We start from the raw sequence: 101,991 nt of genomic DNA on the forward strand, positions 1-101,991 counted from the left end.
ATAGAGTCCTAACGAGCACACTTTATACACCTATATGATGCCATTATTTTCATTAAAACAATCCACTATTATTGCCTTTTATTGACCATTGTTTTGATTTTCTTTTATCTGTTCGCAACTGTAGAGGACTGCGCTGTAAGATCAGTAATTTTAATATCAACTATTTTATAGTACAACTAGCTTCTTCTTGCGGTTTCACCCGCGTCCCGTGGACACTACTTCTTGTATCCGGATAAAAAATATCCTAGAACCCTCCGGGATAAAAAGACTATCTAAAATAAAAGAATTCTTCAAATAGGTCTTGTAGTTCCCGAGATTAGCGCGTTCACACAAACAAACTCTTCAGCATTATATTTTTAGCTTAGATTGGATTAAATTTCTTAATAATATTTTACAAGTTAATGTAAGAGACTTCCTTTCACATCTATTAAAGTAATTATTTATTGAAACATAATTGTGTTATGATATGAAATGGCAGATCTCTTGTACCTGATGATATAATTGTACTCAAGCTGTTGTTATTGTTTAACTGAACACAAAATTATCTTCAGTAAATAGTGCTTGTTGATATAATTTTAAATATTATAACTAATTCAATTCAATACAAGGTAATTACATACTTCCTTTCTATATAGTATCATAGATTCGAAAGCTTGTAAGGATGTCGTCCAATGTAGGTAATGTTTGTTACTCTTTCACGCTTAAACCACTGAATGGATTTTGATGAAACTCGTCAATATCACTAAAATACATCCTGTTGGAAGGGTTATTACATCCAGTTCTGTATCACCAACATAAGTCACACTGCAGTGCATTATTAATTATCACTAATAGTAAAAAGCAATCACCATTTTGCCTGGCTTACTGTGTATTACAATCTATGACTTCAGGCATTAGGTATCAGTCTGTTGTTTTAATCTTAATATTCAGTTTGCAAGGCTGTAAACAATGTGATAATACTAGGGCGATAACCTGTGATAATATATAATTTGCTGTAGCTTCAGGAATGGATGCAATATTCACTATAAGTATATGAAATTTGGACACTCGCCGTTACAGGCAATTTTCAGCTTCTAATCACATCACGTTTACACTCGACAGCATACAAACGGACTCATCCCCAAAGTGTCCAGTTTCCGTGTCCCTCAGTGTACACATCGATCAAGGCCCAAGATCTGGTACCACCGATAAAGCCTGACGGGACATTAAAACATTTTAAAATGCAATAAATAAATCCCTTAACGACGGAGAGTGGTCGGCCATTAATCAAGTGCTCACTTCAAGCTACTTTTTATTACATGTAAATGAGTACCTCGTAATGCTGGGTTTATGCAGCTGACTGTACCTGAGGGGTGGGGGTGAGAGGGGAATGTGGCTAATCAGCTCGCATGTGTGAGCAATAAATACCTATTGGATAGCTCTTTATTGCTAGGTTTCATTTGTTTTATTGTTAGCAGTATAAGGTTTTTATTGCAAGCTCTGTATGAATTGTCTTTTTGCCATTTTTATTTAAGATTAATTGGGGGCTGAAATTATTAATAAAAAATTGAGTAAAGTCCACTATAATTGATTTTCACGCACTTTAATTGCAATGGACACTATTTTCAGTTTAATTAGAGTTTCCTAAACAAAACACAATACCTTAAGGATCATGTGTAAATGACCTTACGCGTGAAGATGTAAAGCTGTGTGCACACGCACGCACGTTTATTACAAATATCAGTAAGAATCCATCGAGCGGAGTCATTAAACCTCCATCCAGTCACAATGGTATAAATAACGACGGATTTATTTCTATATTTATTTATTTATATGTGTTATTTATTTATTGCCCGTCCGGTCTGCACTTGGCTTTATAGATGTTTTTATACTTGGTCTCGTGATCGAGATGTATTCAAATGTTTATTGTCTAACGTATTTGGGTATTAAACTAAGTTTTAATTTGAGTAAACATTCTTATTTGATTTCGATAAAGATAAGTATTTCGAAGGATGTTTTATTATGGTTTAGTGTGGAATTATAAGCCTGGAAGATTAATAGACGTTTTAGTTTCTTTTTTGTTCAAGCTTTATTTTGGGTGCCAGAAAAAGTATAACTATGCAACACAAATACTGTTATGATCAAATTAGTCATAAACGTACTGATAGCGAATATTATCTCCATTCATAAAATTTCGTTAAAATTAAAACCCACTAAATGTCAAAGGAATACAAAAACTTGCACACAAAACAAACACACACATGCAACTTCATATTTTTTGCTTCACCGCATATCCTTAGAAAATATTTATTGACTAAACAATGTTTGTCATCTCGTCAAGGAAGCAAAGCCATGCAATAACACTGGTATTGTTTATACAAATCTTTTTTAGCCTATCAAACGATCAACGGTTCAATAAAATAGTTAGGCGCAACTTCCTATTAGAACCAAACCATGGTACCTACTTAGTTTTTTTTTTTATATTTCCTTTATTTTTAAAGCGATAAGACACACTATTATTTTTAAAGTGCACATTTAAGCTTTCTACTATGTACCTACTGATTCACATAAAAGTGAATCCATTATGTTTTTCAATTAAATAATCGAATGTATAATTTGCCTCATAATTGCCCTAATGAGAGCTATTTGCTTGAACCGGCTCATTTCAGGAACTACTGGACCGATAAAAAAAAATCTTTTTATGTAAGATATCCTGCGCGGAGTTCTCATGGGACACAAGTTAAACAGTGCTGTCGGAAGCTAGTGCTATAATATTGAAGAATGAAGATATTTTTGGTTATTTTTTGTGACAAATTTAAACGGCCCCCTTTTAGGTACATCTTTTTTAAATACACCATTAATTTGCTCACAACTGATTGAACCCGTGTCATTTTCACGGTGATTTGGCAAGAAGGTGAAATGAGAATTACCTTAGTTAATTGACTGTGACTGATTGCTAAACAGTTTGCAAATTATGACTTATGGGCTAATTCATGTATTATAGGAAGTCTTAATGTGCCTAAAAGGAATTGGGTTCCTGAATCATTTTTGATGGCATTGACATCGGATAATTTAAATTGTTTGCATTATGATGAGTATTAAATAGTGGTGAAGGAACTGTCTTTTGTAAATTTTGACTTCTCAAAAACTGCTGTTTCTGCAGCCAAGTTTGTTTGAATAAATGATTTTGAGATACAATTTTTTTAAGTGCTCAAGATGCTTCGTAGAACATACCAACAAATATTAACCCAGTCAATATCACCAGCCTCCAATAACATCAACAATCAAGTATAAAGTGAGTTGATTCGAACCGTGTCTGCTCATTAAGTCCAGTCCAACATCCGGTCGCACAATACACAACTCATAATAATTTAACCGACATCAAAGATCCAATAAATCTAACATTAATAACTCTATTCGTTTGTTGTGGTAGATCTACACTTGTAAACTGAACCATACCACCTATGAAATAAGGTGGATATTTGTTTGTGCAGTGGGGGGTATTTTAATCCCTGCAATAAAAAGGTGTGGTATAAAACGGTAGCCAACAGGATTACCTATAGGTTTTGTATCAAAGTAGCGCTGACGGGTTGATTTTAGTGATGTGCTCGGATTTGTCGACTGTAGGCGGTTTGATTAATGTTCTGATGTATCGTGGAAACAGAAAATTATAGCTATTTTGACCTATGTAGGGACACTTTGTCTCAATATTTCGGTAACTTTGGCCTTACTAATCAACCAATTGTTTTTTTTTATTTAAAAAGACATACCTCCTTGTTGAATGGTAATGGTAAATGACACGTAGAGTCTTTCTTATAAACGGTAAGCTTCCGAGTCAAGCAAACTTTAACTCAAAATATCACCAAACTTTATCGATAGCTCGTACAAGTCGAGACCACCTCATCACTAGTGACTAATATTAATTATAAATGATTCAGGCGTCATTAGCGGTGGCAAAGATCTCTGCGATACAAAGGCTGTCGCTGTCTCGCTCGCACTTACGGCACTAATCATGGTGTTTATCGTAACGTGAGAACTGACGAGTGTCATTTGTCCATGGTGATACAGGCTGCCTGGAAATCATAGAGAAAAGGAGAAAGTTAAGGAGATACGGTCTTTTAAGTATATGGCACTATATTTCCTGGTTACTTCACACAGGCAATAACTGTGGCTCATTTCAACTAGAAGCCGTCAGGCGTATTTGAGAAATCTCTGACACCAGGGCTTGCTGGGTGATTAAACTTGCAGCTCACTTGATGAGAAGAAGAAGATTTCAGCTCAAGCCTGCAATAAGTCTCTAAACTATGAAAACACAAACTTAGCACTAAAGCACATTTTTTTTTAAATAGCAACATTACACCATTTTGTTGATCTTGAATAGTGAGCGAAACCCCAGTGGTTGACATAAAAGACAGACAGAATTACCTATCTGTGTCAGCATTAAACCACATCTTAAACCCTGTATGATACGTAGTTAATTAAATTATCAACTATTGAGACCTAGCCAACTGGTTGCAGACTCAATTAGCAAAGCTGTAGATACTTGCCTTTCACTGCGCAGATCTTGATATCTATGATTTTACAGGCTACAAAATTAATAATTATAGATTTTGCAAGTTGTTTGTTGCAAATGCAGTTAATTAATTTTATAATTAGGTACAAATATGTATTCCATAATAAAATTTACTCAAAAACTTGCCTGGCCGTCTAATTTTATCTAGGCGAATGACTTTTAAGTCAGTAAATGCAAAGTAGGTATTATTGAACCCTATGATCAGACCGTACTCACAAGACTTCACACCGTTCGTTTCACCCTTAAAGCAATTATTTTTTTCTCCATCCTAATAACATAAACTTATTAACTGCAATACCAATAAAACCAATGAATGGGCTATAGAAATCGTTTGAATCCCACAAAATCCACCCCCTATACAGGGCTGCGCGCGCGCAACCATTCATGTTGTTTTTTCTGCGCGTTTACCTGCAACTTCCTTCCTACAACGATCCATTACTATGAATGACATTCCACGCTTTGACAGTTAAATGGATACCCTGACACTTATGTGGTGATACACTGTGAGGCATTTTAAATTAAACCTTATTTGTAGAGAGCTAAAGTTGAAATTAGCTTTAGGGATTGATTTTGTAATGATGGCGTAACAACTCTACATTTACAGTCCACCAAAACACACATACCTCTTAACACCAACAAACAAGGTTGAACTTCTAATGAACTCAAGTTTTTCAACAGAACTAGGTGTAGACTATTTTTCCTAGCACGTAAACGATACGTAGGGTCGACGTAAACTCCTGCGCATTGTTGATCGGTGCCACACTGTCTGGCAAGGCGAGTTTTTGTTCAAATTTGGAACGTGTTTTTTTGACAGTTTAAGTTGAAGCTAATGATACTTGAGGACGAGGTGTCAAGTTATTCAGTAATTATGAACAAAGTGAATGTCATAGGACTCTTATTAATAACTTAGTTTATGATACAGATGAGAGATCTTAAAGATTTTCTTTTATTTATTTATTTTTATTTGAGCCTTTCTCAAGCGGTAGACATTCTTGTAATGATTTTAAGGATCTACAATGAAACATTTAAGAGGAGGTAAAGTGGAACTAGTGAACTTACATCTATTATTAACAAGTCAAATAAATATGATTTTATAATTTAGTTTCGGCCCTACTACACATAGGTGAAGCTATGTTCAATTATTAACGTTTATAAGTAGATCGTATACTTATTTTTTTTCAAAAGCAAATTATAACAGCCATCAACTAAATTAAATTCCGTTCCACCGCTTTTAAGAGATACTTTTAATGGAATATATCACTGCAGATTCTATTAGACACACAATAGATAAATCGTTTGTGATCAGCCCCAACAATTAGCTGTCACATTACATGCGACATGCAATAAATTAATCCGGACAAATCCAATAATTCCTAAGAAGTACAAGTAACTGTCGAAGTGCCGAATGCAGTCATCTACACAATGCTAGTTGTCAATTGTTGCAAATACGTTATGTTTTCTTTGCTTTTTGCAGCTGTTATGTGACGTTGAACTATTAGAATAAGCTTGTTATAATTGGGTGCTTGATTAGGTATATAATGATTTTTGTCTACATGGTTTTCAACTTCCCGGTGTTGTTTTTGACGCCATTTTTGCAATCATAAAAGTCTGTCTTCAATTATTAAAATCTAAAACTGTTACAAATATGTATATAGATATGTCACTCTTTATTAGTTTAAAGTTTTGTATTTTAATGTAAAGATAGGTTTATTATAATATTTCAAAAAGACCACCATACACTTCGATGTAGAATATGCGGTATCTCGTAGTCACACTTTCAAAGTTTGCAAAAAACCGGAATCGCATTACCGTGAGGAGTATCGGTAACAACGCCACTCGGACACAAAGCAACCGGAGCGGAAATACGTCACACAAAGCATATCATATCAAAGAGTCACGTTTTTTCTGCCTACCCCCCGTCAGTCAATAGCTTTAAGAGTCCATTCTTACTACTTAAATGTCGCGTAAAATTATTGTTCCGATTTTTTGTCGAAAGTAGGATTTTGGATCAATTCATGAACGAACGGTTTGATTGCAACATAGCTTTTATGGAAACAGTATTGTGTTGAGGAGATTAATTTGGGTAAACATATCATGCATTTTTTTCTAAAAAGGGGAAATCATAAAATAAGCAATCACAAACCAAGTTTAATTGAAGTTAGTTTATTTAACTATGTTACAAAAGTTTTTGGGTTTTCTACACAGAATTTGGCTTCGCAGAACTTCATACACTTTTTTTTATACCTTTCTCTTTTTTTTTCATTTTTTTACTGGTCTCTCATCTGTACATAGTCCTCTTTTTTTACTGGTAACATTTCCCAGTTTTATTTTACTAATAAAATCATCATCTTTTATCCCTACCACTTACTCTTCTCAGTTTTATTCCAATCTACATTAGTAAATGCAATATACATACAGGTTGCTCCGGATGCTAAAGGTCGCGGCACACATGTCACGCACATCTCGATATAGAGTGACAGACAGACAGACAGCTCGCTGACGTGTCACATCCTAACATAACAAGGATGCACTGACATCACGCTAATGTTGTCTGTGTTTTTGTTATAAACATACTTGTATTGTTCTTAAGTAGACTTGCGTTTGGGACGAGATTCAAACTTAGGAGATTCAATCAGCGCTTATTTTTATGAATGTTTTCCTAACATTATGACATTATGAAGCTCACAAAATGGATTATTAAAGCTCATATAGGCTCTGGGAAACTGATCAGTGGTTGGTCAACATTAGCCATTGTATTAGTAGAAAAAGCTTTATCTAATTCTTTCCTTATTTCACTTCACACATATTTAGAAGTGACAGCAAAAATTATTTCAAGAATTATCACAATTTGCAACTATACACGTTATTATGTGGACTTTGAGGGTAACTATCTGTATTTATCTCTTCGTTGTAATATCTTTTTAACCAAAGGCTTCCTATTTCCCCTTTCTTTTTTTTTTTAACGACGTAAAAAATCATCAAATGAGCTGTGGGTTAGCAGCGGTGAGGGAGTGTCAGACTCTTACTGACTAAAAGCCGTCGTGTTCCGTCGTAGGCCTTCTTATGTGCTAGGGCCGCGGTACCTCTTTCGAACAACCCGCAGTTCCTATTTCCCCTGATTTAAAATATTGTGCCGTGTCAAAAGTTCCTTAGTTAATTACCGGTATGATATTATCTGACGGCTCCACATAAGCCCGGCCCAGACGCTCGGTACAAGAGTGTCAATAAACCTGGGCCCACGTTTAATACACCGCCGGACAAAAGCAAGGGAACACTTTTATTTTTCATACACTTAGGGTCCAGTGACTTTACGCACGATTAGACGTATTTTATATATTTATAACAGTGTTAGGGTAGTTTAAATTCAGTTTACCTGTACTTTTAACAGTTGTTGTCAGTATTCGTGCAACGGTTTATTTTGGAAGTGTTACGTAATTATCTCGTATATAGTCCTATGTTCTTATCAAGCTCATAGTTAAAAATACCTTGGTTTAGGGAGTCAGTACTTTTGGTACCTACCTATCTTTTTTAAGTCACTTCTGGTACTAGGTTCTATAGCAGTATGTATCCAATTCTCTACAAAAAAAAACCTTATTAATTAGCGTACGGAACCACGTATTTAAGCAGCCTACCGGATTCTCTGTCAATACCAGTAGCCGACAATAGGAGGCCATTTATCAGACTCAACTTAGCCCTTTTTCTTTTTACCCAGCACGGCACCGAACGCGCTACCTGATCGCTTGCCGACCACTACTTACGCTCCGAATTAATGACCACTATATACCCTTTGTGGGGTTAACTTCTGTATGATAAGGTCGGAGAAATGATGGGTGGCAGTTATTATCTTAAATTAATGACAGATTTTAGTTTATGTGAAATTCATTTTATGTTTGGAAGGATTGAGTGTGTTACATCCGCCTTTGTTAGAGGATTTGTGATACTGCTACTTAGAATTATAATTGGAAGTACTTACGCTCTCTGCAATGGGTAGTAGAAGTTATTTTACAGCTACGCTTATAGGATACATACAGGTTTTGGTAATTAAAAGAATCAACTTTACTGCGAGCCTATTGTGTGGTTATTTTTTCAAAATTGTACTCACTATTTTATTTCGTTTAGTCAATATAAACTACTTGACATAACAATTTGAAACATGTTATTAATGAAATCGCCAGTTTTCGTTTTACTGTATTAATGGACAGTTTTAAATTGTGGCCATTCACTAGGTAAATTGGCTTTAATCACTTGGAAATATAATAGTATCGTTATAAGTGCTTCGTCTGAGCTGAGGGCCTAAAAGATTTAGGATGTAAGGCAAGTCCTGCTGAGACCTCAGTCTCGTAAGAGGACGCCTGTCAAGTGGCACCATTATAAAAGCGCGGCCTTCACCATCTTCATCAGAAATATCAGGTTCATTCGGTACATCCCTTAGATAATTTTGGGCTAGATTATATTCATTATTGTTACTATAATGCCTCAGATTTAATTTTGTTCCAAATTGTCTTAAGTAATTGTCCCGTGTGTCATGGAATGCTCTCTGATCATTCTGTTTATGTTGTCGCAGCAATGGATGTTCGTACAGCGGGTCTGACGAATGAGAAGATATCTTTTCAGTAGATAGTCCTTCATCAGGACTTGCTTTGCTTTTAGCAGATTGCTGCTTAAGTTTGTTTGTATCAACTTTCCCCGTATGTTTTTTGTGGCTCCTTAATTGATTATAAACAGTGTCTTCCAAATGTGGAACCCCCAGCTGAAGGCTATCAGTTATCTGTTTACTGCGTTTATTATCTTCAGTGCTTATAACATTCTTCCATAGATATTCAAGATCTAAGGTTTGATCTTCATCTTTGCGAATATCTGTTTCATCTGTAAATACACTGGCCCATGGATATTCCAGATTTAGATCTTGAGGTTTATGTTTACTATCATGACCCCTTAGAAATTCTTCCATATCAACTTCTGATGAAGTATTATTATTGTTATCGCTAGGACTGAGTGTCATTAGATCAGAATATTCAGGTTTATATCTACTGTCATGGTTCCTCAGAAAATCCTCCATATCAACTTCTGATGATGTACTATTATTGCCATCACTAGGACTGAGTATTTCATTCCATGGGACCTCGAGGTTTAGAATGGAGTTCCTTTCATTGACATCGAAATTTGTTAACATTGAGGTTAACAAAGTCTGTGAGTCTAGTCTTTTGTTATGTGATTCATGTTGCTCTTCTCTGACTTTGTTATTGAATGGTATTTCAACTCTTAAGTTTATTGGTATGACTTTTAAATCACCTAATGTTTCTGTCAAATCAGATGATCTATGAATCGGCGAAATTAAAAGTCTTATAGTATTCTTTTTGTCTTCTTTGCTTTTACTGAGTTTTCCATCATGGCTTATCAACGGCGATTTGATGTCCACTAAGTCAGATAGTCTTAAAGATTTTACCTCGTTCGTGTCATCTTTATCCTCTTCATCGATATTTGTCAAAACTTTGAGTTTATCTAGTAGGACCTTAACGGTGGGTGAAGCGATATCTTTATTATTTGCATCATCATACGTCGCTTCTTTGAGTGGTTTAATCAAAGCTTCAAAGTAATGCCTAATAACATCGTCATCAGGCGATAGTTCCATATCAACTTCTGATGAAGTATTATCATTGTCATCGCTGGGACTGAGTGTCATTAGATCAGAATATTCAGGTTTATGTCTACTGTCATGATTCCTTAAAAAATCTTCCATATCAACTTCTGATGAAGTATTATTACTATCATCACTAGGACTGAGTATGTCATTCCATGGGAACTCGAGGTTCAGAATGGAGTTCGTTTCATTGGCATCTTCTGTGGTTTTAAGCAGTTCAGGTTCATTAAATATGTCAGTCTTATTATTGTGGTCCTTATTAACATGAATATCGATACTATTTTCCTGATCACGATCGTTTTCATCTTCAAGACTTTTGTCAGAATCGGAGTCATTTTCTGTATTGTTACTACTACTGTCTGTTGCACTCGATTCGTCGTCAGTATTGTTATGTTTGGTTCTGGGATGTTCAGGGCATTCTCCACTTCTAAGTTCATTATGAGGTTTTTGCTGTCCAAGAGTTTCCGAAGTGTGATTTTTAAGTAATGTTTGCTCAAAATTTGTTAAAATTGTCTGTGGGTCTAGCCTTTTTTTATGTGATTCATGTTGCTCTTCTTTGACTTCGTTATTGAATTTAATTTCAATTGTTAAGTTTATTGGTATGACTTTTAAATCACCTAATTTCTCTGTCAAATCAGATGATCTATGAATCGGCGAAACTAGAAGTCCTCCAGTATTCTTTTTGTCTTCTTTGCTTTTACCGAGCTTTCCATTATGGCTTATCGACCGCGATTTGATGTCCACTAAGTCAGATAGTCTTAAAGATTTTACCTCTTTCGTGTCATTTTTATCCTCTTGATCGATATTTGGCAAAACTTTGAGTTTATCTAGGAGGGCTTTAGCGGTGGGTGAAGCGATTGCTTTATTTTTTGCATCATCATACGTCGCTAAAGCAAAGTCTATGAGTGGTTTAATATAAGCTTTAAAATAATGCTTAATAACATCGTCATCAGGCGTTAGTTCGTCTTCAGATGATAATTCGCATGAATCATCATTTTCAAATTCGAAATCATAATCATCACCTTCTGTATCGAGGTTATCGTTATCTTCTGCGTCGTGTTCATCATCGTATTCTTCGTCATTATGATCTTTAATTTCATCGTCATTATCATCTTTTACTTCGTCGTTATTATCATCATCTTGTACGTAGTGATTATCATCATCTCCTGCTACGTGGTTACCACCATCTTGTGCGTCGTGATTGTCATCGTCTTTTTCGTCGTTATTATCATCATCTTCTACGTTGTAGTAGTCACCGTCCTTTTCATCGTTGGTGTCATCATCTTGTGCGTCGTGGTTGTCATCGTCATTTTCATCGTTGTTCTGATCATCTTCTACGTGGTGGTTGTCATCGTCTTTTTCGTCGGTGTTATGATCATCTTCTACGTGGTGGTGGTCATACCCTTTTTCGTCGTTGTTATAATCATCTTCTACGTGATGGTGCTCATACTCTTTGTGCGCGTTGTTATACTCATCTTCTACGTGGTGGTGGTCATATTCTTTGTCTTCGTTGTTATGATCATCTTCTACGTGGTGGTGGTTATACTCGTTTTCGTCGTTGTTATGATCATATTCTACGTGGTGATGGTCATACTCGTTGTCGTCGTTGTTATGATCATCTTCTACGTGGTGGTGGTCATACCCTTTTTCGTCGTTGTTATAATCATCTTCTACGTGATGGTGCTCATACTCTTTGTGCGCGTTGTTATACTCATCTCCTACGTGGTGGCGGTGATACTCTGTGTCGTCGTTGTTATGATCATCTTCTACGTGGTGGTGGTCATACTCGTTTTCGTCGTTGTTATGATCATATTCTACGTGGTGGTGGTCATAATCGTTTTCGTCGTTGTTATGATCATATTCTACGTGGTGGTGGTCATACTCTTTGTCCACGTTGTAATGATCATCTCCTACGTGGTGGTGGTCATACTCTTTTACGTCGTTGTTTTCATCATTTCCTGCGTCGTGATTATAATTATCATTTTCATCGTTATTACCATCTTCGTCTTCATTACCATAATTTTCTTCGTCGTTATTATAATCAACATCATCGTCATCATCTCTTCTGCGAGCGGTCTCATGTTTGCTGGGTTTGAGTGGATCAGGAATTCTTAATTGACTTCTCGAAATCGGCATGGGAAGAGCATCGAAACTTCCTGCGCGCCTTAGAGGTAGCGGCTGATTATTCCTTGAATCGGTTTTGTAGCGTTTCCCATCTTCGTGATTTGACCTTCTGCGATTGGCTGTTTCTACAAAACGGGAACCGAGAGAGTTTGTACTAGAAGTCGCCGGACTATTGATGGGAACTTTGCGGTCGTCATTTAGGTTTCGTCTGCTATTTTGTTCCTCGATGATTGTGAACAGTAACTTCAGGTAGTTAGCTGCTCTTCGGTGCACAACATCCTCAAGATCTTTTATATCATGTATAGAAGTTAGGCCTAGTCTACGATTTTGTGTTCCATGTAATATATATGGTCGCCTATAGTCCGTGTCTTCCTTGTCAAGCGGTCCAACATGATTATCTGAGTGAAGTTTACTCGGAGATTGTTCAAACCTTGCTTCATTATGTGCTTCAGTGAACTGTGTCGGATTTTTTCTCCTTTTATATAACTTGAAAGATGTAAAACTTATAGGTTCTTCGTAACTTGTATAGTCGAAATCTGTTTCTTCGCTGTCACTACCTGAATAAGATCTGGACGTTCGTTGTAGGTTTCTATTATAGGGCGCAGATCGTCGACTTAGCTCGATGTTAAATAGCCGTGATGACGGAATAACTGCCATGCGATTGGAGTGTCGATAGTTTAGTGCGCTGTTAAATCCAATTTGTAAAACCTGTAAACACAATGCGGAAGAAATTAAAGCTTGTCGCAATAATCGAGACACAGGGTATTTGTTACGGTTAATAAAATCCTTTAAATGAGTAAGTACCTGAATGCTGAACGATTCAATTAATGGGCTTCCTTAAGTAATATGTTACATAAAAAATCTTCAGACAGTCATTAAAAGGACCATTACAAATTGAACTCAGATTTGTATTGATCAGGTATTATGCCTGCCATACCATTGAAGTGACCACAATGCTGTGATTACTTTAATTATGTAACATTTGTAAAAAATACGTGAAAATAAAATTAACAAATATTTTACTACTAAAATGTATAAGTTATTGAGTATTGAAAAAATGCTTTGATTGATATCCTTAGGCTATGTAACATACTATCGCAATAAAATTAAATAAACAATGGACTAAATATCCCGCAAAATAAATCAGGTGACATGATAGATTTTGATATGATTCAAAGCAAGGAAACACAAAATGTCGTAAAAAACATCCAACTGATAACAACGCTTTACACGATATAAAATTATTGAAATATAAAATAACATACCTACATTGTCATGTGTAATTTATATAATCGAATTCGTATAGTAAGAATAAGAATAAGAATAAGAATAATTTATTGTTTATAAATTACAAGCAATTGTTTTGATTCCTGAAACTTACACTAGGATTCCCTGTGTCGTAAGTTCCAGGCTCATTCGTTGTCACTTTTACAATTCATGCACAGATTTTGAGGTACTAAAGAGGAGAACAGAGCCATATTAAAATGTTGGTGGATCAAACATGGCTTGATTTAAAAAGAAGGAATAAGAGTTATATCCGAAGAGCCGTCTGTTTGCCTTAATCAAAACTGAACAAAATGAGACAAAATCTTACCAAAATAAATAAAGCTAAATCCATTGTTTTTGAGGTAATATTTAAATCATATTTCTCGTGGATTAGACACCGGTAGTGCGCTTGACTCTCCTGCTATAACGGTCAGGTAAAAGTACTGCGCGAACCATTGCAAATCTAACTGCGCTTAACAAGCAATGTTCTCACATGTTTGCCAAATTAAAACAAGCATTAGAACGATCATTATTTGTTCCTTCAGCTTATTATATATTCCGGATTTGTTTATATTTTGAAGTTTTTCAATGATGTGGACAATTGTTATTGTTTAATGTTATAATGTGAACATAGACAGTGTTATTCGGGTTAATTTGTTATTAACTGGTTGAATGAATAGTTTAACGCTTTCTTTATATAGGTAATGGTCTTGGATAATATTACACACAACGTGACGTCACTTATTTATTCTTTATTGCATACTTAACAATAAATACCTATATAAAAAGAATACAGACAGTTTATGTACAATGGCGAGCTTAACCCAGAATTGGGTTCTCACTTAATATGTGAATACTAGCCTTTTCCCTCTGTGTTAACTGTATTACCTACTCTAATTAAAATGATTCTGACATATATTTCGTAAAGTTCTAAATTTCCTGTTATTTAATGGATCTAGGACAAACAAAGTTCAATAATCTGAGCATAAATATTATCTCTTAATACACTATCGATGCGTGACAAAACGTATATAACTAATACCCGCGATGGTTAATAAAAAAAAACACTAAATGATTGAAAAATTAATGAATACTTTACATCGATATGATAGTCATTCCAGGGCTATTGTTTTTCAACTTTAACTGTATCATTTGAAGATATAAAGTAAGTTCTACGCGCAGCTAAACGGGAGCATTATATTTTAATTTAGTTCAAGTGTGTCGTTTTGTGCTGTATAAAACTAAGCCGGTATAAAGTACGACTCGTGCGCAGGTATTAGTCGCTCAGGTTTTAACTTATACAGGTTTACATGCGGCTGCTGGGTGACACAGAAACAATAATCAATACTTCCTTGTAAGATCCTTTTTAACACGCTTATATTAGCTTCACTTGTAACTAAGTTTGTGAGAAAATCTTAGAATCTTTTGAATTTGACCCACTTCCCGGTCATCGATTAGGATAAAATATTGCACACGCTCCGAGTTCTGACGACGATACATGACTGGAGTGTTTTTTTAGTCTTTTTTTCATTTTTTTTTATTTTAATTTTGTTCCTTCCGCAGACATGTGCCATAGGAACACAGTGACACAGTGCAATAGTGAAGTGATACTAACGTAGATTTAAGTTTCTGTATAGTAACTTAGTTTCATCTGTATATTTATTTGTCTAATTGATCTTTCAAGCTTTTTTAAGCCAGGAAATTATTACATCAATTAAAAATCCTACCTATTGTTGTAATATTAAATAAACTAAAGTTATATTCACAACAATCAATCCTTGTATGTAACAAAAGATAATCCTTGTATGTGACAGAGTGCATAAGTAAATGCTATAATTATGTACATTTGTCCCGCATGTAAGCCTACCCTAACAGCAGTGCATCGCTGCAACATTGCCAGTAAACAAATATATACATTTAATAAGTTTTTATTGCCATAATCTGGACATAATTTACGTTGATAAGCAGATCATATCGCAGTAAGTCGGCCTCCACAATCAACAGTTTGTTTTATTTTAATTCACCTTTATAATCTTTTGAATTCACTGAACTCAAACGGTTTATATTCGCGTGTGCTATATTTAATTTTGTTATTTTGTATTAAATGCTCTTTGTATCAAGTCTTCCTTTATAAAAATTAGACTGTATATTTAAGACCATTGTTTTCTTTAAGTCTATTTTATATCAATGATTTTCACCATAACCTCCGTGAAACGATATCATTGTGCTATCAATAAGAATTAATTTGATAATTAATATCTACAAAAAAGATGCAACAGATCCTAAGTTTGAAAATACTGCGATATTACTAGAATTCATAAGATATTCACTATAATAGTGACATATTTTTGCTCAAGTATACGCACATGACCCAAAAAGTCACCAAACAAATCCCATTATGCACCAGATTAATGCAAAAACCCAATTATTACCAGCATTAGTTTACAAATATGTTCGAAAAACACATTTCATACAAAAAAACTACACACGCTCAAACAATTGTCAATCCAAACGTCACATTTCGGAAAATCGACAAAATCCCTTTATAGTATCCATAACAATTGTGTGGGTGATATTACACGACCAACTTAAGCACAACACGAAATTAGCTAAAACCAACTCTATATCGTAGTAATAAGCTAGTGTGTAACTGCATGGGTAAGTGGTTTGTAGTAGAATATTGAATGTTTAGGGACAATCGGTGTGAAAAGTGGTGCCGATCTGTTACGGGTAATCGGATTATGTGGACGTGTCATTTCTATGGGATTAAGGTAACGTGGCTGCCAGTTATAATTGTGTGGATTTTGCCAACTGCACTAAAAGGTATTGGCCGTTGATTCTGTGATTTTACGTCATTTTAACTTATAACTATGATACACTGTAACAATGAGTATTTCAACTTGTAGGTCTTTGCTCTTCAAGAAGCAATATATTTTTTTGAATATACGTATTGTTATTCACACATTACATTGAATAACGTAGCAACTGTAAATGATACCAATTTTTGAAAATAAAGGTTTATTTTCCAGTAATGGGTCTTACTTAGCTTGAGACTAAACACTATGACTTATATAGATAAATATTTATTTCGCAATACAAACATAAAAGGTATTCCATATCTTCTACGTCCGTTAACCAAAATCAACTTACCACCACTATCAAACACTATTAACGCCATCTATCTACGCAATCTGAACTAATTCCCTCTTAACAAAGTACACTGCTTAACAAAAGTCCTGCTTAACCTTCTATAATAGACGCTAAATAGTAATTTTTTGCAACAATTTGTCGATACACATCTGCTGTATCGGGTTCGATTCCCGATTGTGACGGCAGACAAATTGTCGGTCAATGAATGCGCGTAATGGCACGCATGATTTCACAGCTCGAGTGTGAACCCATTCATTACGCGATTGACTTTTAACGACATTCTGTTGTGCAGTTATTAATTTGAGGGCCTAATAGGTCCCGCAATGGAATGATATTCTAAAATTATAAAGATATCAGTCTAAATTCATCTAGTCTATCTAGTTTATCATTCAAATAGTCGATTCAAATATTGTTTTTATAGAACGATGAAGCATAACAATCAATTTTGCGCTAAAACTTGAATAGACTAATTCTCAAAAACCACAAAAAATACTATCCTCTAGGACATCCGGTCAGGAAGTCCATTTTATTCAATAAACTCATTATTTATTGTTGCTCAACAAATAATAAGTTGTCAACAAAAGACGCGACAACTAAACGCAGCATGAATGGGCCGCTGTGAAGGTACGACGCTCGGCCATATGTTTGGCAAAGGTGTCTGATAGTGAATAGGCTTGTTTATTGGCCCGAGAGTAATTTATTGGAGAGCAAAATATTGAATTTGTAACTGTTAGGGAATTAATTGCAGATTCAATGAAGTGACGATTAGTTCAATAATTTATTGGTGACTGGTTATAAATTGTGCTATGACTATTTTGTTTAATTGGTATTGTTAAACTGTTTTGAAGATATCTGGGCTTAAATTGTTATCTAACAGCATAAGTTCTGGTGCTTAAGCGATTACCACGGTCAATCAGTGGCCTCAAATCATTGTTCTTTTAGCTAATGATCTTCTACGTCGTTGATACAAACTCTCTACTAGCTACATTTTACAAGTTAGCACAGAAAAAGTCTGCACTTACGCACCTTGCAAAATACCCCCAAAATGTACGATTTATGCATAGTTTTTACAAAAAAAAAGTAGTACCCACTAAACATTTAATTTAGCAAACGGACACCATGTATCACTTAGTGAAAGAGTCATCCATTCCACGGGCTCCCTTTGTTTTCCCACTTACGGTAAGATTTACCGGCGCTGCGACTGTCCGACTAATCGCTGCGACTAACTGGTCGCAAGGGTGATGTGATTGCGCTCTATTAGATAGGGGTAACTGGGTGGTCAACATGTTAAATGGGCTCCTAATTTGCAGCCCCTTTGGAACCCGCTTCAAACATAATTTGTATTGAAGGGGTGGGTGAGTATTCTTTTGTTTTGTTTTAGCTTTCATTGTTATTTAATTTTTATGCTTTAGTGAGAACTTTAAGTATATAATAATAAATCTAAGAAATAATGTAAGCAAATAGATAGAATAAGCTAAGTAATTTTATATGAAAAGTAAAGCTTTACCTGTAGGCATCTACTATACTTCACGGACCACACTATAGTCTCCCTCGATAAAAGAGAAAACTTTCTAATATTGAATGATTTTTAAATAAAACTAGCAAAACCTAAGATTACTGCTTAAAAAAAAAGAAACCGTAACTTACACACAAACACAAACATCTCTTATAAGACCCTATTAACGATAGGTATGAACGTCTAAGACAAATGTTGGCGAAATCACTTTCCTCAAATCATGAGGATTTCGTTGACAACAAACAAATAGCTGAAGGAATTTAAATTCAAAAACTAATAAAAGTGTTTTCAGCGTGAAACGGAACGTTAATATTATCGCATAAACTGAACGAATGAGCCCTGTACAGTCCGCAAAACAAACATGATAATAATGGTAAGATTCTTTAAATGCCTCCCTTAAAATTTAAGTGTTTTCTACTAAGTTTTTACCTATCACCTACATGTCTTGAATATTAAAGTAAATTAATTGCTTTAACGCTATTGGGAATTCTTCTCGTGTTACTTCCAAAAATTCTTCACACTGAACTAACATTCTTGTAACCAATTAAAAAATATATGTTAACCAATTAAATCTTAGTTCAACGAAACATTTAGACACAAACCTCACAAAAAAAATCTTATGCGAACGCTACACAAAAAGATAGATTTTTCAAAAATTTAACAGCCTGTCATTGGGGCTCAGGCGGGGCTGGGGTCGGGCCGCGGGGGCGGAAAGTAATCAACAATTTAAAATTGGGGGCTAATCTCGCGCCCGCTGTAATCGCCGGTGATCGGTCACCGGGCCTCCTCGCTGGATACACTTGACAGCTCGCCAACTTGTTTTACCAAGGTTTTAGCTTGTCTTCGACATTTTTAGGAGTATGTGGAATGGGAAATCTACTGGTACAAGGTGCTGGTGGAATTCTCGATAAAGCCATATTATTTGTAATTTAATTAGAAATTAATAACATTAAATGAGATACTATGAGATTTTTTCTCTAGTATGGTTCAAAATCGATTTTCTTTACCTACGCTTTTTAGTTTTAGGGTTTCACTAGGATACTACCTATTTAGATTGTAAATAGGTATATTTTTATTTCCATTTATATGTATCTATGTGAATAGAATCGGATTAGTCAACATTAATTAGGTAATTAACAAAAATACGAGCATTACAATTGAACATACCTACTTATTTCAGATCTTTAAAATCACTTAGGAACAGGAAATGAGTTTCTCAAAGCGTGGTTCTGTACGTTGAGACGGGTAATGTTTCCTGCCCCAAACTTATTATTCATCGATTAAATATGTTGTGTTTGATAGTTAAATACTGTGGACACGTGTTTTCACTTACCTCTATGTACTGTAAAACATATCTCTCACACCTTTGCTTAAGTCATTTCCTTTTTCCAAGTCTGAGTAAAAATAATAAAGCCTTTCCAATGCTTAAGTGTTCATTTGTCTGTGTTATTCTCATCACTTTATCTTGTTAGTCTTTAATGTTGTATACTTCTCACTAAACGACCAATAAAATATCGAATTCTTGTTTCGTGGTCGGTATTAGATGTAAATTAACAAAACACTTGTAATGTTGATTTCTGATACTTACGCGCATATTATTAGACATTTAAATAAAACTAAATTTACGGATCTTATCGCGGTTATATTTGTAATTTAATCCCGACGTTATGGAGCCTTTACAGTATCCATTGTCACAGGCAGACTAAGGTTGGTTGACTCGATATCATAGTTACAAACAGCTTCCCTACATTTTGTTGATTATTGACAATCCGATTCACGCAGAACGAGCTCACTGCGTCCTTCGGTGTTGCAGTTTTTGGCTTGGATTTGGATCATGGTATAGCTATTTCAGTTCATGGATTTATTTCGCTGTAGGCAAGTATCATCTTCATGTTTCGCAATGATTGAATACCTAAGTAGGTACAAGTTCACTGGCAAGCAATGATCATTAGTAAAACACAAGACATTAACTTGAAGTCGAATCAATAAAACGACAGAAGTGACCTTGTGTTGTCATCATTAAGCTCGAACAACTGTTCCCGCCATTAATTACTAATTAACGCACTGATCAATCTGCCGTGACGGCTGGCTACCCTCTGCTGAGCCACTGGCAAGGCCAATGTCGTAACTGTAATTACTCAGAAGATATCTAATTATTGTTTACAAGACAACCACCTACTTGCATGAGTAAGGACCTCTCAGATTTTGTATGGGCTGAATTGATGACCTAATGCACAAATACATAAGTCAAAAAGAAAGGGAATCTAAATAAATTAAAGTATATTACATTGACCAGATGTTAGGTATGTTACATTCATTTACAGTTAAACTTTTATTTATTTTGCAGAAAAAAAATATTGAAGTAGGTACTCGATCTTTTTGTTAGTGACATTTTCAACGATACAACTTATTGCCGTTTAACTTACCCGTAGCGACATCTAGACAGTTTGAACAGAACTTATTGAAAGCTGAGCTGACCAAAAGTGTATTCCAGAATACTATATTCTAGATCAAATACATATTAGGCATAGTTAGGTGCACAATTTATTTTCTGTACTTATGTACATGTGTTTCTATATAGATTGTGTACTTCGGACCTGCAAGGCGTTTTAGTAAACCTCTACATTACGTAGTTCAAACGAAGATACATAGATGGCGCTTTTACCAACGAGGTGAGTTGTAGACTTTATTAATAGAGGGCGCTTATAAAATATGGTACTATTATATAATCGTTTATCATTATCGTCTTGTATGTCTCTACCAGACCTCGGGACTATAGAGTCCCGGATTTTTGGGAGGCGAACGTGGGGCCGAAGCCAACACGCTGAAGCCCTTTTGAGACAACTTTAATGAAATGGTGACACAAAACCGACGATTATCCCTGTATACACTATAGAAATGTACCCAAGGACAATCCCCGGTTCTGTGCTAAACTATTGCTAACTATGGATGAAAACTACTTGGGCTATTGTGATGGGATGCTAGTGGACTAGGAATGGGGAAACTACGGGAACTATGGCACCTGCCGATAACAATGTAATAAATACACGTAAAAATGGCAGGTGGAGACTCGCCAACTCACTTACTGGGCCCCCGGGAATCAGTCGCTAAATCGCAACAAGGGGGCAACAGGTACATGAGCGGCTGAAGGGTGAGGATACCTCGGCGGACTTTAAACGCAGATCACGCGCTCCCTGTGGGTCCTGCATCACCGGCCCACTCGCCACTTACCACGAGGCACCTACCCTCCGAGTGGGCTGTTAACCCTGCTCTAGCGACTCCACTCTGACCGGCCGATGAAGGCAAGCCAAGAGGCGGGAGACCTATCCCCCGTCATGCTTCACTCCGGCAGGCCGGAGATGGGGGACAGTATACTCTCCCTGGAGCACTCGGATATATAGCCCCGCGGGGTCGCTACTCCCCGTCATCCGCCTCAGATGCCCTGCGGGGCTCATTATCGTAATTATTACATTTGATAAAATTAATTATGTAATTATAATGATCCATTAATTGGAACTTCTTTGGATCCATTAATTGGATCTTTGGAACCGACATAATGATAAAGCTTTACTTTAAGTAGGTAAGTATGTAACTTCGAATATCTGAGTTGAATGGATTAAGATGATAACATGAGCTTTCTACTGCAACCAAACATCATTAGTCCTAATCTATTATAATAATCATAGTTGTGTACACACATATTTAATTGGTGCTTGAGATCCATTCTATTTGTTGATACTTAGGTACTTACCTACTGTCCTTTATTTGTGATACTTACTCGCGCTTTATGAAAAGCCTACACTAAACTAGACAGCCTAGAACTAAACTCCTCTTTATGTAGGAGTACAGGATAATAAAACAATACAAAGTAATGGAAAACTATTTATTTCTCATCCTGACTATACGTACACTAGAGCTACATCATAATGAGTACAGCGCTCTCCGGACACTAAAACTAAATATTTATCTCTAATGATATCAATTTACAATTTTGTGTTTTTGACTCAATTTCTTATGTACAGTGAGACAAACGTTTTTAAGCTTCGAAAAATATTTATTGTATTCTGTAAAATACTGAACTAGGTAGGATGTACTAAAGGCATTTTATTATTATATAAAAATATTCATAATTAGTGTTAAAGACTGATTATTCTTACAAAAAGTAATATGCCAAACGTTTACACTCTTGTTAAAATAAAATACGTTAGAGTCATTATAACAAGCTCTCACATTTTTTGGCGAACAGTAAACAAACTTCAAATAATAGTTTATTTTTACAGGTAATGACGAAAATGTAATGTGGTACTTATAGATACTATACTATATTCAGGAAATATAAGAATTTTATTATCAGCTTTACTAAAAGGCAAAATGGATATAATCAGTTCATCTTGAGAGCATTTAAGACAGGTAAGGTGATCTTCACACTGCCCTGCATCACGCTGCATCTTGCGTGTCGACGCACCTACGCGCGTTCCTGCGGGAGTGCAGATCTGCATCATCGTGCGGGTTTTTTGCGCACTCACGCGCGTAGATGCGTTTTGTAAATTCACGCGCGGCGGCTCTCATCGAGTTCCATTTTCAAATATACACGTCACGCCCATTCAAAATCACGCGCGGCACTGCGGGATTCAGTGTGCCATACCTTGCGTCTCGCCCCGCACCTACGCGCGGGGGTGCGTGTTTCTCCGCGTGTATGCGCGTGATCCGCATGAACGCGCGTGGATGCATTTTCAGTGTGTTGGACTATGCGTGTTTTCCATACAAAATGAGATATTTACAAGCAACGGAAAAAAACGCATCCACGCACTACGCTGCATCATGCGGGGCAGTGTGATAATCGCCTTAGTGAAACTTTCATTAGATAATATCTAAAATCATAAATATCTCATTTATTTCTTGTTTTATTGTTTAAAGAAAGACTATGTGTGAAACTGTTACTTTATAAACTTAAAAATTGTGGTTTACGTTAGGTATAACTACTTTGTATTAATATTATTTTTAAAAGCGTGGTGTCGCATTTATTGATTTTATTTTGTACTATTTTATCGCCTGAAGGAGTTTCTATGGTAAGTAATATTATGTAAAATTAGCATGGCATACTTAAACGATAAATACTGCATACAATATCAATGTAAAATCGTATGTACTTCAAACTCAGCTCTATTTTTTTAATTTTCCAAAATAAGTACTTATATCTAATACTATAGGTACGATTATTGCACAAAACTAATAAACACATAATGTTGTTTATTACAATCACTGTATAAAAAAACTGCAAAAAAGCTTAAAAACTAGAACTAAATCGTGCTGCCAAGTTCATAAGAACACAGAACATTTTGTACTTAAAAAGTTAGAACTTCATTTGAATTTTCCTTCTTATTCCATTTAACCTAACAACACTCGTATACATACAGTTCTGAGATTTGTCCAACAGATGGCGTTATTTAAAGTTTCCTAAGTTATTAGCGAACATCAAACCGAAACGTAAATGTTATTCGTACTAAACTACGGACACAAAGTAAGCTTGTACAAAATCATTAATTACCCACACAAACTCAAAAATATTTACAGATAGGGCTCCAAGACATTGTTATAGAAGTGAGTGCACGGTAGAGCACCTCCAAGTTCTTTAAAACTTTTAATATTTCCCGCAGCAGTCTCAACAAATATTTTCTAATAATATCTTCTATGGCTTTTTAGAATTACAATTGAACAATTTTAACATTATTTTAGGAATAGATTGTAATAGTTTGAAACTATGAGATGGAGCCCTCAGACTTATAGATCAGTCACCACATCTAATAATTTTGATAACATTGTAAACGACAACTTTAGTATTCAAATAATCATATTAAAATTCTCTCTCCAATCGACAACACCTAATATCTACATTCATATTTCTCGCTGACCCTGATTCATTTTTATTTGACGAGAAAGATTAAAAAATCGTAACTAAGATTTAAAATTCCAAATGGCATCTGAGAGAGCAGTCACTGATCTCAAGTTTTACTCTAACCTAATACTTTACATCTCGACATTACTCAGACTATCAAACTTCATCTCTTTGACTTCCTCCGGGTTGAAGCTCTTGACGGACACCTTGCCGTCCCCCGATAGATCCGTACTCGATAACTTATTCGTAATTTTTGTTATCGATATGCGACTCTCGATATCATTCGAGTCACAAATCGTTTCTAACGTCACTCCTTTCTCAACTTTCCTCGGTTTTGGCAGGACTTGGCTTACTTTAGTGTTTCTTAACTTTTCACTGAGTAATTTGTTACAGTTTTTCCTGGACATGTCTAATGCTAGAGGATCCTCTTGAGAAGGCTCTTTCTTGTCTTCTGGTTTGTTCTGCTGTTTCATTTCTGCTACTTCTGCGTTCGTCACGTTGTCTTTCTTCTTCCATTTCGTTCTTCTGTTTTGGAACCAAATTTTTACCTGGAATTAAGAGAAGTTAGAAATTATTACGTGCAATATAAAAATAGGTTGTATATTGTAGATTATTATCGATATCTTATACTAAAGTGGTATTATGGTAATTATAATCAATTAATCCATATTGAATACACTAACAATACTAACATGTAACCTAGCTACAACATCTCACACAAAATTAATAATCAGTAGTTGCCGAAATTGTAACAATAATCAGAGGAGGTAACTGACAGTTGCCATGGGAGTAGGCAGGACTCGTGCGAGTGTGAGAGCGTGCGAGTGTGCGAGTTCGCCCGTGCGACTGTATCGGTTAACAAACAGTTAATTACGACCTGATCGATCTCGGCCCCGGGGAACCGATAGTGAGGGGCTCTTATCGATATCGATGTACAAGATTATTTGATGAATCTGTTGATTGTATTTATTTACCTCCTAATTCTATAAATTAGCTTTTTATAGTAAAGGTTTTTTTATGAGTGTCGTTGGTTCTATTTTGGTGCTAAAATCGGCTAGTCTATTTATAAAATCGTTTATTTACGGCAAAGTGTTTACTTTTCATCCTTTAGGTATATTTACTGTGTTACATAAATAGGTACCTAGGGTCAGTCTATTAGGTACCTACATAACATAATTAATAACGTCGAATTGATTTTGGTACTTGACACATATATTAGTAATTACATCATCCTCTGACAGACCCAAATCATTAATAAGTTCTATCCCATCACTAATCGCACATGGACGCTTTTCTTAAGATTAAGATATCTAATTCCTTAGGTATAAACAAGTGGTTTTGTTTTATTGTCCTTTGGTAACCTAACTTAAGCCGAGTTTTGATAACGAATTGTCATGAAAATGACTTTTAAACAAAAAACAAACACGTTAAAAATTTTCAAAGTAAACAGTTGTATTAGAAAAACAGGCGTTTATGTTGTCGGTAAAAATGAATTTGTACTTTCATCACATTTTTAAACAATAAGATTTCCAAATATAATATAGCTAGATCATTTTGAAATACTGTTATTTCATAATAGGTACCTACCTATCTTGACAAATACAATAACAACTAAAAGTAAGTAGTAAGTAGTAGCGGCGTAAACTGTTCTCGTAAAATGCTCGTAAAACCTCGGAGAGTGCAACGTTGGAGGGCTGTTAGCACCTCTTGTGAGGGAACAATGCTAAATTACGATACTTCATCAAGGCTTGCTGCTGCTAATTAATTAATTGCATTCAGTAGCATTTCGGGGAATTAATTATGTGAAATTATGAATGAGTTGTAGATCTCTCCTTCGTGGTTGTAGGTAAAAGGTACGTAGCGTGAGATTGTTATTTTGAAGAGGCGTGTTCTTTGTTTATCCTAAATTAGGCCCGATTTGAGAGTAAATATAGATTTTGCAAGTAATAGAGCTCTTTTTAGCATATCCGATCCAATCATCATCATCATCAGCCTATCGCAGTCCACTGCTGGACATAGGCCTCTCCAATAAACCGAAAATACAGTACCAATTCTAATTTATACAATCTAAACAAACTTTTATAAATTCACTTAAAATACAATTATTTAAAAACTGCATTAATAACTAGCACTGTGGAAATCCACCTAAATAAAATGTGTTATGAGTTTTATTATATTCTTATCTAAATATGACAAGCAAAGAGAACCTTCCAAGCACTTTAAAAAAACTGCTCTCAATCAAATAACGTAAACCCTATAAATCAGAATATCCCGAGTGATACGTTAATCTGGCCGGCCGTGTAACTACTCTGTCCCCGCTCACACAGTGCTCAGTGCGCGGCTAATGATTACTTGGAGCCGCTAATAGTCGGTCAACTTGTGCGTTTGTCTGTTACCAGAGATTAGAGCAACTGCTCGATAGACTGATGCGTTATTTGTGTGAAAGAAAGGCTTATTGGAGTCTAGCTGTTCACTCGCGTGCTGAGGGAACTACTTTCCGCATCCGGCCTATATCCTTTCTTATAATAAATTCTATTTAAATCGGTTTTTTAATCGACAAAACTACTTGTCGATAAATCACGACTGAAACAGTTACATCGATAGTAGAATCCTTAACAGGTATATATGTATTTGCAAAAAAATCTACTAGGGACTCCACTAGACTTTGACACAAAAACTCTTTCTGTTAGACCGACGGAATCTTCAATTGGTCTATTTAAAAAAAATACCTTTAACTTTACCCACTGGACTTGCCGACAGGATACATTGTCACAAAAAATGTATCATTAAGATTAAACATAATCTTAGATACCTACGCACAATTATTAATATTTTGCGCTCCCTCCCCGCGGCTGACAAACGTAGCCGTATGATTTACAGCACACGCACACATAGACACACAATGGCGGATTGTAATTGCTAGCAAATTAATCCGGGTAACATGTGACATTTGACTCTCACTCCATACAGTGTACACCTGCCGTTAGGTTGCGGTCACCCGGGTATACGGGTATTAAGTTATGCGCTTAGGATACAAGTTAGGAATTAATTGGTGTTAGTTTTGGTTCGTTTTTAGCACTCTAAAATCTGCGCATAAATCAGTGCAGCAGTGTAGAGATGAAATAGTGCACGCATATTAAAACCATCAGGTATCCGGCCGATATTAGACTGACAAAAAAGTTTGATTGGAAAATAAATAAACTTTCAGTTAACAATCAACGTACCGTACCGTGACTCTTAAGCAATAAACGATAGATAAGTATAGAGTTGGTAGAACTACAATGAGTTGGAAGATCCTAAACAATGGGTGCATAATAAACTGCAATATAATAAAATAGAGGAAAATATTCGTTAAAATCACGCCTCCCTGTGACAGCCTCAAAGATTAGGACTAATATATTTTTCTATTCCCACATTTACCCACTATGCACGCACCCCACGTCACAATGCAATCCACTTGCAAACATCAAGATAATTATTATTGATTGCACATTAGCACGCTAGAACGAGACAGATGCACATTTAGCTACAAGAGTGACCGAGAGGAGAGATGGCGAGATGGATTGATAGTGTTACGTGTCAAAGGATTGCTAATCACGAGTGTGTTAAATGGGTGAGCAGAAGTCGTGGTATTTAGGAGTTAAGGTTGCGGTGTCAATATTTTTTATTTATATTGTCAATGTAAACGACGACCTCGATGGCGCAATGGTCACCATGCCGGACTGCCGGACCTGAGGTCCCGGGTTCGATTCCCGGTTCGGTCGGCATTTGTGTGATGAGCATGCTTGTTGGCCGTTGTCTGGGTGTTACAATATGTATTTATAAATATGTATATATGTAGCTATATGTAGTTTATCAGTTGTGTTAGCACCCATAACACAAGTTAATTAATAACTTACCATGGGGCTAACCGACCGTCTGTGAAAATGAACTGATTTGAACGTTAAAAAATAGGTACTAATATAATTAAGAATTTCATACATTTCATAAAGAAAAATGTTGCTAAAGATTCAAATACTTAGTTTAATCGCATGTATCAAAGTTGTCACCAGGCTTTCAAAAAGAAAAAAAACGGAAAAGTTAATAAGTATGCAAATTAATCAACAAACCATTTTATACAATATAATAAACTTTCATAATAATATGAATACCAATAGATTAAAGATGAGTAAGTAATTATCACAATTCCTATGAATGGTAACAAATAGCAGTGATTGTCAGAGCGCGCGACATCAAACAACGCTGGAATGTCAACTTAACTGATGCAATAGGTTATTCTTTGAACTTCTTATTACTATACTGTTGTTAACTAGCTAGTTTGTAAACTATGCCATTTTATATGGAAACAATCATCGCCAATGTTCTATCTAACACTGAAAAAATCACAAATCGGACCAATATTTCCGAGATAAGTGCTTTCAAGCAAACAAAGTACCTAACTTTACAAAGATACCGAGAACTTTAATTGTTCCAGCAATACGAGTGAATAATTTTGATATAATACGGTAGAATAGAGCATGGTGTATAATGGGCCCAAAAAAATAAACTACCTATGTATTTCTGATAATTTTTATGACAAACACAAAGGGAAGAAAAATGGAGAAGTGATATATTTTATTTTAAGTATATTATTTTATTCTCATTTTGCTATAAAAGGCGAGGCAACTTAAAAAAAAAAAAAAAACAGGACTACTTTGGCAGATATGTACAAGCTGCACTAACAAGAGTAACACTTATAAAACAAAGATCCATGTCAAGATGATCACCAAACAACACACTAGCACACCTGAATAATCACCAACTCGGTATGTTCGCATCAATTACCCGCAATAACATCACTATGCTAGGGCTGTTCGTTCAATCGATAGCGCTTTGTTCCGCATATCACTGGGACCCTATTAGTGCGGCCGTAGGGATGGGGCACTGTCGAGGGACTTGTCGATGCTTTGCGTGTTTCGCTTTCATTGTGTTAGGAGTGTTGTGTTGTGTGGGGAAATTAGTTTGGCTGGTCAGTATTTTGGTGGAAGAAAATATGTAAATTTGATATTTTGTGCGTAATCCATATTTATTAATACAGGCGGCTACATTTTTTATAGACAATAAACATTTTAGCAACATAGTAGTTTTAGGATCAAATAATAGAGTTGGATCGTTTTAACTATGACTTACGATTTTTCAGGAATAAGATTCTATTGCAAAAGCCCACAGTCAAGTTTATATACTTTCTTCAAGAAGTATTTAGTTTATATTTAGCATAAACTCTAGTTTCAGTTACAATAATAGAAGTTACTAAAATATCTTAAGACCTAAACTTGTTACACAAGACAATACCTAAAACAGAACTAAATACACCTTCATATCACACTTGCAGACTACATACACTAAATCAATACACACACGCCACATAATAGGGATGCAGTAATCAATGGCTGTGTCTCTTACGTCTTGTTCGCAAGATCATCGGACATGACCCTATTAGTGCTGCCAATTGCCCCGGGAAGGGGACCATGTCGATACAATGCGAGGAATCACCGGTTAATAGGGTTGTTGTGTTATTATTGCTATAACTTGGGAGTGATGTAATGAATACGGTTTTGTTTTTCTCAGAGTGTTTGGTTAAGATGTTCTTTGATGTTTAAGTATAAGTAAGAAATGTGTGCTATGTAGAATTCATTTCAATCGACTTTATTATTCTGTTTGTATTTAGTAAAAAAGTTATCTAAAGTTTGTTCGAGCACAAAAATAACTAAAACTTCCATCCATCAACTTATCCATGATCTAATATTAGCTTAGCTTCAACAGATACGGAAAGTTACTCCACATCATACAAAAAATATAAAATAGCAAGATTCTATGCCTGAAAATACACAAAAACAATTAAACGAAAGGGCGCATGATGTAGGCTCAGGCACAAACAGTGAGCAGTCAATGGCACACGGTGTCGCAAGCGGCGTGTTCGCGAGATCATTGTACACGACCCTAAGCGACGGCTCAGCGTAGGGAAGGGGGAGTATCGATAAAAATATATCGATAGTTGTAAATTCCCAAAAAAAAACAACTTCGGGTATTATTTTTAAATAAGTTGTTGATTCATAGTTGTGGTTTTTAATAAATTAATGCCAACGAGTATTTAATTGGTCAAAGAAAATATCTTTAAAAAACAATCGTTTCCTTAATTAGAAACACTATCTCGAAATGGGTATTAAATTATAAATCCGTGTGATTTAAACAAGATCGTTATAAAATCAATTAAGAGGTTTAAACATATATTTAATTGCAGCTTGTTATAACATTTATTGCCCTGTACTGCGTTATTATTGCACATTTACTACTTACGAATAAACAATTTATAGATATAATAAAAAGTTGCCCAAGTTATTATTCCTTAGTGATTTCCTCCACCTACCTACTTATATTCCATTTCCAAAACGAAAAACAGTCTTCCAAAACGAGGTGACATTTAAAATAATCATCGAACTGACATCGGTCACTGGTGCGTCCATCACTAGGCTTATCTAAGCCGACTGCGATCGACGCCAATGACTAAGCCCCGTTAATCGAACAATTATTCATTGAAGATAGTACCTCACCCCTCTCACCCCCTCTCTCCTCACCCCCGGGAGGAGGGCAATCAATTATTTCAAGCCCTTTGTTCTTTTGGGAGTGTTTGTCGGAACATTGATAGTGCAGAGATCTTTTTCTTGAGGTATTCTTGTTGGGTAGTTCGGTAGGTTTGTCTGGATTACGTGTGTTTTGAGGTTTAAGATCTTAAGGCGTTAGAGAGTTAGTGATCCAACTAGGATGTGTAGCAGATACTTTATTTGGCGAAGGAATCTGTGAGAAATATGTACATAGGTACAACATTACAGGGGTTTTACACAAGTTTATTTTGAGTTAAGTCTCAAAAATTATACACATATTTTATGTTAAGTATAAGCTATATACACTTGATTTATGTATATTTAAAGCCCCATCTTTCTCGAAATCACTTAAGAACGAACGAATGTGTAATTCGTTCGTTCAAAGCTTCAAAACCTTGAATCCCTAACCAATAATTACAAAATCTAAACCACGATTTAATACTCTATAATCAGTATGAAATTAGTGAAAGTTTGTTGGCAACCTACACGATAATATTAACGGTTAATTGATATTAAATCGATGCAACGTTAGTCGTGACGGAAAGCGAGCACTCGATTCATCGGTAACGAGTATCGATCAATTAGATTAGACAACAAATCGATTCGAACATTTAATTATTATTTCGCGATCCAATGAGTTTGTAAGTGGTTTGTGATTTGTTAATTAGGTATCGATTTGATTGCGTTTAATTGTATTACACGGGTTAACTGGTTTCAGCATTACTAGGATTGTGCTTTTATTTAATGTCGGTTGATTGTGCTTTAGAGTGGAAAATTCGGTTATTATTGGAATTCGTTTATTTGTGAACTAGCTTTTCCTCATAGTTCCACCTGTATCCCGAGGTAACTACTTTCCGCACCCGGATAAAATTAGCCTGTGTCCTTTCTCAAGCGCTACCACACCATCTGTAGATTTCCGTGAAAGTCCGACAGACAGACAGGGTAACTTTCCCATGTACAATATTAGCAAGGATTAGTTGCCACACTAACTTATAGCGAGCCAGTTATTAGCCACAGACACGTTAACCTACTAGACAGAGACAATAAGCCGGGCTATTACGAGTCAACGTGGCGGCGCTTACAATACATTAGTATCATGTGAATCAGCTGTCATTTGTGACGCGAGTTGTGTTAGCCGAGACAAATGACCATAATGTTAGATAGTTAGCAAGGTATAACCAGGACAAGATGTTTGCTTAAGTTAAGTAATATTTTATATATTTATGTAAGTAGTGCTATATAAAATTTGTAAAAAGAGAGTCTTCAATCCCAACGCACTTTTCTTTAAGAAAACGTTTGGTCTTCAGGTTTCATACCATTTTCAGCTATTTTCACGTCATGTAAAGTCACGTCAGGTAAAAAGTAAGTTCATAATGTTCAAACTATCGACCAACATTGAATGTCTAACTTACCTGCAAGCATATTTAAAAATCTATCTTAACTCCTTCTACTGATATTATTTTTGGTCACTACAAAAAAAAACTGTCAATAAACGTTCCTACACATATAAACGTTCCTAATAAATAGTGAACTGAAACATACAACAACACGGCATCGCTATCATAGTGCGCTTTACACCGCCCATGCAGATGAATAACTGTTACATATTCAATTAAACTGTTGTGCCCATATTTCCGGATCGCGGCCATATTTTACGCTCAATTAACTTTTAATTATTATAAAGCCTTATGGGTTGAATGGATTCAGTCGATTCGCGTTTGTTGCTGTAATATGTTGCTGGAATAAAATATTTAGTGTTGTACCTGATGAGTGCTTTTATCAGGTTTCTAAAACTCCCGAAATACTTTTCCAATGATTATTAGGTAACCTATACCTACTTTAAAAACACTGAGACGGAGGAAGAATTCAATGTTTTTAAAAGGAGTTTCCAAAATAGTAAAAAGCACAAGAACTGTCGTATTATTGGACTTATTTATAGCATCGTTTTACACTGCGTTAAAATAAAATCGTCGCCAAATTCTAAACACAATATTTTACAAAGAAAAACAACGTGATAGTTAAGTATTCTCATTCCATTAACGTAACATTCTATTCAGACAAATCCGCACTTCCTCTTAGTATAACAGAAATGCGCAAGCTAACCATTCACTCCTCTCTATGTGTGTGTAGTGTGTGTATATGTGGCGTGTTGAGTCTGTGTGTGTGCGATCTGTTTATAATTAAGTGCAGATATTACGCCGCGCCGTATGACCGATCAAAAGCTTGCACTGATGTAGAGCTACTGGAAGTGGCCAGAGAGCGTGGTTGGTATAATTTCCCGTGAGTGAAAAGTTTTTTTAATATTTATTCTTCGTGTTTAATATAGATATTAAAATAGCGTGGCTGTTGAGGTATATTATTCTACATTGCAATATGTACTGAAGCTTGCACTTTTCCAAAATTAAACATTATAACACGCAAGTCTTCAAGGGGATCTCTTTACACTCCCTAATTTTCCAACGTACCTACAACAAAATTGCTGCCTAACCACACAGAAAAAGGACACTTTCTAAACACCTACGTATAATATCATTACAAACGATTTCCTTTTCACAACCCACAATTCCAGGATTAAAGAGTTCCCTAAATAGCCGCTTCCATACTCGCTACATCGTTGTGCGCGGTCGTATAATTCATTTAGTTGGTATATTATTTCATCTCATTAAGCGGCTCGTTACAGGTGAATACCGCTCCAATTATACCTCTATCTGCCAGGACGCGTGTGGACCTATTGGTAGGCTATATGGGGGTAGGGGACTTTGTATCCATTCTTATTGACAGAGAACTTTTAAGAAAAAGGCCAAAATGTTACGGTTTGGTCTAGACTTGTGTGGGACAAAATGCTATGGAAGAAGTTACTTCTTGTTTGGTTAAACCTACGAAATGCACACTTAAACGATTCGAGGGGCTAAGTTATCGATATGGCTTCAAGTGGCAGTGCGTCGGCCGGTCTATTTCTGATGGATACCTGATTTGGAAATAGACAAATCTTAAGTAGACTGATCATTTAAATAAAGTACCTAATATTTTAAACAGATTAAACTTTATTAATTAAGCAATACATAACTTTTTACATCATCACTTAGGCAAAGTATTAGAAGGTACCTATAGTGAACTTTTAGAAGAAAAATATCTAACAACAGTAAACCCATATTCTCAAAGTTCTTAAGCATACGTCACACTTAGTAATACAGCTACAATATAATTCATATGCCACATGAGATATGGTTCTGTAACAATATTCCAAGCCTCAGGAAGCCGGATGCTGCGTAGATACGTCCGTGTATCTGCCGGCTATCTCACAATAGCCGTGTCTATAGTTAGTGGCGTTTAACTTGCAGATCCTGATTAATTTCTGTATACAAACATGAAGTGAACCGCTTCTGTTGATTGATCATTTGTGTAATCTTCTGAGAGTTGATGTAACGGATTTGGATAAGTTTGAGATATTGTTACGATTTTCTGGGCAACTGAGTGCTAAGAACGTACCTAATTAGGTATAAGATCCTTTTATACGTACTTAGTTCGGCCATTGTTGCGATTTAAAGATAGCGTTAAACGCGACATGGTATCGTTTAAAATCGACCCGAACATCTGGGAAAAACTCTCTGATGACCGTGATAGTTGGAGGAAAAAAATATCCGATGGAGTGGTCGCGCATGACAGTGCCTGGTTCGATCTGCTCTCCAAAAAACGCGATCTACGTCACCAACGAATGGCACAGCCTCCAACATCACCAGGAACTCAATTCGTCTGCGGACGTTGCGACCGGCGATGTCGCTCCCGTATAGGCCTTGTTAGCCATCAGCGCAAGTGCCAAAGCCAAACCACCTGAAACGGATGCAGCTTTAATCATCTTTTATAGATGTTATCAGGCCATAGTTAGTTTAGTTAGTTCGTAATAAAGATTCTGTTTTTGAAATCTAAGGTTCACCGCAGAACTATTTATTAGACAATCTTTTGGAATCAAGTGTATAGTGTTGCTAAGTATTTTAAGACCCTTTTTATGTTTCCGACATTTTTAATTCTTTGTCAATAAATTAAATTAATACTTAAGGCATCCAGATCGAACTCAGGACTCCATAAAGCTTATTAAAAAATTGTAATCCGCACTATTTTGAACGTATTTACATAATTAAACTGGACTAACTCCTCGTTCACAAGCAAACGATTGAACAATTCATTAAAACTCGTTTGATCAGTATTGATCTGTCATGGCCGACTACTGCCGTTTAAAAATACATCAGTATCGAGCCGTTAACTGCTAACTGGCGTTCAAGCGATTTGTGAACCATTTCCTGAACCGTCATGGGTATATTGGTTACTGTTAAGTAAGTATTTGTTTATGTTATCATTTATTATGTTAAGTTCGTAGTGTGGATGCTTTTTTGGCCTAGGTTTTAACTTTTGTGGTAGGTCATTCCATTTACTAGAGGAATGTCATAAATAGGTTGTTGTTTGTCTGTTATTTTAACCTATTGAAATACTTTCATCTGCTTGTCTATTAATGGCATTTTTCTTCTTTCGGTAAAATGTGGCAGTGACACTCTAAGCTTGTATGATTACTTTATTTTAAGTTAAACCTATTTAAAGAACAGCCTTCGCATAACAAAACAACGGTTAAAAATGCAATATTGTTGGACACGTTCACACATCGACCGATGCTACATGACAGATTGAAGTTGACAAGTTTACAAGGCAGTGAAGTAATTCATCTCAATTGTCTCTCGCCACTGCACCGCGCACCGGGAGCCTGAGTTACACTACACACATAGCTAAGTATCGTTTTGTATTAGCTCTTCTAATACGAGTATCTTAAAAATAGATAGGCAGGTAATATATACATGTTATTGCGATCATTGAAGATTTTACCGTAGCGTTTATAAATAAGAAACGTCTGTTTATAAAGTGCGATTTTTAAGACAATTGGTTTATTAGCGTTGCATTATAATTTCACGCATTCATTTATATGAACTCTTGATATTTACCTGCATTGCAAACCGCATGCTGATAAAAAGTATTTTATAAAATAGATATTCTTTCCTCAGGTTTCAAAGTTTGTTGCCAAATTGAAACGAACGAGAAATTATACCGTCGGATTCCTATACGATATGTATGAAAGGAATTTAGTCTCTTCATAAGTATATGTGATATAATGAATTGCACGGCATTTTACTGTGCAATGAGTTTAATTATTATATAAATTGGGATTATTATTGCAAAAAAAAAATATTTATTTTAATTTCCGTTTAAATGCCTTTAGAAATAGGTAAGTACTTTTATTTTTGCATTTAATTTACGAACACTTTCAACTTCTTAACTTTTTAATCCGAAATAACAGTCCATTTAAGACAATTAACTTCAACTTAAAGATATGAAGAAAGATAGAAGCATATAACAGTAGATAACTTCCTTACTAGCCAAATCTATAAGCATCCACCAGATTTGTCGGCAAGTGTTTGATATTAGTCGCAGATATGCGATCTGGATATCGCTGCAGAGCTGCAAAGCTGCAGAGTGCAGAGCTGCAGAGTGCAGACATCAAAGTCGGCCTCTTGAGAGCCGCCGATACAAATGTTGTGCGGATGCAATCTCGATGCTTATTCGACACAGATGTAGAGGTGCTGGATATGGCTCGCGATCACAGGTGTGACACAAAGCAAAAATATAAAATAGTGACTTTCGAAAGTTTTTTAATAATCGTTTCATATAATGTTTCAGTTATTCTAATTTTCACTGAGTTCATCATTGTACGTAGGTAATTCAAATGGCCTAACATTGTTGCAGATTTAAGAGATAACTGACTCTTGTCATCAACATGTCATATCCAGCATGTCTAAAACAAACACGGAAGCACATCTGACCATTCAATAATTAGAATCCATTTAGCGCAAGGTCACAGTGCGCGAATTGGCAGCTTCATGACAAGCTGCACTCAATAGGACAGTGACTGACTGTCCCACTTACTGTCCAGATCACACGCCAAATTAAATCTGAATTATAGCACATTTAGCCGATAGTAAATACTCGCTAGCTTTTAACTTGTCACGCAGCCATTTGAAGAATGTTTATGTAGCTGAATGATAGCTGGTATTTAAATGGCTCGTCGTTATGATATTACAGTGGAAGTAAATTGTTTATGAGCGTTCAGTCTGGACCGATTTCTAGGCAGTCTAGATTTTATTACAAAGATGCTATAAGTGTTACAAATCTATAAGTATCCGAATTATTCAGAAAATGCTATGATCAAGAAAATGTATCTTTGACTTCTTAAAAAGTACAGAACTGAGTCAAAGCTGTCATTAAAAGCCTTTTACTTTTTTGCTCAAAACTAAAATTTGAGACATCTACCTACAACATCATTTACACACATCCTGCCAACTACGCTCACAAATTGCAACCACTTTGCCACATCCATCGTTGCTGGATCTTGGTCGGTTAGCACTTCTCTATCGCAATATCTGCAAGTGTATGCGAGCAGTTTTTGGCACCGTCGGAGTTGCCAAGTTGCCGAGTGGCAGCGACTTGGCACTCCACCAATTTATATTTAAACTCTATTAAATAAAATGCCACTTTGTACTAACATGCTTTTGATAAATTTTATGAGGGATCTATACCTACGGGCGGTGTAGCGAGGTGCCTTGTTTGTGTGAGTGAGATTATGTCATAAGTTGCAGAATCAATTTGTAGTGTTTAAAGATGCTACATTGCAGGTAAATAAAGGAAATAGCGCAATGAAGATGAATGTTTGGTTTCTTTCAAAGAAGTGATTCTTTTTCAACAAGTCAAAAACATGACACGGAAACGAGTTTAACAAGAAACAAGACAAACGTCCACGAGCTCTCATCAGGCACGACGAGCACACAATTAGCGCTCATTAACAAACATCATCAATGGCCCGAATCAATGCCAAACAAAACATCAATTAGACAACTCATTGAATTGCAAAACGAAAACCTGCGCCAACGCAGCGCGCGCTCGCACGCGATTGGCCGACAGAAACTGGGCCTACCGTTCTCCCCTCCCATTGGTCGGGCCGAACAATTTGGCAAACTTACAAACGGGCGGGGCTTGTGAAAAGTTTGAAACAAATGAGTTTCTATACTGATCTGATGACAAGCGAAGATATTCATGAAATTAGGGTCATCGCGCAGTGTGGCCACCTCGAGGCGATCATTCACGATGCATGACAGCGAGTGTACGACATGTGTTTATTAGACGACACTATATCTGTCGGTAATCAGGCGCATCAATTTTAAAAGCATTTTAATATGAATCGTTTTATGTGCTGCTTCCTTTGAGGAAGTTAATTATTAGCTACAGTTTTTTTATTCTGATTATTAAATTAAAGTTTCCTCTGAAACTATTACGATTTATTGCGAAAACACTTAGTTTTTTCCTTGAAATAAAAACTGCTACTGAGCTGTTTATATAATATGTGGTAGACTAATACGAAAGATCTATTAGATATATAACTTAGCAAAAACAATGCCAATTCACACTTGGTAAATATCTATTCCGCAAACAGCATTCCAAACACTTTAAACGACAATTACAATTAATTCTCATTACAGCACCTATAACAAAATAAATAAATAAGTGAAAACAATTCGCGGACGGTACGAGAAAGTTGCATTTAGTGAATAACCGGCGGGTCCGAGGTGCTAATTAAAGCCTAATCGGGAATGCTTGCCATATGCAGATAAGATGCTCAAGATAAACGGCTTAGCTTAAGTGGATGCTGCGCTCGTGTGACTGTTGTAATTCTTCGCCTGTGTTGTTATTTTAAAGGTATTTAGGGTAGATATTTTTCTGTTGTATGGAGAATTTATGTAGGAATTAGCTTCCACCAGTGTTTTTAAAAATCCCGGGGAAACTGCTACCTGTACATGAATAAAAATAAGCCTATATGCTATTGTGATATATAGAGATATAACTATCAAATTAGATCAAAATCCAATCAATGACATTAAGTACCTTACAAACTTTTGTAGGTTAAAAATATTAGTAGTAAAATTAAACTTAATCGCTATGGAATGGTACTTCTATACACATATAGTTCTGGTGAATTCAGGTTTGTCTTAAAACAAAAGGTTAGTTGTCTGTAAGAGGTGAACAAAACCATTTGGTATTTAAAAGGCGATTAATTACAATCAACAAATCTTTAATTTATCTCAAGCTATTTATATTAAAATGTTACAGCTTCATATCCTTTTTAAACGATTCTCGTATTTCTTTATCAGTTCGAATAAGCCAGTTTATTAATAAACTATTTAAATGGTTGCTTTCCTAAGAGCTTTATCGATACTCGTTCTATAAAATCGATAATCGAATGATATGGGCTTCCTAATATCGATAGAAGATAATAATCACATTGATGTTTATATAATGACGAGTGACGAGGGTTTGTATCCGACCCCGCATGGGGGGCCATAGAGTTAATAATTTTAAAATAGTAGATGGGAACTTGAAATAGTTTACCGGTTAGGCACTATTCATAAAATTTTATACCTTTCAAATCAAGGGTTTGTTTTTTATGTTGTTGGTTAATTTTTCAGTAATTCTTGAAGATCCTTGGATATGACAAAATAATAAAATCATTGGTGTCTTGTTAAGCTTAATTGCGAATTTATTAGACATCAACTTTATTTTCAGAACGCTCGAGAGCAATAACCAAAAGCTAAGCAATTGCTAAAAAACCTTCCCGACAAATACCATTGTAAGATTTTCCATCTATTTCCGTAGGCACAAACCATGATCTGTACCTTCTACATCCTCATGCCTACTCTTTGTCAATCCCCGGGGCGGGTGTCCCGGACGCCGGCCGCCGGGACCACCGGCGGAGCTATTTGCATAAAAATGCCGGGACACGCGCCTTAATTGATCGCGACTGTACCCGAGCCTCCGTGCGAGAGTGCGACTATTAAATTATATTCTAAGTGGGCTTAATTGGCTTGTGTTTAGTGTACGTGTAGGTATTATTGTGGTCTGGTCTCGTCTGTTGTTTTTTTGTGTTCTGTGGTGGTGTGGAGAGAAGTAAAAATTACGCTTGAATATTAATTTGCTGGTATAATTGTTAGTAAATCTGATGAGGAGTAGTGATGGAAAAATAGACAAAGTGTAATCATTTTAACTGTGAATATTACACTAAACTGCATTATTAACCTGAACTGAATTTTCGGTTGTATTTCATCCTTTCAGCTCAAGGCAGAATTACTCAAGGATTACGCAGCACACTCTCTAAATCTACAAACAATATCCACATACCTACTTCCTACATTCCATTGGTCATTAACTTACATAGCTAATACATGTAAATACAGTGTGACCGCACTATTAATGCACGCATGTACAGCATCGGCATGTACAGTGCGACCGCAAGTCAATCACAGGCCGCGGTCAAACATAACATTATGACAAGACGCGCTGATATCATTACGTGATTATGTATCAATCTGCGGTACTGTGTGTATGTCGTTTGCATACTCATGTAGGATTATTTGGCTTTTATTTTACTAGAAAAAAGTTAAACTGGCGTTCGTCTCTTGTATAAGAAGAGTTTCCCTTAAACGCGCGTCTAACGCCTGTTTAACTCTTTTGTAGTAAGACCACTAATCTTTACTCTTCGCAACTCTGAAAATGACTGTCGAAACTAATCTATCGTAAAATAAACCCCAAAGTGACGAGTAATTTTCCAAGTTACGTAAATAATCTAATTATTGAAATAATCTAATTATTGAAATAGTTAAATCATCTTAATTGTTGATTGCAAAAATGAAATGGGAAATACATAACACCCACAAAACACCTCATTAAAATAAACCCCAGGATTGAAGTTAAAAAACTCACTTAATTTGTGAGCTAACCACCCCATTGCCCAATTAGGATAGCGCCAAACATGTGATATCATTATCAATACTTCACACACTACACCCTCACACAAAAATGCTGATGATCCCCCCGAACCCTCGTGCACCCCTGCAGTCTGCGATGAACCCTGCACCCCGCACCCTGCACCCCGTGTGACATAGCACACATTGCGTGAATGCTAACTGACGATATTTCGCGATGAGTAGGTAGTATGTTATATTGTAACTTGGTACCGATTGTAATGAAGGAGGGAAATCGGGGAAAGTTGAGGGAAATTGCATTGAAAACGGATTATAATTTCGGATTCTCTTTTGAGTACGAAAAAAGGTATAGATTATCCGAAATTACTGAACCGATTTGAATGAAACTACTGATCCCATTGGAAAAATTCTTTCACTGTAGGGAAGCTAGACTATCCCCGAGTTGCACTGACTATATTTTCCAGGTAAGGGAAGAAGTTTCCTTTTGCCGCTGGTAAAACCCCGGGAGATAGTATTGTTGTACCAAAGCCACGCACATTTAATAATGTCACATTAAACCCTATTTAGACGATTAACTACTTAAATAAGTCTACAATACCAAACACCATAAGATTACACAAAAAGCACTTTAAGCTTGTACGAAAAAAAATACAAAGTAAACAATAACCGTCTTACTACAAAAACTTTTAAACGTCAGTTTATGCCTTGTCTAAAATAATGACAAATTATGACGTTGACATATGGTTCATTTTGCAGCCAAAATTTTATTAGACAAGTGTAAAACAGGGTTTAAAGTTTTTGTAGTAAGGCCCCATATGTATCAAAAAACCGTCAATTAGTCCCCGACATCGCTTGCTCATCATTTTTCCAAGAGCGAGTGCGGCGCGGTGCGTACGTGCGTTATCAGGGCCCCATCGCCGCGGGCCGCAGCTCAGGGGCCCTCGCAATTTAGGGGCCCTTAATGATGAGACTTTCAAATAATGAATTGGGTGTCGAGACTTTCTGTTCAGCTTTATAGTCGGGTGACAAAGTATCAATTGTTTGATTGCTTTTGTGAGGTCGCTACTTATTCCTGTTCTCTTAATTCTTCTTAATAAGTTTGATTTTACGATTTTAAATGGGGACTGCTTTTATACTAAGGAATGGAGTGTTTCTACGTGGTTATTAATTACACTTCCATAGTTTGAGAAAAAAATAATATCTAAACAATTCTATATCGTTTACATTCGAAGATATTATAATATAAATGATGGCCTGCAAATATATGAAACATATCTTCGCACTATAAAGCGAGTTCATAAAACTATACAAAGGCAGCTTCCGTTGGATACATCCCAATATTAATTCATAAAGAGCTTTTCACAATATCATTTATTTAAGTTTCGCCGCTCGTTTGGACGTCATCAAAGCAATTTAAAACCATAATACTCAATTATTAAAGTTGATATTTAAGTAATAAATCACGTTATAAAAGTTTGTAACACGAACTCCGAAATGCTTCGTGTTACGTCACTTCGGTGCGAAAGCGTTTTTAAAGTGAGAATTTAAACTGCCCTCTAGTATGAACGGAGACTGGAAATAAATTGGAAAGTAGAGAAAAGAGATTTATTGCTTCGCTACCCCTTATTTGCTTACACTTTTATATCTTAGAACTATCTCATTTACTATAACAGCCGACCATACAGAACAAGACATATACATAAACAAAAGAAAATTGACTCATTAGAAACAAACATCCAGCTAATTACAAGCAGACACTCCGACAACATTATCTTGAAAGATACGTTACAATGTTATGTTGTGTTTCAGCACATTTCACAAGAACTCGACCATTTTACACTTTGTACGTGGAAATGTTGATACACAGAACTGTTGACACCAATCGAACTGTCAAATTGTGATTACAAATACCGTGGTTCGGCTTGTCACGTAGAATAAGCGAGGCTATAGACATGGGAAGGAGAAAACATAGTTTAGGTGATAAAAATAATGAAAGTTAAAGAATCCGAGAATGTATTTAAATTATTTATATGTTTTTGTGGAATAGTTAATCTACATACAACACTAGACAAAAAAATAATGAATATGTTCTAATTCCAAGATGTCTTAAAACTTTTCCAAGACAGTTTTTTTTTATAACATGAAAGTTTCAAGAAAATTTGTTGTGTAAACGTTTATTTTATTGGATCAATTGAATGTAACATTTTGATATAAAAAAATATAACATGTTTTCGTTGGAATGAAATACTTTAGTGTCACAAATAAACGCCAGTGCATTGACCGAGAGTTCAGAAAAATATCGAAACTATAACACAAAATATTCGATCCAACATAAAATGTAATTCAGTTCGCAGAAATAAAAACTTCCGACAAACAACCCGATAGATGCAATTTGTCACATTGAAAAAGAATTTTAAATATGAACAGTAACATCCGCGGTAATATAATTAATATCTCGCATATCGCATAGCTTTCTGTCTAGCTTGTCCTAAATACGTCACGTTGGTTGTCGTCTGAAATTCCTGTAAAGTGATTTTTCAGCGAGGAACACAGTATGGCTGTCACCGCGCCGTGTCGCTGCCGATTAAAAAATAAAACTTCAGAGAATCGCGCTATATCCGACATCGCTTGTACAGGATTAGTTGCTTTACTATTTAGTTCAACACATTTTGATGTTTGGATTAATTTCTCTCGTTTAGAAGAATTAGTAGCTGTTTATGTTATAATGACGAAATTAATTTTTGAAGAACATTTTTTAAGCCGGTGTGACTCCTTGATGTTATAGATTAGTGTTGCATAATAATGTCGAAGATGATTTATCAAACGTACTAACTAATGAATTAATACTACAAATATACTTAACAAATTAATTTCATTTGATAAGGAGAAGATTAGACAACTTGACCTTTGGATATTCTAGACAACTTAGTTTGAACTGTCTTTTATTCTATTTTAGCTATTAATTTTTCACAGAACACTTCGATGGTGTAGTCAGCAGTGACACCACCACAAGTCCTAGGTTTAACGGTAACAGCACATACCTAATGCTTTATTTCTTTATGATTAATTCGTCACATAAGGCTAAACTTAGCTATTTTTAATTTAATAAGAACTTATAACAAAGCTTTACAATAAGATCACTTAATACCTCAGCAGAAACAAGCATAAAGTTACATAATGTTTTCCACACAATTTTCCAAGAAAAACAAAGTCGTTCACAATACCAGTTCATTCCGATATTTCTTTAATTAGACTTACTGAGAATTCCCTTGACCAAATGACGTATCTAACTTAGTCTAGTTGGAAATAGGAAATACAAAGGCTTATAAATATAATATTATTACAGAATATCAGTTATTATAAGAACTGTCTTTATGTTGGTTTGTTTATGTTTCAGTTACGAGGTAATTGAGTGTTTGTTGATGTGGATACTAGGGTTACAAAATAAATATAGCATTGTTGTGATAGTTTGCAGGCTTCCGGGTTATTATTTTTTGTATATTTTATTTTGTGACTCGAAGAAGCTGGAATTGAGTGGATGTAGAAAACAAAGAATGGGTGTTGTGCCGAATAGCCTTTGTGCAACTGGGGACAGCAATTAATTCAAATATGAATTCGACAACACGACGCTTAAGTATGCATAACAGCGTATTTTGTACAGCACCTATAATATTTAATCGTTTGCCAAGCTCCTTGAAAGATCTTAATGTAAATCTATTTAAAAAACAATTGAAAAAAATATTAATAAAAAAATGTTATTATAGTTACACAGAATTTTTAAAAGATAAGTCTTTGTAATGTTGATATTTATATATATATTTAATTTTAAACAATTTATTTCATGTCTTTATTTCTTTGTAATCATTAAGTATCTTTCGTTTGTTTCGTATTGTTAAATATAATTAAAACAGGACCGTTAGTCGGTCTGTATCATAAATTTGTACACCTGTTCCAGGTAGAATATGATGATTCTGTTAACTTTATATTCATCTTTTGTATACTCATATTCTGTGCAAATAAATTTTTCTTATTCTTATTCGACAAACATTTTACAAATGTACCTACGCCACGGGCTGTTTTCCACGGTTTCACCCGCGTCCTGTCGATACTACTTACCGTACGAAGACAAAATTTAGCCTATGTCACCGGAAGATAGGGTAGCTTCCCAACAGTGAAAGAACTTTGCAAAGTGGTGCAGTAGTTCCGGAGTCTTTAAGTTACAAACAAACACAAAATCATCTGTTTAATATTAATAAAGATAGAGATTATAAATCTAGCATTAGTTAGCGATAGAGGAAGATGACTCATAATCCAAGTCCCATTTAAATCAATTTCCACACTAGCGGAAAAAACAAATTAGCGAAGTCACATAAGTATAACATTTTAATTTAGATGAATGTTTTTAATTTTAGCTGAATTGATTTCTGAGAAGTGTATAACGGCCATCGGATGGCAAATGCGCGAGATCAAACCGCGCGGCATATCCGTCGTGCGGCCGGCGCGCGCGCAGCCACGATCACTTCGAGATTAGGGCTGCTGCAGTAAATAGTAGCTTAATAATTGATATTTATTTGCATAATCAGAAGTATTCAAATGTAATAAATGTGAATTTGAGTTATTTTAATAATTACTTAACGCATTTGAGTTTTTTTTTTACATATTATGTCGACTAAACCAATTTCAATAGTAATTTAGTAAGAAGATGCCAAATGCGGTCTTAGAGACAGTTACCGGCTCTTTATTTAAATAGGTATGGATCAGTTCTTACTGCATGCAGTGAAACTGGAAGAACCTAAACTGATAGAGGTTTTAACAATAGTATAAAACCAAAAATCAAGTCCTTATATATTCTGTAAGTTTAATTAAAACAGATAACACTTGCTTTGATTAAACGTGATAAGATATGGTTAAAGTGATAATAACCTGCTTACAGTTAGGCCTTTAATTTGAACATTTGCAGGCAATATTTAATCTGTTTTCAAGCCTTATTATGATTATGTAAGAGCTTTATTATTTGTAGGTAATAACTTTATCTTTAAAAATAATGAGGCTATAGATATCGGCCAGAGATAAAATAGATATAGAAATGCTAATTTACTTATCGTTTACTAGCGACACACCTCTGCCAAATATGTTAGGTATAGAGTTACTTAAAAAAGTTGAAATCGCATGAAAATTCTTTCATTATTTTATAGTATTCGCAAACAAACAACTTTAGCAGTTTTTTTTTATAAATAAGCGACCATTTTAACACTATTTTTATTTAAACACTATTTTATGTATGTTATTATACCTACATATAAACCTTCCTCTTTCATTACTCTGTCTATTAAAAAAAAACGCATGAAAATCGGTTGCGTAGTTTTGAAGATTTAAGCGTACAAAGGGACATGAGGATATAAGTAGGGGCAGAAAGAGCGACTTTGTTTTAAAATATGTAGTGATGATACCCATATACAATTTTTCAGATTATTTCCACTTGCCAACCCTATACTACGTAACCTGATGACGGGAAGCGCACAATTAAAACCGTCGGGTGCGAGCGCGCAGCAGCGGTATGAGATCTGCTACTGTGAGGATGTGTCCGCGGCTCATTATGGCGTAAGAGGAATTACTGCTGATATCCGTCACACTGACTTGATTCGATTTGTCATTGGATTAGTATTTCAAGAGGAGGCAGGAGAAAAGAGAGAAATGTGTGCGTACACAAAGCTGAAACTGTGAACTAATGAGTGGAAGGGTAGATAATGAATAATTACGAGTATGTTTTTAAAATGAGGCATTGCACCTAGCTCAACTATCACACAAATGTCACAAACTGTGGTACCATATAATCCATCCACCATACCATCATGGTCCTACTTCAATCAAGTCAGTCTGTTCTTTAATACTGCAACATTAGGTAAGCTTTATGGAACGTGATATTTTTTCATACTCCATTTATTGACCTCATAAACTTGGATTGTTTTTATAAAACCACTAATAACTATATGACCATGAAATCACATCTGACACTTGTCGCAATATTTTACAATGCGAAAATTGCTCTCTCAATCAATAAAGACGGACAATTCGCAGCACAATTGTTCCCGATTGTACTCACAGCCCGGTGGGAGCTGGGGTCGCACTAATTAACCCGCCGCCGCTGACTGTACCCGAAGGAACACGACGGGGCCCGATTGTCCCCGAAGAGGGTCAGATATAATAGGGTTATGATCGCTATGATTATCTTGTTTTAAGGGTATTGTAATTAAAGGTGTAGCTATGCTTATGGATGATTATTTGTTAAATTAAGTGAGGTCTGAGACGAACGAAACTTGTCACAGTACGTACCTATGTAATATTAAAATTTTTGTCTGTGTTAGTTTGTATCTCATCATCAGCCTATCGCAGTCCACTGCTGGACATAGGCCTCTCCAAGTGCACGCCACTGAGATCTATTTTCGGCTTCTCGCATCCAGCTCCTGCCAGCCGTCTTGCGCAAGTCATCACTCCACCGTGCCTGAGGACGTCCTACACTACGTTTGCCGAGGCGTGGTCTCCACTCTAGAACTCGTTTACCCCAACGGTTATCGGTTCTTCGGCTAATATGGCCAGCCCACTGCCACTTCAGCTTGCTGATTCCGTAGGCTATGTCGATGACCTTGGTTCTCTGACGGATTACCTCATTTCTGATGCGATCCCTTAGAGAAACGCCGAGCATAGCTCTTTCCATAGCCCGCTGAGCAACTTTAAACTTGTGGACCAGCCGTACCGTCAGTGTCCACGTTTCGGCTCCGTAAGTCATGACAGGTAGGACGCACTGATTGAAGACTTTGTCTTTAGGCACTGTGGGATCGACGATGTTAGGATTCGACGTAGCTTCCCAAATGCAGCCCAACCCAACTGAATTCTCCTATTCACCTCGTCCTCAAAGTTGTATCTCAACAATACTAAACAGTATTTTAAAACGGAATGCTTCTAAAAGCAGTCAACATCAAATAAGCTTCACGACATTTTACTGCCCTATTGAATACGCATTGCTTACTATTCACGAACTAAGTCAATGACACTTCAAACCGCGATTGGATCCACCTCCTTAGTGAGCACATAACGAGACATGGTTGTAACATCACCACGGTCTATTTAAAATAGACACTTACTAAACCAAAGCTGGAGCCATTCAAAAACATCAAACAGTAATAATTGCAAAGACATACGGAACCGAAATAGCCGCGATGAATCAGGGTTCTCTGCGGCAATCAAACGCATTAGCCGGACATGGAGCTGCGAAACGTATGATGTCGCATCTGAGCCGCGCCAAATTGCGCTCTCCATAACGCGGTGTTAAATGCGCCGCTGTAAATCGTAGCTCTATGTCGGATAGCTTCAATGTTAAGGGGAGGCAACATTCTCAATATTTGCGATAGACTAATATTTATGTAATTTTATTGGTACCTACAATCTTAATACCTCATGAAAACACAATTAACAAACTTGTAATAATCTCAATTAAGTTAGATTAGAATTTTGAAAAAACTCAAAAACTACTATGTCATCGAGATAAAATCGAAAATCAATCAGTTAATTACAATTATCCAGAAACAATTACGTATAATAAAGTGTGTTCTTTTTATAAAGACCACCACTCTTATCCCTACACTGCACAAATTTTTAACCAGATGAAGTAGTTGAGTAGATAGTTGAGATTAAGTGGATTTGCTGATAACCTTGATCTGTATCGGAGTCACCCCAAACGTTGAGACGTCACGAAATTACGGTGCACGATATTCCCGCCTGTTATTACGTGGCTAATATGAAGCCTAGCTGCTGAATATGTATGAGCTTGGAGCGAGCTGGTAATTGTCTGCCAGACTATGATACACAGATATAAACTCTTTTGGGGAAATAGTTGCGCAAGAAATGCTTTTGTTGTCCCTTTATACGCGATAGGCTGATTTTATCTAAGGAGGTTATATTTTTGGTGAATATTCAGCATTGGTGGTTGGTGATTCGTTATATTGGCATATTTTTATGAAGTCACGGAATTTCATAAAGAAACCAAAAATAATCTTACAACGAAGAACACTCGAAATATCAAGTCAAGTAAAATAAACCAAATCAAGCTGAAAAGTCGTCTCCTTAACCGCCATTTTCGAACATCGCCGTATTATTGTCGCGTACGTCATACAACGACGGGTACACCGCACTTTGATCTATAACATAAGCAAAATCGGATCTTAACGACTGCACATAAAGTTCACATTCCAATGCAACAAAATTTATAGACTGGGCTCTATCATTACCATTTTAGCTGTGGTTCTGTTGGTTCAGTTTAGACTCTGTGTCTGTAGTTTAAGGTTTATTTTCGTTTGGTTGGGTGTGCAGACGAGCAATACCGAGTGTGTTTGACACACGTATAATTGGCGAGAAATGGGCCGCACTCCCTTTATAAACTGTTGCTTAGAGGTTTCAGTACATTAAGGCGTAACGTGTAGAACATTTGACGACTTTTGTTCTAGTTTACCTGTGAAATGGATATTGTATTGTTGCTGTGTCAAACAGGTTACATTTTCATGGATGTCTTTCATGCGTGGTTATCGAAGGGCTTGAAATATTATTGCTATTGTTAGGTTTATGATCTTAAAATCGTCAAAATTCTAAATCTTTGAATGCAATTTACTCCAAAACATCCTTTTTTCATCTCTTCAGGAAAGTTATACATAATTGTTATTGTGTAATCATTATAAATCTTTATAATCCCTTCTCAATTTCTGACAATAAAAATCTACGTTGTATTTCGCAAATTTAATAGAGCTCTGTTCAAATTCCCTAACGTTGAAACTCGCGCACCCCCGCAGTGGGTTCGGTGCCTTACGCTACCAATTTAAGCATTTTGATCAAATAACCGATTCACAAGGAATCTGATCGACCCTGATTATGAACTACCCTCGTTTTGGCCACTCGTTAGCGCGTTTTAATATTAATTGCTTATATGCTTCTTCTCACTCCACATCACCAATTTTGTGGAAGGTAGAAAGAGATGCAAGACGGATTTGGGTATTGGGGTGGATGATAAAAGATTAGTGATGTTGGATTTATAAATGGTGGTTGGTAAATTGTAAATATAGCAGTTTTTCCGTTTTAATGAAAGGCAGACCGTAGCAGAAAACTGTATACAAAGAGGCTTAAACAAAATGTATTAAAGCAAAATGCCTTTGATTGCAGCTTTCAAAAGAAAAAAATGCTGTTCCGATATCGAACGTGCATAAATAAAGAGCACATGTGCGGTTCTATCTACTAAATAATGTCGATGACAAACTACCATTAACTAGGGATGTGACCTCATCACTTTACATTTTATTAGCACGCAATAAAAACGCTGCCTAAATACGGTTTATACCCAACTTAAAAGTTAAGTGGTTACTTAAAATACCACCCAAGTCATTAACAGCAGTATATTAACCTCTCAATTGACCGCACACCGCAAGATACTTCATAAAGCGATCCATATAATTTGTTCAGAAAACAGTCACGAAAACAAACATCTCGGCGTAACTCATCGCTTCATTGAATCTCAAATCGTCTTGAGCATATTACATTATTACTGCTACACAACCAGCGAACGAAGACCTCTGCCCCCCTCCCTTAGCACTTTTAAGAATAGTAAGTAAAGGAGGTGGTGTGTTAAAGGGGAGAGATCAAGACATAATGGTCGTTTTAACATTCAGAATATAGTCAGCCGTAAACAATTGGCCGAGAACTGACAGTTTTATTTGAAGCACTTTATGACATCGCCCGCTGCTTATTAAAGGACCAATTTAAACCATTATAGTGTTCATAAAAGCGTACATCATCCTGTTTTGTTGCTGTCTCCTTTGCACTTGAGTCAAGGGGCATTTTTTGTCCCGTTTCAAGATGCCGGGTATGGTTTACGGGATTTCGAAGTGAAGAGTATTTTTGAAATTGTTAGGGATTGATGGCTTTGACAAAGCAATTTGTCGATGTAAGGTTGAACGTGAATGCCAATATCGAAGTATTTCGATAACAGTAACGGAAAATCTGTTAAAGAAAAGCTGTGTTATCGTAAAATTTCAGTAAACAATAAATATACTGAAATATTTTTAATAAAAGTTACACAGGTTAATCACCTAGATAACAATTCTAATTAAGCTTATTGCCTACTTTTAGTGATCATATCGCAATCATAATAATTAAGTTATCAGTAATCACTTTAAAAATATTCAGTCTTAATTAAACCTCAATGAATCATCTTATACAGCTTTAGATTCAGCTCAATTATCAAAACACTCAATCATTATTTGAGTCAAAATGTGATAGTAGATAGATAGACAGTAAAATAATGAAAACATATGAATTTTAATTTCCGCATTGGAACAAAAATACATCCTCAAATACAATATCCATCAAAAAACATCTAAATAATTCAATCAATCAGCAATCTGTTACCGTAAACATCGATAAATCGTATTTCGCACATCCCTATTTACGATCGACTAATGTAAGCGTACTTTTGAACATCAAACGGCTATTAGATTTTCAACCTTAGTACGTGGGAATAAGGTTTGTTTTCATGTCATGGGGTATCAAGTTATGGTGGTTTTCATATAAGTGGTTGATGAATGCCCGTGGTGATTTTATTTGATTGTTTATTCGTCTGATTTGTATCCCTCAGTATAAAGCTGAGCACATTCCTCTAAGGCTTAGGTAAAGAAATTCTACTGTATTGTGTAAAGTTGGGGCACACTGGTTTTTATTGGACAATTAAATGAGGTATTTATCTTCAAGTTTATCTTAGAAAAGTTTCCTTATTGGAAATCTTATTTCTTGTAAGATAGATCGAATAGACTAACAGGATAAAGCTGACCATTGCTTTCATTCGTAAATGTGCCTAAAATATTGTTTCACCAAATTAGATATATTCGGTCTCTCCATACTGAACTAACATTCAATAAGTTTCATTTAGTATCGTTTAAGACTGGATCGTGCTTAATTATTGTATTACAATCAGTCAGTTGCACAAACTGCATGTAATTATCGTTATCTCATTGTTCCCAGAGCTCAGATGTATTTCTACGAACATGCAACCTGACACCTATTATATGTCAGAATAAATAAATGCTAAGTTTTACAATTAAGTAACCAACGTAATGCTCTCTTTCTTGGAAGTCGACTATTGGATCACCCACATTGGTATTTATCATTTGCATAGAAGTTCTATCTATTGCCTTTGATGTGGTACAATTTCAGATCAAAACAAAACATAAATAAAAACATATAACCATACTTCATCAAAAACTCTATATCATAATGACATACAGACCTGTCAACTCATTAAGGTCTGTTCCCGGTTCGCAAAAAAACCATTCGGTAAACATTATAAAATAAATGATGCTAACAACAGGCCGTAAATGGGTCCGCTCCGGCCGCGGCCTGGATATTTTAATAGCATTTCTAAATGTCAACAACGGGACATGGGTAACGCGATAAGTCACGCCCCACCGAGCTATGAACAATAAATGTTATAATTATTACTTCATAAAGCTTTTATAAATAATCGAGTGTGGGGTGGGGAGTGAGTAATGAGGCTTAGTGAGGAACTGGGTGGAAAGTAAGCCCAAATTCGGCACCTTCATGCTATTTCTGTACGTTCTAAGAATATGCGTCTATGAATAGGTCACCTTTATGAATGTGTCGTTAAAGGCCATTAAGGTTTTTAAAGGTGAATGCAGCCATTTTCCTTTCAATGGAAACGGGAAAGTCAATATTGTGTTCGGTATGAAGTAGATATACTTTTCAACACGATGTCTCATTTTGAAAATAAAATTAATGTGGTATTTCTCAGAATTCAATCAGTGGCCTAAATAGTGTTAATTCCACGTATAACAAATTAGTTACCAAAATAGAGATGTTCGGATTACTAAATAAAGCTTCATTCATGAGCCGCGATATGCTGTTGACATTTGTAGTGTAATAAAAAATACACAAATGCCATAACCAAATCACAGCACAAAAATTTCACACCACACAAAATGCGGTTTTACTAAAACAACACGGATATAAAGGCTAACATTTCCATTCTTCAAACATATGAGTCACATCCAGTCAAACTGCAACCAAATAAAAATATGCAACAAACGCGACCGACATAAGAACAATATTTTCCCGTCTATTAAAAACTACAAACGGACAGGATCTTTTTATCTGAGCTATAACAAATCATGGACAGTAAAATAACTAAATCACGAAGTAATGCCGACCGCTATAATAATAGTGGGACGATTTATAAACTTAAACTAAACAGAGGCTTCCCGAAATTAAATCGTTGTTTTTTTGGCGTCTCCTTAAAGCACAGATGATAAATAAATTAATTATGTTTGGTTAATAGTCGGCGCGGGCGCACTCGGGCGGTTCCCGGTTCGGGAAGTTTTTTGTTGCTCGTAAATTGTGTGTGATTTATTTTGTTTAGGAAGTAATGAAGGTGAAATTAAGAGAATGTTATTTATTATGTTGTTAGATGTGTTGTTTTTTCTTCTTTTAAATCCAACTTAAGTCTTAGCATTTAAGTGAGAAATAGAACATTCCCTTCAGCGAAAAGAAAAATATTTTTCTTTACAGGTACATTTTGAGTCTTGTAATTTGTAAGCAAATTATACCTAGGTACTGAACAAAGTTTATCATAATCTACATTACACGATTCCCAGATCACAAAATCAATCCAACAGCTAAACTCCATGCATTTCCAAAATACCAACTACGAATTAATGTCCAATACAAAACGGCTAAACTGGCCTCGCTAGGGTTGTCTCTTTTTGTGGGCTAATGAGGCGGCCACGTTTGAACGTAGGGCTGTCACGCAGCGATTAATGCTCGATCCATCAAAATTTAATGGCGGCCCGTCAGACTCCCCTTGGTCAACGCAATTCTTTAATTCCGACTTTTATTGATATTGATTTTTAAAATGTCATTTGTTTTTTTATTGGTTTGTTTAATTATGTCGTGTGGAGTGTTTGTGGGTATGTGGGTTCTGTATTCAAAAGTTGACAGATTTTTCTTTTCAAACTTATTAAAAGCTTCTTGAACGACTAAATATAAATACATAGCTTCAGGTTGTATTCCCGGAAAGTAACAGCGACGAATTTTCTCATGCATTTTAGTAACGTAGTCAAACCGTATGAATTCGCAGAACTCACTTAATTTTACATAAGTATGATTCATTTTCGTGTACACCGCTTTTCGTAAGCAGATATGCGGGAAAATTCGAGCACTCGACAAACATGCGTTTCCAAGATAATTACACAATAATTCACCCACTCGAAAATCAAACGACAACTCTATAAACAAAGCAATAAAGTCTAAATTTGCACAAGCATTGTTCGTAAATACGCAAAATTAATTTGGTAGAACATCAGAAGCCAATTCCCCGTAACTTAGCGTTAGCGTCAGGAACGCCGTCACAATTCTCCGATCCTCTCGAAATACATATAGAGAGTTGCTACCTAATTGCTACCAGCTACCATTAGTTGCTACCAATTGCTACCCTCGTGGTTTTGAAGATATTCAGCATCCAAAGGTGACAGCCATTCTGATATCAGGATGGCTGTCACTTTTTCCAGTGTGAAGAAACGGCGCAAAAGTATTGAGTTTTTTTTTCACCCAGAGTTGCTACCTAATTGCTACCCTCCTGAATTAAATTTTGGGCCACAACGATTCCCTGGATAAAAAGATATTTAAAAAATGAGTTTTTATGCCCTGCCAAATTAAATTAGCAAGCAGTCAGTTAATACAAATGAGTACTTTTGACGTAGGCGCTATCTATTATAATCCGACAGCTGATATAAATGCGGCCGAAAAGTGAACTAAAGCAAGCCGCCATCTTTGAACATCATTTTTGATTAGGTGTATTTATAAATGTTACCTGTTGAATGAAATTTCCCGAAATGCATGAAAAAAGTATTTATTATAATTACCTCAGCCTTCGATTGTTAACACGAAATAATTCAAAATTTATTAAATCATGTCAGGGTATGATATACACTCTTTTGCAAAAAAAGCGGGCACCTATGCGAAATCTTAGTTTTAAGGACTTTATGTGTGTTTCAAAGGGTTTTAATGATTGTAGTATGTTTCTAGCATCAAAAAGGTTAGCCAAGCATGCGTGAGAGTGTATTCTAAATTTGAATATTTTAAAATTGCTAAAAAATTGGTAAACCTTGTTTTGGACTAATCGCTGGCAGAATGTTCGTCGGTGTTTTGAAAATTTTTTAGTCCTTAAAACTAAGATTTCGCATAGGTGCCCGCTTTTTTTGCAAAAGAGTATATTTTAAGTCAGTGACTGAAATAAAAATATTTTTTAATAAAATCAATATTGTTTTACTGTGACCAAATCAGTTCATGTTTTACGTAGAGTTGGGTATGATTTTTACACGACTGGCCTTACTGGATGTTTTCGTATTAACAATCGAAGGCTGAGGTAATTATAATAAATACTTTTTTCATGCATTTCGGGAAATTTCATTCAACAGGTAACATTTATAAATACACCTATATAATCAAAAATGATGTTCAAAGATGGCGGCTTGCTTTAGTTCACTTTTCGGCCGCATTTATATCAGCTGTCGGATTATAATAGATAGCGCCTACGTCAAAAGTACTCATTTGTATTAACTGACTGCTTGCTAATTTAATTTGGCAGGGCGTAAAAACTCATTTTTTAAATATCTTTTTATCCAGGAAATCTTTGTGGCCCAAAATTTAATTCTGGAGGGTAGCAATTAGGTAGCAACTCTGGGTGAAAAAAAAACTCAATACTTTTGCGCCGTTTCTTCACACTGGGAAAAGTGACAGCCATCCTGATATCAGAATGGCTGTCACCTTTGGATGCTGAATATCTTGAAAACCACGAGGGTAGCAATTGGTAGCAACTGATTGTAGCTGGTAGCAATTAGGTAGCAACTCTCTATATGTATTTCGAGAGGATCGGAGAATTGTGACGGCGGTCCTGACGCTAACAACTTAGCAACCCTGGCTCATTCGAATTACGAATCCTATTTGAATATTAGTCACGCATCATCACTAAATTAAACTTTATTAGCTTTGAATAAAGTTGATTTTAGATCGGTTTAAGCACACGTAATAAGGACTTTGTGGAGACAGCCTGTTGGTAAAGTGAGCCTTAGGTGTGGGAGATAAGGTTTATTTTGGCGTGGTTGGTTGGCAACAGGTATTTTAAGTGGTAAATTTGTTTGTATTGCGAGATTCCGTACAATATTATAATATGAAATGTTGACGAATGTAAGAGGGTTAGAGTAGAGAGCTTTTCAGAATGAAAATTGTATCGAATCGATGTGTTTATCGGAATCTAGGGTTGATGGAAGTATGGAAATATGTATCTTTCGTCATTTTAGCTTTTAGGACCGATTTTTAAGTAGACTATGTGATAAAAAAGTGGTTAAAATATTACATGTGAAAGCGTATCCGAATTTTTTGATACTACATAGATGAAGAGATCCGTTATGCTTCTAAATCAAGACATTACCATATCATTATAAACGAATAAACCTAACAGGTTTTTAATTTGAAGCCTAAACGAAATCGAACCTAACTTTCAAAAAACTAGTTTTATCTATTAACCGGTATAATTTTACGATTGAACATATTCTTTAAATAAAAATACTATTAAATAAGACGGACTATTAAAGTAGGAAATTGCCATTAATTAAGAAGGTCAAAAAGTATCATAGCTTTTGCCAAGTATTTTGGGGTCCGCTTTCAGTCTAACTGGATGCAGCTGAGTACCAGTATTTTACAAAGAGCGACTGCCTATCTGACCTCCTCAATCCAGTTACCCGGACAACCCAATATCCCTAGGTAAGACTGGTGTCAGACTTACCGGCTTCTACCCGTAACGACTGCCAAGGATGTTCAATGACAGCCAGGACTTATACTTTATCGTGCCCTCCGAAACACGGACATTGGTGTCCAATATACACTATGAAAGTACATACAAACTTAGATAAGTTGCATTGGTACTTGCATAACCTGTGATCGAACCCACACTCATACTTGAGAGGCTGGTTCTTAACCCACTATTTCACCAGAAGTTTTTTAAGTAACCCCTTGGAATTCTGTCATGCTAATCCTCGTATATGAATGATGAAATGCTATGTGTTGTCTGTCCAGCAATGGGAGGGGGAGGGGGGAGCACCAATTAGTGATGTTTGCTCACTGCCAGTCTAACGAGCGGGATTACTGAGGAAGTCACTGTTTTCATAGATTATTACTTGAATAATGGCCTTTTGAAGGAAGGAGTTTTTTTAGTTTAGTTGGTTTATGATGTTGTTTTAGAGTAAGGTAAGTGGTATATATGTCTTGGGTGCTTTATGTGTTTTTGTTGGTTGAATTCATAGATCAACCCTTCAGAAATTCAAAGAATGGGTCTCTTTTGGCAGAACTAATCTCGCCCCCTATAGATAACTAGGGAAATACACACCGGGTATACAGAGGGTGTTTATTTCATCAACTTCTTTTCTAAATAGATTTACAAAAAATATATAAATAATTATAGACGTCTGACCCAAATTCAATCACCAATTTATAAGCGTACTATATCAGCCGTCAATAAACTTGTTAATTTCTATAGTTAGATATAATTGAGACTATTCAGATGTTTACTTCGTTTGGCATTTACTTAAACTGTTGTGTAAATTTTCCCTAGTGCCAGTCTTCCCACGTATGTAACACCTACCACCTACAAACAAATAGATTTCAAATGTTACGTATACGTATGATTATCCTTATAGCTTTATATGACGTTAATTGCTCGGTATGAGTTCAAAACCAATAAACTAAAGTGCAAAAATATTCCAACATCATCTTCCTTTTAACTTTTACCTCAAAAGTATTTCGAAGAGTAAGTAACAATTAAAAATAAACTAATGACTTTACGCTAAATCCCAAGCGAGTTAACCAGACGAAAGTTTTTCCTAATTTCAGCAACACATACATCAACTAATTATGAACCACTTAAGTCCTAATTTGAGCACGTTTGGCTGCGCAGGAGTGGCTCGGGGCGGGAGACTACAAAAAAGCGAAGCTAACGCATGACATATGGTGTCAATGAGTTTATACAGGGTGACCGAAAAAAATTAAGCATGTTTATTTTTCGCACCCAACCATTTTGAAGTTTTTTTTTTTGGTTAACGAAATAATTGTGAAGATGAATATCTCTTACGGTTGTTTATTTGTGAGCTATTAACAGATGTTCGAGTGGCGTTCCTGGTAAACCGTCGAGTGTTGCTACTTAATATTCGGTATTGAAAAAATGTTTATTCAAGACATATTTTAGGAACTAACATTTAAACAAAAAATCATAATTAAAGATACTTATAGCGTTGTAAAAAATTGTATTAAAAAATAAAAATATTTTGAAAATAAGGAATTAATTAAATAACCCAATAGTTCCCGTATTTGTAACTTAATATTAAACTTGAACTTAATTCTGGGAAGAACCATAGCCCCACGAGGACCAACGCTGGTGAAGCTCTGCGCTATTAATAGATCAATTCTTGGGAATAGTTCTGTGGACTGGGGAGGTTTGTATGTAAACAAATGTATAGACTTCAAAGTAATGGAGAGCGATAAAGCAGTTGATTGAGAACCTATTGTTTTATTAATTACATTGAAATCACATGTAGGTGTTACAGATTTGTGAATCTGTATTAGTGTGACCTATAGCACAATTTATTGAAATGATGAATGTAAAGCTAACGATTTTCTTGAATGGGACGTTAAGTTAACCCAAAAAAATATGACAATAAGTAATAAACAAGAAAGTATGTCAGTATTTATTCAGGACAGCAAACATACTTATTGATGACAAAATACCAACTTATTATAACAAACTCAAACTTAATCCACGACAGATCACAGAAAACATTTATCCCCAGAAATAAAATCCAGCACAGAATTCCACAGAATATTTGCAACAACATAAATCCTACAATTTCCATTCCCCTTAAACGGAGAGCATAAAACACAACAGCCTGTATTCTCTGAACCTTCGTTCTACGAAATATGCAAAACGCGAAAAACCAGAAAAAAATATACAGTTCCGCTTTTAAATCCTCCTGTATACTCGAATCCCTGCGGACTGCATAGATCAATAGAACGGGAAGAAGGACAATGGAAAAAGAATCCTATGTTTTGAGACTTAAGGTTGTTTTTTGTTGTGTGTGTGGTTAATTTAGTGAGTAAAACTGGCTCGTCAATTAGTGCCTAAGAGGGTACTCTTGTTATAGCGAGCACACGTGTCGAGATGCAATTTGTTCTGATAATATTATTGTAATGATCATAGTAATGCTCTGTGAAACTATGTAGGAATGTGTCAATGAGATGTTTGATTGATTGTCAGTAGGATTGTAGGCATTTGTATGTTAAACAGTGTATTATTTTGTAGTGAGAACATTTTTTAATGAGGTACGTTTGTAATTGATGATTAATCTAGGCCGAACAGGCCTATATTATTATAGCTCTTGATATGCCAATGTAAAAGCTTAGAACACACTACTCTACTACAATATAGTGCGCTGAAAACAAACAAATAGGTATCGCAAACAAAGAATACTTCTGTGTCATTCAATGAGATATTCCGAACAAATACCTGCTGAAGATAGAAGATATATCATTTTGAAACCGCTTGAAATATATTTCAATACCCAGAATAAGAAGTAAGTTTCTCAAGGAAACTATTAAAGCTTAAAGCTTGTGGCACATTATAGCAGCACCGCAACAGCACGGCTGCAGCACGGCGTCGCCTCGAATTAAGACTACGGCTAGCTGCCAGCGCGCCAACCACGCGCTGTCCGCTCGCCGTCGGCGCGCCGTCCGCTCGCCGTCGGCGCGCCGGCCGCGCACCGGCCGCGAGGTGTAAGCTTGCTGTGACCGCAAACTGAATATTATTTTAAGACGATTAAGATTGATGTTATGATTGAACACGACGTAATGACGTTGTTTCGCTGCCGGCTCGGAGTCGGCGCGCAATTAGCACGCCGTCGGCGCGCTGTACGCATGAGGACCGCTCGCTTGCAACACGCGGGCGGCGAGTCGAGTTGTGTGGAAGCGGCAAGCACGCTGACTGCTCGCCGTTGGCTTTTTCATATTGACATTACGAAATATATTATAATATACACGATTTAATGCTCTAAATTGAATGACAACTTAAATGCTGGTGTGGAGCCGTGCTGTTACGGTGCTGCTGTAATGTGCCACGTCCTTAATTCCCAAAAAAACATCTCAATTTAGTGAACAAGGTCTCCCGTGATCCCACTTACGAGTCCCCGATATTTTTTCATAAAGTTTTTTGGTTCGTTTTTGCGTTGGCATCTCGTTAACGATGGCATTAAGGATAATAGACTTCGGCTTCCTACGCGACACGTGGAAGTCGCCCTCATGAAGTCGGGACTGAATTAATTATGTTTCTAAACGTTTCATATTGAGTTGGTATTAGAAAAGGAATGGGGGTTGATTGTTAATTGTTTATGTAGACGGGACAATTTTAGATGAGGCTTATTAGGGTTGAGATTACAATGGTTATAAACTTTATTATTCAGCCTTTATAAAATCGATGTCTTCCTTTCTTAAATCACGATTAAATCAACTAATCGGTTGTTAATGCGAGGAGTGTCTTTTAAGTTACTAAACACCGAGTCAACCTCACACGATAATGAGCAACAAGATTACCATATTTTTTGCAAATATAGTTTCGTTATAATTGCTGTACTTTGTAATATTGGTCTTCGGGTTTCAAATCAATGCCGTCATTCTGGGATGTGCTTTGTTTCATTATAGATTATTCTTAACAAATCCTGATAAACAAATATTTAACAAAAATCGTGTGTAATCTGTCTGCGTGACATAATTTAGCTGAAAACAAAGCATTAGTCTTGGGTTTAATTAGTGGCAGCATGTGTGTCGCGTCACCGCGGGGGCCTCGCTCCACGCTTGCGCTTATAGTATAATTATCTAAGAACGCTTTGTTGTGGGGTCGGGGATAGGCGGTAGCGGTTCGAGAGTGTTGAGGTTTTTGAAGTAAGTAGATTGATTTTAAATATGATGTAGGAAATAGTTTTTTTGGGCGACAGAGATTAGTCATGTATTTAAAATTTTCAGTTTCATTTACTTTGAATTATCTCTCAGATTTACCTCAATTTACGTATGTACCTCTATAACTTTGGAGAAGTCTAAAACTGAAATACTAAATAGGTACTGATCGAAAACAAAATGATGGCTGCGTAAATGTTTCACAAAAGAGGCATCAGCAATAATTATTGTTTGTTTTGCAGAACATTAAAAATAAATTAGACTAATATTCTATTTCCCTACCCGCTGAGGCTGGTGTCTTACACCACGCTATAAACAAACATCGCGACAACGTTTGGGTTACACTTTAAAACGTTTAAATTGAGAGATTTCAGTAACCGTGCCACGCGAGGCGACACTCACTGATTTCTACAATAACAATTATTAATAAATTAATTGACGCTACACATTTATATGTTAAGACGTTGTTAATTTTTGTAAATAAACCTTGTTGTAATAAATAAGTCTTGTGGAGAAATCTGATATTATGACGATGATCTTTTTCTTTTATATTCCCAAAAATATGAGGCCGAAGTCAAGTTAACTTTAGTACGTTTCACAATGGTTTTAATATGAATAACCTAGAGCATCAGCTACCTACTACGAGATTTTGGGGAGCATTCATTCTATTCCTGCACCTAAAACACCTTACACATACATACTGTTACTGTTACAGCCTTTTTATCGCCCCACTGCTGGGCTGCGGCCTCCTCTCACACGGAGAAGGATTAAGCATTAATCACCACGCTTGCTCAATACGGGTTGGTGATTTCAGACTTTATTGTCCAGGTTTCCTCAAGATGTTTTCCTTCACCTTTTTATCAGCCATTGGCACATACATAACAAGTAAGTAATTAACTCAAAGACATATGTAACTAACCTGTGTTTCAGTAACATTCAGCAACTTCGCCATGTCAGCTCTCTCTCCCGAAGACAGGTACTTCTTCACCTCGAACAGCTTCTCCAGCTCGAAGATCTGTCTCCCAGTGAAGGTGGTCCTAGCTTTCTTCCGTCTTCCGACTCCTGGCTCCTCTCCCTCTTCGCTGGTGAGAGAACCTTCTCCACCGAGGGGAGAGCGCACATCTTCCGTTGACTTCTTCCTCTTGATCAGTTTTGATGGATCTGTGAAGTATATATAGTTGATTATTTCGACAGAATAAAGAGAGATTAGGTTTCGCAAACTTGAAAATTGGGGTCGTATTGATTTGAGAAAAGCTCCTCCTTTTTGGGAAATCGGTTAAAAATATTTATTGGAATGGCGTTCAACAGTTACAACAACTTTTAGTATTACACCATTTTGCAGATGTTTTATTTTGTAAGTGTTTCTACAGGATTAAGGATGCAACTCAATTGGTCTCCTTGTAGGTATAAAATAGAGATAAAACGATTTAAATTCAATGATATAAAACGCGTTAATCCATCCCCATTAGACTTGCAGGTGTTCCGATTAATCACAACGGTATCATAAATAAATCTAGTTAAGATATTATACTAAAATAATTATACCGATCATCATGATTTCGCACGAATGTACAAATAGATCAATTTATTGTGATTAATCTGCTAAATACTGCAGTAATGAATGACGAAATATTTAGTTATAACTACATCATGATGACAATATCACCATTTGTAGATTCCACTGGTATAATTAATGTAATCAATTATTTCTGCGAGATTCGAACAATACTTCGTAATCTTGTCATATCATCTTTGATCCTCAATCTAAAGTGTAATGTAATAAATCCTTTAACTTTACAGTATTAATTTACTACCTCCTTCTAAACCGTTCTTTTATTTATTAGGAAGATGAAATACTTAACGGGATCTTTCAATCACGCAGTACAAAAAGTTATGTAAGAGTACAAAGACGGCACGGAGTACCAGGCTCGCATGCAGTTCCAGGTAGTCGTGTAACCGATATGACGTACGTGTGACTCAGGAGTGTGTCAGCAGAAGTGGCGGTGAGGAGTGCGTGATGAGCGGAGCGGGTAGCGAGAAGCGGATTTATCAGAGTGAGTGGTTCGGGTTGGTAACTGATGTGGTGAAAAAACTATTTATTTTATTTTTTTAAGATCATAGTCGGTATTAGATGAATTTATGAGATGTAAAAATGTTTATTTTATAGAACATACGCACAATTTTAGGAACTATTAGAATACCCATACATGTGAAGGATGAACCTAGAATACCCAAATATGTACCTATAGGATTAGCCTCTAAATATATCGGGTGTGTCGTTCATAATCACATTAAATGAAATGCGTTAATATACTGGTTAATATATGTCGATTAACACAAAGATAAAAGAAAAATACGTAAAAATAAAAAAATGTTTTTTTCAAACAAAGTAAATGGAATAAAAATGTGCAAAAATTAGAACACCATATAAAAGTCAGTCATTACAAACAACTGAAATTCTCCCTTGAAAACTGACAGCTGTCAACTAATTAAAACATACGATACTCCTAACTTTATCTCTGCTTTACACATGATGTTGTAAATTATAAAAACGAGAGGCAATTCAATCAGCAGCATAAAACTTCTTTAATTTTAAATGTTTTTCAAACGTTCAACTAACTTTAAAATCGCTAAGTCCAACTCACTATAGTTGCAGCCTTACCTCCATCAGAGGTGCGCATACGCCGATCCGTGGAGCTTTCTCACGAACATTACGTGAACACAGTTGCAATCTATTTATAACGCAAATCATCAAATTACTACTTAGTTACAGATAACCTGTTGGAAAACTGATCTTGTAAAGATCTATACGTAAATGAAGTAAGAAAAGATTTTAATGATTCATCATTTGATTAAGCGGATAAAAATAGTTATGATTCATGTTTTCTTATTGACCTGGAGAAAGAAATAATCACTATTGCATCTGTTATACCACTGTCCAAAGACACATTTTGAGAAAAGGACTACATACATACATTTGCCTCGGTGGAATTGGCAATTGCTTTCTCGTATAAGTTAATATTCCAAATGTCTTTTTCCCGATCTTTACAATAAATTCTATATTTGCAACCAAGCATAGTTTTGTATTGATTGACATCACCCGAATTAGTTATTGTACAAATAGCATAGCATACCTACATTCGTCGCCTCTTACCACAAAGATCGTTTGGCCTATAATCCTGAGTAGCACATTAATCATACTAATGTATGTTCATTACGTGATATTACGCAAGTTCTTGCCCCCGGGTTCACTCGTTAAGATGTGGATTATAGTGTTTATAAGACTCTAGGTTCACATTATGAAAACTTACTTTTCTGCTAGTGGAGTTATGTTGATTTTTTATTTCTTAACTTTATTCCGATTCAGTAACAATACCTAAGTAGTTCCAGATTACATTACATCATCATCATTATCATCTCAGACGTAGGGCGTCCACTGCTGAACATAGGCCTCCCCCTTAGATCTCCACAGATGACAGACACACTCCTCCTGTTGGAGGGGACCTGCATCCAGCGTCTTACATAATGCTGTGATTTTTAAACATCTTAATATTGTTATGTTATCTAAATGATTTAATTTAATTACATAATTGTAATACCTAATTGTCATTTTATCAAAAAGCTGTAAGTATTAAGATAAAAGAATAATCTTTTCCAAATAAATTAATTGAATCCATAAGGATGGATTTCAAGAAATATCTTAAATAAGTAAAAAATATTATCACATTATGAACAAAAACTTAGGAGCAAAACTGCAATCGTAGTTCGTTTACAGATACCTTAAAATCCTAAAATCATTCACAATGAAATAAAACATTATACAGACAGTTGTCAATTAATTAAACATAAACGACGATCAAGGAATATCGTTTAATATGCCTTTAGCGCACAATTTATAGCTGATAATATTTCAAGCAAGTTATTATAGAGCGCGACTGAAACGACTGAAATATGCTTCAGTTTTCAGTTTCAATTCTATATCAGAATGTTCACGACTGAATTATGAGGATTTGCATATTTTGTGCGTTTATTTTTGAGTAAGAACATATTCTTGCTATTTAATCTTTAGTGGTTAGGGTAGGGCGGATTAGGTATCGATATAATTAAAGATTTGTTAGTTAATTAAGTTTTAGAAGCTTTAACAACATTACATAATAATTGAACAGAAAAACATATTGGTGCACACTGCATGAAGTGTCAGTGGATAAATTAGCATTTGATAGAGCTTTCAAAAGATATCTCAAAACTATAAGTAATAACGATGATAACGGGGATTCACATAAATAAATATTTGCTTTCTCTATCAATGTAATCCTTTTATAGACTAGTGCATTCTTTTCATTCGAAGTCATTTAAATTCAAAGTATTATTTCGCTCTCATTAACCATAATAAGTAGCAAGTCCTAAAGAAGACAGACGAAACCATGACTCAAACCAAGCCAATCAAGATTTTCTAAACGTTTCAACACGAAAATAAACTTCAAAGTAAATAAAATATGACATGTGCAAACAAAGAAACATTACTACACATTCGTCCATTATACTCCTCAGTACGGACTAGCGTCGTCCGCGCAATAAATTGTTGAATTAACTGTACTAACATTGTAAACATTCGATATTTCACTCAATACCGCCGTGTCCGGGACTTTAATATACGATCATGGAGAACTAAATAACTAGCGGAGGTGTCATAATGGAAAATCTCCTAAGAAAATAGCGCGCCAAAATGCGGATGTGCGGGAAACAAAGGAACGTTACCGTCTTCGCCCTTATATGCCGTCTTTGGACCCAATCATTTTTTGTAGTGCCAAAAATCGTTGACAGATATCTTAAAGAACCCGAAAGCCTTGTTAGTTCACTCGTAACTGATCGTTTTGGTCATGCCTACCGTACGTATTTGACTAAGAAGAAGGCGCCTGGCCTATCAACATTATAGCATCTCCGCTCATCTTTTCTTACTCCGTTTAAAGGATACTTTGTTTATTTCAGGACTCAATCTGTTCGTTATTTTCAGCACCTAATTTATAAGTGTTAGGAACACTCGACGCTATCAATTTAAGGTCCAATGTTCCTGTAATCGGCGATTATTGAAACGATAACAGTATTATGATAATGGGTTTATAATGCACTGGGAAACTAGCCGGATATATTTGACATTGAGTATAGTCACTGCAGGTATATAGGTAAGTAAATTTTCCTACAAAAAATAGAAATAAAGTAATCAAAGGATTTTTTTGCACAAAAGAGCTTATTTATTACAATCAATCCATTTTAAGCTTATTGTATTCCACATTTGACCAAGTAAAACAAATTAATTTTCACAACAAATGTGTAAGATCAAGAAAATCTTCTAAGTGAACCCTTTCCCCGCTACATGTCTTACAGCATTACCGATATAAATCGGTATTAGTAGTCGGTAATGTGAGCGCGTGGCAGATTTACACTAAGCAATTAATGATGTACCCTTTGATTTACGATAGGTACCTAATTGAGGCGGTAATGGCCAGTTTTATTGCTTCTGTTGAGAGGTTAGGAGGCATGCAGAGGGTTAATCTTATTAGTGTTAATAGTTATTTAGCATAACCGGTTGATGGAGACCTATGGCCCAAGATACCTACCTATTCGCAAAATGAAACTATTATATTCTGTCTTCAAAAATAAATAAACGAAAGTTCATATTGAGAATACGTAGCCTACCTCATTTTCAAATTACCTTTATTAATTCCTTCAGAAACCAATGTACCCAATAGGTAACTACTTAAATCCGGAAAAGCTAATCTCGACTAATAAAACACACATACAAGACGAGCCCGTCAAACAAACTTCAAAACAACACAAACTTCGAAAATGCGGGAAAAAAGACATCTTGCGAAAACCCATTCAATAAAAACTAGTTTAAAATACAAAAGCTATAAAGAACCGCGCCATAAAACTTGTCTGTTTGTGTGACGGACAGACGGACAGACGGAAAAGCGTAAATCTGTATGTATATAAATATATATAATGTTGACAGGATGTGGTACACCTGGCTGGCTCTTAATGGATACTTTGTGGAGAATGGGATAGACTGAATTGTGTCATCAATGTGCTTGACAGGTGGCTGATGAAATTCAAATGAGATTTTTTTAAATCCTGTTCTGAAAATTGATGACCCGAGTTTCGCAATCAAACGGCTGGCAAAATCGTGCCTACGTGCAATTTTATACATATGGTGATAGCTTCAAGTCTAGGGAAGAACCGCAAGCAATTTTTTACACAATAAACACTAAGAAATAAAGTGCTTTAATTTAATACTAATGCACAAAATAAATAAGTTATCCACCTCTTCCAAAATTATTTACAACATCATTCACATACAAAAAGAAGAAAAAATACAAAAACCCACATAACAATGAAGATCCATGAAACAAAACGCACACTAATAAAACCCCATCAATTTCCGAAATCCGGCAACGCGCCATCAAGACTAAAAACAATAAACTTCCCCATGGGTTATATTAAACCACATAAAGTTAACTGCACTAAATTAACTGCAGACTTCAAAAGATCTTCACATTAATTTATGAGCCTATTACTGTAAAGTGACCTATTATCCTGATCCCAGTAGGATAGGTTAAGTGCTTCGATCCTGGTCGTTATGTCAGGTTTCCTGTGGTGATGGAGAATTGGAGATTGAAATGTTAATGTTTTTTAAGTCTGACTACTCGTCTAAGGAAGGTATGCCGGGTCGCCCGAGATCCATAAATAAGTAATAAATAAGTGACAAAACAATGATAGATCAGTCACACTGATATGATGATCATAGTGCATAAGTTTTAGTAATGTCTAGATTCAATTAGGCGCGTTTAAACTAGCTTCCAAGTCTGCATTGTGTTCCTACAAGTTTTGATAACACTTCCTAACACCCCAGATTACTTAATAGATACTTCAGCCAGTCTATCCATTGTCTTGAATACGTATTATTCACCCACTAATCTAATGTAAATAACTTTTTAGTGTGGAGATAAAAATGAGTTTTGAAAGCACATGTAATACTTTATAACCAAGTGCTTACATATAAAAGGTCCCTCATGTTACAAGTGAAACTGTAGAACAAAGCTAGTATTTTATTGAACGCTAGATTCTCGTCCCCGAGGGATGAGACAGGAAGCTCAGTTCTACGTGCTTCGATGTACAGGCAGACTTACAGAGTAACAAATAATGTACTAGGTAGAAAACTTATATGAATGTGACGAGAAAACTTCTTTAGGCAGACGGATAAAAGGTAGGCTCTGTCGTTTCTTAGGATCTTGATTTCAATTTATTAGTAATTTTGTCTTGAAAGCGCGACTGATTGACGGCCAAACTAAATTTACTTTTGCATTTACCTCTATAATCGACGGAACGTGACTTCGATTGCGAATCCCTGCTGAAATGCCTAATACCAACAATATTTTAGACAAAATAATAAGAGAGCCTGAAAGCAGTTCACAAACCCTTTTCTAAGAAAACTCTTTTCGAAATCCCTGCAAACGGGAAAACGATGGTAAACAGTCAATTCCCTCATAAAACCTTCTCTATAGCACTCACATAATCCTTACAAGAGCCAAAACGAACTTTTCCGCGAAACATCGAGCCGAAACAAATGTCGGAACTCTCGTTAAACTCTCAATATGAAGTTCAATGAAAATAAGCGGAAAGGTTAATTTATTAGTTAGTCAACACGCGGTTGTAAATCTTTCGCACTGGTGTAAATCTTAGCATGATTTACTGGCTCTAATGTTGGGGTAACTGTGGCAGCTGGCACTCTTCTTGGTTAAGGAAACTTCAGTTAATCTATTGACACATTCTATTAATTTCAGTGAAGAAAATGTCACATGAAATAAAATTTGGTAAAACTTGGGAATCGAGTCTCTTGGTAGTTAATAATCTAGAAAGTCTGTAAAAAAACTTTCTGAAATAAATTCTTCAAAATATGCGCAACCTGTTTGCATACGATTTGAACAAGTAATTGCAAATACTATTACATACACATCAAGTTAAACGAATGTCTGCATAATAATATCAAACAGCAATCTCCTACATTAAGCTCACATAATCGATTAGGCGCCGCACTTGCGAAACAACCGCTACCTAATTTATCGATTCAATTTAACGATCATTTTATATCGATTAACCGTTATTGGATAACGATATTTATTAACATCATTACTGCTCATCAGTTTAATGATATGATACTTTCTAATTTCAACCTTATCGTGACGTGTTAAAGTAGATTTTTACCTGGAGTGTTGTCTATACATAGATATTGTAGAATTTCAGAGTAGATAGTGCTCTGATCTTTGCAACCATTATTGTCGATTATTAATGTCGGTTATTTGTGTCGCGACGACTTTGTTGAGCGTTTTATTAACTGTTGCTCACGTGATGAGATGTTTAGCGGTGATTTTAATAAGATTTGTTTGTATGTGCTTATAAATGGGTACCTACTAGGTTAGTGTTGCAAGAGAGGTACTCTGTATCTAATGTGTTTTAGAAACTGTAGCTTACAATGTTTATCCGAACCCAATTTATCCAAGAGTCATCATACTTCTAAAGTAATTACTTCTATTGGCATTTTTGCATTGTGTCCATTAATATAAATTCTTAGTGATAGTTTAATTAAAATCTATAATCGCTGTCACTAATTCAGTGTCACTTCTCTCAAAATTAGCAAGTAAGTAGTATTTTCCAACCTATTTAGAATTTTGACAACCCTAAAGTTTAGTTAACTTTACTCAGTCTATTTCTCACGTTATTCTCGATAATTGTACATCTTATAAAGTGTAATAACTATAAACGATTAAGTGCGGATCTCATCGAGCTCCCGACACAACCGCATCAATGTAACTTGTGCTCAACTTACTACCGCTCAAGTACGAGCCAAGTATGGGCCAAGTTAGCAAGACAAACCTACTACACAACTATTGATTGGAAACTAGCATTATTAATATTACATAAGTATTAATTTCATATCAATATTCAGAGAAAGTTAACAAAAATATACGTCGCCATCTTGAAAGGTCAACAAACTATTGACGTTCCATATTCAAAAGTTTTCGCGCGCAATCCAATGTTGACAATATAATAAAATTGGCGCACAGATAATAAAATATTCTGCCTCTTTCAGCCTTGAATATTAATTAGCCGTATTGGTCGATGGTATGATTAAAGATTTAATTAACAATACATGTAAACTTTAATTAGTAATTACAATAGTGATGTAACCTCATTAACTCATTTTATTGTGGTGATAACGATCGATTTATCAAAAGATTGCTTAGCGATTGAGATTAGAATGGTGTTCTCGTATATCGATTGATCAAATAATACCATAACTCAAAAGTATAAAAAATACTTAACGCTTTGGCTAAATATCATATATAAGAGGCTTTAATAAATTTTCCGCTTTTGGGAAAACAAGAAAATTCTGTTGGTAATTTCAAAGGCTGGACCTTCCCATACCTAATTACTACCACCTACCTCTCCTTAACTTACATATAACCCCTTAAACAGCACGACAGACAAACAGACAGACAGACATACGGACAAGCAGACATACGAATTAAACTTATATGGCGGCAGCTGCGAACACCATGATTTATGTCCTGACTCGCCGTGAAGATTACTCTCAACCCCCCATGGGAGATAAACGTATTATGTGAAGTGAGATCTGAGATGGGGTATTTTTGGTAGGAGGCCTTTTTAGAATTTTTTGAGGTGTGAAAGTAATTGAATTTTTAATATTTTATTACCTTAAAGTAAAGTTTAATTTGGAATAATTACATTAATTTTATTTCAAAATCATTTTCATAAACAAATGTATTAATTATTGTAGTTTTCCGCGAAAAACCTATTAATTGGCACAGGATTAACAAAGTTAGCATAGATATCAACGTGTAAGCGAATATTTATTGTTTTTCATGATTTGTTTTAGTACTAAGTATTTGGAACAACGAATATTACATATTAATTTCATTTTCTATGAACAATCCTACTGAAAACACAGGGAAATCTCCCATTCACTTCTACATTAGTCTAATGAAAATAACTTCAAAAAATACTAACTACACACACAACTCGCACTTCACCAATCTTACAATAACACAAACAACATGACTACTCCTCTAGGTTAGTTCGTAAGGAGCAAATAGAGCGCTAATGGCCTATCAGCGGCTTTGTTCTATTTGCGGGCGGAGTCGCGAGCCACGCCGATGCGCTTATTTTGACGTGCTTTCATTATCGATGCCATGTTTAGGTGTAGGAGGAAAGGAAGCTAAGATTTACGAAGCGATATTATTAGTTGGATAATTGGTAATGCTTGTAATTTAGCGGCTTACGCTTATGTACATATGTCACATAAAGACTATAAAGATCAGATTCTGTTAAATCCATTTTTATTTCAAATGTCATTTTTCTACCAATAGTTATAACCTTTTTCCTTATTCGAAACGAGTGTCGTTCGGAAAAACAGGCTGAATTAAAAATTTCCATATAGGCAGTTTTTCCAACCCTAAAAAATGTATAAAAAAAATATCACATATTACACTGTAATTACCTAAGAATCTCTATATAATTAGCAAAAATGTTATCATCATATTCTGACTTTTTATCGTCCACTGCTCGTCATAGGTCTCCTCTCACATAAGCGTTGGCGATTTGAATCATATTTACTATCGTTTAATACAACTATAGTTCGGCCATTCAGAGAATGCGTTCCTGACACGTCGCGATTGAACTGACGACGTAACTACATTCATTGATTATTGATATAATAATGTTGTTTTAATGCTCCTCAATTGTTAAAACGGTAAACAACCAGCAAAAATATTTTTATCGTAACTGCAACGCCATTGCAAAGTTACGTCGTCAGTTCAATCGCGACGTGTCAGGAACGCATTCTCTGAATGGCCGAACTATAGGTACCTATATCGAAAATTACTTAAATAACTCATAGCTATGCTAGCTAGCCATGTGCTCCACCCTTACTACAGTGCATGGAGTGCGCTAGTCTAAACAAGGGGGCGGCGAGTGCTACAAATTGAACTATCGCAACTCGCGCCAGTAACTAGCACGCCAGGGCTGCCACTCGCGTTCTAGTGTAGTAGTGAGTACTTAGTAGTTGATATATTTATGACAAATCCAGCTGTTGTCAGTGCTACAATGTTGTATTTTAGTGGAAATAAATTGTATTTGCTATATTTATGTAAAGCTTCAAAAGCTTATGAAGAAATAATGTCTTTATTCAATCAGATTTCAGTTATTTTCAGTAAGGTAACAAAGTGGATGGCAACAAAATTGTGATGATTCAAATCACTTCAGACGGTTGAATCTAGTTTCTTAAACTTCTCCTTCCGTTAAAGCTTAGTCGCCATCAAATATAGGATTATGATTTCTAGATTGGGATTAAAAATAAATAAAATTCAACTGCAACTCATATCTGCTAATCTGCCGATGACAACTGACAGCCCTAAACCACATATTAACATAGATAAATCGTAGTACCAACAAACTGGCGATTGACGCAATAAAACCCGGGTTAGCATTGCCATCATTAATCCATATAAATTTACTTGCTAAAAATAAATTGGCAACCCTAAGAGACACAGCTGCAACGGCCAATAGCTTATTGCTTGGACGTTCTACGTTTGAATTACATCTCGCAAACTTATTACCGCGCTCCCAATACTAACATATCCTCCTTAACGTTCAATTATAAGGTATAAATTCGTTCGCGATTCAGTTATTGGGCTGCAAACAGAGTTGTTTAAGTACTCGTCTCGATTAAAACGATAGAAATGCAAGGCAATTCGATATTAGTTATAGTGAACGAATGGTCGCAGGAATGCGCGATGGCGATTGACAAATTGTGTGCGTTTGCGTTGTAGCTGCGGAGTACTTGAGCTTTCTCGACGTATTTATGTGTGTTCATTGTACACTGGAAGATAATTAGAGCTGCGACGATATAGTTCGCTCACATTTGCAAATGGCCTTCTTAATCCCGGACAAATGGCAGACTCTGCAACGTTTAGCTAGAGCGAGCTTATTGCCAATGGCTTGATGTATTTATTTGCCCATTATACTTGAAGAAGTGGTGCTGTGTTTCTAATCTTGTATAGTTAATCGATGAAAATTGTAGTACTTTCTAGTACAAGGCACAAAAGTTAAGTAAAACTGCCTGAAATTATTGAAAAGTATTTCTAACTGGCCACACCCCAAACCAAAGCGCTGTCACGATTCAATAAACCGCCGAAAACTACAAAAAATAAAATGAAAACAAAGCTATAACGCATCAATTGAGGTCCACCATAATTCTGTACATAAAACTTAAGTGCAGCAGTTTGCGAGCATAAACTAAAAAACAAACATACGGCACCAAGTGATAAAAACACAATACGATGACTAACGAGTAAGAGCGAGCGCACATCACGCGACTTTGCGACTTGCGTCATAAAATGCGAACGGAACAATATCGCAGCGATTTAGCAATTCGAAGAAATTGTATAATTTGCAATAGATCGTGGAACATTCTGTTTAACACGTATTGCAATTATATTAATTAATAAATTGCCGTTTGACTCACAACTTGAGAAGCGATAAAATGTTATTACTTACGACATTCGTACCTAATACCGTACGCGTGAAGTTATAAATATTAATGATTGTAAACCCATATATTAATGTTAAACGCTTATTCTGAGTATGCACACGATTTCTGAAATATACTTGTGGTGCTAATAACGATGGAGTCATATTAATTTACACAATTCCTAAACTAAACAGAGAGGAGTCATAAACACACCCTAACGAATGTTCGCGCCTTCGGAATCTTTCAACACATTTAATAACATACATTCGTGCAATTGTCGTCACATATCTCAGTCATAATTATAGACGTGCTTGAAATACTCGCCTCCCTATACGTCCAGACTGATTGTCACCATATTACCCTAACGACAAAACTAAAAAAACTAACAGTAGCTGTAGGTATCTTAAGTGATTCACGGGTGGTAATTTTAACCAGTGCTGTTTTTATTCATCGCTGTAAATGGCAACATAAAAAATCGTTCACAAAAAGTCTGCAGTATGCGCCGTCTCTAACTAAAACAATGCACCCATCTGCGTCCATTGGCGTACACTAAAAATTATTACCCTACCCAAAACGAGAGCACATTGTACAAAGCGAGCCTGACTAATCGACGGTGATTTACAACATGACCGGGTTATATAACCTCGTGAACTTCGGAGAATAAGTTGAAGTTGTGTTTATTTACTCCGTGTGTGGTATCCTAATGGATGGATTTAGTGACCAGTTACGGAGAAGTTCGGTTCAAAGTAAATCGTGGTTATTAGGTCACTGTAGTTTATGATTCACTTGACGTGCAAACGAGTTTGATTGACTGCAGTTATTACAGTTTAATGAGTTAGGAGGTGATTGTGAAAGTGGTTTGTAGATGGTGGGATGAGCGTTTAGAGCGCTGCAAAATAGTCCGACGATAGTGTAAAAAATTGGGCTCATAAATCGGTATCGAAGAATGATAGTACGCTCTCGCAACAATCTGGCTGGTATAAGTCCGACTAAAAAGTTTGATTGATTGAATTCACGATTACCTTCGATATAACTCAACCATCGAAATAACTATCATACAAGTCATTGCTTTTAAGCATTAATCAAAACTGTAATAACGTTACTAGTTTAGTCAGAAAAACGAAAAACCTAAACAACTCAAACCCAAATTGTAACATATTGAAATGTTGACACAAAACCCAATAAAATCCATCGCACACTGCACAGGCAACTTTGTTAACTTTTATTCTGTACTGTCATGTTGTTACCCCGACGGTTTCATCCCCCCAATTAAATGCAATGAAAACGAAATTTGAATACACCACGGTAATGTTTGAGTTAGGGGAGGCAACAGCATTTACATTCACAGCCTAATTGAATTGGAACTAATAAAACTGTTGACTCATTATGGCCTGTGACAACCTTATTTTTGTGACGCTTATTTTATTTAACGCCTCCTTTAACGTAAATTATGATTTACAGTTTATAAACTAGGTTTAATGAACTTGATTAATGGATTCACAGGTTAATTGATACGCTAACGCTAATGATAGTGAACGCATTTACGATGGCTTTCATTTTGGCAGCTATTTTCAATGTGAAACAACCGATATCTAACTCAGAAGCTTGATATCAAACTTTATCATTTTGTCAAGAAAAGACAACAATATCTAAAGCCTGCAATCTTATTCAAATAATCATAATTCGGGTTATAATTAGTATAGAATATCTCACCTTTGGCAAGTCGGTCATCATCCCCCCATCCGGGCGAATCCTTCGACTTTGGCACGCTCAGGTTAAGCGGCTGCTCCTCACACTTGTAATACACCACTTTGTCAAACTCACTGTCACTAGTCCTCACACTCTTCTGCAGCAACTGTTCCTGCAGCTTATTCTTATGAACACTTATTAAGTTCCTATCAACTTCCGAAACTTGCACACTCTTCTCTTGGTACCCAAAAGGCTTTTTGACATCGAAATTTATTTTAACATTCATCAGCTGACTCACTGTTGACTTCTTAGTTTCGCTACTCTTATCTACATTAGAAAGACCTAAAATATAATCTATGGTGTGCGGCGTCGGCTTTTTCGGTGGTTTCCCGTATACGTGTGGATGCCATGATGGTTCGAAAACCTCGTCTTTCTTTTCTTCTGTTGGTTTAATTTCCTCATCTCTGGCTTCACAGGTTTCTATATTAATATCTGAGGCGTCTCGAGACTCATCTATAACTAAATCTTCTTTGTCATCTTCTACATTGATCTTCTCATTTGGACTGAGCCTGTCGTCGGCACATTGGTAGAAATTGTTATCGTTAGTAAAGTTCTGGACATCTATGAGTGTATTGTCTTCCTGGTGGGGGGTGTATGAAGATACTACAGTTTGCATTTCTTGTTCTTTAGTGTCGTCACTCATGTGTTAGTCTTTCAGTTTGTGCGGAAATAATACATGTTTGTTTATATGATTGTATTAGTGCTTGTTTGGTGGCGTGGGCGGCGTGTCGTTTGATGCTCTTTGATGTCGCGCGGTGTTGTCGTGCGTTTCCTGTAACAAACACATCAGTTCACATTATTGAGTGTTTGATTGAAATGAATTATGCGGAAGTTTATTGAGCTCGATTAACTCGATGATGTATTAGCAGTTTTATCTTGTGATGATTGAATAGATATATCGGTGTTGAAGCTAAATCGTATTGGGGATTTTTCAATCGCGTTAATTTGTCGAGTCATGTCATAATATGTTATAATGATAACCATCTCGTTACTAACACCACTCGAACTATCTATACAAGCCAACACTACCAGCTTACTCATGAATATTATACTGAAAACAAAGGCATTAATACTGAATATCCACTACCCAGTTGAAAACAGTTACATAACATTCACCGTGATCCATTCAGTTCACAAAACTCTAATAAACACGGGAACATCAACAGTAGCCACAAAATGAATTAAACGATACACTAACAGCCCAATAAACGGTTCGTGCTCTATCTCGTAGCGAGTGGGCCCCGCGCCCCGCACCCCGGGCCCCCGCGCCCCACGCCCCGGGGGCCCGGGAACCCCGCACGCACACCGAGACACGGGATCAACTGATCGGTAAGCGCTGATTGATTTTTATTGGAATCACATATCAAGGTTGTCGCTAGTTCACTGCTGTTTGTTTCTATTTATGCTTTATTTGTAGTGCGTATTATTTTGTTAGTGTATGTATGATACTTTCAGTTTGGAAAGGTTTATTTTTTTATCCTTTAGATTTCTATGACAAAATACTTATATGAACCCCTAGATAGGTACTGATTGATTGAAAACAGTTTTACAAATTGAGTTTAATTGAGATAAATTATTTCGTACACCATCTTAAAGTAATCTAAATATTTTAAATAGGCTTATTGCAAGAGAAGAATTTTAAATCAAAATGCGTTAATATACATTTTCCTGTTAATAGTCAATTAAGTTGCGTTTAATCATTCGCAGCAATCAGTCAACTGGGGCAGTCCATATCACAATCATATCGAAGCAAAGATCGTATCTATCGGATAATTAATAATGTACTGATCTTATGACCTGGCCTACTAGATTATTTACTAGTTTACCTATTGTACTATTTGTAGCTATTGAACTGTATTAACAAAAGAATGCTTAAGCCAGGTGAGTGGTAAATAATGCACTCAAGGACTATTATATGTATAATCATATTAGTTATGCCCAGAACATTGGTAGAATAATATTTGTTAGCCCTACTAAAATATTGAAAGTTTGAAACCTTACAAAAATCTCGAAGTGTGCTTCAACTCTTATACAGACAGAATGATCACTTCATTCCAAACCAATATCTAGAACAAATATTGCAAATCAAAGCTGCGACAAACTAAAAATACATACCCACAACACCGGCAACATTCAACAGTTATCAAATAGAAAAGAAAAGGCTAAAAAAAATAACTTGGCGTGACAGCCCTACGTAGGAAAACTGAAACAAAGCTTCGGATGGGATACACGACGACACGACAACGATACAAGGCGATTCGCAACGTTACGCAGCGATCTGCAGCGATCCGCAGCGATACGCAGCGGTTTTGAGCGATTCGTAGGTACTCTCTACATTTTTGCGCGTAATTTTTTTGTTATTGTTAAGTAGTGACCCGGGTATGTACATATAAGATAGAATGTAGCGTTCAGGGTTAAATTGCTTTCCTGTGTATGAAAATAAAAGTAGAGCCTTAATTGAAGATATACCAACATTTACTGTGTTCTACGAACATTGTGTGCCCTTTCCTTGATCCATCATTAGGTACATGTCCATATATCCTTCATTAAAAAATTCAACTAGATTATTTTTCGCTTTTAACCTCCCTGTTTTTTAACCATAATATAAGTATTTTACCTCTTCTCCCCAGTCGTCATTTAACCTCTTCTTGAGCGACCGACGGATAGCAGTATCACCCCCGCGGTCACTCGCCCCTCGCGCTAATCTTAACTACCCCCAAACTCACCTGAGCTCTTGAGGGGTGATATTTTATTCTTGCCTGGATTTTCCTCTTGGAGTGCGGTTATGTGTAGTTACTTATAAGTATCGATGTGGGTTTTATTTCATAGTTTGCTACTGGAATATACTTTTTTTTTATTAATAATTATATCTTTTCACCCTAAACAAACAAACATTGTTAATACTAATTTGATACTTAGAATAACCACCACACGTAATCCATCCACAATAACACTTCAATTAAAACAAATGAACACACAATTTCGTAATTACAACTTAAACAAAGCATCAACAATTTAACGTTAAACAATTAATCACCAACACATTGTGATATCGAATAGCGCAATCGAATGGACTCGATATAATCGCAACAATCGAATACTCCTAGATCATTAGTGCGGTGACGCAAAATGTTAACGTGAGCGATAAACGATTGATCCGCGGTGAAAGTGAGCGATTTGGTTATTCTGTAGTAATTACCTTGAAATAGTGCCTATTTACTGGTAGCCAATTTAGTTAATACATAAAGCATAGATTATTGTTTGATTGATTTGTAAGTACCTGTACTAATATTATGAAGTGGTAACATTATTTTGTTCATTTGTAAAGGCTCCCATGGCACTGTTGGAACCCTAAATTATCCTCGAGTGACATAAACTACTTAAATCTCATCCTGATAGTAAGTTGTTTCCGCGGGACTCGGGTGAAACCATGGGGAAAAGCTAGTCTTTTATTTTTTATTATGGGTTTCATACCTGAAATAAATGAATTTATTTATTTATTTAAAATTTGGTCGGGTCATAAACGGGTTACCGGACCACAAGAGCCCGATGCCATCAATTCGTTCTCTAGCTTACATAACAGCAGCTAAACTCAATCATGAGCTACAACTCTACTAGGAATGGCCGCCTACATAGCTTGCTCATTTATCTAACTTGTTACTCGAAAGGAGGCTGTATACTCACAAATAATATTTGATCCTATAATAGGCATAACAAACTAGAATTTTATAACAACTTTGGTTTTTTACTTAATTTTCGTTTGTAATGCTGTGGGTGAGCCAATAAAAAAATAAATAAACAAAACAAAAAGTTTTTTGGTATAGTGACAGAGTGCTTATCATTCAGTCCAAAAAGGCTATTTTCCCTTAAACATTATCAGGTGTCAAGTGCACAAAATAATTGGAAAAATACCACTGTATATTATTATACAGGATTAATAACTATGACGTTAATGGTTTTACATTGACAGATCAAAAACATAATTTTATATACTTTCGCGGATTAAACTTAATTCCTTTAATCCTATTATTTATGAGTGATTGATGATTATGTTATTGGTGCCTATCGTGATTATTACTATATTGTCTGTTACACTGAAAATATTGCCTTTGTAAATTGATTTTGAGGTCATCTTCGGAAAAATAAAAGTTAACAGGATATAATTAGGAAACTATTATTAAAATATACTTTTGTAATAATAATTAAATTACGGATGCAATTGACGTAACGTGTCATAAGACTAAATTTGAAGCAATATTATCATTAATTACCATTCTTAATATGATTGATTACACCTATATCTTTGCAATCATTAACTTTATCTTTTACCAGTGCGTATTATACATATTCTCCTCAAAGTCGCGGAATACGTTAATGCACATCAATTTAATTATTACATTATGCTTACATACACACTACTGGATTGACGTCAATCGTCTTAGCTCTATATAAACATACGTAATTAAACCATTCATCACACACACCAAAACCACCTTTAAATCAACAACAATAAGGTTTAAATTACACTACGATGATCTATTAAGTAGTGTGTGACGATAGTGACCAGTTAAGTGTAGGATTTCAAGAAATTACAGCTAAGTTAATAGTTTGTTTGTACATTTAAAAGTAATACGCATGGTTTTGTGATACTAAATATTTGGTTTAATGACGTTTGTTTAGCTAATGACGCAGAATTGTCTAACGGTGAAATACATTTTATGTAATTTTTATGCATAAGTTTGTTTGAATTAATTTTAAATAAATTGTTTATGGCCCCTATCTCAGGTTATATTATATTATGAATGTTTTTTCACACCAGTTACTTGAGCTAGAAATATTGTCATTTAGTTGTAGAAATCAAAAGGCTTAAAAGCTCTATGATCAAGCTTTTCCAAAATTACATTGACCACCCAGAACTGGCTGATCCACAAAAGATGTACTCTATTTTAATCTTTCATTGACATAATTATCAAATTAACACAGCGTCAAACGATGCGATGTCAAAGAAATCAAAAGAGCCATCTGGTGTTTTTATTAAAAACAAATTCATTGCTTTCATCAAAAACATATGAAAATGCAATAAATTAATTTGGTATATCAAAGGCGATGCGACAGCCGCGGAAATGTTCACAATTAACACAAACGGTTTACGAACGTTTCTGAACGTCCGCTGTTTAATACGAACATGTTTCCGAACGGAGCTTTCGGTGTTTACTTCTCAAACGTGTACATTTTTTATTAAAATTATAAATTGATCGTTTCCCATGGTCTTCTAGCAGTATTCTAAAGAACTACTTTATTGCGAACTATCCAATAATATATGAGTATCTAAATACAAAATGTCAATTAGAAACCTAAATGTTTGCCTGTGAAAGTAAACAAAACCATTATAACCATATATATCCATTATTAGTATTACCAATTTATTAACACTTTCGATTTCAACTCTGAATTATTAAAGTAGGTAACATCAAGCATGATCTTGTCGCTTAGAGCGATCGCTTCCAGACAATAATGTTATTATATGGATGTACTATGTATTACCTCTATATGGGTATTATACTAAAGAGCCTCTTGACTGCCTCGTTGGTCTAGTGGTCGCAAGCGCGGCTGCTGTGCACGAGGTCTCGGGTTCGATTCCCTGGGGCCCGATTCTCCTAATTTTACTTAAAGAACATTCGATTGACGTTCGACTCGATTCGACTGAGATCCGATCCCGACTCGATTACGATTGAAGCGTATGTGGCATTCCGCTATTTTTTCTTTGAAATAAACGTTTTTATCCTTTTCTGTCATTCAATAATGAATCATTTTGTCTGCAAATGATTTACGATTGCAAAATGATTGTAAAGCAAACTACCGTATAGACCAAAATTACCAAAATTGCAGACCAATCGCACACCAATCAAATGTCAATCGAATACGATTGGTCTTTTATTGGTAGCAGAATGCCCGATATGGTTAAAACTGCTATTGCGATCATATTTCGATTCGATTTCTATTCGATTTTGACATTATTAACTTAGGAGAATCGGGCCCCTGGTCGAGCCGAAATCGCTTTGTGGGTTTTCTTAAACACAAAGCAGCCCGTAGTCTGGAAGTTGGTGATTGATTCACCCGTGCATCGGAGAGCACGTAAATGTCGGTCCTGCGCCTGATCATCGGGTTATGAGAGTGAAGGAACAGTGAGTGCACCTGTGTCTGCGCAAATGCTCGTGCACTATAATATGTCCTGCGCAGCTGGCTGATCTCCTTACATGAGAACAGCCGCCGTAGCCGAAATCGGCCGTGGACGCCATTATTTATTACGTACAAATCATAAAAACTGTAAAATCTCTACAAAATATGTTTTTTCATATTTGTACTTAAAAGCAAGCTACAACACGGGATAAAGCTAGTAAGTATTTCTTGAATAACCTGCGTCAATTACTGCATTTATCTTACGGATCTACTAATCTTATATTGGAATTATGTTCAATATGGCAGATAACAGGTAAAATCAATGAATCATTGCGATATCCTACGCACATCAAATTATTGTTGAACTTGGGACATTGTATTACGCAAATACATACTTGCAACAATAGCTACAGATACTAAAAGTAGATATTCGTGGCTGTTACAATATTGGGTATTAAGTAGATTTAGTCTGACTTTACTATGTCTCTAATTTTAGACATTAGATATAGATAGACATATTTAGACTATTTCTAATTTTATTAGAAATATTCTGTATTGGCACTGAAATACATTGATTACATGCAAGACAATTGCTCAAAGATTTACATTTGTTGTACATCCCAAATTTTCCTCAATAAGTCCGTTGCGTTGTCTTTTATAACGCTGGTTCCATTGTCTCTTTTAGAATAGATCCCCACAAAAATGACACGCAATCAAACCCGCTATAATTTAAACTAATAACCATCGACTTTCATGTCAGTCTTACCACGTAGTGTCGGTGACATCAAAAGCCCACACACGTCGGTCACTTCCACAAGCGAGAGCGGCGCCTCTAAAGTCATCGCACATAGATACATACATGGCTTATTGGACGGAACTAGACCTGTTATGGTGTCCACTTGTTTTGATGTTGACGAGAGGGACGAAAATATTTTGATTTTTATGAGAATGAGAAGTTTGGGATTAATTTTGGGTGACAGGGTAATTTGACCAGTAGATTGGTTAAGTGTGAAACAATGTTTTGCTCATGCTTACACGTTCAACGTAACGCTTATAGTAATAAGCTAATAGTTTAAAATAAGCTTCATTGTAATATAATCAAAAGTGATAAGTTATTTTAAACTGCGCCTATGTAAACGTAGACGTAAGTCAGGGATTTCCAAGATACTCGCGGTATGAGGAAAGTAGAATACTACAACCTTTCAATTTATGAATATATGTACACTAAAAGCTTACGCTTATTATCCCTATATAAAACTATAATTCCACCAACATCGCCATGTCCTAGTTTATGATTGAGGCCACAAATTACAGACCGCATCGGCACAACAATGATTATTAATAATTTAATCAAAACAACGAAAACAATTAAACGAAGCCACATGACGGACAACACATTACAATGATCATATATTGATATGTTATCGAAGGTAAATTATTAAAGCTCTAAATAAATATTTGCGCATCGATATGGTTGTTTTAATTACAGTGTTGTGTGTAATTATCCTAGCTAAAAGTGGTATCTGCATCGTTTAGTATCAAAGCTAATATTGTAAAAAGTAAAGTTATAATCCTCAATAATCTTACTCTTACTTTCACGCCAAAACTACACAACAAATTGTAGATGTTTTAATTCACCTTCATTGGGCCAAGATAATCTTAAAAAGAACTTAACTTTGTTAGGTTAAAATTATACTTGCTTTACCTGGAATTGAACCCACATACGCATACTTGAGAGGTTGGTGCTTTTACGACGACGTATCGAATCATGCATCATACAATAATATCTGCACAAACAGACAGCTGAATAGAATAGGAAAATCAAGTGAAAACTCACGCATTATATTTGTCCGTCGACCTGTAAATGTGTTGAACATGCCTAACGCCATATTTCTTTTTATTATATTCTCTTTTACCCCTTATTCGCCAAGTTTTTGTGGGAGCGGAGTTGGGATTGAGAATTGGTTTTCCTTTACCGAATTTTGTAGATTATGAAGACCATTTTATTGTTATATTTTATAGTAAATTGCTGCAGGATACTTTTACTTACCTACTGTAGAAAATATTGTGTACCCTTTTAAACGGTAGTAGAAAACTATTAAACGGTTAGTTTCAACGGGCAATCAGAATTATTACCTAATCTAGCAGCCGTGACTAATATTTACACATTTCAATTTACTTGTTTCTATGTTATTTCGTATTTAAATTACTTTCTAACAAAACATGGATAGAAACAGCGTGCCGTGTGTATGTGAAATTGAAACATTTATGATAGGTTGTTAACAAAGTATCTATTTAAAAATCAATTTCCTATTAAAACATATAGGAAATTGATTGTTGTAAATGTCACATGAGCGCTTACACTGAATCGTTTTGGCAGTCCGCATTACCTGAACAAAGCACATACATCGTAAGAAATGGATTTCTAGCTACTTACACCATATTTACCACAGCTTGAGAATAAAATTTTATAGATATCAGTTATCGACTACCTCCTTCCTGCCATACGCATATCGTGAGATCGGGTGCTAACGCTATACCTTATTCTACGACACTCAAATATTTAATCACATCAATTCAGTCCCCGAAATTAGCGCGTACAAACAAACAAACTTTTCACCTATCCATATCAGTAAAGACATTTTAAGAAATATAACTAAGGCGCCAAATAGTCTACAAAACAAATAGAGCATTAGACATTTAAATGGCATCAAGCAGCGACATGTAACGATTGTATTCGCAAAGTTCTGGGAAAGCGAACGCGCCATTCAGAGCCGATTGAACTTTAGTCGGTAAGTAACCACTACATAGCGGTTCAGGGAAATTCGTTTAGTAGTCATACAACTCTATTATTTGTAACATGTGAGGTAATTTTTATTTCGTTGTTTTCTTTTTAAATGACTGCTGAGAAATGGTGTGTTTTTAATAGAGGAGTCTTATTGTTAGCGATTATCGCCATGATTATGGACATCTGCGATACAAAAGTCGCAAATGTGTTGCCGTATTTAATATCTAATGAATGTTTAAAATCTAAGGACTACTAAATTGTATTGTGTCTATTTTTCACTCGAAAATTGGCCTTAAGAGGAAAATACGATCAAAGTGAAACTTATGTATGTAAATGTGAATGTCTCTCCGTTTATTCAGCCATGCACAATGGAAGACACACAAAATAAGATATACTATCACTGAATAAATTTCCCAAAACTTACTAAATCTTGTTCAAAGTAAATTATAGAAACCTGGAAAACACATAGTCTTTTCCTTACATTTTGTGTTATTTATTGCCTATTTGATACAGGCCGCACAGTTTAACTACCGACAGCGAAGCTAAGCTAGGAAGTTACAGAAACTTAAAGGTTTCAAGAAGACTTTAATTCTGGATACCGCATAATCGTTTATACCCCAAGGTTGCCAGGTTTCATGTATGCAATTAATGTGAAACACGGCCAGCAGGCGTCGCTAGTGTCACAAATATTCGCTTGTTTTCGATAACATAATCGCGGCCAATTATTGTTTTATCGCTTAATCTTAATACTACAAGAGAGGCTAATCGATAACTTTATGGATTTCCAATAGTTCGCCAAACATTATCCGAATGTAATAGTATTAGTCATTATTTCAAGATTTAATGTTTTTTTCCAAATTATTCGTTTTTTCTGCTTTACAGCGCTTTTACACTGCCGGATTTTCCGTGCGTAGCAAACCCGAGCGTAAGTATACGCATTTCAGATAACTTTTGTACCGGGAGTTTTCAATTGTTTGGTTTACGTATCTAGCGTTGTCGCTCGGAAAAATTGAGCAGAAAATCTGCCAGTATGAAAACGCTGTTAAAGGTACTTCTGTCCAATGTTTAATTTTTTATTGATTGATTTGATTGGTTGATTTATTCATGTGTTACTATGTCTTATTATGACTCAACAAATAGGTTACAAATCTTAAAATCATTGCATTCGCTTAATATCTTTAAATATGGATTTTTATCAATGTATGAGTGTTTGAAAAATAGAAACCTAAGTCGTGTAGGAACTTGCCTATATTCTTATCAAGTTTATGCAATTTTTTGAAAAATTAAAAAAAGATTAACGTAATTAAAGCAGGAATCAGTCGGTGGAAAAAAGATTGATATGTTAATTAAATTCAATGTGGGGTCCCGTCAGTGATTAATTAGTAACAATGCAATTATGTTGATAAAGTTTACGCAAATTCAAAAAGATTTATAAAACCTGCAACCTTGTACAGATTGATTCTCCTAGATTAACTCAAAAATGCAGTAGTTGTTTATAACTGTTATAAGCCTAGATTTGGCCCCCTTTTGAGTAACAAGTTAAATCACAATAAATAATGACGAATAAACTGTGTGTGTTTTAGATCTATCTAGATTTAATTATCTCCTAATAAAACACCCAAATACAGAAAGGTTTACAATGTATTAAGTGGCGCTTAATTTTTCTGATACTTACTGTCTTACGTAGCTTTTTCGTAACTTTTGTTTACGTACCAATAAGACTACTTTCTTTATTACACAAATAATGTCGCTTTCTATTCCCAAAATAATTTACAAAATTGGTTCTGCATTATCTCTACAACTACAAAAACATTTACAATTTACCTCTTTTTAATATTTGCACCTAGTTGTATCTAGTTATTCGGTATAAATTATCGAGAGAACCTTACCTGTAATAATACCGATTGGATACATTGAACAATGATATGATCATAATCTAAAACCATAAGAAACAAACAACAGCATTTTTTGCACGTGTTAAGACATTAATTACCTTACTTATAAAGTTCTCTGTAAGCGACGGCTAAGTGACCTGTAACTGCAGCCCGACGTAACATTGACAAGTGGACACAAAAGTTTCGTGAAGTGTCGCCGTCACTAATTGCAAGTTATCTTACCCCGTCGCCGCGCGGTTCATGTCAATGTAGAACAACTTTGTTTAGGTACCTAACTTACGGAGTAGCCTTCAAATGTAGCTTAAGAAAGTGTTAATTTCTAAATTAGAAGTAAGTTTTTCTTTATACCAGACCTTCCTTTTGAAGGACCTGAATTGTTATAACTTATTTTTGCAAGTAGATACATATTATTTGATTGTCTGAAAGAATGACAAGGAAGTAACATTTTTGTGATTTAAAAGTATTACTGCTCAACTTTGCAATCATTACAGTCATTTGATCATTCACTAAAACTTGGTGTGATAAAATTTTAAACATACAGATGTCTTTTTTTGTTTCATTTTCAACAACTTTTTTTAGATCAAGCTTATCAAGTAATATTTTTTAATACATGAAAAAGTTAAATAAAAGATTTTTGTAAGAAAAAATATATAGGTAAATAATTAATTTTAAACTTAATCGTAAAAGACGCTATAACCACTAAATTATAAAAACTAACAACAATAATAAATACCGCATCAAAAACAAACTTTCTCCTCCAAAAAAGAAAACAAAACCTTACCTTTACGCGTAATCCGTGCAACACAACACAACACTCAATAAAAATACACAGAAACAGTCACAGATCATAAATGTCAAACGTCAATTACACTTCCGATAATGAGCGCATTGTGGCGGGAACGGAACTAACGAGAAACGAAACGTGTTCGCTCCGACGTCACGTTGTACTGGCGGCTCGCAGCTGTGCCGTCCCTGTGTGCGTGCGCGTCGCCACACGCGCCGCTGTGTGCGTGTGCGAGGAAGATAGCTAGCGAACTGTTAACTCGGCGATCCTCACAGTTAGACTAACTCACATCCAAATCGCTTAATTTTATGAGTTGTTGCCTTCTCCACCCCCTCGCTGGGGACTCGCGACGTGACTTTGGAGACGCGTCTCGCGGGATACAAGTTTTGATAGCGGTTTGGAGATGTTTGTTTGGTATTACATTAATTCAGTTGTACTTGTCAGAAGTAGAAATGATTTAGTAGTGAAATCTAGCCCAAAAATACTAATTATTTTGTTTTTATGTTGTAAGTAAATTAGAAAGAAATTCATGACGACACCATAAAATTTTTTGGATAAAAAATATGAAACATCATTTTTAAAAATTTGTCCGAAAATATTATCTATAACTAACAACAAACCAAACAAGACAAAATAAGCATGCAAACAAGCAATAAATGGAAATCGCATCACATCAGCTACCAATACTACAACTGTAACAATATTTAAGCGATATAGGTACCTACACACCTACATTTAATACTTTACCATACCTTTTCCACCCTTCTACTGATTAGGTATAATTAATAAACTTCAATTGGCGTCACAAATAATTAAAATCATTTACGATAACACTATTATCACACTTTACTACATAAATTTCACCTATCTCAATCGATAAAACATTTTCGCTTGCTCATAATACTTAAATAACATGTAAAAATATTCGATTAACCCTCTCAATATAACATTAATGATCTCTGATATGGACGATTACTGATAATCATCAAATTATCATTTATATATCGCGATAAATATGAATTTGATTGCTGCTATAATTAAAATATTTCGTAAGATAGCTAAACGAATTACTTATCAATAAGTTTCCGTTACATAATGACATCGGAAACCAATTAACTCAAAAAGTATTTGGTTAACAAACAAGGAAATCCATTTAAATTGATATGATAATGTAAAATTAGACTCAGTAACATTTTACTATAATTCAACTTTAATGCAAACAATCAATTAAAAAATCGATTAAACTGCGATAAAATAATAAAGCATAGCAAACACCCTAACTCTAATTGCTGGTACATTGTTATTTAATGTATTATTCAGTATCAAATAGACAGTTTCATCACAACCTTAATAGCTGTCTTAAAAAGAAAAAATATCACCTGAACATTACAATCTAAACGCAAAATATAATTCAAGGTTATATTTTTTAATTCATTCTTAAGATTCATAACTTCATAGGAAAAATTTACCCAAAAAGAGCATGTCACTTCAATTGATACCATTACTAAATAGGTTAATAAATAACACTTATTATTCAAAAAACCTTTTATCAACACAAATAAAAGTTAAAATAAACCACCCCACTACAAGGTCACAGCAAGCAAAGCATTTAGCACCGGTACAGTAGCAATAACTCAGCGCAGGAAATCACGTCATCGCTCTATTACAGCGCACACATGCGCGCGCACGCACACTGCCGCACGTGTCCGTGTGAGCTGCACGACTGACTACTGTGGAGGCTTTGATTCTTTTCATGGGGTATTTGTTTTTAGATTTTTGTAAAAAGTATTTTTTTGTGTGTTAATGCTTCTGAGGCATTGTTTTTAAAAAGTGCAGGTAATAGGGTCACTGAAACTTTACATAGGTAAAAAAAAAATATTAATTAATTAAAAGTAAAAAAAAAAGAAAAGAATATCTTAATAAAAAATACACTATATTTATCATCTCCCGAGTCTTTTTCCAGCTATGTTGGGGTCGGCTTCCAGTCTACCCGGATGCTGATGAATACCAGTATTTTACAAGCTACTGACTGACCTCCTCAACCCAGTTACCCGGGCAACTTAATATGATAAGACACTAATAAAAAACAAACGATAACAGTCGCAATACGGTAAAACTGGTAAGCTTTATCGTAAGCCGCCATCATATAAATGACTAATCTTTTTAACACCACTGCAATCAATAAAAACATCAATCAGTAAAAACTATATTTTATCAGTAAATACACATCATTTGCGTATCCTTTCTTCAAAAGAAAAACACAAAAAAATCTCTCTAATTCCCGTGGTTTCCCGTTGAAACTATGTCTCATACCCGGATAATAAATAGGGAATATATGGGTAGTGATCTCAACGCCATAAAATAATTTTAGAAAATAAATTTTAATAGTTACAGAACCTTCAAGGTACAAATAAACAAAGAAAACAATTTCCTCTTTATTATATTATTAATTAATGAATAAAGCTCGCACTTCAATCAGTCGTGCACACCATACCGCCTAATTGTGCCCGCCATCACATCGCATTGTTATTACTATGTATCCATTTGAAATATTAACGTTACAAGTTACAGACTGTAACGTTATGCGTATCACTTGTAACGTTACTCGTATCAGTTGTAACGCCACACGTATCAGTTGTAACGTCACACGTATCAGTTGTAACGTCACACGTATCAGTTGTAACGTCACACGTATCAGCGCAACGTGACTTGTAACACGTTACTGTAGCGTTACAGATGTTTCATTAAGTGACGCATGATATTTAATTAGTTGGGACAATTTAATTTTGCCCACTGTTGGGATTAAGGTTTGGAAATACTGATTTGAGGTTAACAGTTTTTAAAGTAAATTATTTTCTGCATTTAAAGCGTTAATTTGTGGGGATTTACAAATAAGAATAAAAAAGTACTTGTATCTTTAATTGTTGGGTATTTTCATTCGAAATATATCTTAAGGAATAAGGACTTCTAGATATGAAATACATACTAACATTCCATGTCTCTTAAAAATACACGGTACTTAAATATTTTATCTTACTTATATTACTCCAAAAACTCTTTGATAAGGCCATAAAAAATTAATAAATATACTGAACCCTAAAACGTTCAATTAATTGTCAATCAGCGGCTATCATTCATCGACATCTTATCGACAATCAGATCAACTCAGTTTACGGCTCAATTTCAAATTAAACTAACTTTATTAACTATTAGCATTAATAGCCAGAATAAAAATGAACCACGCTTTAATTTCCTTCAATAACGGAAGCACTTAGCATTCCCACACACTGCAAACTTTTAGTCGGCTGATAGTTTGCTTGGGCTCATAAATCAGTATGAAGATGAATGGTAGTACGCATATTACAAAGAATAGGTATTTAACTGGTTCTTTTAACGACGTCAAAAATCATCAAATGAATCCCGCTGTGGGTTAGCAGCGGTGAGGAAGTGTCAGACTCTTACTGACTAAAAACCGTTGTGTTCCGTCGTAGGCCTTTTATGTACCAGGACCGCGGTAACTCTTTCAAACAATTCCGCAGCCCATTTAGCCGGTATCAGACGGTCTTCAATCAGTGCGTCCTACCTGTCATGACTTACGGAGCCGAAACGGGGACACTGACGGTACGGCTGGTCCACAAGTTTAAAGTCGCTCAGCGGGCTATGGAAAGAGCTATGCTTGGCATTTCTCTGAGGGATCGCATCAGAAATGAGGTAATCCGTCAGAGAACCAAAGTCATCGACATAGCCCACCGAATCAGCAAGCTGAAGTGGCAGTGGGCTGGCCATATTAGCCGAAGAACCGATAACCGTTGGGGTAAACGAGTTCTAGAGTGGAGACCACGCCTCGGCAAACGTAGTGTAGGACGTCCTCAGGCACGGTGGAGTGACGACTTGCGCAAGACGGCTGGCAGGAGCTGGATGCGAGCAGCCGAAAATCGATCTCAGTGGCGTGCACTTGGAGAGGCCTATGTCCAGCAGTGGACTGCTATAGGCTGATGATGATGATGATGAGACGGTCTGAAAACTGATCGGAATCACGGTTTTCTTAAAAAAAATATTTTTCGTCAATCATGGGGCCAACAGTCGGGCGACTGTTTAGTGTTCAGTGTGCTCTTAACGTTACCAGTTTAAAAGAGGTGTAATGTGTTTATAATGCGTATGGGAAGCCTTTCGGCATAAGACCGGTTAATTAGTTTTAGATATATTGATTATGTATGCTAATGATGATTAATTGAATGCTTATTTTTATTGATATGGAAGTTAGGTGCATTACGACATTTTAGTGAAAGTATGATTTTATGCGTTTAACATTGTATACATAAGTGTTTGTATACTTGAAAAATGACACGAAAAAAGCGAACACATTTACACTAAAATAATAACAATGAGAGAACATTCTAGAATTATTACTTTTTCTAGAATGATCGAATCCATCGAAAATTAAACATACATTTTACACAAGCCATTATTTCGAATAAAGTTGAAAGAAAATCTTTACGACACATAAAATATTTAATCCATGACTCATGGTGTCAGTTAGCAAAATAAAATGATCATACTACTCAGTGGAATCCACCCTTATCGCGAAAACCTACATCCGGAACCATGTATTTGTTCTGTCTGGATATCGAACCTACAGATAAGTAGATAGCATATTGACCACTGCGTCAATACAGTCTATCGTTAAATCAGTACTAATATAATAAACAGGAAAAAAATGCATTTTTGTTCGTTTGTAATGGATGAACTCATAAACTACTGGCCCGATTTTAAAAAAATATTTACTTTATCCCGGTACGGGCAGTAGTTCCAACGGCAAGCGGGAAAAACCGAAAAGTGGGCTAGTTTATACTATGTTATAACTTTCCAAGAATAGATCACATGATTATAATTATACTTTATTATCAAATTGATACTCTTTGTGTGAATCATTTAAATCAAGTGTAATCTACATTTGGGATCGTTTTGTAATCTTATACTTATTGGTTCATTAATTTCCTTATCAAAGTGATACTTTGTTTCTTTGCGGATAGTTCTAAAAGATGATGTAATTTTAACAATTAACTTTTTAGACTTATGTAACAAAGAGATTCACTGTTTTTTTATCAGGGTAATTGAAATCCAGGTGTTTTACCGATATGAATTATCGCATAATTTTAGACTTACATTTGACAGGCTTTATCGCAGCCTAACCTAATTACAAACAATAACAAGCTAATTCAACTAAATCACAAACACAAACGTCGTAAATCGGTGTAAACCAATTGAATTGTTTCCATAAATTGCATTAAATCAATTAAATTGAACTGAATAGGCCGCGAGCACACAGGGTTAGAGTATTTACAAACGTGTCTACGTCACAGATTACTGTCTACGCCGTAGCGCTACGGCTGGCTGGCTACGCGCTACGAGCTCGCTCATGCGTAGCCAAATTGTATGCTATGATATTACAATGCTGGGTTTATTGAGATTTATTGCTAATGTCGTTTTGAGTAAAGAAATGTATCTTAAGTATGTAAATATAAATAGGTATACATATAAAATTGTATGTTAAAGAGTAGCACAGTGCAGACTGAACAGTAGGCCGACAGTTGACAATCGTGTTTTTTAAAGAAAATGATAATTCTTATTAAAGTTTTCAGTAGGTCTGGTACCGGCTTAATACCTAATCCGTGTAATGTGCATACTATTATACTTATTAACACGCACTGATTAAAGAGCCCAAACAAACTATCGGCCGACTAAAAGTTTGCAGTGAGCGGTGCTCTAAAGAGGCGACGTTTCGACTTCTGAAGTAGCACAACAACATTTAAATTTCCTCAAACGGTAAGTTTCTTACTATTTCACATCACGTGTATCATTTTACTACCGAATGAGTCAAACAGAACATTTTAATAGACCATAAGGTCCACAAACGTTGCCGCTTACTTGGCCCATTATAATTCAAGAAAAACCCATTAATGGTCATAAATTATGGGTAGGAAGTCATTTATGGCCGAGCAACTTGTTGAGTCAATTCTTGTGTGTATTTAGTAATGTATGTTTTTGGTTGTAGAAGGACTGTTAATGTCACAGCCTTTTTATCGTCCCACTACTGGGCACAGGCCTCCTCTCACACGGAGAAGGATTGAGCATTAATCACCAACGCTTGCTCAATGCGGGTTGGTGATTTCAGACTATATAGTCCAGGTTTCCTCAAGATGTTTTCCTTCACCTTTTTATCAGCCATTGGTGTCCAAGATACACTTAGAAAGTACGTACAAACTTAGAAAAGTTGCATTGGTACTTGCCTGACCTGGAATCGAACCCAGACCCTCACACTCGAGGTTGGTTCTTTACCCACCAGGCTACCACGACTACTAAGAGAAGGAAGCTTGATAAATTTCTAAAATAGAACTTACCTTGGTTGTACCAAAATAAATTACTGGTTTAGTCCCAATGAACTACTCCCATCAGCCGTATAACAATTAGCCTATGTCCGTTACTACATTATTACCTACTTTGTGGAATATTTTATTTCAATCGGTTCAACCCTTTAAGCGTGATTACACAAAAAGTGTACCTACTAAGAAAAAACTAGAAATTAGTGTCAAACTATCGGACTTTGTAATACTTTATCGTCTACGATAGAATAAAGATAAGAATTAAGTCATTGCCTACAGTAATATACTGTGACTATTAATATAATCAAATAGATTATATCTATTAAAAATAGGTATACTAATAATATCTAGCATGTTTCATAGAATATAGGGAAGTCTCTATAGGGAATGGGACATCCTCACAGTTAGGCAGGCCTTCATCCTGCGTCTTGTCACCAAAAAGCACAGCGAATTACAATTTGACGCTACTCTCCTACAACGACGCAGAGTCAAGGCATGTCCCGATCACTTAGCCAAAACTGCTTTTTGTCAAAAGTTTTACTGCTTTCTTGGAAACTATCTTTACAATAAACTAAACAAAACTCTCAAAATTTACCCTCAAACTAAATCTAACTGTACTACAACATTAAAAAAATACTTAAAAAATCATAACTACGATGAAACTGAAAATCTCTTACTGATTCCTACATAAAAAATACTTTGCCTCTTTAGGCCCGATGATACCACTGTACGATTGCACTCGCATACACCATCTCACTCACACATTACCTCACCCTTTCAATTACGGTTACACCTTTTCCAAATTACCCAATATATACACAACACGTAACTCACACTAACACTCACACATTAACATTGCCAATTCTGCTTTCAAATCTTCTAAATTAGATAATATTAATTTTCTCTCCAGCTATTCGTCTGGTAATAATAATCATGTACCTACTTAAGTTCAACCGAGGGTGGGGCACTGGTGATCTGTGACACAGGTTTTCATTGAAATACCTACATCAGACACCAGTCTCTCACACAGGTGGAATCTAGGATACGACATAGATTGTTTTATTTTAAGTATTTTTAAGGCACCAACTGTGTAGAGAAAATAAACGAATTTATTATTATATGTATGTCTCTTCCAGACCTCGGGACTATAGAGTCCCGGATTTTTGGGAGGCGAACGTGGGGCCGAAGCCAACACGTTGAAGCCCTTTTGAGACAACTTTAATGAAATGGTGACACAAAACCGACGATTATCCCTGTATACACTATAGAAATGTACCCAAGGACAATCCCCGGTTCTGTGCTAAACTATTGCTAACTATGGATGAAAACTACTTGGGCTATTGTGATGGGATGCTAATGGACTAGGAATGGGGAAACTACGGGAACTATGGCACCTGCCGATGACAATGTATTAAATACATGTTAAAATGGCAGGTGGAGACTCGCCAACTCACTTACTGGGCCCCCGGGAATCAGTCACTGAAAAGCAACAAGAGGGCAACAGGGGCATGAGCGGCTGAGAAGGGTGAGGATACCTCGGCGGACTTTAAACGCAGATCACGCGCTCCCTGTGGGTCCAGCATCACCGGCCCACTCGCCACTTACCACGAGGCACCTACCCTCCGAGCAGGACTAACCTTGCTCTAGCGACTCCACTCTGACCGGCCGATGAAGGCAAGCCAAGAGGCGGGAGACCTATCCCCCGTCATGCTTCACTCCGGCAAGCCGGAGATGGGGGACAGTATACTCTCCCTGGAGCACTCGGATATATAGCCCCGCGGGGTCGCTACTCCCCGTCATCCGCCTCAGATGCCCTGCGGGGCTTATTATTATTATTATTATAGAAATGTAGAATGTGTTAAAGAGAAGTCGAAGGTACATAAAATGAAATCTTTAAGTACTTCTTTGTTGAAGTTTATGGCATGTGTTTACACATTTTTTGTAGAGTTTGTTTAACTTGTTGTTTGTTTGTTGATAAATAGATAGATTTTAGTATAAATAATTTATATGTAATTAAGGCGTATTTATCGCGTTGGGGTAACCTGTAATGGTAATATATGTAGATAAATAAATAAATAAATAAACAAAAGACAAATATAAATAGTTCATTTCTATATCAGCTTTATAACATTAAATAGCTATCCGAAATACAAGTATTTAAATCTAATCAGCAATTCAAGTACTCAAAACTGCATGTCAACTCGCGGTTAGGAGAGAAACCACTTTATAACTGGAATACGTATTTTGTATCTAGACACACGGCAGTGTGTCCGCCAAGTTCGAGCAAAAAAGCGACACACCGGCCGTGGGTTATATTACACGAACCATTTCGGGCCAAATTCGACCCCCCTGTAACTCAAAATCTATTTTATTTACGCATATCAAATTTCTAGTATCTGTTGAGACCCCCTCACTTATCTAAAATACAAAATTTCATTAATATACCTATTGTAGGTCTTGAGATATTGACGTCAGAAAATCGCTATTTTTACTATACACTTATTCACTTATTCACTGACTCACTCATCAAAAACCTAGACCACTTCCAATGGTCGTATTGACTTGAAATTTGGCATGGAGGTAGGTCTTTATGTCAAGTTAAAGGGAAAAATCTGAAAATGGCCAAGTGTGAGTCGGTTTCAAAATAATGAAGGTGTTTTATACCCGGTGTAAATTTATTCCCCTAAGGAACTAAAACGAACTTTTATCTATATTTATATAATATATCTTCGAATGGTACAAAGGTTTGTATTTAGTCAAAGTAAAGTAAAAATCTGAAAACGGCCAAGTGTGAATTACTTTCGAAAATAACGAATGTGTAACTTTGATCCACGAACATAATATATGATAACATGTCATGTCAGTCAGTTGGTAAATCTAGTCCATTTAGTTAATCTAGTTCATTTCTTTGTAAGAAACATAGTGCATATTAAAAAATCTAAAAAATAGTATAAATGAGACATTTCTTTAACTAACTTCATCATAAGAAAAAAATAAAATAAACAACCTTACAAAAATAAATGAAATCCCACCCAAAACAAAAATGTGAAAGACTGCCAAGTTCGATAATATGGGAATGCTTCGCCTATAAAAGAAGTGAGATCTGAATAAGTACCAAGTTCCATACACATACCTCAGTTAAAAATAGTTACTTTTTAATGATGATTACTTGGCAAGTTTTAATAGAAAATTAAATACTTGATTCATTGCGTTTAGTAGGTTTATAACAAGGTGTATGAAAACTTGCCAAGTAACATCATTAAAAAAGTAACTATTTTTAACTGAGGTATGTGTATGGAACTTGGTACTTATTCAGATCTCACTTCTTTTATAGGCGAAGCATTCCCATATTATCGAACTTGGCAGTCTTTCACATTTTTGTTTTGGGTGGGATTTAAGATATACGCGAAACAAATTCATATCGCTTTAATTTTAAAACGCAATATTATATTTTCCAATCCAGTAATGTTCAGTAGAACAAACAGAATCAACATAGTTTCCGAGAAAGGCACAACTTAACGATCAAATAAAATGCGACATAAAAGATAACTTATAATACTTAATAAGTTAATAGTATTGTCGATAAGTTGTGTTTGTACGTGTGTATACAGGGTGATGCTTATACGCGTGATGTTAATTTGTAGCAGTAGGCATTGTGTTGTTAATTACACGTATATTAATTAGCGTCAGAGTACCTAGTTGGTTATTGTGTTCATGTGTAATGTAATATATGTACGTAAGATGCAACTTCCTTTCTACACGTAGATATGTAACAGGGTCAATTACTTTTAAAATGTAGATTTGTGATCACGCATCTATTATTTTAGGACAGCCCAATATTTCTACTCTATAAAAAAAATGCTTTTTAGCCCTACAGTTGCATTTAAAAAATACATGCCGTCAGTACATGCCACAATACATGCATGTCTATTAAGAAGATATGATTTATTTATGAACATGATTTACTAAGTAGAAAAAACTATTAGGAAAGTTGTTTATAAATAAATATGAAAATAAAAATACATTTCACAAATCAGCCTGTACACTGTGGTGACAATAAAAAGGGCACTATTAAACGGAAAACATTGAGATTGAGAGCCCTCGGCGATATAACACGGCGACATTAACAATTACATTATAACTCACATTCAACTAATAAACCACTGTATATTTGTGGACTTAAGCAATAATAAGAAGTACGGGAAATACTTTTAACTTAGTTGAATACGGTGAACTTACTTTACCTGAACTAAAAGTGTAGAAACATGCTCTAGTCGACTATGCCTTCATTCATACCTTCCAGAGAAAACTTTCTTTGTACCAGCAGTGGGACAGAAAATTTGCTGATGATAAGCTTCCATACAATGCCTAAATGATAATGGTAATAGGTCTAAATGATAACACTTTCAATAATTTTCCTACTGTTTGTAGACAAATAATTTTCATTAATATCTTTATACCAAACTTTTGTGCATTTCCATTACTATATTCATCTTACTACCAAGGCAAATAAAGTGAGACATTCCAATAACATTACCAAAACCACCAAACCTACTCACCATCTTCAACGACACAAAAACTTGGAACCCCGATCAGGTACTCGACGCGTCAATCAAACATTCATGGCGTTCCCCACAAACCCCATAAAAGTCCCTTTAAACAATTAAGAAAGGCAATTAAGACGACCATTCTGTTAATCGTCTCAACAAAAAAACCTATAAAAATGTTCTTCTATAAAAAGCCCTTTAATCGCCTCTTAGATGTCTCCATCGCATGTTTTTGTGTGATCCCGGGATTGAAATACCAGGAGCTCATAAAATTAGGGAGCCTTGATAAAGGCTTGTTGCTTTACTCGATAACGTAAGATATTCTTTATTGAATATCGTTTTGTGAATAATTTGGGAGTTTTTGTCTTGTTCATCGTAACTATGAATTTTGATTGATCCGTGATTTTCTCGAAAGTAGAGGAAGAAGTGATTCAATTCATAATTTACATAAAAAAGTATTATCTTGCTTAATAAAATACTTATGTGCTTCACTAATACGTCAAGCAAATAAAGAAAAACAACAAACCACTGAGAAGCCTTATTTATAATGGGCAAAAAAAACGAACACATTTTAGCAGTGGCAACACTAAAACAACATAATTAAAAACAAAAGGACATCATCAACTTTACAATAGACATAACAAGTCACAGAAGCAATATGAACCTTATTTCAAAGTCATAAGGTTCAGTATACCTACCTTATGCAGAAACATGGTGGCTTATTATTTATTAATGTGGGATTAAGTCTATAGTTTACGAGGCTCTCAGGTAGCGGTTGCCATAAAAATTAGTTGAACTATTTTACAAGTGGGGTTCCGTAAAAACTTTTCAAAAACTATTATGAAGCAACAAATATACTTAATCATTTCAAGCGAAATCACAATATGAGAGAGAGAAGACTAATAAAGTACTGCCTTCATTTGCAAAGTTTTTGGACCTGAATCATTTTGAAAATCCTAAAAAACTGAATAGCCTATGTTACTCGAGGAGAATGTAGCTTTCCAACAGTGAAAGAATTTTGCGAATCGGTTCAGGAGTTTCAGGGCCTTTAAAAATTGTTTCCTCTTTGTTATATTAGTATATAATAGATAGTATAGATAAATTACACTTATCACAAGCTATAAGGCACGGTACTTTTATTAAATTAATTCACTATATACGTACAAAGCTATCTATCGTAGACGGAATTCCCCTAATACGATTAAACGCGAAAAAACCAATGAATAATCCATATTCAACTTGATACTTGCAACTAATATTAGATAGATATACTTATATATAGGTAAGTATACAGCAATTGATTGAATGTATAATTATTTCGTTACGGACGCAGTGTCAATATCAGCCACTGTTGGGCGATGCGAGTTGGAACGGATATTAACTAATAGTTCGGTTTAATCTCTACTACCGGTTAGGGACATGTTATTAGGTTATATATTTTGTTTTTGTAAGCTATAATGATGTCAATAACTAAGTATATCACTTCATTGCCAAAAATAAAAGATAAAATATGTTACAAAGATCTACATAGACGTTGAAAGTGGTTCATAATTTGAGGCTTGCTTACAATTGTTTGTATGGAAAAGTCATTTATGCTAAACACTTTCTTACGAAGAAGTCAAACTTGCAGTCAGTTAGGATATAGGCAATTTTTTATCAGAGTGCAAATTAGTTCCATCGAGACACCACTGAAAGGACTGGTGGAAACCTACTATATTATTATATTCATATACTTTTCGAAGAAAAATACTGAATATAAAATTAAAATATTAACAGGACCCACACTTAAAGTGCAAGTCGGCCATTAAAGGTATACAATAATGTGACAAAATGTGAGTAACGTCGAGTGTTTCGAGATATTACCGACACGCATTAACGTTTTATTGTTATAGCCCGATATTGTTTATTTACACACGTCATTATTATTATATTGTCGGCAATTAAATTCTTAAGATTCGTTGACCTCGAGAATCGACTTTGAAAATAAATTGTTAACTCTTGAAATATTATTTACTGGGTAAAAAGCTTGTCGAACCTTCATACTTCAACTATTGAACAAAATTTAATGATTATCAGATTTGGTGACGTACAAAACGTTTAAAAATAATTTAATTTTATCTCGGTACAGAACATACCTAATACTTAAATATTTTACTATGATAAAAAAATTAACGTACCTTCCTACATAGGCAGACCAATCATTTACCTGATCTCCACAACTTAGTGCTAAGATGAAACATCAGTTTTAATCTGTACCAATATAATAAATCTCGTATAGTTTAAGTATTTGTTCTTTTGAACTATTGGTGAAAAACTATTCTTTCAGTGTTAGGGCTATCTAACACTGAAAGAATTTTTGTCCAAAAAGGCTATACTATAGGTAACTTTTTATACAGGTGCGTGGAATAATTCTCAAAGGACGCAGATAAAACGGCCGGCGAAGACATATACAAGCTTTCAGGTATTCATATACTGAAAAGACATTTAAAAATATTCCAAAACAAAAGACTAACAACCTACCTCATTTCACTAACCTGAATATTGTTCATTGACCTTCAAATAAACATCTTCACTTAACTTCTAACTTGTTATCTCCGCAAATAGGCCGTCCCCGTGTACCGGCCTATTTTTACCTCAAGCGTCTGAATCAAAATAATATTTCGTACATTTGTATGAGTTCCGAAGGGTTGATACCCGACACTGAGGTACATCGATATCCTCTCTCTGTGGGAGGGTGGGGAGGTATGTGCAATATTTTGTATTGGTTTTATTGATTTTGTGTGTACTATACCTAAATAGAAAAAGCATAAACGCGTATGTATCCTAATTTAGCTAAAGTAAAATAATTAAGAAGAAGCATTTGTTTCTTGATTTTTTCGAAAGTCTACGAAAATATTGAACCGATTTGAAAAAATATTTCACTGTTGGAAATGCTGATTATCACTGGGTAACGTTGGCTTTATTTTATCCGGATACGCGGAGAACTTAGCTCGGGACGTCAATAAAACCGCGAAAACAGTTAGTTATCACTATTAGTTGAATCATTAGGTAGGATAATCTAACTAATTAACTAACATCCTCATAAATGTAATAAAAACGCAAAATTCCACATCCTATACTTTAATACGATTAGCAGGATAAGATAGAATTACTATATTTATGATTATTGCAGTAATCGATCATTATAATAAATAATCTAGTACAGCACTAGCGCAAAGTATGTACTCATTATCTTATTTCAGGATATTTTTATCGATAAAGTAGAACTAAATAAAGAAGCACATGAATTGAGGAAAGCCAAGAAAGTTTTATTTGTCGAAATGGCCATTTATAACTTTTAGACTAAAATAGCTCACAACCTTTAACAAAACATTAACCACAAAAATAATAGATATTCCGAATCTATCACATAAAGAGATTACACACAAAAACCAAGAAAACAAGCCTACGACATCTACACAATTTGCCACACAAAAATAAACCTTAATCCTCTACAATTCGATTCATAACTCCTTGTCAACTTCGATATATCAAAGGGCAATATGAAATGATGTGTCATGTCATGGTTAACCGACCGCTTAGAGATGTGAAGAAGGTTGTTAGTCTTTAGTAAGTAGCCGTGACGTTTGAATTCGGCCGGTTGCGACACAGGTGGGCCGTACGAACGAAAATAGACTCAAAATCAATACAATACTTGCGAAGATAGTTCTAGTGATGCGATTTAATCTAATTGCTATCGATAGTCAACGTACATTTTTTGAAAGTTTATTAATTGTCTTTTGTTTTAATCTTAACCTGAAAGACAGCCACACGAATAGAAAAACAAATAAGATACATGCCAATAAACAGAGGTATTTCACATATCTAAATATTTTTTTGGCTTTTTGGAAAAACTCGTCCTACTAGGCATAATAGACTACTAGATATAAATGCAGCGATTATTTTCTCCAATTTTAATGTAATATGGAAGCTATAAAAATACCTATCTACATAATAGCTAATCTTAATATTACAACGTAATAGCTTAATGCTTATCTATGGTTCAAAGTTCTGAAAGTATTTGATGACATGTATGAGTTTATGATATAAAAAATAATCGTAATGTATGTTTCCTATAAAGTTCGATTAACGTTTCTATTTTCTTAAGATAATATGTTTTACAGACTTCCTGAGATAAGGGATTATGATTTATGATTCACCAACGATTAATTGATAACGCAAATAAATGGTACTTATTAATTTACTACAAAATACTTTATATGCTACAAGTAGTATCGACAAAATTATGAACTTAATCAAAGAAAGTAATCATCAAAATTTA

At 35.5% G+C, this 101,991-nt stretch overlaps 1 protein-coding gene across 1 annotated transcript; it reads right to left on the reverse strand.

Moving 5' to 3' along the window:
• Positions 1–22,972: 22,972 nt before the first annotated feature.
• On the reverse strand, positions 22,973–87,024 carry LOC124640936 (homeobox protein engrailed-2-A). The gene is made up of 4 exons (XM_047178900.1): positions 86,738–87,024; positions 75,058–75,865; positions 61,657–61,898; positions 22,973–24,693 (listed from the first exon to the last, which is right to left on the reverse strand). The coding sequence occupies exons 2-4, from the start codon at positions 75,734–75,736 to the stop codon at positions 24,277–24,279; spliced, it is 1,338 nt and encodes a 445-aa protein (XP_047034856.1). The 5' UTR covers positions 75,737–75,865; positions 86,738–87,024; the 3' UTR covers positions 22,973–24,276.
• Between the last annotated feature and the right edge of the window lie 14,967 nt (positions 87,025–101,991).

Source organism: Helicoverpa zea, chromosome 21, assembly GCF_022581195.2.
Source record: "Helicoverpa zea isolate HzStark_Cry1AcR chromosome 21, ilHelZeax1.1, whole genome shotgun sequence".
NCBI classification, from domain to species: Eukaryota; Metazoa; Arthropoda; class Insecta; order Lepidoptera; family Noctuidae; genus Helicoverpa; species Helicoverpa zea.

What these genes read in the sequence shown, in the direction of transcription:
- LOC124640936 (XM_047178900.1), bottom strand. Translation starts at nt 75,736, where the DNA reads ATGAGTGACGACACTAAAGAACAAGAAATGCAAACTGTAGTATCTTCA. An exon ending in TGATGACCGACTTGCCAAAG is followed by an intron (nt 61,899 to 75,057) that starts GTGAGATATTCT and finishes TATACTTCACAG; the next exon opens with ATCCATCAAAACTGATCAAG. An exon ending in TGAATGTTACTGAAACACAG is followed by an intron (nt 24,694 to 61,656) that starts GTTAGTTACATA and finishes TCTTAATTCCAG; the next exon opens with GTAAAAATTTGGTTCCAAAA.